Below are 144,179 nucleotides of genomic sequence, written 5' to 3' on the forward strand. Positions count from 1 at the left end.
CCTTTAATCACATTCTTAGTTCAAAAACAATATTGAAAGTGATGATGAAGAAAGAAATGATGATAAAATGAATAAAACACCCTTTTTAAATTGAGAAAATGCAAGAAATCTTTCACAGTAGATTATTTTTATGGTTATTTTCAGTGTACAGCTATGTAGGTTTTTCCTTTCAAAGATATCATATGATGGGGTGTGGTCTGTGTTCCAGGATGACTTGAATTCAGATCATTTTTCCCCTTCAATATTTCTTTAGGCTACTGACAAATAACTTTGGGGGTGGCCAGTGATAGAGGAAAGGTAAATAAGAGGAAAATAAATGAGGACTTCATTATGGAGCAGAAATGAATCTTGGGAGATGGTAACAGAAGAGGCCAGACATAAAAGGGGTTTGGGTTCTTTTTTTATTGTACCTCAGATAACTTTGCTACATGCTTTTCTCTCTATTAGTGTCTACTTTGAAAGAACAGCCAGTCCATGCTGTGATTTATTTCAAGGAATGGAGGTTAGGAAGTGAGGTAGGTCAGTAGCCTTTTCAGTCTTTTCCAACCAAGCCAAATTTTAAAATTTTCATAAAACAGAAAAGCATGATGAGGGTAGAAGTTTAACTGGGAAATAGAAGTTTCCTCACCTATATTTCATTCAGTTCCATTTCTCTTCAAGGAAGTTGATCCATGGGAATATTTGCTCTAGCCAGAGGACTTATGATAAGGACCAAAAATAGTGTTTCTGGCCATAAATCAGAAGTTAAGCTAAGGAATTCAGAAGAGATAGCTAAAGAGTGAATAGCTCAAGAAGTAGGCATGATCTTAGCTGAAGTATATACATTTATTACTTTCTGTGAGAAGACTGGCTAACAGGAAGAGCTTCACAACTATTAACTAAAAGTGGACAAGACAGATAACCAAAGAGAGCTAAAACCCTTCTCTTTTGGGAAGGGATTTGCCAACTGAAGCACTCCCCAGTGGATGGCAGATAGAGTAGCAGGTGGGCTTGAAGAGATAATCTCTGTTAAAAATTATAGATGAGAAAGTGGGAAGCTAAAAGGGATAACTAAAATAATGTCAGCCTTCATCTGCAGGAGAGAGGCTTATTAACCACAACACCACTAATGGATGGCAGGAAAAGTATTAGATGAAGATACCTGGATAACTAAAGATTAGCTACAACAGAGGTATAGGGAGTAAGCCCAGTAGAAAGCAGACCAATGATATCATCCTAAGACATTGGCATCTTTACATTGTTAATGGATCCCCCTCCACTTGTGTGCTCTGGCCACACACATTTTCTGTATAGGAAATCTTCTCTGTGGATGCATGAATGGATGCCTTTCCACTCAAGTGTTACATCAGTAGTTACCCCCCCCCCCCCTTCCAGGTCCATTTCTAGTCCTGCCTCCTTTTTCTGGCTGTTTTAGCTCAATTGGCTTTATCCTTCTCTAGCTTTTTTGGTGCCCAGAGCCCAATTTCTTCCTATTAAGATTACCTTCCATCTACATCATACACATATATAGTAATCTACATGTTGAATTTTTCATTAGACTATTACTGTTTAAAAACCTCTTTCATTTTTTCCAATTATGTGTAAGAATTTTTAACATTTGTTTTCTTAAAAAAATTTAGTTCCAAATGTTCTACTTCATTCCTTCTTCTCCCCCTCCCTGAGAAGGTAACCAATTTGATATAGACTGCACATGTACAGTCATGTAAAACATATTTCCAGATTAGGTTGAAAAAGAAAACACAGACCTTCAAGAAAAATAAAGTAAAAAATGTATACTTCAATATGCATTCAGATTCTGTTGGTTCTTTCTCTGGAGACGGATAGTGTTTTTCATAAGTCCTTCAGAATTGTCTTGGATCTAGAATGTGATTTTCTTGAATTCAAGGCAAGTGTCATTGCCTTCATATCCCCAACATTTAGCACAGTGCCTGTCACACAGCAAATCAATCATCAAGTCAAGGTCAGCTCTTATTTTTCTGTATCTCATGCCAGTCTTAAATTAATAGCCTCAGTTCTAGAGGCCAGTTCTAGAGCCAGTCCTGGCTCTCTATCCACTAAGCCACCCAACTTCCCCAATTATTTTTATTAATTTTGATTCATTCAAACAGAGACGGGACCTTCATTTGTTAGAGATATTGTAGAATGTTAAGCTGGAAAGAAGCAAGTATTTATTGAGCACCTAATATGGGTCAGGCAGTATGCTAAGCACTTTACAAATATCTCATTTGATCCTCACAACAACCCTAGGAGGTAGGTGCTATTTATCTCTATTTTACAGACGAGGCAGATGGAGGTTAAGTGACTTGCCCAAGGTTACATATAACACTAAGTTTCTGAGGTCAGATCGAATAATGATTTTGACTCCATTGCTCTATCTCCTGCCTCTAAATAGTGACTGCTACTGCTGCTGATCTCCCAGATGGAATCTGAGGATTCTTTTGGGGCTGCCAAAAAAAAAAAAAGCTGCACGTGAGAGAATGGTAGAGCCTGGCTTTTTACGGTGTCAGGCCTCCCCCTCACCATCGCCCCCAGCATCACCACATTCTTGTTAAACTGGTTGCCATGACCACGCCAGTCTTCTATAAGTAGCACCGAGTTCCAGAGTGGATGGGAATAGCCCTGGAGCTGAAGGTGGTGGGGGCTCTTGGGTTCTCCCAGGAGATGGGTTGGATCATGCCTCCCTTGGGCTAACCTCTCAGGCCAGCCCAAGGTAGCACTTTTCCTCCAAGATCCCCAGGGAAGCAAAAAGCTGGCCCATCTGTTCCTTTCAGGCCCGCTTTCCTGCTTTTGGGGACATGACTATTCAGTGGTAAGGGAAAATGATTAGGTTTCCTAGGGCTGGTTTCCAGGAATCTTCTGTGCTGAGAAGCAGTAAGCCCCTGTCACTGAGGTACCTGATCTGGGAATGGGTCAAGCAGTCCCCAAGCACTTATTAAGCTCCTGCTAGATTCTAGGTGTTGTGCTAGGCAATGAAGATGCAAATAAAAAAAAAGGAAACTTCTTCCCCATTCAAAAGGGGGAGGCAACAAGTCTATATACATATATGGTAGACATGGCAGATCCAAGGTTGCCTTCAACCTTGGTGGGGGAGACTAGTTGTTTTGAAGCCAGTTGGTCTAATCTTGCATTTTGCAGATGAGGAAACTGAGAAACCAGAAAACCCCTGCAGAAGATGGCACTTCAGGGGTCTTGAAGGAAACCAGGAATACCAAGAAGGGTAAATAAAGAGAAAATTCATTCCAGACATGGAGTGCCAGGAAAAGATACAGAAAGGAACCACTCCATAATGGGAATTTGGGGACTTCAGATGACCTTGTTTAGATGAAAATTCACTCTTCTTCCTCCTCATAGAGTCATCCCTGATCCCTCCTCGAACCCTGTTCCTGGGCTGGGCAGTGTTTCTGCTTTCAGACAGACTAGTATCTGCCCTAGCAGGAAACTCTCTCAGTCTCAGCTCTGAGATGCCATTCAGAAGGAGGAGGGAGGGAGGGAGGGAGGGAGGGGAGAGGGTACAGAATCCACCATCAGTGCCAGCATCAAATTTCCTGTGTCTGCCAGGATAATAAAGGTTCATCTGGGTTGTTGCATTCAGGAAGAATAAAAAGATTTTGTATAAATCATCCTGTTCCAATGCTGAGCAGAATGTAAACTGCTGGGGGCATTTAGGAAGCAAGGGAGGAAGGTAGAGGCAGGAACAGCTGGTGCTATGTCTTTAGCCCATCAGCCAGAGGTCAAAGGTTATAGATTTTAGAGCTGGAAGGGACCTCAACAGATCAGCTAGCTCGGACCCTCTCCATTTAGTGATAAAGAAACTGAGGTCCAGAGCATGGAAATGATTTACTCAGAGTCATACAATCCTGTTGTCACAGCGAGGGCCATGGACCTCTCCCAAGAGATGGGAGCCCTTTCAAGGGCAGCTTCGCAGAGCCCTGAACTGGATTCTGCCTGCCTGCTGGTCCATATGTAGCTTTTTGTAGCTCCTGGAATCCAATGCACCTCTCCCCACCCCCCAGGAACTTTTCCTCACTCCTCTTAGAACACATGCCAGATATGTTCACACTCACTGCACTCTTCCCATATTGTGGAGGTGATAGACAGTCTCCCTGAAACTCCGGTGTCTGCTCAGAACAGTTATTGCCTATGGGCTAGTTTTCGTCAGAGGTACAGATGGGCCAGGGTTGCAAATGGCCACCATGAGACAGATGAGAGCCAGGGAGGTGTGTGAATACACACATGGAAGTATACTAGGTCCAGGAAAGGAATTTCTGGTGCAGATGAGTAGAGAGGCCGGTGCAGACATGGAATATATAAGGAAGAGTTATAGTAGCTGCCCAGAGCAGAGAACTGGTTAAGGGGGCTTAGTTGGGGGTGGTGGAGGCAGGGAGCAGCTAGGCAGCTCAGTGGATTGAAAGCCAGGGCTGGAGATGGTAGGTCCTGGGTTCAAATTCAGCTTCAGACACTTACTAGTTCTGTGACCCCCATTGCATAGCCCTTACTACTCTTCTGCCTTGGAACCAATGCACAGTATTGATTCTAAGACAGAAGGTAAGGATTTTTTTTAAAGGAGGAAGGACCAGGACTGGGCTTAAGGAAGGAACATAATTATTTGAACACACGTAGAAATGTCTAGTGCAATTAGTCAAAGAGCATTTATTAAGCACCTACTATGCACATGGAAAGGAGGGAATTTTTTTTTAAATTTTTTAGTTTCTTCTTGAATAGAAGGGTTAATGAAAATCATATCAAGAAAGAAAGACAAAAAACATTGATGAACCATTTAAAAATACAAACAAGAGGGTCTCAACTCTTCTCCCAAGCTCGATGCCAGAATCCTCTGCTGCAGTCGCATCCCTTAGACAAGATGATGAAGGCCAGAGTCAACGGATTTGGCCATATTGGATGCCTAGAGACCAGGGTATCATTCAACTGCAATGGAATAGAAGTTGTGGCCATCAATGACCCCTTCATTGACCTCAACTATATGGTTTACATGTTCCAATATGATTCCACCCATGGCAAGTTCAAGGGCACTATAAAGGCAGAGAATGGAAAGCTGGTGATCAGTGGAAAAGCCATTACCATCTTCCAGGAGCAGGATCCTGCCAACATTAAATGGGGAGATGCTGGAGCCCAGTATGTTGTGGAGTCCATTGGCATCTTCACCACCATGGGAAAGGCTGGGGCTCACTTGAAGGGTGAAACCAAGTGGGGCATTATCTCTGTCCCTTCTTCTAATGCCCCAATGTTCGTAATAGGGGTGAACCATGAGAAATAAGATAATTCCCTCAAGATTGTCAGTAATGCCTCCTGCACTACCAACTGTGTGGCCCCCTTGGCCAAAGTCATTCACAACAACTTCAGTATTGTGGAAGGATTCATGACCATAGTCCATGCCATTACTGCTACCCAGAAGACAGTAGATGGCCCCTCTGGCAAGCTGTAGAGTGATGGGCATGGTGTTTCCCAGAATATCATCCCTGCTTCCACTGGTGCTGCCCAGGCTGTGGGCAAGGTCATACCTGAGCTGAATGGGAAGCTCACAAATATGGCCTTCCATATTCCTACTCTCAATGTAACTGTGGAAGATCTGACTTGCCACCTGGAGAAAGCTGACAAATATGATGATATTAAGAAGTGGTGAAGCAAGCTGCAGAGGGATCCTTCAAGGGCATCTTGGGCTACATAGAGGACCAGGTTGTATCCTGTGACTTTAACAGTGACATCCACTCTTCTACCTTCAATGCTGGTGCTGGCATTGCCCTCAACGACCATTTTGTCAAGCTCATTTCTTGATATGAAAACATGGTCTCTAAGGAGTAAAGTGGGAAGTCATGGATCTTCATCCCCAGCCAAAAAAAGAGTAGTTCCACCCCTGGGGAGCCTGTAGCTATAATAACCTATGTCCCTATGCTAGGGATCCCATGCCTGGTTCACATCCTTGCCCCAAAGCACCCCTGCAGTGGCGGGGAGCATAGAGTCCTATTTCGTGTACCATCAATAAAGTCATAACATTCAGTACCAAAAAAAAATACAAACAAGAGGGCAAAAGAAAATGCAGAATGAAATACAGGCAAGCAAAGCAGTATTGGAACTACCAGGTTAGATTTTAAATATATAAATTTTTAAAAGCTGTATGTAATGGAGATTTGCAATTTCCTACTTGGTCTTCTTTTTTTCTGATCTTTGAAAATGGAAATGTCCATGTTTGTTCACACTTATCAATTTCATAGAAATAAAAGATTAAAAATGTTTTTTAAATGCTAAGACCTGAGGATTCAAAGAAAGGCTTTCAAGGAGCTCACATTCTGGTGGAGGGAACACCATGCAAATAACTATACATCCAAGATATAGTCTGTATAAATGGAAAGTATCTCATAGGGAAGGTGCTGAGGGCTGTGGGTGACTGGATAGATGGGTGGGAGGGAAAGATCAGTACTTTAGGTCAGAGCACAATATGGCTAGTTTGTGCCTTAGTGGACAACTCACTGTGATTCAACAGTTTGCATGGCAACTCAAGATGTTAGTGCAATCATCAGCCGGAGTAAGAAAGCCAGAATATTCAACATGAGGGTGTGATGGTCCCATGAACTCTGCTCTGATCACTCCACATCTGCAACATGGTATTCAGTTCTGGGAACCACATTTTATTTTTAAATTTTTTTGTTGTTGTTGATAATCTTTATTTTCCCCTCCTCTTACACTTAACTTCCCAACATACCTGCCCCATTGCCCCACCTTGCCCAGAGTCTTATAAAAAAAAGAATTTTTGAAGGGGAGAAAACTCAGCAAAACTAGCTAGCTCTGAAAAAAATCTGATATTTTATGAGTTTTCCACACCCATAGTTTCCCATATTTCTTAAAACATGGAAAGACCTACAGGAGATTGCAGAATGAAATGAGCAGAACCAAGAGCACCTTATATACAGTAGCAGAAATATTGTTTGAAGAATGACTGGTTTATGTCCACCCCCAGAGAAAGAACTGATAAATAGAAATAAGATAGAGGTTTACATATATCTTTTTGTCAAATGATGCCTTATCTAGTGGGGGGAGGGAGGGAGTAAGGAAGGTAACTGAGTATTTTGATGTAACAAACAAATTTAAATTTTAAAAAAGGAAAGGGCAGAGAGAGGAATGGTTATCACATTTTATTTTATTTTTTATTTTTTTATTTTTCTTTTTTCTTTTTTTTGGTTATCACATTTTAGAAGAAACATTGGAACATCTAGGATCTTAGTGGGCAGAGTACCAGATCTGGAGTTGTGAGGACCTGGATTCAAATGTGGCCTGAGACACTTTCTATCTGTGTCACTGTGAGTAAGTCACTTAACCCCAATGGTCTAACCCTTACCACTCTTCTGCCTTAGAATCATTATAGATTTTAGAACAAAAGGTAAAAGGTTTTCTTTTTCTTTTTTTAAAAGAGAGGTGTTGATGAATCAGAATGAGTCTAGAAGGCAGAATGATAAAGGGACTCAAAATCATGTGACAGGAGGTTGAAAAAATTGGATAGAACTGGTAGCTTCATAGAGGCAATGTGGAACAGGATTTAGAATGCAAGACCTAGCATCAGGAAAAAATCAGAGTTTGAATCTCTTCTGTGATGCTTAGTAGTTGTATAACCTTGGATAAGTCACTTGGCCATTTAAAATCTCATGATATAATGTACATAAAATGTTTTGCAAACTTTAAAGTGTAATATAGATGCCAGCTCCTATCATTATTAAAAATATTTATCAGGAATGAGTAATTTATCTCTATAAATTTGAAAACTATTATGTAGGAGATTGGACTTGTTCTGCTTAGCCCCAAAGACAAGAAAAAGAGGCGACAGGTGAAAATTGGGGAAAGAGGGCAGAGAATAGGAAAATTTTCCCATCACTCTGAGCAAAATGGAATGTGCTACCTCAGGTGTCAATGATGTTCCCCCACTTGTTAGAGATGTTGTAGAGGAGATTCCTGTTTAGGTACGAGATGACACCTCAATTCCTCTCCAACCTTCAGCTTTTATGATCCCCAATAGAATAGAAGCTTCTTGAGGACAGGAACTTCTTATTGTTGTTGAGTATATCCCCAACACCTAGCATGGTGTCTTTGATATAGCGGGCATTTAATAAATCATTGTTGCATTGAATTTTACATTGGTTGGAATAAGGAAATAAAGAAGAGAGAGTTTGGGGAAAAGCAAGCTGGAATCAGGGGTAGCTGGGAAAATGGTTGGAGAGTAAATCAAGGTTAACATAATAGCAATAACAATAGCTAATGTTTGTGTAGCATTGGCAAACAGGTTTGTCATATAGTGATGGAACAAAAGTCTCTCGATAATTACAAATGAGTATTATACAGAGGGCTTGGAGAGGTTCATGGGTGATGTGAGCAGTTTGCAACACAAAATGAATGAGGAATTCTGAAGATGACCATGAGTTGAACATGAGTTCATCTGAAGATGAACATCAGGACATTATATCAGGAAGAGATGGGCTGGTTGTGTGGACAACAACACTGTACAACAGATGCTCTGGTAGCTATAATTTATATTCTATTTTACAGATAGAGAAACTGAGGCCCAGAGAAACTAAGTGACTTGCCTATACTTACACAGCTAATACATATTTATGTCTGGTCTTGAACTCAGGACTTCTAACTCCAAAACCAATGCAATAATTATAGTATAGACTTATTGGGGGTTATCCTAGGGAGAGGTTGTACACTTGGCAGAATTCTGTGCTGTCATTTAAGCAACTTGAACAACCCTGCAAGAATCCAGTGTCAAATGGGTAATTCCTTGTGTTTGGCTAATGATACCCCCAAAGGAGTTCCCAACAGCAAACATATGGGGGTTTTTTGGTGTGTTTTTAGAATTCTCTCATTCTCACCAAGTGGAGTGTTCCTGGGTTTCAGTAGGGTAAATCAAGTCTAAGAGGTTGAGTGATCTGATTCCTATCATACAATGAGAGAAGGGAAGTGCAAAGGATTGGCTCTTTTTGGCATCTTTTCCATATTCTTGCATTGACCTCCTTCTTCCCCAACACTTCCTTCTTTACTGGGGTAGCCAGGTAGTGCAGTGAATAGAGTACTGAGCCTAGAGTCAAGAAGACCTGAGTTCAAATTCAGCCTTAGACATTTACTAGTCACTTAACCCTTTTTGTCTCAGTTTTCTGATATGGAGAACAAATTGTCAAAACATTCCAATGTCTTTGCCAGGAAAACTCTAAAAGGCCTCATGAGGAGTCAGGCATGACTGAAATAACTGAACCACAATGAAGCCTTCTTTATTGAGGATCTGACTCCCCATGGATGCTTTAACTGGGAGGCATGTTTCTAAAGCTTATAGTTGCCCATGTTGTTTCTCTCTGTCTTTCCATTTCCCTCTGTAATACTCAAAACAATGTGATATAGGGGAAAGAACCCTGGACTTGGAGGGGGGGTGTCAAAGGGCTTGGGTTCTTAAACCATCTCTGCAACTTGCTTCCTGCATGATATAGAACAAGTCACTAATCTTTGTGGCCCTTGGTCTGCTCCTCTGTAAAATAAAGGAATTCGATTAGACCTCTGAGATACCTTTGATTTCTAAGTCTAGGATCCAACTTTAGGATAGGAGGTTAGAGCCCAGGTTGGGGGAAGTAAGATGTTGTTGGCAGGATGAAGCTGGGTGGATCAGTGGATTGAGAGCCAGGCCTAGAGATGGGAGGTCCTAGGTTCAAATCTGGCCTCAGACACTTCCCAGCTGTGTGACCCTGGACAAGTCACTTGACCCCCATTGCCTAGCCCTTACCACTCTTCTGTCTTGGAGCCAATACACAGTATTGATTCTAAGACTGAAGGTAAGGGTTTAAAAAAATAGAAAAAAAGGAGTTGTTAGCAATAGAAGGGAGATCTCAGCTTCAAGAAAGATGATAGCAAGGCACTATTTTTTCCAGCTTCTTTAAAATAAAATAATAACAACATCTAGCTGGTTAGTATTTCTATAGCACTTTAAGGCTTGCAAAGTGCTTTATGTGTGTTATCTCATTTGGCTTTCACAGCAAACCTATATGGTCAGTTTGATTATTATCCCACCTTGGCAGGGAGGAAACTGGCAGGTGAAGGTTAAGTGATTCACTCAGGGTCTCACAGCTGTTTGGCAAAAGTGTCTGAGGCAGGATTTGAACTCTGCTTTTCCTGAATACAGGTTCAATGCTCTATCCCTTATGCTACCATGTTGATCTAGGCAGGTAGACTGCCAACAAAGAGACTATGTTGGGGGCTGGCAGTCCCTCCTCCCAGGTTCCACCATGCTGCTCTTAAATGCCCATAGACAGGATTAAGAATCCTGTTGGAATGGTGGGAGCTGGTCATAAACAGCAGGGCTCCTAACTGCGGCTGATTCTGTGCTGGAGGCTGACAGCTGCCAGGACCAGGGTACCAGCCAGAACCCCCTTTAACGCATCAAATGGGCTGAGCCTTGTGCCACCTAGTGGTTAGCTTGGGCTTCCAGACTGCAGCACCTCTCTGGCTGGAGTATGGGTGTTTCAGACCCCCGAATCCCTTCTATTTTGACTTGGACCTATGGTTTCATCAGTGTGAACAATTCCCTGCGAGAAAGCTCTCTCCATGGACACAGATAAGTAATACATCTGCAATTAAAAACAAAACCAAAACAACGTTCCCTTCTGTCTTAAAAATAACACTAAGTATCATTCCAAGGCAGAAGAGCAGTAAGGGCAAGGCAGCTGGCAGCTGGGGCTAAATGACTTCCTGGGGGGGGGGGGGGTCACATAGATAGGAAGTGTCTGAGCCTAGATTTGAACCCTATTGCTCCTTACTCCAGGTCTGGCTCATTATCCACTGAGCCACCTAACTGCCCCTTAACTGTAACTTATAGCCTAAATTTCTTTCATAACATTAGAGCAGAACTGGGATTTCATATTGCCTACTCCAACCTTTCAGTTTTACAGATGGGAGAGACTGAGATCCACAAAGATGGAATGACTTGCCGAGGGTCAGAAAGGTAATAAGCAAAAAGCTGGGATATGAATTCAGGTCACAGGAGATGCTTCAGATATCATCAAATCTAACCCCTTTTTACAAATAAGGACCTTGAGGGCCAGAGAAATTAAGTGATTTGTCCAAAGTTATACAAGTAGAAATAATTAAAAGTGAAATTTGAACTCACATCTTCTATCTCCAGAGCTACAAATCTTTCCACCAAATTATAGCCACTTGCTCTTTTGGTTACTAGTATGCATCAAAAGCAAGACTTGAACTCAAGTCTAATTCCAAGGCTATACTTCTATATACTAATCTATGTTGCTTCTAAGTCCTTTTTGTAAAATCAGAAAATTTCTCTGAGCTACCCTCCCACCCCCAAATTATCATAATTGTGTTATTAGTATTCCTTCTTTGGGAAAATACATGATGACTGTTGTGTTGGAACTTAGAAATGGAAGTAGGAGGGAAGGAGAGACCTGGCAGCATTGACTGCCTTGGCTGTTCGTTCCCATACCTCCTTTGCCAGCAAGGCCAGTGGTAAGCTCCAAGACTGCAGTGCTTGGCTGGTGTAGGAAAGAAAGGCTGAGGCCACTGAGATAAGAACTCAGATGTGCAAGCTTTTCATAGAATTTTTGAGTTGGAATGGAATAGGCATAACATCTGCTTCAGCTCCACATTAGTGCCTTTCATGGTGGCAATAGCCTCCTACCCACCAGAGCAAGAACAATCAATGGTTATTAAGTACCTACTATGTGCCAGGCATTGTGATAAGTGCTAGAGATACAAAAAGGAGCAAAAGACAGTCTCTGCCCTCAGGGAGCTTACAATCGGAAACTACTGACTTTTTGGATTTCTATGGAAGCACCTAATGAAAGGAAAGGATTCTAGTCTAACCAACATCTGAAAGGAATACCCTTTATAATTTAGTCAACAAATGGTCCATCCAGTCTCTTCTTGAAGATTTGCAGTGAGGGGATAACACCACCTCAAAGAGGCAATCCATTCCTCTTTTGGACAGTTCTAAATGTTAGGAAGAAACTAGATGGCACAGTAGATAGAGTGTAAGGCCAGGAGTCATGAAAACACATCTTCCTGAAGTCAAATTTGGCCTGAGACACTAGCTGTGTGTCCCTGGGCAAGTCATTTTTACCTTATTTGCCTCAGTTTCTTCATGTATAAAATGAGCTAGAAAAGGAAATGATAAATCACTCTTGCATCTCTACCAAGAGAGCCCAATTGGGGTCAGAAAGGGTCAGACATGACTGAAAATGACTGAACGACCACAAATTGTTAGGAAGTCTTACCTGACACAATCCTAAATGTGTCTTCCACCCATTGCTTGTACTTCTGCTCTCTGGAGTCAAACAGAACAAATAAAATCCTTTTTTCCAAATAGCAATTCTTCAAAAACTTGAACATAACCACCATGTGACCCATAGGTCTTCTTTTCTGCTTGCTAAACAGCCCCAGTTCTTTCAGTTTATTCTTATATGACATGAGCTCAAGACTCTACATTATCCTGGGTCTCCTTTTGTGCTCTTCAGTTTAATATAATCCCCCTTAAACTGTAGTTCCTATACCTGAACACAGTTCTCTAAATGTAGTCTGACCAGTGCAGAGCACAAAAAGAGTATCACCTTCTTATTTCTAGAAACTAATGCAAGTGAAGTTCTCATTCACTCTCTGGGCAGCCATGTCACACTACAAATTCAGATTACGTTTGTTCACTGGATGCCTGAATGGAAACCCATGGAGGAAACTATTTTAGCTCTCTGACCTCTTCCAGTATATGGAGACTGATATCACCATGAAAGGCACTACCATGGAGCTGAAAGCAGGTGATATCCCAGAAAGACCCAGCCAGCTTAGAACTCATGACAAAGTGGAAAAAAAGTTTTCAGTAGAGAAGAAAAGGGACCTAGGGGAGTCCCCACTCCTAGTAGTTTGGGCTGTAGAGAAGGCTGAGATATTTAATTATAAATCTTGGAGTAAGAATCCTATTCTTGGTTTCATCTACTTGCAGAGCTCCTTTTGGCCTACTAGAGAAAGAATGTTTATTTCATTATCTGCTCAATAGCCTGGTTATTACTATGATTCAGTTTAGTTTCCTTTTCATGATATCTTCATCCATTATGAATAATTCATTCAATCACCGTGTCTATTATTCTCTTAACTCTGCTTACTTCACTGCATCAGTACATACAAATCTTCCCAAGTTTCTCTGAATTACTTATAACCAACATTTCTTGCAATAGAAGAATATTCCATTATTTATTTATACTACAATTTCTGGTTACCACAGGGAGTTATTTGTGAAGTTAATTAACATATAATTCTTCAAAGTGTGATACCCCTCCCAACTATCTCCCCTGTGCCTATTTGAGGAGACATCTGGCAGTAAGTTGACAAATGTATATATGTAAATATATATGTTTATATTCTTAGAATCAATACTAAATATTAGTTCCAAGGCAGCAGAGCAGTGAGGGCTAGGCAATAGGGGTTAAGTCTGCCCAGGGTTACACAGTCAGGAAGTGTCTGAGGCCAGGTTTGAACCCAGGACCTCTTTGCTCCAGGCCTGGCTCTCAAACCATTGAGCAACTTAGCTACCCCCTCAAGAAATATCTTTAAGTGTTTATTATATGCCAGATCCTGTACAAAAGCACTATCAGCTTCTCTTGGGTGGAAGGCAGTGGGAGGGGGTTTTCTGACACTTTCTATCTTCTTCTCTAATTCAAATGAAATTGGATCTCATTATAGACTTTTGGGTAAAAGACACTGGTGAACTCATTTTTATTATGTGGACCTTTGTCATGTTTAATCTATCAAAAAACCTTGCTTTGATTATGTTGGATGTTTGTGGGAGAGGAGGGTATCTTTCTGATTCTGTAGCAAAATCTGGGAAGGATTTGGGCTGGGGAGCTTACTTGATTATGAAAGCTTGATGTCTGGCTAGAGAATTTTTCTTTCTTTTCTTTTGGCAAATGGTATAAGTGACTTATCCAGGGTCACACAGTTAGGAAGTGTATAAGACCAGATTTGAAACCAGTGCCTTCCATCTCCAGACCTGGTGCTATATCCAATGTACCACCTAGCAGCCCTTTTAGCATTTCTTAGACTGAAATATGTAAGCAGATTTTTTAAAATCTACTTACATTTTATTTTTAAAAATCATTGTGTTTGCAAAAAAGAAAACACACAATGAAAAAATATGCCTAAGACTTCAGTAACACTTTTAAGCACATTTGTATTTTATTACAAATCACAACAGCATTTATATGTTTGAAAATAGAAATATATAGAATATGTGTGAGACATTGTTTATTGTTTACAAAAGGTATGTTTGATTGTTTATTATAATGAATCACACAACATATTTTATCGGAGTTAAATAAAGACCATTTGTGTTTGGTAGGGGATAAAAGAAAGGCATTAAAAGACACAAGACCTGAGTTCAAATCCTATCTATGATACCTACATATTTAATGATGAAATCACAAGTGTCCCACCCCCTCCCTGGAAAAGAAAAAGACACCTTCCAAGGAGCATTGCAGATAGAAGACAATGCCCAAATGAGTGCTTCTCTAATGGTAGGAATTTCAAGCATGCCTGAGGGAAAATATTTGGGGCCATAAGGACCTTTCCAGTATCCCACAAATCACAACTTACAGTCATTCGCCTATTCAAGCTTTTGCTTCTGGTGGTTCTACCCTCCAGTAGTGTAAAGAATGAGTACATATACTGTACTAGTCTGTACTTGTCAAGGCTAAAGACAGAAGGAACCGAAATCCATCAAACAAGGAAGATCAATTAGGAAATTAATGATTTCGAGTCCCACTGGCAACTCTAATCATTTGCCTGAACTAAAGTGTCTGGTCTGTATTAGAATTGTTAGTGAATGCTTGCCAGTGAGTGATAATAATTTCCACAAGAGAATGGCAATTTCACTTTGTAGACTTAGGCTCAAGTAATAGTTTCACATGAAGAGCTGTGACCCTATGCCTTACTTAAGCTAACAAATACTTATCCTTCACAACGGGACTCTAATTTCCTAATGGTTCTTCCTGGCTGTCACTCCTGTTTAGGCTGTAAAATGTAACAAGTACAGGAGGGGAAATGTGGCTAAAGGACAGCTGATTTATCCTTTTGGAAGGACATTGATGAGTGGGAGAGCATCCAAAGGAGAACAATCAGAATGGGGAAGGGCCTTGAGACCATGCCATATAAGCGTTGGTTGAAGGAAATGAGAATGCTTAACCTAGACAAGAGAAAGAGGAGGGGTATAACAGATGACTTCAAATTTTTGAAGAGCTGTCAGTTGAAGAAGGGATTAAACTTCTTTTGTTTGGTCCCCAAGGACAGAACCAGAAACAATGACTAGAAGGATCAAATAAGATAACAATACATAAAATGCTTTGAGAAGCATAGAGCATTATACAAATAGCAGTAGTAGCATGTTGTAAAGAGACAAATTTTGACCCAAAGCCAAGAAATACTTCTTAACAATTTGAGCTGTCCAAAGTAGCCCGGCTACTTTGAAAGGTGGTGGGTTCTCTTCTCATTGAAATCTTAGATTTGCCTACTAAGTAATCTTTTCATCAATAAGGTGCAATTCAGTCCTATACAAACACTCCAAGTCAGATAATAGTGGGCACAGATTAGACTAGATGGCCCCCAAGGTCTCTTTCAAAGCCTTAAATTCTATGACTCTGAAAAGCAATTATGATCCAACAGTGGGATTCCACAGTCAACAAAACTAATAATAATTCAAAGGCTATGCCAATAGACTGGAATATCAAAAGGAGCTGCCAAGCTGAAAATACTAGATGGATGGAATATCTGCCTCTTGAATATGAGACTGGCTAAGTTCAGAGTACATCAGAAGTCAACCACAGGGTGATGAATTTTTTTTTACTATCACAATTCTTAAAGATTATTTACTAAGAGGTTGCTAGATAGCTCAGTGGATTGTGATCCAGGCCTAAAGACCCAGGAAGTCCTGGGTTCAAGTATGACCTCAGACACCTTCCTGGCTATGTGACCCTGAGCAAGTGACTTAACCCACCATTGCCTAGCCTTTAGCTCTCTTCTGCCTTGGAACCAATACATGGTATTGATTCTAGGACAGAAGGTAAGGGTTTTTGAACAAAAAGAACATTTACTAAATTATGATCTGTATCTGTAAAGTACAGAAAACTTTATATATCCCTCAGCTCACAAATTTGAGATCATGTTGAGGCTTGTCAATTAAATATGAGGCTTCATTAACAAAACTGTAGTGTCTAGGATGAAGGAGACACTGATTTCATTGTAGTTTGTCTTTATTGGAGCAGATCTAAAGTATTGAGTCTATCTTCACGTGGGACATTGACATGTAAGGTTAAATTAAATCAACAAGTATGTATTAAATGTTTACTATGTGCCAGACACTCTGCTAAGCACTGGGAATACATATATAAACAAAAAGAAAGTGAATTCCTGACCTCAAAAAACTTATATTCTAATGAAGGAAGGCAATGCATAAAAATGAAACTGAAAAGTTTGAGTAGGAGAAGGTACCATACAAAAGTGACATGGAGAAAACCTGGAGAGGCAGAATTGGATCCCATAAAGGAATGAACTAGAAAAAATAACAAAATTCCTTTGGAAAAACAAAAGGTCAAGGATATCAAAGGAAATAATGGAGAAAATGTTAAGGAAGGAGGTCCAGCAGTACCAGGTTTTGAACTATATTATAAAGCATAAATAATCTAAATTATCTGGTCCTGGCTAAGAAGCAGAAAAGTAGATCAGTGGAACAGAATAGACATACAACTAACATTGGTAAAATAGTTTAGTAACCTTGTTTGACAATGGTAAAATACAAGTTTTTGGAATAATAATTCATTATTTGGTAAAACATTAATAGGAAAACTGGAAAGTAGTTTGGCAGAAAATAGATACAGACCAATATTTCACATGATTTACCAAGATAAAATCAAAATGGATACATGACCTAACTATAAAGGGAGATATTATAAGCAAATCAGAGCAACAAGGAACATATCATCTATCAGATTTATGGATAGGAGAAGAATTTGTGAATAAACAAGACATAAAAAGCATTGTGATATATAAAATGGACAAATTTGAATGTAACTATATTGAAATGTTTTTGTATAAATAAAAATAATGTAGCCAACATTTGAAGGAAAGCAATGTTGGGGGAAAGTTTTTAAAAGCAGTCTCTCAGAGGTCTCTTCTCTCAAATATGTAGAAAACTTTGTGAAATGTATATTGAAATTAAGGGAGAAATTGATAAAATGAAAAGTGAAAGAACTATTGAATTAATAAATAAGACTAGAAGCTGGTATTTTGAAAAACAAACAAAATAGACAAAGCAGTGGTCAATCTAATAAAAAACGGAAAGAAGAAAACCAAATTCACAGTATCATAAATGAAAAGGGAGACCTCACCTTCTAATGAAGATGAAATTAAGGCAATCATTAAAAACTATTTTGCCCAATTATATATGGCAACAAATATGTCAATCTAGGTGATATGGATGAATATTTACAAAAATAAAAATTGCCTAGATTAACAGAAGAAGAAATAGGATTCTTAAATAATCCCGTATCAGAAAAAGAAATTGAACAAGTAATCAAAGAACTCCCTAAGAAAAAAATCCCCAGAGCCTGATGGATTCACAAGTGAATTCTATCAAACATTCAAAGAACAACTAATCCCAATACTATACAAACTATTTGACATCATAAGCAAAGAAGGAGTTCTACTAAATTCCTTTCATGACACAAATATGGTACTGACTCCAAAGCCAGGCAGGTCAAAAACAGAAAAATAAAACTATAGACAAATCTCCTTAATGAACATAGATGCAAAAATCTTAAATAGAATACTAGAAAAAGACTCCAGCAAGTGGTCATTAGGATTATTCATTATGTTTAGGTGAGATTTATACCAGGAATGCAAGGACGGTTCAATATTTGGAAAATCATCCACATAATTGACCATATCAACAAGCAAACCAACAAAAATCACATGATTATCTCAATAGATGCAGAAAAAGCATTTGACAAAATACCACATTTATTCCTACTGAAAACACTAGAAAGTATAGGAATAGAAGGGTCTTTCCTAAAAATAATAAACAGTATTTATCTAAAACCATCAGCCAACATCATCTGCAAATAAACTAGATGCATTCCCAATAAAATCAGGAGTGAAACAAGGATGCCCATTATCACCTCTATTATTTAACACTAGCAACAGCAATTAGAGAAGAAAAAGAAATTGAAGGTTTTAAAATGGGCAATGAGGAGACCAAGCTGTCATTCTTTGCAGATGATGTGATGATCTACTTAAAGAATCCTAGAGAATCAACTAAAAAGCTAGTGGAAATAATCAACAACTTTAGCAAAGTTGCAGGATACAAAATAAATCCACATAAGTCACCAGCATTTCTATATATCTCCAACACATCTCAGCAGCAAGAATTAGAAAGAGAAATTCCATTTAAAATCATCCTAGACAATATAAAATACTTAGGAATCTACCTGCCAAGACAAACACAGGAACTATATGAATACAACTACAGAACACTTTCCACACAATTAAAACTAGATCTAAACAATTGGAAAAACAACAACTGTTCATGGGTAGGATGAGCTAACATAATAAAAATGACCATCCAACCTAAACTTATTTACTTATTTAGTGCCATACCCATTGAACTACAAAAAAACCTTTTTTACCGAATTAGAAAAAACCATAACAAAGTTCATTTGGAAGAACAAAAGATCAAGGATATCCAGGGAAATAATGAAAAAAAAAATGTGAAGGAAGGTGGCCTTGCAGTACCAGATCTCAAACTATAATCTCAAACTATACTATAAAGCAGCAGTCACCAAAACAATATGGTACTGGCTAAGAGACAGAAAGGAGGATCAGTGGAATAGACTTGGGGTAAGTGACCTCAGGAAGACAGTCTATGATAAACCCAAAGATCCCAGCTTTTGGGACCAAAACCCACTATTTGATCAAAACTGCTGGGAAAATTGGAAGGCAGTATGGGAGAGATTGGGGTTGGATCAACATCTCACACCCTACACCAAGATAAATTCAGAATGGGTGAATGACCTGAATATAAAGAAGGAAACTGTAAGTAAATTAGGTGAACACAGAATAGTATACATGTCAGATCTTTGGGAAAGGAAAGATTTTAAGACTAAGCAAGAGTTAGACAAAATCACAAAATGTATAATAAATAATTTTGATTACATTAAATTAAAAAGGTTTTGTACAGACAAAACCAATGCAACCAAAATTAGAAGGGAAGCAACAAATTGGGAAATAATTTTCATAACAAAAACCTCCAACAAAGGTCTAATTACTCAAATTTATAGAGCTAAATCAATTGTACAAAAAATCAAGCCATTCTCCAGTTGATAAATGGGCAAGGGACATGAATAGGCAATTTTTCAGATAACGAAATCAAAACTATTAATAAGCACATGAAAAAGTGTTCTAAATCTCTTATAACCAGAGAGATGCAAATCAAAACAACTCTGAGGTATCACCTCACACATAGCAGATTGACTAACATGATAACAAAGGAAAGTAATGAATGCTGGAGGGGATGTGACAAAGTTGGGACATTAATGCATTGCTGGTGGAATTTTGAATTGATCCAACCATTTTGGATGGCAATTTGGAACTATACCCAAAGGGTGCTAAAAGACTGTCTGCCCTTTGATCCAGCAATAGCACTGCTGGATTTATACCCAAAGAGATAATAAGGGAAAAGACATGTACAAGAATATTCATAGCTGCACTCTTTGTGGTGGCAAAAAATTGGAAAATGAGGGGATGGCCTCCAATTGGGGAATGGCTGAACAAATTGCGTAATATGTTGGTGATGGAATACTATTGTGCTCAAAGGAATAATAAGCTGGAGGAATTCCATGTGAACTGGAATGACCTCCAGGAATTGATACAAAGGGAAAGGAGCAGAACCAGGAGAACGTTGTACCACAGAGACTGACACACTGTGGTACAATCAAATGTGATGGACTTCTCTACTAGCAGCAATGCAGTGATCCAGGACAATTCTGAAGGACTTGTGAGAAAGAATGCTATCCACATTCAGAGGAAGATCTGTGGGAGCAGAAACAGAAGAAAAAGAACTGCTTGATTATATGGGTCGAGGGAGATATGATTGGGAATGTAGACTCTAAACGATCATCCTAGTGAAAACATCAAGAACATGGAAATAGATCTTGATCAAGGACACATGTAAAATTCAGTGGAATTGCATGTCAGCTATGGGAAGGGGTAGGGGAGGTGAGGGAAAGAATATGGTTCTTATAACCAAGGAATAATTTTCTAAATTAACTAAATAAAAATTTTCCAAAAAAATAAATAACATTTAAAAAAATAAAAAAACATAGCACATCGACAAAAAAGAAATATATATTGACCCATTCCCCAATTAATGAATCACTAAAAGATATGAATAGACAATTTTGGATGAGGAAATCAAAACTATAACTATATGAAAAATGCTCTATACCAGTACTGATTAGAAAAATGAAAATCAAAACCACTCTGAGATATCTCATTTTTATCAAATTGGCTAAAATGATACAAGGCAAAATGGCAAATGTTGGAAGGGATATGGAAAAATAGGGACACATTAGTTGATGAAACAGTGAATGAATTCAACCATTTTGGAGAGGAATCTGGAATTATACTCAAAGTGCTTTAAAACTGGGTATATCTTTTGACCCAGAAGTATCACTATTAGATTTATTTCCTAAGGTGATCAAAGGAAAAGGAAAAGAAACTATATGTTTTAAGAATATTTATACCAGCTTTTTTGTGGTAGCAAAGAGCTGGAAACTGAAGGGTGTTCATCAATTGGGGGATGGCTGAATAAGTTGTGGTGCCATAAGAAATGGCAAGCAAAATGATTCCAGAAAAACTGGAAATATTTATATGAAGTGATGCAAAGTGAAGTGAGCAGAATCAGGGGAATGTTTTACCCAGTTTTATATAATATTTATATAATATATGATGATCAACAGTGAATGACTTAACTATTATCCCCAAGAATAGAACCAGTACAACTACAAGCTACTCATGACAAAAAAAAGATATGCACTGCCACAGAAGGAGCAGATGGAGTCTGAATGCAGATTGAAACATATCATTCTTCATTTGATTTCCTCCATGTTTTTTTCTCTAGTGTGAGCAATATATTTCTCATTTCACAACATGATGAACAGGGAGCTATATATTATGTAATAATATATGTACAACATATATCATATTACCTGCCTTCTTGGAGAGAGATAGGGACAGAAAGAACATGGTTTGCAAAATGTCAGAAAATAAATATTAAAAACTGTAATATAATTGATGTATAATCTGGAAAAAATAAATGGAGATATTAATATGAACCAACTAATCAGAGTAAGGGATTGCAAAGTAGAGTAAACTTTCAGGGGAACAAGGCTGATGTGACACAGTGGATGAGAAAATCCAGCGTGTATCCCAGAAAGAATTACAAGCTGGGGCAATCCCAGGAGAGGGCAGTCAGGAGGATGAGGGGTACTGAAAATCATCAACTCATATAAGTCTTAAAGTTTCTGGAATTGTCCAAAAATGAAATGGTGAATTATGAGTTTTTCATCATTAGGGGTTCAAGTAGAGGCTAGATGACCCCTTGTTGGAAATACAGTGAAGGGAATTTATGCTTCCGATAAAGGTTAGAATAAATGACTGCTTAGATTTCTTCAAACACTGAGTAGAATGTTCCTAATTGGTGTTTACTTGTTTTCTTAGTTGATAAGTAACTGGTGAGGAAGGAAAAGAAACAATTTTCATTTTTTGTAATATGACATAGCAGAGTAAGGCACCCACAACTTTCTTAAAAAACACACATACCCACTCTAGCAAAACTTTTAAAATGGATTTATCCAAAGCCATTAATATGAAAAAAATGTTCTAAATCACTCTTGATTAGAGAAATGCAAATTAAAACAATGTTGAGGTACCACCTCGTATCTATCAGTTTGGCCAATATGGCAGTAAAGGAAACTGGTAAATGTTGATGGGGATGTGGCAAAATTGGGACACTAATGCATTGTAGGTGGATTTGTGAACTGATCCAACCATTCTGGAGGGCAATTTGGAACTATACCAAAAGGACTATAAAATTGTATATGTCCTTTGACCTGTTAATTCCATTACTGGGTCTGCATCTCAAAGAGATCATAAAAAAGGAGAAGGGACCTACTTGTACAAAAATATTTATAGCTCCTCTTTTTGTGGTGGCAAAGAATTGGAAACTGAGGGGATGTTCATAAATTGGGGAATGGCTGAACAAATTGTGGTACATGTTGGTAATGGAATACTATTGTGCTATTAGAAATGATAAGTAGTATGATTTCAGAAAAAGCTGGAAGGGTCTGCAAGAACTGATGTAGAGCAAAATAAGCAAAACCAGGTGAACATTATACACAATAACAGCGATATTAGAAAATTATTATCTATGAAAACTAGGCTACTATCAGCAATGCAATGATCTGGGACAATCCTGAAAGACTTCTGATGGGGAATGCTATCTACTTCCAGAGAAAGAACTGAAGAGTCGTGTTTCACATCAGTGTATCTTTGGTTTTACTTGGGGATTTTGGTTACTTATGAGAGTGCTCTTACAACAATGGCCAATATGGAAGTGAGTTTTGTAGGACAATAAAAAATGAGGGGGAAATGGATTTATCATTTGCCTATGCCAGAGTGTAGAGGTCTTGACCTAAATTCCTGTTACAAATATCTTTGTCCTGATCAGATATTGTTGAAGTTCTTTCAATAGCCTCTTGGACTTCTTTTTCTCCTTTTTAAGATTTTTGTAAATTATTAATTAATTAATTTAGAATATTTTCCCATGGTTACATGATTCATGTTCTTTCCCTCCCTCCTCCCACCCTAGCTGACACACAATTTCACTGGGTTTTACATATGTCCTTGATTAAGACCTATTTCCATATTATTGATATTTGCACCAGGGTGATCGTTTAGAGTCTATATCCCCAATCATGTCCCCTGGACCCATGTGATCAAGCAGTTGTTTTTCTTCTGTTTTTCTACTCTAACAGCTCTTCCTATGAATATGGATAGTGTTCTTTCTCCTAAGTCCCCTCAGAATTGTCCTGGGTCATTGCACTGCCACTAATGGAGAAGTCCATTTCATTCGATTGTACCACAGTTTATCTGTCTCTGTGTACAACATTCTCCTGGTTCAGCTCCTCTCACTCTGCATCACTTCCTGGAGGTCCTTCCAGTTCACATGGAATTCCTCCAGTTCATTGTTCCTTTGAGCACAATAGTATTCCATCACCAACAAATACCACAATTTGTTCAGCCATTTACCCAATTAAAGGGCATCCCCTCATTTTCCAATTTTTTGCCACCACAAAGAGCACAGCTATGAATATTCTTTAGAACTTCTGCTTTTAAGCCCTTACCTTCAGTCTTAAAATTGATACTAAGTTTGGTTCCAAGGCAGAAAAGTGGGAAGAGCTGGGCAACTGGGATTAAGTGACTTGCCCAGGGTCACATAACAAGGAAGTGTCTGAGGTCAGATTTGACCCATGGACCCCCTCTCTCCAGGCCTGGCACTCTATCCACTGAGTCTCCTAGGTGCCTTGCCTCTTGTACTTCTTAAACTGGATGTTCATCCAGTCTTACTCTTTAGGCATTTCAAACTCAACATGTCCAAATACAAACCAATATCTTCCCACACTCCTCCTTCACTTTAAATATCAAGGGCACCACTACTGTCCCAGTCACCTAGGCTTTACCACACCAATTCCTTATTCTCTTATCCCAAATAGCCAAATCCTTCGCCAAATCTTGTCATTATCTGTGTTCACAGTATCTCTCATGCATGCCCCCTAGTATTTATTCATTTACACAGACATCACCCTAGTGCAGGTCCTCATTATCCCTTGCCTGTTGAAGAGGTCTCCTAACTGGTTTTCCTGTCTCAAGTCTCTCCACATCTTAAAGCATTCTCTAATCAGCTGCCAAATTGATCTTCCTAAAGTATCAGTTTGCTTGTATGACCCTATCCTTGTACTCAATAAATTCCCATGACTTCCTATTACCTCAAGAATAAAATATTAAATCCTCAATTTAGTATTTAAAGTTCTTCGTAACCTGACCCCTCTTTATCTTTCCAGTCTCCTTACCTGTTATACATGTTCTCATGCTCTATGATCAGCTACATGGGTCTATTTTCTGTTCCTCACCCTCTATTTATTCCTCACACCCCAACACTCTATTTCCCATTGCTTGACTTGCACTGGCTGTCTCTCATGACTAACTTCCTTTTCTTCCTCACCTCTGCTCCTAGTTCCCCTGGATTGCTTCACAACTCAGTTTAAATCTCACCTTCTGCAGGTGACCCTTCTTGATGCTTCCTGTCCTCTGGCTAGTGCATGCCTCTCAGATTGCTTTCCATCTACTCTGTATATACTTTATATTATATGGCGTCTCCTCCATTAGGGCATAAGTTCCATGAGAGCAGGAACCACGTTTTTGCCTTTCTATATTTCCTCAGTGCTTAGGATAGCGTATGGCACATAGTGAGTATTTAGGAAATGCTTATTGGCTGATTTACAGACTTATTCCTTATGGCCTGATTCACAGCTGCATAGTCACAGTTGAGCGAGAAAGGGGCATAACCACATGCCACATCCATGAAAAGAAATTATTATCCAGCTCCTTGCGTGAGACAAACTCTCAGTCACCCATACTTCCTGTCCCACCCTGACTCTCTACTCCCTCGTGCTTTTTTGGTCTTACTTTGTACCTCCCTCTGGCTTTCTTATTCTCAATTGATCATTTTCCTGCAGTATGGTCTAAGGGTAAAGCAGATGGGAGGCAACAGAACCCTGGGTTAGAATATCAGCTTTGACATTTAACTCAGTTGTGTGACCCTGGATAAATCATTTCATCTCTCCTGGCCTTTTAAAATGGGGATGATAACCCAGGAACTAGCTACATCACAGAGTATAAGTGTTATATATTTTGTGTTCTATTATTAGCCCTCTAGACTAATAAGGCTTTGGGATCTCCTGGATTTGACCTTATCATGTTTTTTCGATTCAAAATTTATTAAGTACCTACTATGCATGTTTGAGGGGCAAGAAGTGGAAAGAATACTGGATTTGATATAGGAGAATCTATGTTTGAATTTGTTATTTACTGCCTTTCTGAATTTGGGAAGATGCTCAGGCTCAATTTCCACACCTGTAAAATGAGGAAGTTGGTCTAGACGACTGCTAAGGTCTCTTCCAGCTTTAAATCAGAGACAGCGAGGTGACCTTGAGGGTCACTTCAACGTTTAAATTAGAGATAGTCAGACAGGTCAGTGGAGAAAGTGTTGGGCTTGAAGTTATGAAAACCTGAATTTAAATTCTGCTTCATATATCTGCTTAGCTATGTGACCCTGAGGAAAAAAAAATCACTCTATAATCTCCCAGCCTCAGTTTTCTTATCTGTAAGAGGGTATAATAATAGCAAGAAATTGGGAGGTTAAAGGAGATTACATCTGTAAAATACTTTGCAAACCTTTAAGCCCTTTAGTAAATTCTAGCTATTATCAACATCATCACCATTACTATTATTGTCTTTGCTCTAGCTCTATGTCTTTGATCCTATGAAGCAGCTACTGCTTTCAAGGATCAATGTTCTACTATGCGGTTTCCTCCCTACCAGGAGAAAACGAAGGATTGTGAGCCAGCAATTCTAAATGTAGCTTTCTGTTCTTGTACTTGGCATGGACCACATCTTTTCCTCTTTCTTCCATCTCTTGTCCCCCCTCCCCCACCATCATTCCGGTGTATTGTAGCTCCTTTGGGATGGCCTGGACATTTCCACAATAGACACAGACCAACCAGAAAATGCTGAAAGCAACAGACTTTTCTTCCGACTGTTATAACTCACAAGTGGGAAGGCTTATGGCTTCACAGGAACGAGGAAGCAAGGGATACTTCCATGTCACCATCTTTAAAGCAACAAGGATATAACCGGGTTTTTGGAGGGGGAAAGACAAAGGGTGTCCAAGGCCTTAGATGAGATGATGTTCAGGAAGAAGAGGATTTATGATCCAACAAGAGGCACCCAGTTAAGCCAACCTTATCATTCTCCCACCTGGGGTCCCAACAGGGCAGTTTTCTGATACAGATCAAGGCCAGGTTTTTCAGTGGGAGGGATGAAATCTTGTTTATGGGTATCTAATTGGTTTTCCACCTCCATCATCATAAGCAGAGAGGTGCACATTAGTGAGATATTAAAAGGGAATGGAATCTTATAGCATGAAAGTCTCTGAGAGATAGCACAGGGTAGTGGACAAAGCACTAGATTTAAGAGTCTGGCAACTGGGTTCAAATCCTGACACATCTACTGAGCAATCTATGAGACTGAGCAATCTGTTTCATGACTTTGAGTCTTATTTCTCCCTCTCTAAAATGAAGGACTTGGATCCAATATATCCAAGGCCTCTAAATCCTTTGTATGGGGCTAAGGCAGATTCTCCACAAAGTGCAATAGTGAGGCGACCAGGCAGGAAGAAAGGGATTGTATTCAGCAGAGACAGTCTGCTGTAAGAAAAGCTGTGCCTACATAACTAGGTTTTGGGGACCAACCTGACCATGCTGCCTGAGATGATGCAAATACTGCCTCATCCACTGATTATATGGGGAAAGGTTCTGATTCAGGCATCTGGGTAATAGTTATGTAATGCTGGACTGGGAGTGAGGATTTTAGAATCGTCCAAATCTGAGTTCAAATCCTGACTTAGACACTGACTGTGTAACCCTGGACAAAAAGAAAATCTTTCTCAACCTCAGTTTCCTCATGTATAAAATGGGAATAATAATAGAACCTATCTCTCAAAGGGTTATTGTGAGGAACAAATGGGATAACATGTGTAAAGTATTACATAAATGCTATAATTTTTGTTTTTGTTAAGCTCTCAAGACCCTCAGACCAGACTGAAATAGATTGGCCTTAGTTCAGGAGGCAAGACACTTCCTCACTGTGTGGCCCTGGGCAAGTCACTTAACCCCCTCCGTTTAGCCTTTACCATTCTTTTGCCTTGGAACTAATACACAGTATTGATTCTAAGTCAGAAGGTAAGGATTTTTTAGAAAATGGAAAGACTAGATATTTGTCCCATCATCAAATAGTGCTGTCTCAGCAGCAGATTAAGGGCATGGCCAATGCCTCCCCCTCCCAAAAAAAAAGCAGTAACAAGAAAGACAAAAGCAGCAATTCCCAGAACTACCTTTCCTAGAAGTGAAAGCTAGTGCTTGTTCCCTCCCTGACTATAGCATTCACCTGCCCTTGTCTCTTGAGTCTGCCTGTATAAAACTCTAAGATATTCAGAATGGAAGTGAGGTTAGAATTCATTTGCCTCAACTGTCTCATCTCCCCAAGGATTGAGTTAGTTGTAGAACAGACACTAGAATTCAGTTTTCCTTCTCTTCCTCTCTCACTCATGTCTGTCTCTGTCTCTATCCCTGTCTGTCTGTCTCTTCCCTCCCCTCCCTCCCTCCCTCTCTCTCTCTCTCTCTCTCTCTCTCTCTCTCTCTCTCTCTCTCTCTCTCTCTCTCTCTCTCTCTCTCTCTCTCTCTCTCCTCCCTCCCTCCCTCCCTCCCTCTCTCTCTCTCTCCCTCTCCCTCCCTCCCTCCCTTCCTCCCTCCCTCTCTCTCTCTCTCTCTCTCTCTCTCTCTCTCTCTCTCTCTCTCTCTCTCACACACACACACACACACACACACACACACCTACTTCACATAGGAGTGCCATGGAAGAATGAGACAATGACAAATGCTGATCATTTGGGGGTTGACTAAGGCAGGAGGAAGCTTCTCTGGTGCCTCCAGTTCATAATAATGAGCCTCTCTCTGGATACCACAGTATGAAGAGAAAAACTGAGAGAAGCATAAAGGGAATCTGTGTCCTCCAGTGTTCCTTCCATGCTCTTAGCACTTGGATTAAATAATTTCTATAATTTTCTAAAGGTTTTCAAAACACTTTGCTCAAAATACTGGGAAGACAGTGAAATAGAGTGAATCGGTTAATCAACATTTATGAAATGTCTTCTCTGTGCCAGGCACTTTGCTAAGAATTGGTGATACAAATACAAGAAGGAAAAGACAGTCTTTGTCCTCAAGGACTTACAATCGAGTGAGGGGAAGCAACACACTTTTAAAAGCTGAAGGGGAGAGTGGGAAGCACGGGAAAAAAAGAAAGTATGGTGGAGTCCAATCCAAGCAGTACAACTGGTGAGAACTGAAGAGATAACTGCTTTGCGAGTCTTCTCTACATGGAGCTTTAGGGAGGAGACCTTAGCTCCATCTTCCATCCTCTTTAGCTTCAGTCAGGGAGGCAGAGGGTACTGCAGGTACCAATGAGTCTTGAGAACCAAGGCTAATGAATCTTGCAGGATAATGTTTCCTTATGATGAGCTTTCCTGGGGGATAGAATGAAGTCCAGTCCAAAGGAGTGCAGATGGTAAGGAAGGGATGAGTAGGATCATGTAATCACAGATTTGTTTATTTTTGCTTGCCAATATCATTAATCTTATTTATTCATTTTATATTTAATTTATTCTAATAACAAATTTTCACATAAGTTTTCCAAAGTTACATGATTCATGTTGTCTCCCTCCCTCCTCCCAGAATCACATATTTAGACAGAAATGGGGACTTGGGGATCAAAGCTCCTCATTTTATAGAGAAGAAAACTAAAACTCACGGGGGTTAATTAACTTGCCCAAGGCAGCCCAAGTAGAAAAATGTCAGAATTGGGTATTGAGGGGGCAGCTGTGTAGCTCAGTGGATTGAGAGCCAGGCCTAGAGATGGGAGGTCCTAGGTTCAAATCTGGCCTCAGACACTTCCCAGCTGTGTGACCCTGGGCAAGTCACTTGACCCCCATTGTCTAGCCCTTAACATTCTTCTGCCTTGGAGCCAATACACAGTATTGACTCCAAGACGGAAGGCAAGGGTTTAAAAAAGAATTGGGTATTGAGGTGTTGAACTCAGGTCTCCTACTTCTAGAACTAGGATCCTTTCCACGGTACCTGGTGACTACCCTTATTGTACAGAAAAGAGGACCAAGCCTTGGAAATGTGAAATTACTTTTCCAGTGTCACAAAATTAGTAGGTGGCAGAGTCTAGACTCAAACCTGGATCATATACCTCCAAGCCCAATGCGCTTTTCCATTAAATGACACACGTCCTCTATGCTTGTTGAGGTTTTTTTTTTCTTCACTCTGTTCTGGTGGGATGTTCATTATTAAGAACCAGAGGCACCAGAAAAGTCTCCTCCTGCCTTAGCCAACTTGCAAATGACCAACATCTGTCATTGTCTAATTGTTCCATGGTGGCTTTGCTGTGTGTGTGTGGACAGAAAGAGGCAGAGAGGCAATGAGAGACAGAGATAGAAAACCAGAGAGAGAAATATAAATAGTGACAAAGAAATAGTGACTAAGTCAGAATAGGAGAAAGAGAAGCACAGACAGAAATAAAGATAGAGAGAAATGCAGAAAGAAACAGACAAAGGATATGGAGACAGAGAGAAACAGAGGGAGATAGGCAGAGACAGAGAGAGGGAGAGAGAGAGAGAGAGGTACAGAGGGGAGGGGGAGAACTTCAGATTTAGAAGGAACTATGTAAGGTCCCAGTTCTAGGAAAGTTCAGCTGTCCTTATTGTCCAGATTTCAAAATCTTTGCCTCCTTTCCTTTTTGTCTAAAATTGCCCCAGATGAGCTCAGCTATCTTGGTTATATGTTGTCTTTCCCTGTGCTTCTTCCTCTCCCCTCACCCCTGCTCCTGAGATATTTGCATCTCTAGCATTTATTTCTCTCCCATAATCAGACTGCTTGTGCTTCAGTGATTGAGGCCATAGAAAGTGGGTAAGAATAGAAATAACAATTGTTAGGCACTTGGAGCCTTCTCTCACTGATCAATTTACCAGCCTGGGGAGTCATGTTGTTTTCAAATCTGAAGTCTCCCTGGTACCGGAAGGAGGAGCCCTTTGCCCTTTTCTAGACATCTAGAAAGCTCTTTCCTTTGTCCTAGCTCAGCTTATGTAGGACCCTACCAGCACTAGCCTTTCTTCTAAAAAATGCCTCCCAGTCTTAGATCTCCACTCTACCTGCTCCAAATAATATTTTCATCAATAAATAAAACCTAAAAAACTAAGTTCAAGATCCTTAATTGAGAAAACTAACAGCTCTTCTAGAGTCAGAAATCCTTTGCAGGATCACAAGATTAAAGATTTAAAGTTTGAAGGGATCTTAGAAGCCCTCAAGTTTGAGCCTTTCACTTTATAGATGAAGCAATTGAGGCACAGAGATGTTAAGGAACTTACCCAGGGTCACCTACATGCCCCAAAACAATAATAGCAACCATTTATGTGTGCCTACTATATTCTAGGCACTGTGCTAATCACTTTACAATTATTATTTCATTTGATCCTCACAACGATTCTGGACAATGGGGGCTATGATTACCCCCATTTTATAGATGAGGAAACTGAAGTTGAGAGAAATTAATTTTTTCCAAAGAAAATGTCTGAGGCAGGATTTGATCCCATGTCTTCCTGAATCATTCCTACTGCCTTGAGAGTATAATGAAGTCCATTTCTATTTCTCTAAGTCTTGATGCCAGCATGTAAGCACAGTAATTACCACCAGGAGTGCCCAACCAGGGCAGAAGTCCAGAATTTTGGAGCTAGAAGGGACTTTAGAGTTCCTAGTTCAACTATATGATTTTCCAGGTTTAGAAAGAAATGACCAATAATGATTATACTGATCCCTAGGAATCTGATTCCAATACAATCTTCCTAATTCCCTGCCCCATCAAGAAGGGATCTTTTCCCTCCTGTCTTGTCCCAAGGCTCTTTGTAATGAGTTCTCTTATGGCATTAACCTTGGTTGTTGCTATTAGTGGACCCAAGGCTACATGGCAGAGTGGATAGAGAGCTGCAGTCAGGACAAACTGGGTTTAAGTCCTTCCAAACATACTGGTTGTGTAATCCTCAGTCCCTCTTCTATCCTTTCAACGCCCCCAGGAAGCTTACATTAAAAAAATTTTCTTCTGTTCTTCTCTGACCTATATTTCCAAATGTATCCCTCCCTTTCCTGTTCTCAGATAATCATTTATTATAACAAAGAATTAAAAAGCCAGGGTAGTGGGGGAGGAAGATTAAAGAAATCCAACTAAGCAACATATTGGAAAAAAAGTATGACATGATATGCATGATTTCACACCCAAATTCCTCCACCTCTGCAAAGGAGAAGAGGGAATTTTCATATTTTGGGGGAGTCACTCTTGATCATTATGGTTTGATGACATTCAAACTCAAGTGTTTTGATCTTGTCCTTTCCATTTATTTATTTATTTTTATAACTCTTACCTTCTGTCTTAGAATCAATACTGTGTATTAGTTATAAGGCAGGAGAGTGGTAAGGGCTAGGCAATGGGGGTTAAGTGACTTGCCCAGGGTCACAGAGCTAGGAAATGTCTGATGACACATTTGAACCCAGGACCTCCTCTCTATGGGCCTGGTTCTCAATCCACAGAGCCACCCAGCTGCCCCCTATTTCCATTTATATTATTGTAGTCATTGTGAATATTGCTTGCCTGGTTCTCCTTCATTTCCTCAGCTAACTTCAAATACCATAAATTTCTGGATAATTCCTGATTTATGTTGGGAAGCTCCCTTTACCAATGAAATTATGGGTGCATAGCACTCCCACCCCCCATTTATTTCTCCTACCAGAATAAAGGGCCATTGTGGAGGCACATATAAAAAAAAGATTGTAAAATCCCTTTTTGAATGTCAAGCACCATAGGGTGAACTAACAAAATGAAACTGGATAGAAATAAACACAAAACCTTGCCCTTCAATACAAAAAATCAACTTCCCAAAAATAAGATAGGGGACTCATGGAGAGAGAAGTTGTTCTGAAAAAGGATATGGGATACTTGGGAACTCTAATCAACATAAAGTCCAGTCAACTGAAGAAGACTCCTGATAAAATATGAAATGGACCTCCAGTTAGAGAGGCAATTGAAGGGTGTGTGTGTGTGCACATATTATATGCATGTGTACACATTTATATATGTGTATATATGTATAGATGCATATTTATACAGGTATATGTAAACGTAATATATTATATATACACAGAGATGTAAATATACATGGGCATATGTGTGGAGACAGAAAGAGAGAAAGAGCAAGAGACAGAGACAGGTAGACAAGACAGACAACCAGAGACAGACAGACAGACAGACAGACAGACAGACAGAGAGGAATCAAGAGGAACAATGCAGACATTTGTTTTGCTTGACTTTACAAGTCAAGGTTTTGTTTTTCTTGCTTTCTGAATAGAGACAAAGGGAAGGTGGGAGTGAGAGAATTTAAGTGGAAAATAAAGTAATTTTTTTAAATGTAAAAAAAAAGAAAAAGAAATCTCAGGTTTTTAGTGGATTCCAAGCTTAATATGAGTCAGTAGTGTGTGACATAGCAGTCAAAAACAAAAACAAAATTAACCAAAAAACCTAATGTGATTTGGGGCTGCATTAAGAGAGAGCTAGCATCCAGGCAATAGGGAGGTGATAATCCCACCATATTTTGCTCTCATTAGACCACATTAAGAGTATTACGTTCAATTCTAGGCACCACTGCTTAAGAAAGGCATTGATAAACTAAAAAGTGTCTAAGGGAGAGCAACCAGGATGGTGAAGGGCATTGAGACCATACCATATAAGGACAAGAGAGAAACTAGGGATGTTTACCCTGGAGGAGAGAAGACTCAGAGGAGTTGTATTCAAGTATTTGAAAGGTAATCATTTGAGAGAAGGATTTTGCTTGTTCCAATTTGTCCTTAGAAGAACAGAAGCAGGAGCAATGGGTGGAAGTTGTAAAGAAGCTAATTGAAGATTGATCTTAGAAAAAAAAATTCTTAACAATGAGAACTATCCAAGAGTGGAATGGGCTGCATGAGATAGTGATGAACTTCCCCTCCATGGAGATCTTCAATCAGTGGCTGGATGCTTATTTGTTGGGTATGTAATAATGAGTTGGTCTAGATCCACTGAAGTCCTTTCCAAGCTCAGTCTCTGATTTTATGAATGTAAGGTCTCATCATGATTACCATCCACATTATCAATACCATTTGTGCCATATTCTTGAGGCAATATGGTATAATTGACAGAGTGCTAGATTCAGAATCAGAAAGACTGCAGTTCATAATCCTATCTCTAACATTGAGTATCCATGGGCAAGTCTCTTAACCCTTAAGAAAATCGAGCAACTCTTAAATACTATAAGTTATAGACAGGTCACAATCTGTATCTGTAGAGGGTTTCCCATACTAACTGTGTTAATGAATGGATGCCCTCAATTGTTGTTGCTCAGTTGCCTCTGATTTTTTTGTGACCCCATTTAGGGTTTTCTTGACAATGATACTGGAATAGTTTCCTCCATCATCTCATTTTACAGATGAGGAAGCAGTGTTAAATGACTTTTCCAGGGTCATACAGCTAATAAGTATCTGTGGCCAGATTTGAGTTCATAAAGATGAACCTTCCTGACTCCATACCCAGAACTCTATACAATGTGCCACTTAGTTGCCCATCCTAATATTATATCTAAAAATTCCAATCTACTACATGTTGAGTTCTATGTTTTAAAAGCCTAAATTCATTTAATCTTTGTACGTCTAATCTTTCAGTTTTATTATATGTAAAATGATGGGATTAGATTGTTTGACCTCCAAGATTCCTTCTGGTGCTTGCTAATTATTTTTCTATGAGGAATGACCACCTCTGTATGAGAATTTTTAGTCTTCTAAGATAAAGAATCCTAGAGTTGATTCCTTATCCCTTCCTCCTTGTTTCTATGATTTACTGGAATTGTGCTGAAATTCACACACACACACACACACACACACACACACACACACACAAACAGAGTTTTCTTATTTCTAAATCAAAACTTCTGCAAAGTTCTGACCTCCTGGTGGCTTTATAGTGGCCAGCTGGGTAACAGGACCAACTGAAGACTCAAGGCTTTCTTTTCTGCCTTTGGCCTCAGGTACACTGCTCTCCTCTGATTGCCCATCTTCCTCATCATAGTAAGTCATCCTGAAAGCACATAGCCTCAGGTCAGTTTTCTTAATTGCAACAAAATCAACATTAATTCAGTGTCTCAGGCTATTGCAGCTTTTGGGGACTTAGAGATTTCCACAGAAGAGGCAGAACACTCAGTAGACGCTAAAAGCAATAGGTTTTTATTTGGCACATTTTAACTCACACAAGAGGAGGCTTAAGATTTCACTTCAGACACCCAAAGGCACAAGGATGAGGGCAAAGGAAGAAAGTGAGAGGATGCATCTGGACCACATCATTTGAAAGACAAGTTTTAGCCAGATTTCTGAAAGAGACCAGCCACTTAGCTGGTGGCAGAGTCTGTGCCTGCAGTGAGTTGATCAGGTCACAGCAAAAGGAGGAAGGAGGTAGCTACATGACCAAGAAAGAGATAACCCTTCCAAACCAGCTCATTCCAGGCTCTCAAGAGCTCTCTAAGTTTGTTATGGGAAACACTTGAGTTTCTACACAACAGGTTTTTCTCTACCATGCAAAAGACTGGCAGGGGGGAGGGGCAGGGTCTCTAGAAAGCTCATCTGAACAATTGTTCATTTCTTTTATTTTTAACCCTTACCTTCCATCTTAGAAGGGATACTGTGTATTGGTTCCAAGGCAGAAGAGCAATTAGGGCTAGGCAATGGGGGTTAAGTAATTTGCCCAGATTATGCAGCTAGGAAGTGTCCGAGATCAAATTTGAACCCAAAACTCCCCCATCTCTAGTTTTGGCTCTTAATCCACTGAGCCCCCAGCTGCTCCAGTTGCCCCTTCTGATGGATGGAATAATAACTAATAATAATAGCTAACATTTATGTGTTGATTTAATGGTTCAAAGTGCTTTACAAATATTTTCTTATTTTATCCTCACAAAATACTGAGAAGTCGGTGCTGTTATTATTATTTCCACTTTCAGAGGAAGAAACTGAGGCACAGAGAAGTTAAGGGACTTACTTGCCCAAGGACACACAGAAAATATTTTAGGACTGATTTTCACTCAGAACTTCTTTTTTATTTGAATTTATTTATTTAATTTAGAATATTTTTCCATGGTTATGATTCATATTCTTTCTCTCCCTTCTTCCCTCCCCCTTCCCATAGCCAACAAGTAATTCACCTGGGTTTTACTTGCATCATTGATCAAGATCTATTTCCATATTATTAATATTTGCAATAGTCACTCAGAACTTCTTGACTCCGAGACCATTGCTCTACCTACTACACCACTTTGCTGCTTGTAACTGAGTAGGGACCAATGAGTGAGACTGGATTGCATGGTTGAAGTACTGACTTCAACTATTCAATAAAATAAAATCATATGACATGCCAACAGCAGAGAATCATGGGATGCCAGACCTGAAAAGAACCTCACAAGCCATATTACCCAACCTTTACCCAAAGAATCAATCGCATGTATAACATTACAGGCTACCAGATAGACCCAGTACCCAGGTCTTATCTTTTCTCCCTTCCCTACTACATCTCTTTGTATTTTAAAAATGTATTTGTACATTGCTTCCCTAATGAGAAACATCTTTTTAATTCCCCAGAAAGGCAGCCCCTTTTAGAAAATAAACAGTTGTAGAAGAGTCAGAAGGTAAAATAAAACCTTTTTGAAGTTGTAATTCCCTTCCCAAACCAGAGACATCTACTGAGTTGAATAGAATGGTATCAGAGAGCCAGCAGTTGTGGGGAAGAAAAGCCCAGAGGACAGGAGTATAGTCTCCAGCTCCTCTCAGCTCCAGAGCCTAGGCTCCCTCTTCCATTTTCAACTTTGTTCTCCTGCCAATGATCCAGGCACATCAGGGACTGTCAGTGTAATTATAGAAAATTGTTATAGTGTTCAGGGAATGATAATTGTGCCCAGGGCCCTGGGCTGTACAGCAGGTACTTGCCAATTTTAGCTCCTCTTCTCTTCATAGGTTCAGGCATGCTGAGGGAACTCCTTTGCCTATCTCTTCTCCTTTCTCTGACCACATCTCAACTTATTTTCTGACTCCCTTATTTTGGTAGATAGATTCTTTCTATTATTCTTATTGTCTATGAAAAGCTGTTGTCCTTGTTTCCCCTTCTGGGCCTTTGCAGAGCTCCTAAAAATGTTCAGAAGGCCTAGCTCATGGAATAGGGGGTTCTGGATTCTATTTAAGTGCCTAGAATATTCTCAGTGCCTAGAAAAGCACTAAGGTCATATAAATATTAATCCACAGTTTGTGGATGTTGTAATGATAAATGTAGGATTATCTTTGCTCCAGGGAAGATTATGGGAGATAAAGTAACTTTTACTTCCTCTCTAGACCAGACTAACTAGACCATCTTCACAAAAGACTCCAATCTCTTTCTCCCCTTCTTCCCCTATATTCTGCTGTGTAGGAACGAGATCTGCTTCATCCGCAACCAAGACAGGAAAAAAATAAGTGAGGCATTGAAGGAGGAGGAGATGTGCATGGAGGGATTTCTTCTCTAGGAAATGGTTGGGGAGATAAACACCAAAGTCAACATACATACATACCCACACCCACAGAGGTATATTTAGTAGTTTTTTTCTCACAGCTTGAAAGATCAAAATTGTTTTAAAAAAAAAGGAAACAGTCATTGTGCTTTCTTTTGACACTAGCCCAATTTCCTAGCTGTCACAATACTTTAAAATAAAATATATGAAGTCTTTCCACTGTGCTTTATCCTTCACCCTAAAACTGTTGGGAAATAAGCTGGCCCAACCAGCAGGTGAGTCACCAAGCTGACTGCTGGCCATGGTGCTGACACACCAGACCTCAGATTCTAAGAAACCTCTCCAGAGAAAAACGATCCCCTTCTCTAAGGCACACCCACACACACCCTGTGGTCAATCTATTATTACTGAGGTTTGCTACGGAGGCTTGCTGAGGTAAAGCCAGTAAGGAAAGAGATTGTGAAGTTAAGGGTAGGCTGTGTACTTGGTTGAATTACCCCAACTTGTGGCAATGGGAACACTTAATTATTTTTTGTATTTTCTTACCATCCTCTTCTCATTTGGATGAAAGAAGAAATTAGATAACTAGGGATAAGGTAAGAATGTGGGTGGGAAACTAAAAGATATCAAATGTGGCTGAGAATGAAACTGGGATTACACATTGAGGAAATAATATTGGGTCAGAATATCCAGATGGGCAATTTCAAATCTATAGGGGTGTAAGGGAGGTGGGACAAAACAGAAGGAAGAACAAAGGACTTCATTCTCCAGGAAAGGAATTAGCATTCTCAAGCATAAACCCCAAACTCTGGGTCTCAGTTTCCTCATCTGTAAAGAGATTTGACTAGATTATTTCTTAGGCTTCTTCCTATTCTGTGGTAGCTAAGCTATGTTCAGAAAACTTTAATAAAATATTAGATTAAAAATCTTAGGTGCTACTAAATCTGGGATTAGGTATTTTTCTTTCCATCAGTTAATCAATCAATTACTATTTGTTAAGAAATTTCTATGTACTAGGCATTGTGCTAGGTGTTGAGGATACAAAAACAAAAGTGAAATAGTTTCTGCCATTGTGGAGTTTATATCCTACTGGGGAGGAAACAACATGTATTATTTGTGAATTTTTTTGTATCCTCTTTTCCTTAGGAAATGAACCCTGGAATCATTGTGGGCTTGTGTCGATGGAAGTTAAGAATAAAAAGGAGAAAGGAAACAGCTGCTAGGTTAAGCATCTAGTTACATAAAGAAAAGGAAGAGATATATAGGATCTCCAAACCAGAGAATCAAAGAAGAACTTAGAAGTTAGGAGGCATTGGTCTCTCAGTTGGGGGTTAGTGATCAATGAAGCTAAGAATATAGTAAAGGAGAAACCCTTGAAAGTAAAGGAAAAGTCCCTTGGATTGGTTCAAAGAAGGGATTAGAGTTTCCAAGAAGGGGAGACTCATAGTCTCAGACCTGATCCTCTATATGGTCCCAGCCTAGTCTGTCCCAGCCAATGGATAGGCAGAGCTGGCTGAAAGAACTAACAAGGGACCTCTACTCAATGTTACTTTTATACACCATTACTTTTTATGGCATACAGCTCACATTCTATAGAACTTTAAATGTGCAAAGTACTTTTCTCAATCCTTTGAGATAGGTAGTGCAAGTATCATTGTCTCCATTAATTCACTTTGAAACAAAGTGGTTCTCAGAGAGAATCATGATCTCATCAATGTGGGCATGCCTTGCACTGGTGCAGATCTCAGTCTAAACATGATTTCCTATATTTCTTCTACATTTCTTTTTGTAAAACTTCGCTAGAGGTTTTCAATGCATTGGAGGCCTTCCTCTATATTTTCCCCCCTTCATTTTTCACAGATATCAGAGTCACTCAGATCATCCAGGTGGTATACCTTATTCCTTTAAAATTTTCTTTCATTTTTGTATTGTTATGCAAAACACTTCCATATTGGTCATTGTTATTCGAGCAAACTCATACATAATCAAATGTGAAAGATGACTCCAACAGTTCTTTCTCTGGATGTGGATAGAATTCCCCATCATAAATCTTTCAGGATTATCCCAGATCCTTGCATTTCTGAGAGTAGCCAGGTTACACCTTACTTTGATTCTGACAATCTGCTCTGTCACCTCTCTCAGGTCACTCCTATAACCTGTTTCACTTTCTTTGGTAACCCTAATTAAATCTAATGCTGCCATTACAACTAGAAAATGCCAGTCATTAATGCACTGTTGATGGAGTTGTGAAATGATCCAACCATTCTGGAAAGCAATTTGGAACTATTTCCAAAGGGCTATAAAACTATGCATACCATTTAATACAGCAATACTACCACTAGATCCCAAAAAGATTCAAAAAAGGGAAAAGAACCTATATGTACCAAAATATTTATAGCAGCTCTTTTTGTGGCAGCAAAGAATTGGAAAATGAGGGAATATCCATTGAGTGGGGAATGGCTAAACAAACTGTGGCATATGATTATATTGGAATACCATGTTGCTGTAAGAAATGAACAAAATGCTTTCAGAAAAACCTGGAAAGGCTTACCTTAACTGATGCAAAGTGAAGAGAACAAAACAAGGAGAACACTGTACATAGTAAAAATAATATTGTTATGATCAACAACTGTGAATGACTTAGCTATCCTCAGCAGTACAGTGAACTGAGACAATTCTGAAGGACTCATGATAGAAAATGCTCTCCACCTCCAGAGAAAGAACTGATAGAGTCTGAATGCAGATTGAAACATACTTTTTAACTTTAGTTTTCTTTGGTTTTTGGTCAATGTTTTCTTTCACAACATGACTAATACAGAAATGTGTTTTGCATGACTGCACGTAGATAATCAAAATTGCTTTCCTTCTTGATTTGGTGTGAGGAAGGAGGGAATTTGAAACACAAAAATTTCTTTAAATGAATGTTAATGATTGTTTCTACATGTAATTGGAAAAAATAAAATATTTTTAAAGGAAAGTACATGTCAGTAAGTTCCTCCATGGCTCCATGAACCATGTTCTGTGACTTCTCAGACTAAAAAAAACCTCTCCCTACACACCACTGCCATATGTAATATGACTGGCTCCACTTATTAAAATGTAAACTCCTTGAGATCAGGGGTTATCTTGCTTTGGTATTTATATTCCCATCACTTAGCTAATAGTAAGCTTTTCCATTCATTTATAACTCCATCAACTCCTTTTAGAGGGTATGTACATGGGTGGTTTTTTTAAAATCTTACAGGGTTTTTTACATTTTTTAACAAAAATTTTACATTTTTACAGGAATGGTTAAGTAACTTGAACAGGGTCACACAGTTAGGAAGTATCAGATCCAGGATTTGAACCCAGGACCTTGGACTCCAAGCCCAGTTTTATTTCTATCAGTTATCCTGCCTATATCTTGTTTATACATATTTGTTGGCATGTTGCCTAGCCCATAGACTGTGAGCTCCTTGAAAAGAGAAATTGTCTTTTTGCTTTTCTTTGAACCCCCAGTGCCTGGCACAGTTGATAAAATGCTTGTTGCCTCATTATTTATTTATAATAATAAATACTCATTGACTGACTGACTGACCACTGAACCATAATGCCTCCCCACCTCCTCCCTCAGCATACTGAGGCTTATTATTTCAGAGCTTAAAACTGTGAGTGCATTGATTGAGAACAGGTCATTGTACAATTTATCCCTCTTGAGGGATGGCTCCCTGGAAGTGCCTGGTGATTGACTCCATCATATTTGGTGTTATAAGTTTTATGTTTATTACCCTAGGACTGAGGCAGCTGCTCCTGGCCCAGAGTAGGCATGTCATAACTTCATGCATTCCAGAAACCATACTGAGTGTGCGGTTGAAAGACGGAAAAATCCCCCCTTGTAAGGAGAAGAAAACTGAGCATAGTAATTCAAATCCCCAGGGTTTTGGAAGAGTTTATTTCAAAGATTGTTGGAGTGGAGATAGGATCCCATGGCTTAATATTCTATAATCTATCCCTCCTTCCTGGAATGCTCTCCTGTCTTCCATTTGTTGAAAATCCTATTCTAGTCAAGATTCAGCTCACATCTCCTTCTGTAAAAGGATATTCCTGATCTCCTCAGTTTTTAGTGCTTGCCCCCATCCCAGGATTACTTCATGTCAACTTTGCATACATTTGGCATGTACTTCTATGTGTACTTCTTTTACTCCAGGAGAATGTAAGCTCCTTGAGAGCAGGGATGTTTTTATGCTTGTCTTAATTTCTAGCACCTAGGACAATGCCTGGTACACAGTAGATCCTTAACTAACTGCTTGTTGATTTGAAAGATGAATTATATATAGAAGTTATTCTAGTAGAGATGGGATGGATGCTCTTAAAAATAAAATTCTGGCAAATCCAATGAGAGAGGAAAAAACTTTAAAGAAAATGATGCGGATGCATAGGAAACTCATTGGTCCACTTGGATTTTAAAAAGACATTATGAAGATGGAAACAAGGGAAGCAGCATAAAATACCAACAAGTGGTCTTTTCATGTAAGAATAGTGCTGGGGGGGGGGGTAGGAGCTCAAATTGAGCTTGGATTGGTGAATAATTCTAATAAAAGGGCATCTAGGTGGCACTGGCCCTGAAATAAGGAGTTCCAAATCCCACTTCAGATATATACTAGTGGTGTGACCTTGGACAAGTCATTTAACCCTTTCCTCATTTTTTCAATTGTGAAATGGTGGCAATAATAGCAACTATCTCCCAAGGTCAGGACTAAATGAGATAATATATGTAAAAAGTGCTTAGTCCAAAGTCAAGCACTATATAAATTTTTATTGTTGTTATTCAATCCTTTTAGTCATGTCTGACTCTTCCCAACCCAATTTGGGGTTTTGTTGGCAAAGATACTGGAGTGGCTTGTCATTTCCTTTTCTAGGTCATTTTACAGATGAGGAAACTGAGGCAACTAGGGTTAAGTGACTTACCCAGCATCACAGAGTTAGTAAGTGTCTGAGGTCTGATTTGAAGTCAGAGAAGAGGAGTCTTCCTGACTCCAGGCCCAACACTATCCATTGCTCCATTTAGCTGCTCCTCCTACTTAAATACTGACAATTTAATTATTTATCTAAAAAACTATATTATTTACAAGAGGAAGATCAAAGAAGGGTTAAAATTACTGCTAGAAGTGGTTGGGGATGATAATAACAGTGGAAAGAAGGCAGAACTACTCAAATATTTTATTTTTGAGAACAATTTTTGGACTAGAATTGATAGAAAAAAATAGTTAACAGGAAGCTAAAATCCAAGATAATTAAAGAAATGGTAAATGAACTCCTAAATGTCCCAAGTTCAAGTCTCTAGACCTGAAATAACTATGTCTCAGAGTATGGGAAGAACTGGTGAATGCCATTGCTGAGTCATTGACAATGATCTTTTAAAAATTGCAGATAATGGGAGAAGTAAATGCTGCAGGACTAGAAAAGGGCAATTATTGTCCCAGAGATTTAAAAAAAGGGGAAGAGGGTGTATTATTCAAGCACTAGGCTTTTGCACTTGTCTTTGATTCTTGGCAAAATTCTAGAACATATTATTAAAAGGATGGTTTGTGAGCACTTAGAAAGGGAAGTGGCGATGACTAAGAGCCAGCATGGGCTCATCAAGAATAGGTCATGCAAGAATAACTTCATTTCCTTTTTCTAACAAGGTTTACTAATCAGAGTAATGCTGGTATTCAGCAAGGCATTGAGCAAAGTCTCTGGTAGTGCTAATAGCTGTATTTTATGTGGAGCTTAAAGGTTTGCAAAGCCCTTAACTTGTTTCATTTCATTTGAGTCTCACAACAGCCCTGTGAGACTAGTACTACAGATATTACAGTACCCCCATTTTATAGGGAAGAAAACCAAGCTCAGTGAAGTTATGTGACTTGCCCATGGCTGCAGTTAGGATCAGAAGTAAGATTCGAACCCTATTTTCCCATTGCCAATTCCATTATTCTACACTGCCTTTCATGATACACTATTGAACAGATGCTTCTCCCTCCACAGAATTGCCAAATTCATATTCCTCAAACACATCTGACCATATTGCTCCTCTATTTAAGAACCTTCATTGAGTTTCTTTTGCTTCAAGGATGAATAGAGATTTTCTAATTTGATGTTTAAAACTTTTCAGGTGGGTTCCAACTAAATGGAAAATTTCTGTTAAGGTGAAGGCTACAGTGGATTGAGAGCCAGACTTAGAGACAGGAGGTCCGAGGTTCAAATTTGGCCTCAGACACTTCCCAGCTGTGTGACCCTGGGCAAGTCACTTGACCCCCATTGCCTAGCCCTTTCTACTCTTCTGCCTTGGAACCAATACACAGTATTGATTCTAAGATGGAAGATAAAGGTTTATTATTTTTTTTAAAGGAAAATGGTGAAGGCTAGAGTTGATGACTTCTGAATTTTATTTCTCTGAAATTCTGGGTTCCTGGAGAATTAGGGCCAGTTTCTGGACTACTTGAAATGTGGTTCACAAGTTATTGTCTAAGCTCTAGCCAAGGCACGAGGTTTTTAGACAAACCATCAGGATCTAAGATAGCTGTTGTCCAAATACAAATGCGTGGCCACTTGTGCAGCTATCCAAAAAAGAATGCAACTATCAGAAACAACCAGACCCTCTGGGGATAAGTGTGTTTATTTATATTTGTGGGTAAATGCATGTCCACATATGTATGTGTGTGTATATATAGTGTATGTGTGTATACATATACCTACATACAATTTTATATTTATATCTACATACACACATACGTACATACATATGAATATCATGGGTGAAGGGACTGGGGGCTAATAAACTGGACTTGACTCCTACCAGCATCTAACTCTGTCCCATCATATTGTTTTCCTTTTGCACAAACTTCCACACCTTTCAAGGTCTCCATTATCTTAACCATAAGAAGAGGCTGATGTCTTGACTCGTTGGGGATGAGTTGAAATCTTGGCTGTAGCTCCTTCTGCTGACTATCACATGAGCATAGCTGAACACCAGCTTTAGTATCACTTATAAGCCCATTTGTCCTACTTATTGAGCACTATGGACTTTCTCTGGTTTATTGGTCTGACTCAACCATTTCATTTTCCCCCCTGGAAGCCCAGGCTCCCTGATAGAACTTACTTAAGAGACAGAGAGTAGGCTAGGGAGAGGAAAAAGAAAAAAGAGGCAAGGAAAAGTGGCAACACAGAACCAGGAGCTGGGAAAAGAAGAGAGAGATAGACAGAGATGGCAGAGACACAAAGGGAGACAGAGATCCACAAAAGAATTTGTAAAATGTTAGAATTAGAAGGGATGTTAAAAATTATCTAGTTCAATTCCCTTATTTTACAAATGGGAAAACTGAATCCAGAAAGGGGAAAGTAGCCTGCCCAAGATCATAGAACTAGTAAGTAACAGAACAGGATTAGAATCCGGGTCTCCTGATTACTATTTTAGTGCTTTTCCCCACTAAATCATGGGGTGGAAGATAGGAAGAAGGAAAGGAGGATGTTAAAAGATAGTGTTTATGAGGAAGAAAAGGAGGAGGAATAGAAATTATAGGGTAAGAGAGAATAGAAAACTAAGAAAGGTTTTAACAGAGAAGAAAAAGAGGAAGAAAAGATAGTGAAATTAGTATCCTAAGAGAAGGGAGGTAGAAAAGGAAGAAAAACAAAGAGAAGTAGAGAGAGGGGGGCAGAGGAAGTCAAAGGGACCTCCCAGAATCCCAAGTCCCTGTGCCAAGGAGTCAGCTTGGCCCTGCTGTGGTTGGGGCAGTTGAAATGGCTCATTAGTGCCACTTTCCATGAGAGCTCATTGCCCTTCCACCCCAGGTTTTGGGGGAGTTGCCAGTCCCTCTGAGATGCTACTTACTGTACCTCCTTCACCCAGCCAGGGCCACTGGGGAAACACTGATGCCAATTCATTTGATGGATTCTGCTACTTGTTATTTGAGGGATCGGACAGGCATTGAGCTTTCTGGAGATTAATTTTTGATTTATTGGCGGTAACAATGATTTATTCTGATACTCCCCTAGGGCAAAGAAAGGGTTGTAAATATTTTAAATATTGTTAGCTGGTGACAAGAAACATCGCTGGATGGGGAGCAGGGCAGATGGGAATTTGAAATGCCTTTCCCTAAATTACTTAAAGGAAAACTGTGCACATTCACTCGTCTGCTTAAGATGGAATTGGTAGGGGGAGAAAGAAACATATTAAATTGTTGTCTTATTAACTCAGACAACATCTTATGGTTTCTCTATAGAGTATATTTGCTTTCTCTAAAGATGTTGATTGGATTGGATTGGATTTTGCAGCCTGCTGAGGTAACAGAGGTAACATTATGATTTCCAGAGAGAGGAATCCCTGGCAGGAGGTAGAGAAGGTAACTGGGATTCAGGGTATGAGAATGAAAGAACCTATGTCTTCATATAGAAATGAGCTCCATCATCCACTAGCACCATTATTTCTCATCTATAATCTCCTTTTTCCTCATGAGCCCTGAAGGAGAAGAGTGAAAGATTATTGTTCCCATTGTAGGGATGGGAAAACTGATACTCCATATTTCAGTGACGTGCTCAATTTAATTTGGTGCATGGGAGAAAGGATTAAAATTCAGTTTTCTAACAACAGTTAATGATCATCTTCAGTCATTCCTCTGGTTGCCACACCTCACAGAGACAACATCTGGTCTGTTCCTTTATCCTTTAATAAAATTAGTTAAGGGAAGTCTCTGAGAGACCTTATTTTTCTGCAAGACTCAATTTATTGTACCATTTTACCCATGATGGCTTTCTTCATCCCTCCCTCCCAGCTGTCAGTGACTCCCACCATTACCTTGCATATATTTGTATTTATTGTGTGTAATAAGGAGAGCTAGGTGACACAGGGATAGAGTATTGGGCCTGTGGTCAGGAAGACTCATCTTCCCAAGTTCAAATCCTAGCATCAAACACTTATTAGTTGTGTGACCTGTCTTCCTCAGTTTCCTCATATGTAAAATGAGCTGGAGAAAGAAATGATGAAGTACTCCAGTATCGCTGCCAAGAAAATCCCATATGGGGTCACAAAGAGTCAGAAAGAAATGAACAACAACAAAAAGCTTGTAAATATCTATATGTAGGTTCTTTTGTCTCCTCTCTGCCAAAATGCAAGCTCCTAGATGGGAAAGATTGTTCCAGTTTTGTCTCTGTATCCCCATTGCCTAGCATGGTGCCCGGCACATAGCAGATGTTTAATAAATACTTGTTGCTTGCTTGACTTAGAGAGTCTTTTGTTCTAGAAATCCATCCTAATCGGAAAAGGATACAGGAAACAAAGTGCTCTCCTTTTTGTCCACCATTGACCTCCCACTGCCACTACCAAACAGACCTTTGTAATAAAAGCTCCCTGTGTGTAATAGAAGCACTACTGTTACTACTACAGCTAGTCTCATTGGGACCATGGCAGTAACACTGGAATATCCCTACTATATACATTGGGGATTCCCTAAACTAGCAAAGAAAATACTCTCAAGAGTTAAAATTGTTGCAGAAACCAAGGCTCATACCATTGCAGTAGCTTCCCATTCACCTATCACATAAAAGCCCAGAATGTTATACACACACATTGTAACCCATCTCCATAAACTACTCTGGGGAGGCTCTGTAACTGACTCTTGTTGAGTATGCTAGTTAATTGCCAGAATCCTCTTACATATGCATTGACTTGTTCCTATCTCTTTCTGAGTAGAAGAATTTCCCTTCACGACTCCTTACCTCTGGTCCAAATAATTTCCTCTCTCCCCTTAACAACCTTTGTACTTTCCCACCTCTGTGCATTTGCTCACCCTTTTTCCTAAACCTGAAATGTACTTGTTCCCTCCTCTTCCCTTGGCAAATTCCTACTAATCCTTTAAATCCCAGGCTTACCTGGAAAGACTTACATGAACTGATGCAAAGTGAAATGAGCAGAACCAGGAGAACAGTGTACACAATAATAGGAAAAGTGTACAGTGATCAACTGTGAATGACTTAGTTATTCTTAGCAATACAAAGATCCAAGACAGTTGTGAAGGAGTTGTGATAAAAGAATGCCACTGATCTCCAAAGAAAGAACTGATGGGAGTCTGAATGCAGATTGAAGTACACTTTTCTTACTTTATTTTTTCATGGGGGTTTTTTGGTCTGCATTTTCTTTTGCACCATGGCTAACATGGAAATATGTTTTGCATAACTGCACATGTAAACCTATATAAAATTGCTTGTCTTCTCAAGGAGAAAATTTGGAACTCAAAAAATTTTTAAATGAATGTTAAAAATTGTTTTTATATGTAATTAGAAAAAAATATTTAAGATAGAAAATTTTAAATTCCTGGCTTAAATGCCATTTCTTCTGTGAAGCTTTACCTGACTTTAATTATCAGTAAACATAGAGACAAACAAAAATCACACAAAAAACTTTCTTTTTGGACTTTACATAGCATTTTGTTTTGCATCTATATCATATCTCTCTATGGGGTCGTCAGGGTATGCCTGAAACAATGGCTTTGGAGTCATCAGGCTTATGTTTAAATCCAGAGTTTGCCATTTACTATTATTTGGTAGACCTTGAGCAAGTCATTTAACCCCTAAGTCTCATCTGTCTCATGTATAAAATGAGGGGGTTGGACTAGATAATCTTTAAGGTCTCTTCCATTTCTAACTATTATCCTCAACTGTTCTACTTATCATGTAATGCTAGTTAAAGTTACCTTTATGTATTTTGTGCCCCTCCCAGGATACAAACTGAATGAGGACCTTCTCTAAATCTCCACCAACTAGTATGATGTATTTATTTAACTGATTCAAATTTGTAATATTGGATTAAGGAGCTCCTGGATATACAGGAAGAAGCTAGTATTCTAAGGGCTCCATTACCCAGACAAAGGAAGAATAAAAGGTAAGATGAGAGATCAACATTCAGATGTTAGAATGGGAGGGTGGAAGGTCACAGGATTATTAAATCATATTTCTAGATATGGAGGAAACATTAGAAACCATCTAGTCTATTCCTCTCGTTTTGCAGTTGAATAAACTGAGGTCCAAGAAAAAGTAAAATAACTTGCCTGAGTTCACACAGGTAAAGATAATCAAACATGAGGTTTGATCCAAGGTCTTCTGATTCCAAAACCCTCTTTCCACCAAACCATCTTACTTTCAAGGAAGTGAGAAAGGTTGAGTGAGATATTAGTTTGAGGATGGCTTAGGTTAGTAAGAGAGTTAAGAAATATAAGACAAATATTGAGGACCAGGTGAAACCTAAAAACACAGCTAATATCAGAGGGTCCCTGCTTGAACTAGGAGAGGAATCCTAGGAGATAAAGGAAAAGTATTCTGTTTACTCACTGAGCATGAGAGCTTAGCAAAACTACTAGCTTGGGTGGAAAGGGAAATAGGAGGATCCAGAGGGGAAACAATTCCTCGGACAGATAAAAGGAGCCAGACCCACGCCAGGTTAGACACAAGAGATTCTATTCAGAACTTAGCTACCTCAGCACTTTAATAATTTTTAAATAAATAGGTTGGACCAGATTACCTTTAAATGTCCTTCCAACTCAAAGATTCTATGAAGCTATCAGGTGCCTAAACCTTCTCTACCTCAGAGATGTCTAAAGCTGAAGAATTCCTAAATAAAACATTCCTTAATCTAGACAGAACAGGGCTTGATAAAATCACCTTCTCCCTGCAATTCTCCATCTAGAGGTAATCTATACTCTAAAGAGTCTTTACACCTGGGGTAAAGTAGCCACATTATATTTAAAATGGTCAACCTGAGAGGATGTTGCTCTTAGTGACTTACTTCTGAGGAGGAGGGAAGGTAGGAAAAGTAGGGGGGGATGGGGCACCACTCCTAAAGCCTTAGCCTAATGATGAGGTGTTTGTAACAGTAGAAGCAAGAAGCCTGAGAAGCAAGCCTCAGTCCCTGAGAGGGGAATCTTGAAGAGAGACAAAACTGGGGGTAGATAACAAACTTGCTACTTGAAATCCTCCAGATCATCAATCCTTATTGGACAATAATATTCCATCACCACCATATACCACAATTTGTTCAGCCATTCACCAATCCATAGACACCCTTCATTTTCCATTTTTTTTTTTTGCTACCACAAAGAGTGCAGCTGTGAATATTTTTATACAAATAGTTTTCATTACTGTCTGGCATACAAACCCAGCAGTGGTGTGGTTGGATCAAAGCCAGATCGTCTTTTAAAGCCCTTTGCACATAATTCCAAATTGCCTTCCAGAACAGTTGGATCAATTCACAACTCCACCAGCAATGCATTAGTGTCTGGATTTTGCCACATCCCTTCCAATATTTATTATTTTCCTTTACTGTCATATTGGCCAATCTACTGGGTGTGATGTGGTACCTAAAAATTCACATGCTACTTGAAATGACTATATTGCTTCCTACGGTGAGGAGCCCTGGATTCCCCATCAGAAACCAACTTAGAAGTTGCCCTGTTTATCTCACACAAACTCCCAGTGGCCACTGCAGGCTTTTCACTTTGGAGTTCCAATGGATTCTAGATTCAGAACTAAAAGGGATCATAGAGGTCATCTAGCTCAACCTCCTCTATTGACAGATGAGAAAACTGAGAGCTAAGAAGTCACTATCTTAAGTTCACGTAGATATTATATGACAGACCCGAGATTTGAACCAAAGCCAGAGCTCTTAACCACTATGACATGACTTCACCTATTTGTCTCAGTTTCCACATCTGTAAAATGGGAATAATAATAGCTCCTACTTCCCAGGGTTGTTGTGAAGATCAAATAAGACAATAATTGCAAAGCATTTAGTCTAGCACATAGTAGATATGATTTAGCTAAGATGATGATGTGTTAAGGCTAATGTAAGAATGGTGCAAACTTCTTGAATTCTTCTATATATATCATCTTCAGACCTTAACTGGAAAAAAAAGAAGTATCATTGCTCTGATAGGGTACTTCCCTTATCTTCCATCAGCCTCTACTCTTTTCAATAAATAAATCTCTATTAAGTACCTACTGTATAATAGATATGAAAGGCAATATGGCATAGTGGTTAAAAAATTGGCCTTAAAATCAGGAGCATCATCATCAAGTATTTATTAAGTGCCTACTATGTGCCAGGCACTGTGCTAAGCTAAGCAAGCGATAAAAGAAAGGTAAATATAGTCCTTGCTTCAAGGAGCTTATAGTCTAATGGGGAAGACTACAAGCAAAGATATATAGAGATACATAGATATAGATATAGATATATGGTATAACTAGGAGATGATTTTGCAGGGAAAGCAGTTAGAGGAAACCCACCTGTGATATGTATTGATTATTTCACTCCTATTACTCCAGGTTCTTACCCAGTACTACCTCCCTTTGCTATATACATAAGTTTATATTAATCTACTATTGACTTACTTAATGGTTTTTTTATTTAGTTGTTTTTAGTCATGGCTGACTCTTGGCAAAGATACTGAAATGGTTTGCCATTTCCCCCTTCCTCTAACTCATGTTACAGATGATGACCCTGAAACAGACAAGGTTAAGTTACTTGCCCAGGGTCATACAGCTAGTAAGTATCTGAGGTCAGCTTTGAATTCAGGAAGATAAGTCATTTTAACTCTCGGTCTGGCATTCTATCCACTGTGCCACCTAGTTGCTCCATAATTCTTTGTTATTAGGGATGGCTTTTTAAGAAGAGGAGAAGGGAATGATTTGTTGTTTCTATTCAGTTGTTTTAGACTCTTTGTGACCCAATTTGAGGTATTCTTGGCAAAGATACTAGAGTGGTTTGCCATTTTCTTCTCCAGCTCATTTTACAGATGAGGAAATGAGGTAAATAGGGTTAAGTGACTTGCTCAGGGTCACACAACTAGTAAGATTTTGAGGCTCAATTTTAACTCCTGACTCCAAACCTGGGTATTTTATGCACCAAAATACCTTTCATTTCTGAAAAGAATTCCATCATGTGATAGTATAAAGCTTCCTGGACCTCTCTGAACACCTGGGTTTGGCTCCAGTTAGGTACCTAGCTGCATTGCCACAGGTAAGTCCATTGAACCTCTGTCCGGAACAGGTATGAGAAAACTACCATTCAATCAACAAACATTTATTAATCACCTACTTCGTTCTAGGATTTGGGGATTCAAAGACAAAAATAAAATAATACCTATCTTGAAGAACTATACATCCAATTGGGGGAAATAACATGTACATTTATAAGTGCATATGAGAAATGTACATAAAAGTAATATGAGATAATTTGGGAGGAAGGGTAGTAGTAGCTGTAGGTCTCAGGATTAGGAGCTGGTGAAGCTCAAAGAATGATGGAAGATGGAATCAGGTACTGACATCATGAAGCTCATACTTGTATTTTCTGAAAAGAGTTCAGAAAGTTTTTTTAAGCCCTTACCTTCTTGTTAGAATAAATATTGTATTGGTTCCAAGTCAGAAGAGATGTAAGGATTAGGCAATGAAGGTTAGGTGACTTGTTCAGGGTCACACAGCTAGGAAATGACTGAGGTCAGATTTGAACTCAGGAAGATGCATCTTCTTGAATCCAGTGTTCTAACCACTTCACCACTTAGATGCCCCTCAGCACTTGTCATGTGCCAGCCATTGCTCTAGGTGCTCAAAGATACAAAGACACGCATAAAACAGTTCCTGCCATCAATGAGTTTACATTTTTAACTTATTCATTCCTTTTACTTTTTTCTTTTATCATTGCCTAATTCTTCCCTTTTTTTCCTCAGTTAAATAGTCAAGTAAAATTCCCCTTTTCCTCTCTCTCAATTTTTGTTGGCCAGTGTAAAATGTTTATTTTCTGTAACTTTTTCTAAAAAGGGATTTCTTTCTGTCATTGTCTTCATTATTTCTCTTCCTTGCCTAATTCTAGACTTTGGATTCTTTGTCCCTTCTACTTATTTATTCTTTCTTTAGTCTCTTGTGTTCCTCATGGAATTCAAGTTTATAAAGTGCTTATTCTGGGTTTCCTTTTAAAAGTTTCTTTCTTACTGCCTTTTAGATCTTGTCCTTTGGTCCCCTTTGGTTCTTCTGTTGTGCCTCATTCTGAGAAATATTAACTCCTGCAAGTGATAGAGAGAATAGAAGTATTATTCCATGGAAGGAATTTCCTCTGTCCTCAATTGTGTAGTTCATCACTGTCCTTTGCCTCCCCATCACCATCTTTTTTGCATTTGTCATAACATTTCCACTGTGAGTGTCTCTCATCCAGTCTTCTGGGTGTCAGTTTCCACAGGGTTTATCCTCTCCTCCTAAGCTGGGATGAGCAGTTTCTATAAGCTCCGAATCTCATCAAATTATACCGATTGTAATGTCATTTGGATGTTCCAGGGCAAGAAGGTCCCAGGAATTGAGGGACATTTCAGGATAAGATAGTGGCAGAAGCCCATTTCTCTTCTGCTAGGAGAGACTGCTTCAGAGTGGGACCTCCTCCCACCCCTGAAATGAGAAGGAGCTTACATCCTAACTAGATGTCCTACTGCTCTATTTTGTATGCTGAGCTTTAGATGGAATCCTGGGAATCTGTTCCTCTGCCCTTTCTTGAAAGTGATGGAGACTTCGCTTCTGAACCTGGGGTGATGGTTGTAGCAGAAGGGGGGAAACCAAGCGAAAGGTAGGAGCTGCTACTTGTCAGCTGCTTCTCTGTGAAGGGCTCTTTAGTCTAAGGGCCATCGAGCTATTTCCTTAGTGAGGGTGTGGAATCACTCAAGCATCAGGTGGGTGTAGACAAGACACCAGGAAGAGACACTTACATCATTCCCTTTGGGGAGTCTATGAGGGTCTTGGTGGTGTAGGAACACTTGAGTGCCCCTTTCTCTATGGGTGAAAGAATGTGAAGAGGACTGTGGGCTTTGCCAAATGGCATGGGGATTTGCCTCAGGAACATTATTCCTGGTTGTAAGCAGACAGTGGGGTCAGCGAACAAATGTTACAAACTCTAACATTCATTATCTAACAGCCAGCTAATTTTTCTTTAAGCCTCTGAGAAGGCAAAGGAGCAAAATTAATTAATGTCTTGGTTGGAGAGGGGAATGGTTTTATTTAACAAGCATCTATTGAGTACCTTCTGTGTTCTTAAAACTATTATTGGGGTGATACAGTAGAATTAGAAACCCTAGTGCCTTTCCTCAGGGGACTTTAATTCCACTTGGAGAGAAAACAATGCAAGAAGATACTCCACTGGGATATTGTGTAATTCACTCCATAACTGTTTTAGAAGTGCAGAGAAGAGTAACAAATGGATCAAAAGGTTTGGTCAAGGAAGGTTCCATGAAGGAAGTGGAGCTTGAAGAATTGATAGAAGATGCAGATAGGTGGCACAATGGATAGAGTGCTGGATATGGAGTCAGGAAAATCTGAGTTCAAATTTGACCTCAGACATTTACTAACTGAGTGACCCTGGACAAGCCCCTTAACCCCTTTTGTCTGTTTCCTCATCTATAAAATGAGCTGGAGAAGGAAAGGATAAACCACTCCAGTATCTTTGCCAAGAAAACCGTAGATGAGGTTGTGAAGAATCAGTCACAAGTGAATAATGATCATTTAATACATGCTTGTTATTTTAAAAAAAAGAATTGATAGGAGTTAGATAAATGAAGATGATGAGGAGGGATAATAAATGCAGGGGCAGCAAGGCTTGCTTGTATAAAGAAGTTAGTGTTGGGCTACAAAGAAAGATAATATTGAATAATAATTTTAATGACTACTATTCATGGGCATACACATCTCCAAAGTTTACAGAGTGTTTTCCTCACAACAACCCCATAATTTAGGCAGCAGTATCATTAAAATATCATTTCCTTCATTTACAAATGAGGAAACTCAGGGTCAGATTTGTCCTATAATATTGTTGTTCATTCTTAATTTTCAAAGGCAACCAATAACATCAGGATGAGTGATGTCTTGACTTGTAAGTGGATTGTATTGTATTTTTTTAAAACCCTTACCTTCTGCCTTAGAATCAATACTGTATATTGGTTCTAAGGCAGAAGAGTGGCAAGGGGTAGGCAATGGGGGTCAAGTGACTTGTCCAGGGTCACACAGCTAGGAAGTGTCTGAGGCCAAATTTGAACCCAGGACCTCCCATCTCTGAGCCTGGCTCTCAATCCACTGAGCTACCCAGCTGCCCCCTGGATTGAATTTTAGTGAGGCAGAATTGCACGTAATTGTCAGCCTCTGACTGCCTGCCCTTTGATCCAGCCATACCACTGCTGGGTTTATACCCAAAGAGATAATAGGGAAAAATGTGTGTACAAAAATATTTATAGCTGTGCAGTTTATGGTGGCAAACAATTAGAAAATGAGGGGATGCCCTTTGATTGGGTAATGGCTGAACAAATTGTGGTATCTGATGGTGATGGAACACTATTGTGCTCAAAGGAATAATGAACTGGAGGAATTCCATGTGAACTGGAACAACCTCCAGGAAGTGATGCAGAGTGAAAGGAGCAGAACTAGGAGAACATTGTACACAGAGACGGATACATTGTGGCACAATCGAATGTAATCGACTTCTCTACTAGCAGCAATGCAAGCATCCAGGACAATTCGGAGGGACTTATGAAAAAGAACACTATCCACATCCAGAGGAAGATCTGTAGAAAACAGAGAAGAAACATAGAAGAAAAAAATTTACTTGGTCACATGGTTCATTGAGGATATGGTTGGGGATGTAGATGCTAAACAATTACCCTATCACAAACATTAATAATATGGAAATAGGGTCTTGATCAATGACACATGTAAAATCCAGTGGAATTGCTCATAGGTTATGGGAGGGGGAAGGGAGAAGGGGAGGGAAAGAACATGAATATGTAACTATGGAAAACTATTCCAAATTAATTAATTAAAGTTAAAAAACAAACAAAAAAATTGTCAGTCTCATTCTCTCTTCCAGAGTTATCCAAGACCAGTGACAAAAGTCAGGAAGACTGCTGATGGCCCAGGATGCAGAGAGTGATCTTGACAATTTCCATATCTAACTAAGCTCTGGGTGCTCTACAGTGCTTGTTTCAGCCTCCTTTATGGCTGTTGGAACAAATTGCCCTTGTCTGCCCATTATGCTTGGGTTAGATATTTTTTACATGCTTGGAGTAGACATTCCCCTGGATAACCAACAGGTTTAAAACCTGCTGGCCACCATCAATATGAGTCAGCCTGTTTGCCAAGACAACAAGACTTGGCTATCATCTCTGGGCATGCTACAACTTCTTGAAGCCACAGGCAAGAGTTCAAGAGTTAGGTGACAAATGGACACCAAAGGTGGGTAAGCAATTTTGAAAAGGTGTGGGCAAGCCCTCGCCAGAACACTCCATTCACCTCAGCCCTATAATAACATAGTTAGGAATACGTAAAGGAAAACCAATTATTGGAAGTAGTGATAGCATGATCCAATTAGTGTTAGTAGTTGGAACAAGAACTTAAGAACCTTTGTCCCTCTGTAGATCCTTGATCTGTCCCATATCTCTTCTACTATGACCATGAACTCTTTGGATGCTTCACATGGGAATCTGTGCTCTTGTCCCACTCTAGAAGACTATCTAGAAGGTGTCTATAATGCTAAAACTCTAGGAGATAGTATCCTTTCTACTGGACAAGGCTGTCATAGGTCCCTACCTTGCTTGTCCCTTGGGCAGGGGCCCTGACTGAGATACTATATAGATATGGTACCATTCTCTTAGGAACTTAACATCCCCAATAAATGGATGGCACTGGGGCTGATAGACAAATCATCTTGGGTGATATCCCACCAGGATATGACGACCATGCACTAGGAAGAAGCCAATTACAAAGATCACACATGAAATCCAAATATAATTGAAGCCATCAAAGCAGAGATTGGGGGCAGAGGAGAGGGAGGAGCCAATCCCAGAATCTCAGACTTGCAGCTCTGTGGCAGACATGCAGATACTTTTAATTGGTTTTAGACCTGGATCTGAGCAATCATTAACTTGTATATTACAGAATCTTAGAATCTTTGGGCTAGAAGGGAGTTTGGTGGCTGTCAAGTCTGGTGGTATCAAACTCAAATAATAAACAGACCCCTGCAAGCTGCAAATTGACTTATAAAACTATAAATCAATATTATCTGTTAAATTGCACTTTTATTTTGTTAGATATTTCCCCAATATATTTTAATCTGGTTCTAGAGGAATGGGGGAATTTTGCAGATGTTTGGATCTTCAGGGACATGAGTTTGACATCTCTGATTCTAGTGATTCCCCTGCCTGAGGGACAATAATTCCCTGCTAAGTGGTCCTCTAAACTCTACTTTAACACCTCTGGTGACACAGAGATCTCTGCCTCCCTGGGTTGAAGAGATTCAGGCTGTTTAAGTATTTCCTTAACAGAAGCACAAATCTTCCTCTGTGTCCATTTGCAGGCCCTCCACACTGGATCCCACCTCCCTCACCCCCTATACCCCCACCAAACACGTCAGTGGAGGCATAAATATTGATGACATGTAGCTAATGCAGTCAGCTTAGGGGCTGTCTGGAGCTTCAGCTGGGAGCTCTTTGTATAAGAAACTCTCCATCTGGAGAAGGATGCATGGCAGGGTGGTGTGTGTGTGTGTGTGTGTGTGTGTGTGTGTGTGTGTGTGTGTGTGTGTGTGAGCAGAACCAAGTCTTTTCACTTCACTAAGGGCTCCAGACTGCCCACTCCTTGAAGCATCAGCCTTAGTGCCTCAGAAGGAATAAACAGCAGAAAGGAAGGGTTGCCTGTGGGAAGTAAATCTCTGCTGCTTGATTTGGTGTCTGAGATTATTAGCCTTAAGCCTTCCTTTCTGGACTTCTTCTGATCTAGGAATTAATCATCAGGTGACACTAAGACCTCTAGACTGGGAGCCAGAAGACCTAGGTTAAAATCTTGCTTGAGCTATTCAGTAACCAGTACCTACTATATGTCTCGCACTGCTTTGGTGAATCAAAGACACAAAATGGAACAATCTCTGCTCTCAAGAAGCTTACATCCTGGGGACAATTAACCTTTTTGGGATTCAGTTTCTTCATCTGTAAAAGGGAAATTGTAGTACCTACCTCCCAGAGTTGTGAGAATTAATTCGGATACTATAGGCATGGTTCTATGCAAATTTTGAAGTAATATTTGCATATCAGTTATTATAATTCCTCATTAGATTATAAACTCCATGAGGGCAAGGTCTTCCTTTCCTTGCTTCTTTCTTTTGTTCCTCCTTTCCTCCTTTCCCTTTTTCTCCCTCCCTCCCTCCCTCTCTCTGTCACTGTCTTTCCCCCCTCCCTTCCTTCTATCTCAGTGTCAGTTCTAAGACAGAAGAGTAGTAAGGGGTAGGCAATGGGAGTTAAATGGCTTGTCCAGGGTCACACCACTAGGAAGTATCAGAGGTCAGATTTGAACTCAGGTCCTCCTGATTCCAGCCGGGTGCTCTATACACAGTGCTGCTGAGCTGTCCCCGTCTTTCTTTTTCTTATTTGCATTTTCAACACATCACAGTGCCTCTCAAATAGTAGGCACTTAATAAATGTTCAATGTTTCTGTGACCTTGGGTAATCTACATAATGGACAGATCCCTTCTACAATATCCCTGCCAAATGATCCTCCAGCTTCTGCTTTTCCTCGCTGAGGCTTCCCTCAACCCTAAAACAGGAAGATTGAATTAGATGATCTTTAAGGTCCTTTCCCGTTTTAATATCTTGTGATTCCAAGATGAGTGAGCCACAACAATGAACCCAGGAAAATCACAAGACATTCATACTTCCTGCCATTGGGCTCTTCTTGAGAAGAGCGAAGATTCATTCCTCCTGTTTAGGACCCTTCTAGATTCATTTTCAGATTTGTATCTATGAGCTGTCCCGATGAGGGCAGTCCTGATCCCAAGGCAGGACAACTTCTTCTAGATCCTTTGCAACTTAGCCATAATTGATATATTTAGACCCATTGCATACCCAGAATTCACCCTAGTCTCAGGGACATTTAAACATACTGATCAGCTAAAGCCCCTTTGGACATGCTTTAAATGGCATAGGTATCCAGGGGAACTTATAAATATTGATATTTAGCAACTGACATTTAGATAGTGCTTTTTAAAGAGGCACTAAGTGCTTTTTTTAACCATAAACATTAATCCAGTTAACCTACTCAGTTGAGCTCTCTTGATTGGTGAATGACTGAGAGGGGGGGGGGGGGGAGAGCCTACTTTTCTAGATCATTAGATTCAACTGGCTCCAGACCAGATCATGCTTCACAAAGTCCCATCTAGCTGTCCATCTCTGCCATGTGTAGGCTTTTTGTTCCCAGAATACAAATCAAATCAATATTATCATGGTTTTTAGAAAAGAGATAAAAATAATTAAAATACTAAAATTAAAAGGGGGGGGCAGCTAGGTAGCATAATGGATAGAGTGCCAGGCTTGGAATTGGGAGGACCTGTGTTCAAATCTGGTCTCAGAAGCTTCCTAGTTGTGTATCTCTAGGTCACTTAATCCCAATTATCTACAACTCTTCCTGCTCTTCTGTCTTAGAATGATAAGATAGAAGGTACGGATTAGAAAATAAAAGGGAAAAAAAGAGAAGGGGAAAGGAAGGAAAGGCAAGGGAAGGAAAGGGAAGGAAAAGAAAGGGAAGGGAAGAGAAGGAAAAGGAAGGGAAGGGAATGAAAAGGAAGTGAAGGGAATGAAAGAAGAAAAAAGAAGAGGCAATAAATGTGACTGTTTTATGGCTTCACTCATCATACTCGTGACTTTCCAAACCAATATTTGTTTCCTTAGCCACCATTCCTCTATATGTAGTCTCTCCCTATTAGAATATAAGTTTCTTGAGGGCTAAAACTATATTGCTTTTGCACCTGCCTCACCATTGCTTAGCCCTAGTATCAGAGCCAAACTCTAAACCCAAGTTTTCTGCCACCAAATCTAGCACCATTTTCACTGTTCATCACAGACCTGAAATAATCCTTTCCTTACTAATACCATATATTCAGGACTGTCAGAGGTGCTGTGAGAGATTCAGAAGAAATTGAAGACAAGATAGAACTAGATTCAAGCAGGAAGAAAAAGTTGACATATAGGAAGAGAAATATATTTGCTTTATTGGTTGGAGATCATCATCATTCCATTCAATTCAACCTCATTTATTAAGGATCTAATATGTACAAAGAATAGAAGCAGCATGGCTTATTGAACAGGGTGCAGAGCTTAGAATGAGGAAGATCTAAATTCAAATCATACTGCTCATCTTGTCTTTGACACTTGGGACTTGTATGATTTAATCTCTGTGTGATTCCACAGGGTTTATATGCCAAGTCATAGATGAGTTGCAATCTGTGTTGGTAGAGAAAATATCCATACTAGGAATGTACCATGCTAAAATAAATCATACATTCTTCATATATTCAGATGTGTACAGGACACTGGGTACAAAGATGATGAAATCCTTGTCTTCAAGATGCTCAATTTATAACTCTAAAGATAGAATATGATGAGGGAAAGGAGACCTCTAGACAAAGTGCTCTAAGAACTTTTAGGAGAGATTAGAGAGGGAAGTTTTTCTAGTCAATTGTCATCATCAGCCAAGAAGCTAGGAAATTCCTGTTCTGAAGAGTTCTTACTCATTACACTATTTCTTACTCCTTCCACAAGAAAGGGATTATTTCATTCTTTATACTTGTGTCCTCAGTGCTTGGAATATAGTAGGTGACCAATAAATATTTGTTGATTGATTGATTAATTTCCAAAAATACAATATATGGAGTCACCCATTAGGATGGCCTACCTTAGCTCCACTATGCAATGGAGTAAACTGACTATAGTTTGCAACCAGATGGTTTCCATATGGGAAACACTGCCTAAGGTCTGGAGTAAGAATTCAAGAGAATTGTTCACAGCTCAGGCTCATATAGGAGATCAAGGCAAGAACAAGGTTTTCCCCTAAATGCTAGAACTCAAAAGAAGGTAGGATTATATAATAAGTGAGTTAAACTGGAGAGCTAGGAGTTCAAATTGATTGGAGATTCAGTTCCTTGGACTTTTGCTTGCTTTTCAGTAAGGGATTTGATAAAGCCTCTCATGATATATGTACATATCATCTCTTCCTGTATAACATAAGTGCCTTTTAGGCAGAGACTGTTTAATTTTCATTTTTCCTAGCCCTTAGAAGGTACTTAAATTCCTGATGACTAGTTAGTTATAGTCTTTTGGACAAGATGGAAATATATGTGGACTGTGCAATAGTAACACTCAGGTGGGCTGAACAAACCAATCTAAAAAGTGATGACTAATGGATTGACTTGATCATGGAGACAGTAACTAGTGGAATGCTGTAAAATTCTACTCTTAGTTTCTTTCCATTTAACATTTTTCATCAGTGCTTATTGTTGAAGAATCCATGACCATAAGATGCTTTCAAAATTTGAAGACGACATGAAGCTAGAAAGAACTGACTTAGATTATTTGTTTCTGGAGGGCAAGGACTATCTTTTGCCTCTTTTTTATCTCTAGTGTTTATCAGAGAGATATGCATGTATTAGGTGTTTAATAAATGTTTATTAATTTGCTGACTAGCTAATAAGTGTTATGAGAGAAAATATTTATAATTGGGACATGAATGTAAAGGCATGAGTGTGCCATTTATCTTATTTGATCCTTACAACAGAACTATGAGTTATGTTACCGACATTACTCTCCTCATCTCACAAATTAGGAAACTGAGGCTAAAGTTCATTAAGTGACTTGTCCAGGATCATATGATGATTAAATGTCTATGGCAGAATTTTAAGTCAAATTTTCTTAACTCAAAATGCAGCACTCTGTTACCTACCACAAATGTGTGACTTTGGAGACAACAAAAATTAATCTTAGAACACATTAGTTCTTCCTAGAAGCATAATAACCCAAATGAGAGGAGAAAAATCCTGCCATACTTTGCTGTGTTCAGATCATCAGTGGAATACTCTGTTCAGCATTGGACACCACATTATAGTTAGCACATTGATGAGTCAGAGCAGATGGTAAAGGGACTTTTAAAATGTTAAATAAGAATCAGTTGAAAGGACTGTGAGTGTTTAGCCTGAAGAAGAGAAGACTTATGGGAAACATGATTACCTGTTTTTAATTATTTGAAGGGCTATCATATGGAAGCAGGAATAAATGTTTTATTTGAACCCAGAATGGAGAACTGGAAGCAATTGGCAAAAGTTACAGGGAGGCACATTTTATTATGATAGGAGAAAAAAAGCTACCTAATTATCAGAGATGTCAAAAAGTAGAATAAGCAGTCTTGGGAAGAAGAGAGTTCTCCATCACCAAAGGTCTTTAAGTAGATGATGAATAATCCCCATTCATGGATGCTGTGAATAGAATTGCTGCTTCAGATAGGAGTTGGGCTAAATTGAGTTCTTTTCTAATTCTGAGATTCCATGACTCTTAAGATTCCCAAACTGATCAGTGGAATAGACTTGGAATAAATGACCTCAGCAAGACAGTCTATGATAAGCCCAAAGATCCCAGCTTTTGGGATCAAAATCCACTATTTGATAAAAATTGCTGGGAAAACTGGAAGACAGTATGGGAGAGATTAGGTTTGAATCAACATCTCACACCCTACACCAAGATAAACTCAAAATGGGTGAATGACTTTAATATAAAGAAGGAAACTATAAGTAAATTAGGTGAACACAGAATAGTATACATGTCAGATCTTTGGGGAAGGAAAGACTTTAAAACCAAGCAAGAGCTAGAAAAAAATCACAAAATGTAAAATCAATAATTTTGATTATATCAAATTAAAAAGTTTTTGTACAAACAAAACCAATGCAACCAAAATTAGAAGGGAAGCAACAAATTAGGAAACAATCTTCATAACAAAAACCTCTGACAAAGGTCTAATTACTCAAATTTATAAAGAGCTAAACCAATTGTACAAAAAATCAAGCCATTCTTCAATTGATAAATGGGCAAGGGACATGAATAGTCAGTTTTCAGTTAAAGAAATCAAAACTATTAATAAGCATGTGAAAAAGTGTTCTAAATCTCTTATAATCAGAGAGATGCAAATCAAAATAACTCTGAGGTATCATCTCACACCTAGCAGATTGGCTAACATGACAGCAACAGAAAGTAATGAATGCTGGAGGGGATGTGGCAAAGTCAGGACATTAATGCAATCTTGATGGAGTTGTGAAATACTCCAACCATTCTGGATGGCAATTTGGAACTATACCCAAAGGGCACTAAAAGACTGCCTGCCATTTGATCCAGCCATACCACAGCTGGGTTTGTATGCCAAAGAGATAATAATAAGGAAAAAGACTTGTACAAGAATATTCATAGCTGCATTCTTTGTGGTGGCCAAAAATTGGAAAACGAGGGGATGCCCTCCAATTGGGCAATGGCTGAACAAATTGTGGTATATGTTGGTGATGGAATACTATTGTGCTAAAAGGAATAATAAAGTGGAGGAATTCCATGGGAACTGGAATGACCTCCAGGAAGTGATGCAGAGCAAAAGGAGCAGAACCAGAAGAACATTGTGCACAGAGACGGATACACTGTGGTACAATCGAATGTGATGAACTTCTCCATTAGAGGCAATGCAGTGATCCTGAACAACTTGAAGGGATCTATGAGAAAAAACATTATCCACATTCAGAGGAAAAACTGTGGGAGTAGAAATACAGAAGAAAAACAACTGCTTGACTACAGGGGTGGAGGGAACATGTCTGAGGAGAGACTCTAAATGAACACTCTAGAGCAAATACCAACAACACAGAAATGGGTTCTGAATAAGGACACAAGTAATACCCAATGAAATTTTGTGTCAGCTGCGGGAAGGGGGAGGGGAGGGGAGGGAGGGAAATAATGTGATTCTTGTAACCAAGGAATAATGTTCTAAATTGACTAAATAAATAACTCTAAAAAAAGATTCTCAAACTGACTATGCTTTTTTCCCCCACTCACAAATCTTTGTTGACTCCTCATTACTCAGAAAATAAAATACACATGCCTTAACCTAGTATTGAAGGCACAACATTTGGATCTAACTTCACTGTCTGGCTTTATTTCCTACTCCATCCTGTTATGTACTCTACATTATAGCCAAAGTGAACTACTAGCCTGTTCCCCATGTGTGTGTGTGTGTGTGTGTGTGTGTGTGTGTGTGTGTGTGTGTGTCTGTGTGTGTGTGTGTATTTTGTTTAATAACCCTTACCTTCTATCTTGGAATCAACACTGTGTTTTGGTTCCAAGGCAGAAGAGTGGTAAGGGCTAGGCAATAGAGGTTAAGTGACTTGCCCAGGGTCACACAGGTAGGAAAATCCAGATTTGAACCTAGGATCTCTAGACCTGCCTCTATATCCACTGAGCTACCCAGCTGCCTCTCTTCATATATTTTCACAGGTCATTCCCATGAATGAAAAAGATTTTGTCGCCATCTCTGACTATTGAAATACAGTAGGACCTCATTTCATGTGAATTCAGGTATATACAATGGGCAATTGAAAAAACAAAAGCAGAAAAATATATAAAATAAAAAATTTAATTATGAACTAAATTCACACTATTTCCCCAAGCACTATAAAGTCCAGCAGTTCACCCAATCATGTTCATCCTCACTCTAAGAAGCATCAGTATGAGACGTTACATTGCTTTGTGCGAAATATTAGCTCCAGCACCAGTCATTGTCTCATTTGTAATGAGGTGTGTCTGTGTCAAAGCAGTGCTTCTATTTGTTTCATTAATGCTATTCAATTATTAACAATGACTCCAAAGTACAAGAGTAGTGATGCTAGTAGCTGTGATAAGCCTAAGAAAAGTTGTAAAGTACCTAGGTATGTTTGTATAAAAAATACTTATTAAATAATGGAGTTTGCTATTATATGTGGTTTTCAACTTACACAAAGGATATTGTAATGCATTTGGTGGTATAAAACAAGGTTCTACTTTTATGGATCAGCTTAGGATCGCCTTCTTTAGAAAGTCCAGCCATAGATTCCTATTCAGTAGTGAAGGCCAACTTTTAAAATTATTTTATAGAACTAGAAAAATAACATAAAAATTTATCCAGAAGAAAAAAGATCAAGAGCTTAAAGGGAATTAATAAAGAAAAGTGGGAAGGAAAGGGCCCTCAAAATACCAGGTCTCAAACTATATTGCAAAGCAATAATCATCAAAATTATTAGGTACTGACTAAAAAAATAGAAACATCAATCAGTGGAACAGATTAGGTATATAAGAAATGAATAAAAAGTGGCATAATATTTAATGAATTCTAAGGGTATAAGGGCTCACTATTCAATTTTTTAAAATCCTGGGGGAGAAACGGAATTTGGTCTGGGAGAAATTAGGTCCAGATTAATATTTCACACCACATACTAAGATAAGATTGAGAGTAAGCACTTATTTCATGTACTTGTTATGAACTAGATCTAGCCATCTCTATTGAATCAATAAGTCAAGGGCAATAGAATAAGTGAAAAAAATCCTTGGAAGTCATTGGATAAAATGAGTGATGCTCCATAGGAAGTATTTTTTTTTTTGGCTAAAAAACAAACAGTTTTGCCATGTGGATTTTGTGTAAAATCAGCAAGCTTTTTTGGAATTAGAGATTCTACTGCCTGATTGGCAAGTAGAAGCCCTTGGTCCCAGAAGAACTCTTGAAAGGGAATTACTTTGAGGATAGAAGGGAGGAGATCTCTATCTCCCTATTCTCATGACCAGATGAGGACCTTTTAAATTGCAAAGGTTGGAGGATTTGGACTTACCATCAGTGATCTAATAGCATCCCAGGAAGTTGATGGTAGTATCTGCATTGGTAGCCAAAGATAAGCTAACCAAAAAGGCAGCTTAAGGACACTACAGAGAGCCTAGCAGAGAGCTAAACCATATTTCAGAGGAACATCTTGATCTCTCTACAAAAAGGTTTCCAGAAATTGTGTATGAGTTACTCCACTTCATTATATGGTTTTTTTTTCAGCATGGATTCTGTATATATTTATGAGTCATAGACTTTTGGGGCTAATGTTTTACACTAGCTTTTTTTTTAATAATACCATCTTTAGCAAATACCATAATAGCTAAAAAGATTAATTGAAGTCAATGGATAATTTTGGGAGGAAGCATATTAGTGGGGGCTGATGAGTTATAGTACAAGAAAAATTACATCCCAATCCTTCAAGGTTATCCCTACAAACCTGAGGGAAGAGAGTAGAGTTGACGAAGCTCTGGGGACCCAACTTACCAGGCCAAGTTGGGATTGGTAAAGTAGTTCTGGAAACATTGTGCACTGCATAAATTCCAAATGAATTACAAGAATTAGATCAAAGGTTCTTAATCTGCATTGAGTCTGTGGATTTTTAAAAACTATATTTCAATAATTCCATGCAAACTGGAACGACCTCCAGGAATTGACGCAGAGTGAAAGGAGCAAAATCAGGAGAACATTATACGCAGATATGGATACACTTTGGCACAATTGGACTTCCCTACTAGAAGCAATGCAATGATCTAGGACAATTCTGAGGGATTTATGAGAAAGAACATTATCCACATTCAGAGTAAGAACTGTGGGAGTAGAAACACAGAAGAAAAACAACTGCTTGATCACATGGATCAATGGGGATATGATTGGGGATATAGACTCTAAGTGATCACTCTAGAGCAAATATCATTAATATGGAAATAGGTCTTGATCAATGACACATGTAAAATTCAGTGGAGTTGCTTGTTGGTTATGGGAGGGAGGTGAAGGTAAGGGAGGAAAAGAAAAAGAATCTTGTAACTATGGAAAAATTATTATTTTTATTATTTATTATTTATTATTAAAATTACTTAATTAATAAAATTAATTTAACTAAATTAATTAATTAAATAAAAATTTCCAAAACTTAAATATATATATTTCAATAAATGTATTTCAACATAAATTGGTTTCCTTTATGATACAATTTATTTAAAACATTATTCTGAGAAGGGGTTCATAGATTTCACCAGATTGCCAAAGAAGTACATAACTGGTTAAGAACCTCTGACTTAGATATAAAATATCACTTCATTAACAAATTAGAGGAACAAGGAAGGAAATACTATGGGTTACAAGAATTAATGACTAAATAAGGGAGCCAGAGAACCCTAGAAGATAAAATATAAAATTCTGATTATATGAGATAGAAAAGTTTTTGTACAAACAAAATTAAAGCAGTTAAATTTTTAAAAGAAATAGATAACTGAGGGAGAAATTTTTGCAACTAGTTTCTCTGATAAAGATCACATAGCCAAAGACATATAAGAAACTGATTCAAATAGAACAAGAGCCATTCTATAGATGTTGTTCATCCTTCATTTTGAAGAGGACCAATAATATCACAGGGAATGACTTGACTTTCATGTGAATAGGATATAAGTGAGGCAGAATTACACAAAGTCATCAGTTTCATTTACTCTTCCAAAGTCATTTAAGTCCAGTGGCAAGACGAAAGGTATGACTATGGCGCCTACTTCAGCCATCTTCATGGCTATTGGGAGAATTTGTTCTCATCTACCCATTCCCTGGAGAGAAGTCTTCACCTGTTTGAGGTAGACACCTCTCTAACTCACTGATGGGTCTGCAGCCTGTTGGTTACCCTCAACTTGGTTTTGCTTGTCTTCTTGAGATGATTTTAACAGTGTGATAGCTGATATGTATTCTTGGAGCTACAGGCAAGAGTTGAATGAAAGTTGGAGACCAAAGGTGGATGAGAAGCCTTGGAAAGAGGTGCTTGTCTTCCCTGATCACCCCCCAAAAAACTCATTTCAGTAGATGAAGGATCAAAGAACAGAAATAAGAAATTCTCAAAGGAAGAAATAGCCATTTGGAAAAATGCTACAGATCACTGATGATAAGAGAAATGTTCATTAAAACAATTATGTTAATTAAAACAAACCTCATATCCATCACATTGGCAAAATGGACCAAAAAAAATTAGATGTTGGAAGGACTACAGGAAAACAGGCACATTAATGCACTGTGAGTATGGTTGTGAATTGGTAAGTCATTCTGGACAGAAATTTGGAATTATGTACAAAATGTTGCTAACTATTCATACCCTTTGATGCAATGATAATATTTTCAGTTCTATGCTCCAAAGATATTATGGATAAAGGAAAAGGACCCATATGTATAAAAATTTTTATAATAATTCTTTATAGTGGCAAAGAAATGGAAACTAAGGGAATTCCCATCAATTAGAGAGTGGTTGAACAAATTATGATATATGAATGGAATGGAATTCTATTTTGCTGTGAGGAACAATAAAGGGGATTGTTTCAGAGAAATTTGGGGCTTCTTATATAAACTAGTGTGGAGAGAAGTGAGTGAACAATTTATATTATTGCAACAACATTGTAAAAGTGAATAATTCTGAAAGACTTAAAACTCTGATGTTTAATTATGACTCCAAAGGACAAATAATGAGAAATCCATCTATCTCCCTACAGAGGGGCAATAGACTGAGTATACAGAATGAAATACATATTTTTGTACATAGTCAATATGGGGATTTATTTTGCATGACTATACATATTTGTTATAAAGGTTTTATTTTTCTTTTTCCCCTTAAATAGGAGATGAGAGGTTGGAAGGAGAAAAATAATAAATATTTATTTTTAAAAAGAACTATTTAACAAAAAAAGAACTAAAAAGGAAAACATCCATAACTATAAACATTTTTATATCAGTTCTATGTGTTGTATTAAAGGTGGTGTCCATGCATTAGGAAATGACTGAACAAATTATAGTATGAGATTGTAGGGATAAGGAAAAGGTGGTTTCACTGATATAAGAAATGTTAAAACTATTGGTTGTACTGAATAGATTTAATTGGTGGTCACCAGGGATTTAATTTCGAAATCCCAAAATGAATAACTCAAGTAAATGGAATTTATGGTAGTTTATTTTTACAATAGAAAGAAGCTTTAAGGAAGAGAGAAAAGGGAGAGAGAGAGAGAGAGAGAGAGAGAGAGAGAGAGAGAGAGAGAGAGAGAGAGAGAGAGAGAGAGAGAGAGAGAGAGAGAGAGAGAGAGAGAGAGAACCTTCGGCTTCCTTTGACCCAGGTAGCAATTCTAAGGCCCTAGCCAGGGGAAAGGAGTTTCAAGATGATGGACCTTTCTCAGAGGTTCACACCTCCAGAAAGGGCAAGGAAACTAAGTCAGCTTTTACACTAACCACAGTGACTGTCTAAGAGGAAAGTAGTCTGAGGTCTCCTGCATGAGCTCCTCCAGGGGTCCAGTTCCACAACCAAGTGTCTTCACTCCAAATCTGAGTGACTGTCTTACTGTCCAACTCCAAGTGACTGATTGATTCCAGTCTAAGCCCAAGTGACTGATGATCTGTGTCTCTGTTTCCACTATTTAAAGACCTTTTTCTCTTGTGTCACCTCCCCTAAATTTTATGTCTACCAATCACAGCAGACACTCCTCTCCAGGACTTTCCACTCTTTTACAAGTGGGTCACAGACCTTCCACTCAACGTATGAAATGGATGTTCATACCTTTTGTGGTTAGTTCACACCTTTTGTGGTTAAAATGGGTAGATCTACTTTAAGTACTGGGTTTAGACCTTATGGGGATTAAAATCTAAAAATAGACAGGGGATTACAATTTAATCTTCACAATAAAGGAAGAGCTAAATACATTCATTGTTCAGGGGAGAGCCAAATCCAATCTTCACAGAAAGTATCCTGTGAGAAAATTTCTTATAGGCAGGCCATTCTGTTTTGGCTCCCTCTTTGCAAAGGGACATAGAATTGCATGTTGACCTACATATACACCTCCCTCCCCTGGGCTCGAAGCCAACTTAAATCTGGACTCCCACAAAGATTCTGTTTCTCATAGAATCCTCTGGTCTAGAACCACTACATTTGTCCTAGAGTTGTTGGAGATCCCTTCCTAAAGCCCTGCTAAACTGGGAAAGCAAGCACATTGGATGAGGATCCAGGAAATGAACGCCTCCACGGTCAACAAATATTTATTAGTCAATGAGCGTTTATTAAGCACCTATCCTGTGCCAGGTACTATGCTAAGTGCCAGGGATATGACAAAAAGCAAACAAACAAAGCAAAAATATCAGTTTCTGCTGCCAAGGAGCTCATAGTCTAATGGTAGAGACAACATGCAAACAATTACATACAAAACAAGATATAAGCAGGATGAATCGGAGTTTATTTCAGAGGGGAGGCATTAGCATTAAGAGGGATTGGGAAAGGCTTCTGGTATAAATTGGGACTATAATTCTCCTATTCTGAAGGTTGAGAAAGCATCCTCCTGCAACCACCAGGGCCAGTGATCCAGTGATTCCTAGGCCTGAGAGGAGGCAAAAAGTGCCCTTTTCTAGGGTAGGAGGTATGTGTCTCTCATCTCTTATAATGGGAATGGGATCTAGGCTCCCTCTACTCAGAGCATCACTGGGAGGCAGAGCTGGGTACCACAGACAATGATGCTTGGCTGCTCTCTAGTGGCTGCTTCTCTCAACTATTCCCACATCCTAGACATGCCTTTTATCTTCAGCAAATAACCACAACTGGGGTGTATGTTCTGTGTTACAGCCTATCTTATTTCATCTGCACAGCAGCCCTATGGGAGGAGGAGGAAAAGGAAGAAGAGGAGGAGGAAGAAGAGGAGGAGGAGGACCAATATTATTACTATTACTTTGTAGATGAGGAAACCAGCTTAGCAAGATCAAGTGACTTGGTTCCACAAGAAAGAATGAGCCCTGATATCTGCGTTCAAATCTTGATTGTGCTATTCATTAAGTGTGTGGCCTTGAGCATGTCATTTCTCTGGGTCTCAGTTTCCTCATCTTTAAAATGAGGGGATTTGGGGCAGCTAGGTGGCTCAATGGACAGAGCTCCAGACCTAGAGTCAGGGATGACCTGTGTTCAAATTTAGCCTCAGACACTTTCTAGCTGTGTGATCCTGGGCAACCTTGTTTGCATAGCCCTTGCCTTTCTGCCTTAGAATTGTTTCTAGGACAGAAAATAACAGTCTTATTATTTTTTAAATCCTTATCCTTCTGTCTCAGTCCCAATTCTAAGATAAGGCTAGGCAATTGGGGTGAAGGGACTTGACCAGGATCATATATCCAAATTTGAACCCAAGCCTCCCCACTTGAGACTTGACACTATCGACTGTAATACCTAAATACCCCAGAATTTATGGGTTCAAAAAGTAAGAATAAAATAAAATGAGGGGATTAGATTCTCCAACCTATCATTCTTTCTAACTCAAGGACATAAGACTAGTCAATGGCAGATCAATGGAAGAAATTTACCTCTAGATCCCATGACACAGTTCTGAATTCTGTGGCAAAACCAAAGGAAACTGAAGCAGATGGATCAGTGGGCTTTGGATGGATCATTGACTCTAACTCTGTTTTACAATGGAGGAAACAATCACAGACAGGCTAGGTGATTTTTTTCCCCATGGGCACACAGTTGATGGCAGCTGGGAATAGAACTCAGACTTCTGGCTCTCAATCCAATGTTCTTTCAACAACATGAAGCCACAAAAATGTTTTCCTTTGACCTTGAAAAATCTAGAATCCCTGGATCCCCATATCCTCAATCAACCCTTAGGACCAGAGTCACAGGGGATGGGGGCTCACAGGCCTCCCATTGGACCTTCAGCTTTTATTTAATTTGTGCCATTCTCTTCCATCCATCTTTCACCCCTTGGGAACTTTGGGGTTGTGGTTGACATTCCTTCGCCTCCTGTCATGATGGATGTTTTTGGCTCTCGGCACAGGGTGGCAGCAAAGGAGAACAGGCTGCCTGTGAAGAATGAAGCCAGAGGAAAGGATTGGACTCTGGGGAGCTCCCTTTCAAATACAGTAACTAGTGCAGACTTGCCCACATTAAAGCCAATAGCATGAAGACAAGGAGATACCTCCAAATGCCCTTTGGCACTCACCTGCAAAGGTAGAAGGGTATCATGGCTTCTCTCGGATTCTACATTTGCCTCAGCATGGAATTATCCCTGTGTTTTGTGATCAGTGAAGAAACGTGAACTATAAAGCCTGATTCCTGAGTCTCCAGGTACCCTCAGATGGGTCTCTTCACTCCTAAGACTCAGAGTTTCTTGGGGGTAGAGTCGTCCTTGTCCCTTCTTCAGGGAGGGAGGGAGAGAGAGAAAGTGTATCTGCTAACATGCCACCAAACTCTCTGAGATGCTTCAAGACTTCATTCTTTAAGAATCCACTCATTTGGAATGTGTCAGAAGTCAAGGCAAACTGGACTGGCCTAACTTCATATTGTCTCTATTTGAAAAAGGTTTGTGAAACAAAAGAATTGAGATGGCCAAGAATGGAAGAGGGAGAGAGGAGACAGGGGGAAGGATCTTCCTTTTCTACACTCAGAATCACCTCCTAACCCTGGCACAGTGTTCCTTGTACATCCTGGCTGTTAGAAAAATCTTTAGTAAATTGGAAATTTAACCTCCTTAAGAGAAGAAGCAGTTTGAAAAGGCTTCAGCCCATTATGCAAATGATGATGTTTGCTAGAAATGAATCTTTTCTGTTCACTCAAGCAGTCCCAGCAGGATCACTACCTAGAAATGCTTTTTTAAAAAATTATCGGAGAATTCAATTCGTCAAGTTCCTACTGTGCACCTGAGAAGAGCAAGGCTGTAAGGTAAATAGAAGCAGTAAATGGTAGTGCCACTGGTCTTTAGGAGCTCATAGTGTACAGATGGAAATAAGTAGCTGAGTGTCCCAATGGGTAGAGCACTGGACTTAGCGTCAGGAAATCCTCAACCCAAATCAAACCTCAGATGCTCTCTCTGTGATCCCAGGCAAATGACTTAACTTCTCTCAGCCTCAGTGGTCTCTTCTGTAAAATGAGGAGGTTAGATTCTTAAAATTCTTTCTTGAATCTAGAATTTTATCTATATACTTGAAATATACATACATGTATATATATATATTTATAGAGTATGTATATATGTGAATATAAAAACTTTCTGTAATATATTTTAATATACAATACATGTATTTTTCAAAAAGTATATGTATATACATATACACATACTTTCTGTAAAAAATAAAATACATATATAGGGAGCAGCTGGGTGGCTCAGTGGATTGAGAGCCAGGCCCAGAGACCAGAGGTCCTGGGTTCAAATCTGACCTTAGACACTTCCCAGCTGTGTGACCCTGGGCAAGTCAACTAACCCCCATTGCTTAGCCCTTACCACTCTTCTACCTTGGAACTAGTACTTAGTATTGATTCTAAGATAAGGTAAGAGTTTAAATATATATATATTATATATAATCTTTTTATAGAAAGTATATGTATATATATCATATTATACATATCATATATATAGAAAGCATACATACAAAAATATATACATATAGTAAATATATATTTTTATGAAAAGCATATATATAATATACTTTCTATAAATATATATTATATATTATGTATGTAATATGTATACAGAAAGTATATATACATAAAATATATACATATATTATATATTAAATGTATGATATATTTTTACAGAAAGCATATATCTATGCATAGACATATACTTTCTATGAATATATATGATATATATACATAAAGCATACACACATAAAATACATACACATATTCTATATTAAATATATGTATTGTTATTATTTCTGTTTAATGGAAAGAGACAAGAGGGAAACATCTAAATATTTTAAGTTTATTGATGGGAAATGGGAAAGGAAGGAAGGTAATAAAGGAGAAGGAAAAGTTCTTAATCTTATCCCCAAACTTAAATTCCCTAATTAAAATCCTAATGGCTAACTTATCTAGGCTACATAAATTGTTTTCCCCAAACAGAACCTCACAACTGAGTCCAGTAAATGAGCCAGGATCCCAGAGGTAAAGTCCAAAGTAGGTCCAGAAGAGAAATTCTTCTTTGGTCTTCCTTCTAGCTACCTGCAGCCAGTTCAAGCAGGTTTTCTCCTCTCAAGCTGGTATCTCCATAAAGGGCCAGAAAACTCATAGAATGATGGAAATCACAGCTACCCCCAAAGCTTCTCCCAGAAGTCTGTTTTTTTCCAGTTGGGCCCTTAGAATCTTGACCCAAGCTCTCACGTGATTCTATATCACATGTCCCTGTCAATCAAATGCAGTTCATTTTGCAGAATCATTTTGTAATCTTTCTTTGCTTACTACAGTATATACATATATACATTCTTTCTATAAATATATTACACATATAATATATTTATAGAAATATGTCAACATATATACATACTTTTAATAAAAAATACACATATATAACATGTAAATACACATACTTTATATAAATATAATATAGATAAATGTGTGTATTATGAAGTTACCTTGACATAGCTTAGTGGCATGGTGCATAGAGCACTAGGCTTGGAATTAGGAAGAACTGAGTTCAAATCCAGTCTCAGAAACATCTTAGCTGTCTGACCTTGGGCAAGTCACTTAATCTTTGTTTTCCATTGGAAAAGAAAATGGAAAACCACTGCAGTATCCCTGTCAATAAAACCCAAAATAGGTTCACAAAGATTTAGGATTGAAAAACAACAGAACAACATATATGTCAGGTACACACATAGACATACACATGATTAGATATGAAAATAGACCCTGGAAAAGTTCAGAGTAGGAACTAGGGTGATGTAATCAAGAAAGATTCCACAGAATGAGTGAGATAAGTTGAGGAAGAAGAAAATATTCTTATTAGTTCAAGTTATTCTTCACCAGATCCTGTTTCATAGTGTAGCCAGTCAGAAGATAACCAGGAGCTTGTCAGCCTCTTTCCATCTCTCCTGACCTTTTCCCTCCTTTCCTCACCAGGAACATCAACCCTCCATACATGACCTACAGAAACCATATCACCATAAGTCCATGGAGTTGATATTTTCAGTGTTTGACACATAATGAGCACTTAATAAATGATATTTATGCTTGACATTGGGACCAACGGGATTCAAATGGAGCACACTAACTATCCCTATTATTCCCAACTCTTGATGGAAGATCAGACCATTGTTTTGTTCATACATTTCTTTGATGACATGCTTTGCATTGTTTCTTCTGTAAAAGTTCTTTGTATAATGAGTGTAGGTGCTGTCAATGCTACCATAGCACATATATGGGGCCATGATCACCTACTCACACTCTGAGCTGAATCATTCACTCCATTCTGTCCTCACATTGGCAAATCCCAGAGAAGAACCACAAATTGGTTATACCCTAATTCTCTCAGGATCCTGAAGATATTCCTGTTATGGGGGAATACACTATCCCACCCTCACTCATCACAGATTGGTCCTCAGGAAAAAGAGTGGTAAGGCTAGACAATGGGGTTAAGTGAATTGCTTGGGGTCACTCAGCTAGGAAGTGTCTGAGGTCATATATGAACTCAGGACCTCTTGTCTCTGGACCTGGTTTTCCATCCACTGAGACATCTAGGTGCTCTACCTCATGTCCTTTCTTGTCAGATTTCTATAAGTGTGTGCTCTCTCTCCTCAACATATACTGAATCCATTAGTAAGAGGTGACCTGGTAAATGTGTGGAATATAATGTGTTTATTATTCTTGTATTTGCTCTAATATATATATATATATAGGCATTATTTCTTTTGACTTATTTCTAAGTAAAGAATTACTTTTAAGATCTTAAAGAGTCATCATTGTTAATAGCTGGTTGTTTTAATGGAAGTATATTATTGGAAATTCAGGAGCTAAAGTGATGAGTGAGGGTGGGATCAATGATTCTAAGGCAGAAGGTAAGGAGAAAGAAGAAAGGAAGAAAGAAAGAAAAAGAAAGAAAGAAAGAAAGAAAGAAAGAAAGAAAGAAAGAAAGAAAGAAAGAAAGAAAGAAAGAAAGAAAGAAAGAAAGAAAGAAAGAAAGAAAGAAAGAAAGAAAGAAAGAAAGAAAGAAAGAAAGAAAGAAAGAAAGAAAGAAAGAAAGAAAGAAAGAAAGAAAGAAAGAAAGAAAGAAAGAAAGAAAGAAAGAAAGAAAGAAAGAAAGAAAGAAAGAAAGAAAGAAAGAAAGAAAGAAAGAAAGAAAGAAAGAAAGAAAGAAAAAAGAAAAAACAGAGAAAGAGAGAGACAGAAAGAGATAGAGAGAGGCGAAGGGAGGAAGGAAAGAAAGGAGGGAGGGAGGAAGGGAGCAAAGGAGGAAGGAAGGGAGGGAGGAAGGAAAATAATGGACACTGTGTGTGAGGGGGGGATCAGATTAATTCACAACTTTGTACCACAAGGCTAGATGTCACTGGTCAGCTCAGCAATAGTTGAACTATTATACTTCTTTCCTAACTGCTTATCTTCTGATCTTCAACACTCTTGCTAGGTAAATCCTCTTCTAGTCTATTCTCAAATGGACGTAACATTTACAAACTCTCAAATTTTAACCACTCTTAAAAGAGTATTGGACAAGTGTTACATTATTGTAACAGTTTGCAGTTTGCTTTAATCCAGGAAAATACAAAACTAATCAGGCCGGCTATCTTTAAGGCCTTAGGGACCTACCTGCCTTGTTCATTCTTCACTCTCTAGGATTCTTCATCATCCAATTATATCTGAGTATATTGACATTAAAAAGATGAACCTTTGTTTTAGGAATACTATTGGCAAAATTAAGAGAACTCTGCAACTTCCCAAAGATGACCTAGCCCATTTTTCTCCTTTTGTTGGAATATAGTCCTACTTTATTATCTATGTGTAGTGTCTTTCCAAGATACTTCCAGTGATACTTCCAGCTCTTTAGGTTTTCATCTATGCACCTCCTATGACAGTGTCCTGTTTTGCAGAGAGATTCATATTCCCCCTTCAATGTCCATATTTCAAAGGCAAAGAATGGAGTCTTGAGCCATTTGATAAATTTTATAAATTTATTTGATAAATAAATCCAAATAGTTCAGATTATTCTCTTAAAACAGCTCAATGGCATACCAAAGCAGTTTCCAAGTCCCCTCTGCCCTTTTCTTTTCAAGCCAGAGGTGGCAGCAGAGAGAAATAATTCCTTATTCAGAGTTTCATCTTTTTCCACCTCTAGATGGTGCAAAAGAGTAATAGCTGTCAATGGAATTTGGCTAGGGAAGTCCACGATGGCAAACCTATGATACGTGTGTCAGCACTGACACACATAGCCATTTTCAATGACATACAGCCAAATGCAGGATCAGCATGTCTCGGGGCCAGGGATCCACAAAGGGATGGGCTACTCCACGTGTTGGCCCCAGGGGCAGAGAGCAGGGGTGAGTAGTGGGTGACTGGGTCCCATGGGGTAGGGGAGGCAGGGAAGAGGATCAGGTGCAGAAGGCATGCAGGTAGGCGGCAGCCACTACTCTCAAGGCACCCCCAGGCCAGCCAGCTGGGGAGGGGAGGGTCAGGGCCAGGTCAGGCCAGTAGAGGACAGGTCGGGGATCCAGCCCATGTGCGATGGAGGAGTGCCTGGAACCAATTACCAGACACTTTTAGCACCCTGAAAAATATAGCAATGGCTTTACTCACAATTTTTCCCTCTATGAACTTTTGTGAGACCTTATTCTCAGTGTTAAATAATATCAAAACCAACAAAAGCAACAAATTGCCAGATGAAGTTAGTAGTGCTTGCTTGGGCTTGAAGCATACAAAATACCAAGCTTCAGTTGAAGATTTAGCCAATGAAATTTAGCAACAAAAAACTCACTAATAGGAAGTTTAGTTAAAGAATTCCCCCTCCCCCTCACTTATATTAGTTCACAGCACTCCACACAAGTTAAATAACATCAAGACCAACAAAAGAAAATGACTGACAGATGAATAAAGAAGTCTCTAAGCATGTAAGTTAAATAATTAGTATTTGGTTCATTAAATATAGTTCTATATTACAATTATACATTTTTGTTATTTAAACTATAACTATCATGAAACTGTTTTTTTTCTCTAAGTGAGAAACCCAAGTTATGCTTGGTTTTGGGCAAATTTTGACACACCAAACTCAAAAGGTTGCCCATCACAATCCTAATAGTCTCCAGCTAAAGCCTCAATGCATTTAATGAGTCTCCTTACTATCTGTCACTTTAACTGAAAAAGTCATGATTCCACAATTTTCCCTATTCAATCAATAGTCCTTTAAAAATCATACCCCAATCTCCAAATGTTTATGTGATTTATCATTTTCTTAGTTTTACCCTCTTTGGTCATAAAATATATTAATGCAAATTAGTCAAAATACCAATCACTCATAACTCTGAGGTTCTTAACAAATTCTTTCATCTCTAGTGCCTTTCAAATTGTTTTTCCTTAGACTCACATTATCTAGGTTTTTTTTGTTGTTGTTGTTGTTTGTTTGTTTTTTAAACCCTTACCTTCTGTCTTAGAATTGATACTGTGTATGGATTCCAAGGCAGAAGAGTGGTAAGGGATAGGCAATGGGGGTTAAGTGACTTGCCCAGGGTCACACAGCTGGGAAGTGTCTGAGGCCAGATTTGAACCGAGGATCTCCTGTCTCTAGGCCTGGCTTTCAATCCACTGAGCCACTCAGCTGCCCCCTATATAGTTTTTAGTAAATTAAATCTTTGCCTCTTTGTAACATTAAAATAAATTAAACAACATAAGTGAGCTATCCCTCTAATCTTGTGAAAGAGATCCAAGTCTTAAAATCCATACCATAGATTAGTTTATCTGCAAAATTGTCCAGATCCCATCTCAAAGTTGTTTCTTCATACACATATATTATCAGAAAAGTTCTTTTTCTAACCATTACCAGGTAGCAAAATGTTTATTTATAACAAGAGCAATATCCCATATCATTTGGCAATCAGTATAAATTTTTTTACTTTATACAACACATTTTTCTTGATTTTTTATCATTGATTGCTTCTTATAAAAAAAGGTCTTAAAGAGACAATGTACTAATTTATTATTATCAACAGTATTCCTATCCTTTGATTAGAGAGAACTCTGGAAAAGTAGGAAAAATTAAAAAAAAATAAATAAATAAAAATCCAGCTAAAAATTAGGTAGATAAAAGAATGAAATGGACCTTGTCCACATATGTAGTTGGTTAGTTGGCTGTTGGCTGGAATGGAAGAGAATAAAAATAACATCACCATGTCAGGATCTGTGTGTGATCAGACTAATGCAAGCTCAAAAGGCTCTACCCCAGGTTGGGACAAAGAACCATGGGAACATTTGGGATGGAATGAAGTGACTACAGCAGGAAACTGACGTCTTAGATTGCCATCTGGTGGCTAGTCTAGAGAAAGCCACAGTATTCTGTCCTGTTGGCATAAACCCAGCCAATGTGGACTACTCTGTGGCAGTCCATCCAGCCCTGAGTTTTCCTGTCTCGTTGACATTGGACATATGCAGGCCCAGAATCTCAGAGTTGAACAGCCTCTTAGAGACCTTGTAGTTCAATCTTCTAACATATCTGACAAGATCCTGCGGATTCTGCTTGGAGACTTTTGTTGAGGGGCATCTACTGCCTTCAGAGGCTGTCCAAACCCTTTGGGATGCCTCTAAATAGGAAGTTTGTCCTTTCATCCAGCAGATGCCTCCCTTTCTCTTCCGCCCATTGCTCTAATTTTCCCTTTGTAGCCAAGTAGAATAAAGGTAATCTAGTTTCCATGAGCCAGTCCTTCAAATACAGAAAAACAGCTATCAAAATCTTTTCTTGCAAAAATCTTAAATAGGATACTACCAAAAAGACTCCAGCAAGTGATTAGAAGGGTCATCCACCATGATCAAGTAGGATTTATACCAGGGATGCAGGGCTGGTTCAACATTAGGAAAACTATCCACATAATTGACCACATCAACAAGCAAACCAACAAGAACCACATGATTATCTCAACAGATGCAGAAAAAGCCTTTGATAAAATACAACACCCATTCCTACTAAAAACACTAGAAAGCATAGGAATAGAAGGGTCGTTCCTAAAAATAATAAACAGTATATATCTAAAACCATCAAATAATATCATCTGCAATGGGGATAAACTAGATGCATTCCCAATAATGTGAGTGAAACAAGGATGCCCATTATCACATCTATTATTTGACATTGTACTAGAAACACTAGCAGTAGCAATTAGAGAAGAAAAAGAAATTGAAGGCATTAAAATTGGCAATGAGGAGACCAAGTTATCGCTCTTTGCGGATGACATGATGGTCTACTTAAAGAATCCTAGAGATTCAACCAAAAAGCTAATCGAAATAATCAACAACTTTAGCAAAGTTGCAGGATACAAAATAAACCCACATAAGTCATCAGCATTTCTATATATTTCCAACACAGCTCAGCAGCAAGAACTAGAAAGCGAAATCCCATTCAAAATCACCTTAGACAAAATAAAATACTTAGGAATCTATCTCCTGAAACAAACACAGGAACTATATGAACACAACTACAAAACACACTCCACACAACTAAAACTAGACTTGAACAATTGGAAGAACATTAACTGCTCATGGGTAGGATGAGCCAATATAATAAAAATGACTATCCTACCCAAACTCATTTATCTATTTAGTGCCATACCCATTGAACTTCCAAAAATTTTTTTTATTGATTTAGAAAAAACCATAACAAAGTTCATTTGGAAGAAGAAAGGATCAAGGATATCCAGGGAAACAATGAAAAAAAAATACAAAGGAAGGGGGCCTTGCAATCCCAGATCTCAGACTATATTATAAAGCAGCGGTCATCAAAACAATTTGGTACTGGCTAAGAGACAGAAAGAGGATCAGTGGAATAGACTCGGGGTAAGTGACCTCAGCAGGACAGTATACGACAAACCCAAAAAACCCAACTTTTGGGATAAAAATACACTATTTCATAAAAACTGCTGGGAAAATTGGACAGTGTGGGAAAGATTGGGTTTAGATCAACACCTCACACCCTACACCAAGACAAATTCAAAATGGGTGAATGACTTGAACATAAAGAAGGAAACTATAAGAAAATTAGGCAAACACAGAATAGTATACCTGTCAGACCTTTGGGAAGGGAAAGATTTTAAAACCAAGCAAGACTTAGAGTCACAGAATGCAAAATAAATAATTTGGAATACATCAAATTAAAAAGTTTTTGTACAAACAAAACCAATGTAACTAAAATCAGAAGGGTAGCAACAAATTGGGAAGCAATCTTCATAAAAACCTCTGACAAAGGTTTAATTACTCAAATTTACAAAGAGATAAATCAATTGTACAAAAAATCAAGCCATTCTCCAATTGATAAATGGGCAAGGGACATGAACAGGCAGTTCTCAGCCAAAGAAATCAAAACTATTAATAAGCACATGAAAAAGTGCTCTACATCTCTTATAATCAGAGATGCAAATCAAAACAACTCTGAGGTATCACCTCACACCTAGCAGATTGGCTAACATGACAGCTATGGAAAGTAATGAATGCTGGAGGGGATGTGGCAAAGTAGGGACACTAATTCATTGCTGGTGGAGTTGTGAATTAATCCAACCATTCTGGAGGGCAATTTGGAACTATGCCCAAAGGGCGATAAAAGACTGTCTGCCCTTTGATCCAGCCATAGCACTGCTGGGCTTGTACCCCAAAGAGATAATAAGGAAAAAGACTTGTACAAGAATATTCATAGCTGCACTCTTTGTGGTGGCCAAAAATTGGAAAATGAGGGGATGCCCTCCAATTGGGCAATGGCTGAACAAATTGTGGTATATGTTGGTGATGGAATACTATTGTGCTAAAAGGAATAATAAAGTGGAGGAATTCCACGGAGTCTGGAACAACCTCCAGGATGTGATGCAGAGCGAAAGGAGCAGAACCGGGAAATCATTATACACAGAGACTGATACATTGTGGTACAATCGAAGGTAATGGACTTCTCCATTAGTGTCAATGCAATGTCCCTGAACAATCTGCAGGGATCTAAAAAACACTATCCACAAGCAGAGGATAAACTGTGAGAGTAAAAACACCGAAGAAAAGCAATTCCTTGACTACAGGGGTGGAGGGGACATGTCTGAGGAGAGACTCTAAATGAACACTCTAATGCAAATACCAACAACATGGAAATGGGTTCGAATCAAGAACACATGTGATACCCAGTGGAATCACGGGTCAGCTATGGGAGAGGTGTTGGGGGCGGGGGGAATGATTTTTGTTTCCAATGAATAATGTTTGGAAATGACCAAATAAAATAATGTCTAAAAGAAATCTTTTCTTTTCCATGCTAAATAAATACCCCAATTCCTTCAGTGGGTCTGCAGATGGTATGATCTCTAAACCTTTCACCCTCTTGGTTGCCTTCCCTCTGGCAATGATAAGTTTGTCCACCTCCAAACTCAAATGTGGTCCTCAAGAATCAAATGCAGGATTCCATGTCAGAAGCACCTAACATCTATTATTCTTTAATATAAAAATATAATATAATAATTTTTAAATTATTTTAAAATTTATTATTTTAAAAATATTTTGATAGCTAAATTCCAAAGTAATTGGTTTCCTTTACAATCTTCTGAATTATATACTCTTATACAACTAGGTGGCATAGTGGATAGAGTGCTGGATCTAGAACTAGAAAGATCTAAATTCAAATCTAGCCTCTGATACTTTCTAGCTGGACAAGTCACTTAACCTCTTTTTGTCTCAGTTTCTACAACTATAAAGTGGAAATCATAATGGCACTTACCTTACAGAGTTGCTAAATGAGATAATATTTGTAAAATACTTAACATGGTGACTGGTACAAAGCAGAAGTTTAATAAAGGCATATTCTTCTCCTGCCCTCTTTTTTTTCAAACCCTTACCTTCTGTCTTAGAATCAATATTGTGTATTGGTTTTAAGGCAGAAGAGCAATCAGGGATAGGCAATGGGGGTTAAATTACTTTCCCAAAATCCCACAGCTAGGAAATATCAGAGGCCAGATTTGAACTTAGGACCTCCTGTCTCTAGGCCTGTGTCCTCTTTATTTTATGCATTTAATTTTTTTAATTTAAAATTTTTTTTAAAAAGTCCATAGCTTTCACGAAAAAGGTCCATGGCATGCAAAAAAAAATTAAGAATGTTGCTCTTAGTGAAAGGCATGAATAGAGTATTTACTGGCACACCCATGAATACTCAGCCCATATTCTAAGTTTACCTTTACTCTAGATGTCATAAGATGGGGAAAAGGACATTATAACTATTCCTTCCTTGCATCTTAGACACCAGGCTTCTCTCTGAATACAGCCTAAGACTGATTTCATTTCTTTAATTACCTTTAAAGCAGTTATGATTTTGCCTTTTTAAATTTATTACTTTCATTTTTTTGTATTAAAATGAGCATGCACTTCACTACAAACCAAAACCAAACCCAAATATTTAAAGATGGACTGATCTCTAGCCATGATAATTCCATCTTATGCTTGAGGGGCTGATTTTAAAAATTCAGTTATAAAATTTTATATTTATCCCTGTTATATTTCATCTCATTAGATTTAGAGGAACATTCTCACCTTAGACCTTTCTGGATTCTGTCTCCGTCCACCAGTCTGTTAGCTATCCCTTCCAGCTTCCAAATCATCTGCAGACCTGATAGTCATGACTGCAAGTTGCCCCTTCTCTAAGTTATTAATAAAAATGTGAACTAGCACAGGGCCAAGCACAGATCTTTGGGGTACTCAGTTCCATATACCTAAGACATAACCCCTACCTCCTTCACCTGCTAGATTCCTACCCATCTTTTAAAGCCTAACAGAAATGCTAGCCTCTTCATGAAGCCTTCCTAGATGCTCCACACTTAGAGCCCTAATAAATTTATCATGTAACAATGAAAAATTCTTTTTGTTTGTGTCTTGCTTTAGGTTTTAAGCTAAAGCTAAGGACACTTACTAGCTGTGTGATCCTGAACAAATCACTTACTCCTGTTGGTCTCAGTTTCCTTATATGTCAAATGAGCTGGAAAAGGATCTCTGCCAAGAAAACTCCAAATGGAGTCATAAAGATTCAGACACAACTAAAATGATTGAACAACAAAAAACAAAATAATATATGCAAAAATGCTTTACAAAACTCACAGTGTTTGTAGCAGTCCAGCCCATATGTATAATTAAGATGCAAGGATCGTGTGGGCACATGGCCATTCTGCGCATGGCAATGAACTCTGTTCCCAGCATCCCAGCATGGCTAAGGTTAGGGCGCAAAATCTTACTTCCCTTTGTCTTACCCACCTGGGATAAAAACCCACCTTCATCTTGTCGTAATTTGTATTATCCAATGACAATACATTATGTAATTCATCAATATGTATTGGGTACATTTGCATGTCAAAGAGATTAAAAGGAGAGCTCGCAGCCATCTCCATCTCTCGGAGACCTCACAGGATTGCTTAACACTATCTCTTTTCTTTCTCTCTCCTCTCTATCTCTCACCTGAAAACTGGCCTTCGGCCAGGCCTCTCTCTTTTCCAATGCTAATACCTAGCACTCTCTAATTCATCCTATTATACTCTGTTTATTCTCCCAGCTAAGCTATATCATCCTCTGACCGGTGAAGTGTTAAATTGGGATCATTGGATGGAATTAGCCTTTTTGAGAGATCCACTGATCAGAGTGTGGCTGCGGCTCCATTGTAATCAATACGGCCTGGTTTCTGACTCATTTCTGACATATCGAGCTCGGCTCCATCACGCCCTTCACGGAATCCTAAACTTCTATCCTTTCTCTATCTTTCTTTCGTTTTTTAAATTTAATTTAATTTTTTAAAAATTTTCATTTGGTTATTTCCAAATATTATTCATTGGAACCAAAGATCATTTTCTTTTCTTCCCTCCTCCCCTCCCACCACCTCTCCCATAGCCCATGCGCAATTCCACTGGGTATCACATGTGTTCTTGATTCAAACCCATTTCCATGTTGTTGGTTTTTGCATTAGAGTGTTCATTTAGAGTCTCTCCTCAGTCATATCCCCTCCTCTCCTGTAGGCAAGCAGTTGCTTTTCATCGGTGTTTTTACTCCCACAGTTTATCTTCTGCTTGTGGATAGTGTTTTTTAGATCCCTGCAGATTGTTCAGGGACACTGCATTGCCACTAATAGAGAAGTCCATTACCTTCGATTGTACCACAATGTATCAGTCTCTATGTACAATGTTTTCCTGGTTCTGCTCCTTTCGCTCTGCATCACTTCCTGGAGGTTGTTCCAGACTCCATGGAATTCCTCCACTTTATTATTCCTTTTAGCACAATAGTATTCCATCACCAACATATACCACAATTTGTTCAGCCATTGCCCAATTGGAGGGCATCCCCTCATTTTCCAATTTTTGGCCACCACAAAGAGTGCAGCTATGAATATTCTTGTACAAGTCTTTTTCCTTATTATCTCTTTGGGGTACAAGCCCAGCAGTGCTATGGCTGGATCAAAGGGCAGACAGTCTTTTATCGCCCTTTGGGCATAGTTCCAAATTGCCCTCCAGAATGGTTGGATTAATTCACAACTCCACCAGCAATGAATTAGTGTCCCTACTTTGCCACATCCCCTCCAGCATTCATTACTTTCCATAGCTGTCATGTTAGCCAATCTGCTAGGTGTGAGGTGATACCTCAGAGTTGTTTTGATTTGCATCTCTGATTATAAGAGATGTAGAGCACTTTTTCATGTGCTTATTAATAGTTTTGATTTCTTTGGCTGAGAACTGCCTGTTCATGTCCCTTGCCCATTTATCAATTGGAGAATGGCTTGATTTTTTGTACAATTGATTTATCTCTTTGTAAATTTGAGTAATTAAACCTTTGTCAGAGGTTTTTATGAAGATTGCTTCCCAATTTGTTGCTACCCTTCTGATTTTAGTTACATTGGTTTTGTTTGTACAAAAACTTTTTAATTTGATGTATTCCAAATTATTTATTTTGCATTCTGTGACTCTAAGTCTTGCTTGGTTTTAAAATCTTTCCCTTCCCAAAGGTCTGACAGGTATACTATTCTGTGTTTGCCTAATTTTCTTATAGTTTCCTTCTTTATGTTCAAGTCATTTACCCATTCTGAATTTATCTTGGTGTAGGGTGTGAGGTGTTGATCCAAACCTAATCTCTCGCACACTGTCTTCCAATTTTCCCAGCAGTTTTTATCAAATAATGGATTTTTGTCCCAAAAGCTGGGGTCTTTGGGTTTGTCATAAACTGTCTTGCTGAGATCATTTACGCCAAGTCTATTCCACTGATCCTCTTTCTGTCTCTTAGCCAGTACCAAATTGTTTTGATAACCACTGCTTTGTAGTATAGTTTGAGATCTAGGACTGCAAGTCCTACTTCCTTTGCATTTTTTTTCATGATTTCCCTGGATATCCTTGATCTTTTGTTCTTCCAAATGAACTTAGTTATGGTTTTTTCTAATTCGGTAAAGAAGATTTTTGGTAGTTCAATGGGTAAGGCACTAAATAAGTAAATTAATTTGGGTAGGATTGCCATTTTTATTATGTTAGCTCATCCCACCCATGAGCAATCAAAGTTTTTCCAATTGTTTAGATCTAGTTTTAGCTGTGTAAAAAGTTGTAGTTCTGTTCATATAGTTCCTGTGTTGTCTCAGCAGATAGATTCCTAAGTATTTTATATTGTCTAGGGTGATTTTGAATGGTATTTCGCTTTCTAATTCTTGCTGCTGAAATGGGTTATAGATATATAGAAATGCTGATGACTTATGCGGGTTTATTTTGTATCCTGCAACTTTGCTAAAGTTGTTGATTATTTCGAGTAACTTTTTGGTTGATTCTCTAGGATTCCTTAAGTAAACCATCATATCATCTGCAAAGAGTGATAGCTTGGTCTCCTCATTGCCAATTTTAATACCTTCAATTTCTTTTTCTTCTCTAATTGCTACTGCTAGTGTTTCTAGTACAATGTTAAATAATAGAGGTGATAATGGGCATCCTTGTTTTACTCCTGATCTTATTGGAAAGGCTTCTAGTTTATCCCCATTGCAGATGATGTTTGCTGATGGTTTTAGATATATACTGTTTATTATTTTTAGGAAAGGCCCTTCTATTCCTATACTTTCTAGTGTTTTCAATAGGAATGGGTGTTATATTTTATCAAAGGCTTTTTCTGCGTCTATTGAGATAATCATGTGATTTTTGTCAGTTTGCTTGTTAATATGGTCAATTAGGTGGATGGTTTTCCTAATATTGAACCATCCTTGCATTCCTGGTATGAATCCTGCCTGGTCATAGTGGATGACCCTTGTGATGACTTGCTGGAATCTTTTTGCTAGTATCCTATTTAAGATTTTTGCATCTATGTTCATTAGGGAGATTGATCTATAGTTTTCTTTCTCTGTTTTTGACCTGCCTGGCTTTGGGATCAGTACCATGTTTGTGTTGTAGAATTAATTTGGTAGAACTCCTTCTTGGCCTATTCTGTCAAATAGTTTGTTTAATATTGGGATTAGTTGGGACTTCCGGTTAAGATGGCGGCTTAGAGAAAGCTGAAGTTCAGATCTCCGGAAAACCCTTCCCGACCGATCTCAAACTAGAAGCTCCTAAGGCGCCGAAATTCAAAACGATCAACAGAACAGACCCTGGGAACCCTCCTCCTGGACCTGGACCCGGTTCAAAAGGTACGGCTCCCCTTAAAAGCCAGAACCCGAGATCCCTCGGACCTCAGGGGTAGGAGCGCAGAGTCCAAGGCTCCCGGAAGCGGCAGCCGCGCCGGGCTCAGAGAGCAGGGTCTGAGGAACAACAACCCTCAGGGTCTTCTACCCAAGTCCCAGTCCGGGTGAAAGTTACTGCCTGGGGCTTCCGCTGCAAAGAGCCGGTCGGTCAAAGAGCCGGTCGATCCGGGTGAAAGTTACTGCCTGGGGCCTCCGCTGCAAAGAGCCGGTCGGTCCGGGTGAAAGTTACTGCCTGGGGCCTCCGCTGCAGAGAGCTGGTCAAAACAACAGCAACCCTCAGGGCGGGCAAGACAGCCTCACGGGCTGGATCCTGCTATCCAAGTCTCAGTGAAAGTCTGTGCTCTCGGAGCTTGGGGAAGCGGCAGCCCATCCCCCCGCAGGCCGACGAAACAGCCTCACGGCCAGGGATTCTGAAGGCAACTTCCGGAAATCGAGCCAGGAGGAGAGTGTGGCCTCGTGGTCCAACCCTTCCATTCCAGTTCCAGTGAGGCATATTCAGTTTAACCCAGGGAACGCTCATAGAACCAACATCTGCCCAGGACTAAAGCCTCTGATCACCAGACAAAGACAAGAAAAGCCAATCCTCCACGTTCAGAGATGACAAATTCCACAGAAGCACAGAAGCCCCAAAATACCAAGAAAAATAAGAAGAAAGGGGCGACTCTGGACACATTCTATGGAGCCAAAATACAAAATACAGAGCAGATAGAAGAAGATATACAAGAAAATTCTCCAAAATCTTCCAAAGGAAATAGAAACTCTCCACAAACCCATGAAGAATTTGAATCAGAAAGGACAAAAAAGATGGAAGCCCTCTGGGAGGAAAAGTGGGAAATGATGCAAAAGAAATTCACGCATCTACAAAACCAGTTTGACCAAACTGTAAAAGAAAACCAGGCTTTAAAGCAAGAACTAATAAAGCAAAGCCAAAACACCAAGAAATTAGAAGAGAACATAAAATATCTCACCGACAAGGTGATAGATCTGGAAAACAGGGGGAGAAGAGAAAATTTAAGAATAATTGGACTCCCAGAAAAGCCAGAAATAAACACCAAACTGGACATGGTGATACAAGATATAATCAAAGAAAATTGCCCAGAGATTCTAGAACAAGGGGGCAATACAGCCACTGACAGAGCTCACAGAACACCTTCTACACTAAACCCCCAAAAGACAACTCCCAGGAGTGTAATTGCCAAATTCCAAAGCTATCAAACAAAAGAAAAAATCCTACAGGAAGCCAGAAAAAGACAATTTAGATATAAAGGAATGCCAATCAGGGTCACACAAGACCTTGCAAGTTCTACGCTGAATGATCGTAAGGCATGGAACATGATCTTCAGAAAGGCAAGAGAGCTGGGTCTCCAACCAAGAATCAGCTACCCAGCAAAACTGACTATATACTTCCAAGGGAAAGTATGGGCATTCAACAAAATAGAAGACTTCCAACTTTTTGCAAAGAAAAGACCAGAGCTCTGTGGAAAGTTTGATACCGAAAATCAAAGAGCAAGGAATACCTGAAAAGGTAAATATTAAGGAAAGGGGAAAAATGTTATCTTCTTTTACTCAAACTCTCTTCTATAAGGACTACATTTATATCAACCTATGTATACTAATATGTGGGGAAAATGTAATGTATAAATAGGGGGTAAAGAAAGACCAAATAGAATAATGGTTCTCACACAAAGATTCACAGGGGAAGGGGAGGGGAAGAAAACTCCTATAAGAAGGAGAGGAAGAGAGGGGGGGGGTTTACTTAAACCTCAATCTCAGGGAAATCAACTCTGAGAGGGAAAAACATCCAGATCCATTGGGATCTTGAATTCTATCTTACCCAACAAGGGTAAGGAGAAGGGAAAACCAAGGGGGGGAGGGGGAGAGGGAGAACAAAAAGGGAGGGAAAGAGAGGGGGGAGGGGGAGGGAACAAAAAGGGAGGGACTAAAAAGGGAAACATCAAGGGAGGGGACAAGGGGGACTGATTCAAAGTAAATCACTGGACTAAAAGGTAGAGCCGAAGAAGAAAAGGTTAGAATTAGGGAAGGCAATCAAAATGCCAGGGAGTCCACAAATGACAATCATAACTTTGAACGTGAATGGGATGAACTCACCCATAAAACGTAGACGAATAGCTGAATGGATTAGAATCCAAAACCCTACCATATGTTGTCTTCAAGAAACACACATGAGGCGGGTTGACACCCACAAGGTCAGAATTAAAGGATGGAGTAAGACCTTCTGGGCCTCAACTGATAGAAAGAAGGCAGGAGTGGTAATCATGATATCTGATAAAGTCAATGCAAAAATAGACCTGATCAAAAGGGATAGGGAAGGTAATTATATTTTGTTAAAAGGGACTCTAGACAATGAGGAAATATCATTAATCAACATGTATGCACCAAATAATATAGCACCCAAATTTCTAATGGAGAAACTAGGAGAATTGAAGGAAGAAATAGACAATCAAACCATACTAGTGGGAGACTTAAACCAACCATTATCAAATTTAGATAAATCAAATCAAAAAATAAATAAGAAAGAGGTAAAAGAAGTGAATGAAATCTTAGAAAAATTAGAATTAATAGACATATGGAGAAAAATAAATAGGGATAAAAAGGAATACACCTTCTTCTCAGCACCACATGGCACATTCACAAAAATTGACCATACATTAGGTCACAGAAACATAGCACACAAATGCAAAAAAGCAGAAATAATGAATGCAGCCTTCTCAGATCACAAGGCAATAAAAATAATGATTAGTAATGGTACATGGAAAACCAAATCTAAAACCAATTGGAAATTAAACAATATGATACTCCAAAACCGTTTAGCTAAAGAAGAAATCATAGAAACAATTAATAATTTCATCAAGGAAAATGACAATGGCAAAACATCCTTTCAAACCTTTTGGGATGCAGCCAAAGCGGTAATCAGAGGCAAATTCATATCCCTGAAAGCTCATATTAACAAACAAGGGAGAGCAGAGATCAATCAATTGGAAATGCAATTGAAAAAACTCGAAAGCGATCAAATTAAAAACCCCCAGCAGAAAACCAAATTAGAAATCCTAAAAATTAAGGGAGAAATTAATAAAATCGAAAGTGATAGAACTATTGATTTAATAAATAAGACAAAAAGCTGGTACTTTGAAAAAACAAACAAAATAGACAAAGTACTGGTCAATCTAATTAAAAAAAGGAAGGAAGAAAAGCAAATTCACAGCATTAAAGATGAAAAGGGGGACAGCACCTCCAATGAGGAGGAAATTAAGGCAATCATTAGAAATTACTTTGCCCAATTATATGGCAATAAATACACCAATTTAGGAGAAATGGATGAATATATACAAAAATACAAACTGCCTAGACTAACAGAAGAGGAAATAGAATTCTTAAATAATCCCATATCAGAAATTGAAATCCATCAAGCCATCAAAGAACTTCCTAAGAAAAAATCCCCAGGGCCTGATGGATTCACCTGTGAATTCTATCAAACATTCAGAGAACAATTAACCCCAATACTATACAAACTATTTGACATAATAAGCAAAGAGGGAGTTCTACCAAACTCCTTTTACGACACAAACATGGTACTGATTCCAAAACCAGGCAGGTCAAAAACAGAGAAAGAAAACTATAGACCAATCTCCCTAATGAATATAGATGCAAAAATTTTAAATAGGATACTAGCAAAAAGACTCCAGCAAGTGATCAGAAGGATCATTCACCATGATCAAGTAGGATTCATACCAGGGATGCAGGGCTGGTTCAACATTAGGAAAACCATCCACATAATTGACCACATCAACAAGCAAACTAGCAAGAACCACATGATTATCTCAATAGATGCAGAAAAAGCCTTTGATAAAATACAACACCCATTCCTATTAAAAACACTAGAAAGCATAGGAATAGAAGGGTCATTCCTAAAAATAATAAACAGTATATATCTAAAACCAACAGCTAATATCATCTGCAATGGGGATAAACTAGATGCATTCCCAATAAGATCAGGAGTGAAACAAGGATGCCCATTATCACCTCTACTATTTGACATTGTACTAGAAACACTAGCAGTAGCAATTAGAGAAGATAAAGAAATTGAAGGCATCAGAATAGGCAAGGAGGAGACCAAGTTATCACTCTTTGCGGATGACATGATGGTCTACTTAAAGAATCCTAGAGATTCAACCAAAAAGCTAATTGAAATAATCAACAACTTTAGCAAAGTTGCAGGATACAAAATAAACCCACATAAATCATCAGCTTTTCTATATATCTCCAACACAGCTCAGCAGCAAGAACTAGAAAGAGAAATCCCATTCAAAATCACCTTAGACAAAATAAAATACCTAGGAATCTATCTCCCAAGACAAACACAGGAACTATATGAACACAACTACAAAACACTCGCCACACAACTAAAACTAGACTTGAACAATTGGAAAAACATTAACTGCTCATGGATAGGACGAGCCAATATAATAAAAATGACCATCCTACCCAAACTTATTTATCTATTTAGTGCCATACCCATTGAACTACCAAAATACTTCTTCACTGATTTAGAAAAAACCATAACAAAGTTCATTTGGAAGAACAAAAGATCAAGGATATCCAGGGAAATAATGAAAAAAAAACACATATGATGGGGGCCTTGCAGTCCCAGACCTCAAACTATATTACAAAGCAGCAGTCATCAAAACAATTTGGTACTGGCTAAGAAACAGAAAGGAAGATCAGTGGAATAGACTGGGGGAAAACGACCTCAGCAAGACAGTATACGATAAACCCAAAGATCCCAGCTTTTGGGACAAAAATCCACTATTCGATAAAAACTGCTGGGAAAATTGGAAGACAGTGTGGGAGAGACTAGGAATAGATCAACACCTCACACCCTACACCAAGATAAATTCAAAATGGGTGAGTGACTTAAACATAAAGACGGAAACCATAAGTAAATTGGGTAAACACAGAATAGTATACATGTCAGACCTTTGGGAGGGGAAAGGCTTTAAAACCAAGCAAGATATAGAAAGAATCACAAAATGTAAAATAAATAATTTTGACTACATCAAACTAAAAAGCTTTTGTACAAACAAAACCAATATAACTAAAATCAGAAGGGAAACAACAAATTGGGAAAAAATCTTCATAGAAACCTCTGACAAAGGTTTAATTACTCATATTTATAATGAGCTAAATCAATTGTACAAAAAATCAAGCCATTCTCCAATTGATAAATGGGCAAGGGAAATGGATAGGCAGTTCTCAGATAAAGAAATCAAAACTATTAACAAGCACATGAAGAAGTGTTCTACATCTCTTATAATCAGAGAGATGCAAATCAAAACAACTCTGAGGTATCACCTCACACCTAGCAGATTGGCTAACATAACAGCAAAGGAAAGTAATGAATGCTGGAGGGGATGTGGCAAAGTAGGGACATTAATTCATTGCTGGTGGAGTTGTGAACTGATCCAACCATTCTGGAGGGCAATTTGGAACTATGCCCAAAGGGCGACAAAAGAATATCTACCCTTTGACCCAGCCATAGCACTGCTGGGTCTGTATCCCAAAGAGATAATGGACACAAAGACTTGTACAAAAATATTCATAGCTGCGCTCTTTGTGGTGGCCCAAAACTGGAAAACGAGGGGATGCCCATCAATTGGGGAATGGCTGAACAAACTGTGGTATATGTTGGTGATGGAATACTATTGTGCTCAAAGGAATAATAAAGTGGAGAAGTTCCATGGAGACTGGAACAACCTCCAGGAAGTGATGCAGAGCGAGAGGAGCAGAACCAGGAGAACATTGTACACAGAGACTAATACACTGTGGTATAATCGAACGTAATGGACTTCTCCATTAGGGGCGGTGTAATGTCCCTGAACAACTTTCAGGGATCCAGGAGAAAAAAAAACACCATTCATAAGCAAAGGATAAACTATGGGAGTGGAAACACCGAGAAAAAGCAACTGCCTGAATACAGAGGTTGAGGGGACATGACAGAGGATAGACTTTAAATGAACACTCTAATGCAAATACTATCAACAAAGCAACGGGTTCAAATCAAGAAAACATCTAATGCCCAGTGGACTTACGCGTCGGCTATGGGGGGTGGGGGGGAGGAAAAGAAAATGATCTATGTCTTTAACGAATAATGCTTGGAAATGATCAAATAAAATATATTTAAAAAAAATAAATAAATAAATAAATATATGAAAAAAAAATATTGGGATTAGTTGTTCTTTGAATGTTTGATAGAATTCATTTGTGAATCCATCTGGACCTGGGGATTTTTTCTTAGGGAGTTCTTTGATGGCTTGTTCAATTTCTTTTTCTGATATGGGGTTGTTTAGGCAATTTATTTCTTCCTCTTTAAGTCTAGGCAATTTATATTTTTGTAAGTATTCATCCATATCACCTAGATTGCCATATTTGTTGCCATATAATTGGGCATAGTAGTTTTTAATGATTGCCTTAATTTCCTCTTCATTAGAGGTGAGGTCTCCTTTTTCATCTTGGATACTATCAATTTGGTTTATTTCTTTCCTTTTTTTTAATTAGCCTGACTAGTACTTTGTCTATTTTATTTGTTTTTTCAAAGTACCAGCTTCTAGTCTTATTTATTAAATCAATAGTTCTTTGACTTTCAATTTTATTAATTTCTCCTTTGAGTTTTAGGATCTCTAATTTAGTCTTCATCTGAGGATTTTTAATTTGTTCACTTTCTAATTTTTTAATTTGCATGCCCAATTCATTGAACTCTGCCCTTCTTAATTTGTTTATATATGAACTCAAGGATATAAATTTCCCCCTGAGTACTGCTTTGGCTGCATCCCATAGGTTTTGAAAGGATGTCTCATCATTGTCATTTTCTTCAATGAAGTTATTAATTGTTTCTATGATTTGTTCTTTAACTAACTGGTTTTGGAGAATCATATTGTTTAATTTCCAATTAATTTTTGATTTACCTCTCCATGTTCCCTTACTAATTATTATTTTCATTGCATTGTGATCTGAGAAAGTTGCATTTATTATTTCTGCTCTTTTGCACTTGTTTGCAATGTTTTTATGCCCTAATACATGGTCAATTTTTGTGAATGTACCATGTGCTGCAGAAAAGAAGGTATATTCCTTTTTGTCCCTATTTATTTTTCTCCACATATCTACTAACTCTAATTTTTCTAAGATTTCATTTACTTCTCTTACCTCTTTCTTATTTACTTTTTGGTTTGATTTATCTAGTTCAGATAGAGGAAGGTTCAGATCTCCCACTAGTATAGTTTTTCTATCTATTTCATCCTTGAGTTCCTCTAGTTTCTCCTTTAGAAATTTGGATGCTATGCCATTTGTTGCATACATGTTGAGTACTGATATTTCCTCACTGTCTATACTGCCTTTTATCAGGATGTAATTACCTTCCCTATCTCTTTTAACTAGATTTATTTTTGCTTTGGCTTTGTCAGATATCATGATTGCGATCCCTGCCTTCTTTTTGTCAGTTGATGCCCAATAGATTTGGCTCCACCCTCTTACTTTCACCCTATGTGTATCTACCTTTCTCATATGTGTTTCTTGTAGACAGCATATCGTAGGGTTTTGGACTCTAATCCACTCTGCTATTCGCTTGCGTTTTATGGGTGAGTTCATTCCATTCACATTCAGAGTTATGATTACTAGCTGTGTATTTCCCAGCATTTTGATTTCTGCTCCTTTACCTGCCTTTTCTTCTTTCACTTTTTCTTTCTACACCAATGTTTGCTTTTGAACAGTCCCCCTTTTTCCCACCCTTATTTTACTTCCCTTTCTACCCCCTCCCTATTTATCCCCCCTTATTTTCCCTGTAGTCTTTCTAAAATTAACCCCCCCTCTTCCTCCCTCTCTTGTACTTCTTCCCTCCCCAGATCATTTGTTGCCCTTCTACTCCCCTATAGGGTGCAAATATATTCTCTGCCCCCAATGGATTGGATTGTTTTTCCCTCTTTGAGTCACTTTCAAAGCACATAAAAGTTGAGTATTTCCTGTCTCTGACCTCTTTACCCTTCCAGTGTATTGATGTTCTCCCCCCTCCCACCATGAGCTTCTTTATGACATATAAATTTACCCCCATTTGTTTCTTTTCTCATTTCTTTTAATATTAACCTATTTTAAGCTCTAGTTATATATATATATATATACATATATATATATGCATACTCATGCGTATGTATTTTTGCATGCATATATCTATATACCTATTTATGTCTTGTCCTTTCATCCTATACAGTTTGTTGAAGTTCCCTCTAAGTATACTTCTTTTTGCTGCCCAGGTAATAACAACAGTTTTTTTGTTTTTTTTTAAACCCTTACCTTCCATCTTGGAGTCAATACTGTGTATTGGCTCCAAGGCAGAAGAGTGGTAAGGGTACGCAATGGGGGTCAAGTGACTTGCCCAGGGTCACACAGCTAGGAAGTGGCTGAGGCCAGATTTGAACCTAGGACCTCCCGTCTCTAGGCCTGGCTCTCAATCCACTGAGTTACCCAGCTGCCCCCTAACAACAGTTTTTAAGAGTTACCAATGACCTCTTTTCTTATAGGGATACATATCATTTTGACTTATTGAGTCTCTTAAATTTTTTTCTTGTTTTTCTTTTTCCCCCTCTTTTTTAATTACCTTTTGATGATTCTCTTGAGTTCTGTGTTTGGACATCAAGTTTTCTGTTCAGGTCTGGTCTTTTCTTTATGAATTCTTGAAATTCTTCTATTCTGTTGAATGACCATACTTTCCCCTGTAAGAATATTGTCAGTTTTGCTGGGTAGTTGATTCTTGGTTGTAGACCTAGTTCCCTTGCTTTCCAGAATATCATATTCCATGCCTTTCTTTTTTTCAGTGTGGATGCAGCCAGATCCTGAGTTATCCTCACTGTGGTTCCTTGGTATCTGAATGACTTCTTCTTGGCAGCTTGTAATATCTTTTCTTTGGTCTGATAGTTTTTGAATTTGGCTATAACATTCCTGGGTGTTGTCAGTTGGGGATTAAGTACAGGAGGTGATCTGTGGATTCTTTCAATCTCCACTTTTCCCTCTTGTTCAAGGATTTCGGGGCAGTTTTCTTTGATAATTTCCTGTAATATAATGTCCAGGCTTTTTCTTTTGTCATGGTCTTCTGGTAGGCCAATAATTCTTAAATCGTCTCTCCTTGAACGATTTTCTAAATCCTCTGTTTTGTGAATGAGATGCTTCATATTTTCCTCAATTTTTTCATTCTTTTGGTTTTGTTTTATAGTGTCTTGCTGCCTTTTGAGGTCACTCGATTCTAATTGTTGTATTCTGGTTCTTAAAGACTGGATTTCATCCTTAGTTTTTTGGTCATCCTTTTCCTTTTGGTCAGATTTTCTTTGGAGGTCATCTTTCATCTTCTTCACCTCATCTTTCACCTGCTTTGCCTCATCTTTCATCTCCTTTGCCTCATTTTCCAGCTGGTTGATTTTGGCTTTCAAGACACTATTTTCTGTTTCCAGATGATTTATCTTAGTTTTTAAGTTCTTTTCCCAATTGTCTTCAGTCTCTCTTAATTGTGTTTTGAATTGCATTTTGAGTTCTTCCAAAGCCTGTATCCAATTTGCTGGGATTTCTGATTTTTCCTTTGCTGGGTCCTCCCCCTCTGTTTCATTTGCTCTTTGCTCATTACCTGTGCAGAAGCTGTCTATTATAATTTCTTTCTTCTTTTTCTGTTGTTTGCTCGAGTTTACCCCTTCTTTGCTCCCCGTATTTGGCTGTGCTCTTGCTCCTCTCATTTTGTTTTGGTTTTGGGGCTGTCAGTCTCCCCTCTTGGAGCTTTGTCAGATTTCTTGGTACAGTCTCTAGGGGAGGAATGTTAGCTTCCCTGTCCTCTGGAGGCTTTTGATTGGGTTGAGTTCAATTGGGTTGGGCTGTATGTGGTATGAAGCTCTGAGGCTCTGAAGACTCCTGGAAGGCTGGGCCGCCCAGGCTCTCTCCAGTTCTCTCCAGCTGCTTCTCTGCTGTCCTGTCCGCAAGTGCCTTTGCCCGCCTCCCTAAACTCTGAGGATTTCTGATGAGATTATGTTTAACTGGATTGGTCTGGATTGCCCCAAGGCAACGGTGAGACTGGAGCCCAATGGAGGGACCCAGCCACTGCCTGTTTCTCCCTGGCTTCCTCCCTGCTGTCCAAGCTGGATGCTCCAAGCCCGGCGCCCTGCTGCTCACAAGGTAGACCCTCCAAACCAGCACCTTGCCTGCTCCAAGGTTCCCGCTGCTGCTGGGGGCTTAGTCCTCTGGGTTGTGGGGGAGGGGTCCTGGTGCCTTCCCCTTAGCCCTGAGTATTCTCGGATTCCGGCTTTTGGGGGGCATACCTTTTGATTTGTTGTTCAGCTTGAATTTCGGTGCCCTAGGAGCATTCAGTCTGTATTAGTAAGGAAGGATCTTCCACAAGGTCTGAAGTTTTGCTGCTTGCTAAGGTGCCGTCTTGACTCCGCCCACACTTTCTCTATATTTCTTATCTTGTGGCTTCTCGCTGGTGAGAGGCTACAGTGTTATACAAATGTCAATTACTAATCAACCAATTTTTAAAAAAAAATTATTTTCTTTTTGGTTTTGATTTAGATTGGATCTCCTTACCTCATTTAGGCTGCAAAGTCCATTCCTGGACTTTCCTCCACAGCTGATCTCCAGATCTGCTTTGTTTCAAAACTAGGTTGGTTTTTCCCTCCTTAAATAATGTGGGATAGCCTCCTTATTTCTGGAGAGTCACCATATTAATACCAGACTTAGTGTGAGCATCTAATTAGCTTTAATCCTATTGCCACTAACTGGAACCCTAGAGACTATCTAGTCTAATCTCATTTTACAGATGAGGCAACTGAGGCCAGGGAACTTAATTGATCTCTCCATTCCATTGGATCTTCTTCATCTCCTTCAGTCAAACTCGAATAAAACTTTGCTTATCAATAAAGAAATACCTGATCAATCTTGCAAAGATCCTCCCTGGAAATAACCACATCCAGAACAAAAATGAGGCAGCAGATCTTTTCCTCCTGTCCAAACATGTAACATGTAAAGAGAGAATCATTGTTCTACTTGATCTAGAGGGAAAACATAGACTGGGGTTCTGGTGGAACTAATGAAATAGGAGAGGGAGGAACATGATCTTTGTAAATAGGCATATGGGGGTTTCTTCAGGGTAACTGACTTTCTGCCCTTCTCTCCTACCCAATAGGAGTGAGAAAATAAGAAACATAGAAAGATTGATTTGATATAGAACAGTCAGGAATGAGACTTGGTCCCATTGATTCCCTTGAAAATATCTTGCTTATGCTAACTGGTACCCCTTTTCCTTCTGCTTTTTCTAAAGCTCCCTGCCAAATATTCAAGATCTTCCAAGCTAACACTTAATTTTGGAGGCCTCAAATACACATGGGAAGGCATCAATTATTTACCACCATCAGCTCCATCTTAGTTTTAACTTTTTGAGGCTCTGGATATATGATTTCATCCATGTAAGTATGAAGACAGGATTAACTCTCCCCTTGTCTATTGTGAAGATTGGATTTGGCTTTCTCCTGATTATAACAATGAAGTACTTAGCTCTTCCTTGACAGTGAAGATAAAATTGTAATTCTTGGTCTATTTTTAGATTTTAATCCCCAAAGTGTTAACTCAGTATTTAAAGTAGATCTACCCATTTTAACTACAAAAGGTGTTAAGTAACTATAAAAGGTAACTAACCAAAAAAGGTGTTAACTAACTACAAAAGATGTTAACTAACCAAAAAAGGTGTTAACCAACCACAAAAGATATGACTAACTACAAAAGGTGAATACCCATTTCATACACTGAGTGGGCAGTCCTGCAGAGGAACATCTGCTGTGATCGGCAGACATAAAAATTTAGGGGAGGTGACATAAGAAAAAAAGTCTTTAAATAGAGGAAACAGAGACACACAGAATCAATCAATGAATCAAGGATTCAGTCACTCAGAGGAAAGACTGGAAGATCAGTTACTCGGAATTGGACTGGAAGACAGACACTTGAGGAGAGACTGGAAGACAGACACTCAGACTTAGAGTGAAGATACTTGGCTATGGAACTGGACCCCTGGAGGAACTCATGCAGGAGACCTCAGACTGCTTTCCTTTTTGATGGTCATTGTGGTGAGTGAAAGGCTGACTTAGTTTCCTTGCCTTTATGGAAGTATGAACTTCTAAGAAAGGAGTCTTAAGACTCCTTTACCCTGACTGAGGCCTGAGAATTCTACCTGGCTCAGAGGAAGCTAGAGCTCTCTTTCTCTCTCCCCTTTTCTCTCTTCCTTAATATCTTCCCTCCATTGTAAAAATAAACTACCATAAATTCTATTTACTTGAGTAATTAATTTTGGGATTTAGAAATTAAATCCCTGGCAACCACCAATATTCAAGTCCAACCACAATAAATTTACCAATTTAATATTCAAGTCCAAACCATAAAAAATTAACACTATTTTTACCTAATAAAATCAAGAACTTAAAGTACCCCTATGTACCATTCATAAGTTCATGAGTCACTTACTAGAGTAAGCTCACACCTCCAAAGGTCAGTGCCCCCTGCCCCCTTGAGCAGTGCTAGGCAAATTTAAAAACTGCCATTGGTTTTTGTGAAGAAGGGAGATTGACAGGAAGTGACAGGAAGTGACATGGAAAAAGAAGCATAAAAGAAGAGATCAATATGATCTAGCATTCATTCCTTTCCTGGCGTTTGGAGAGATTGGTTCCAGAGATTCCTTTCCTGGCTTGAAGGAGACTTTTTCCCTGAATCCTGTGTTGACTTGCTGGGTGAGGGGCTAAGATTCCTACCTTGGCCTTGGAGGAGGCTGCATTGGTGGAATCCTGGTTGAAGACACTACCAAGACTTCTGGTTGAGGATTATCAGGAAATCCACATAGAGACAGAGTCTTGGGGAAGCCTGGGGCTGAGCTGGACTTCACTGGAGAAAGACTGGTAGACTTGTTAGGAATCTGTCTCTTTATCTACATTTAGACTTTCACTTTTTCTACTTCTTTATAAATAAAAGCTGCTAAAAGTCATTTTGACTTAAGCGATAATATTTTAAAGCCGGAGACCACACAATATTACTTTATAACTCTCATATTAGCATAAAAACCTAAATTTAAACCTTACATAGGAAACTCCTTCACAGATGAAGATCAGGGATAACTCATCTGTAATTTATAGCCTTTGGCACATATGAACTGATGCATTTTAGCTTCCATCACGTCTGTGACCTTCTTTACTACGGAAATAGAAAGGATAGTGTTAAAATTAAAAAATAATAATATTTACTTCTACCCATATATATATATATATATATATGTGTGTGTGTATATATATATATTTTTTATAAAGTTTATTGGAAGGGTAGATAATGTTCCTATAAGTAATCTGACTGCATGATACCTAGCCTGCCAGTCTCTTTCTCATTCCCCCTCAGCTGCCTGCACTGTCTCTTCTCCTCGTGGTTCTCCCCATACCTCTCATTGGTCTCTCAGTGGTTCTCCCTGATTCTGCCCCAAACCTTAACTTTTATTGACGTACAGAACATACACAGAGGCAACCCTGGCACAACTGTGGTATGTCAGGAATGTTTGATAGACAGGTAAAGTTACTCAGGAAGGGGAGGGGATGAGCTTCCTTGACACAATAGTCTAGTCTGTTAGAGCAGGGTAACAAGATATAGCTAATATGAAGAAGAGTCTTTCCTGTTACTAGCCCCAAAACTACAACCAAGTTAATTTAAATTAAGTTAAAGGTACCAAATCCTCTGTTTCCACACTACAAAGCTCCCAGCAACAGTCCTGTCCATTCCTGAGGTTCCTCATACCCAATTTACCTCCTGCCTAAATTGAAACCTATATAAGCTTTGTCCTTTTGTTTCTTCATAGAGTCTCTACCCCATTGCTGGCAAACTTAATAAACTTCCTTGCTTCTTGAATTTATGGTATTGTGTGTAGGGTATGGTTTTAATTTGGGGGTTCGGGTTCTCATTTGTCACAGCACTGACAATTTTACCCCCACTATCTCCTGACAGAGAGATGATGGACTCGGGGTACAAAATAAGACATAAATATGTATGTGTATAATAAAATAAATATATAAACATATATACTGACAACTTTGTTTTCTGAAACCCTCAGGTACCTTTGAATCACTCTAGATAGGAGATTAGTAGGTTTGTCCTAGACGGAATAATAAATCTCAAGTATCCTTATGTCTTAGATGTTTCTCCCATTTATCTAGACCTCTCCCAGTCCCCTTCCCTTGTCTCCATGTAAACCAATCAGTTGTTCTTTCTTTCCTTTATTCCCCCAAATATATATGAGACCCCAAGTTCTTCAGTTCAAAGGAAATGGTAGAGATTCCCACTCTTGGTGCATTTTCCCAGTCTTAGAGCTTAGCTCAGTGTGGTGTTGGTATGTTGTGTGTGCATGACTGTGTGGTGGCCATAAGAGCTCTGTCTCTTTTGTCCTAATTAAAGACATTCTTTTTAACTACTTTAGTGGTTCTATGTTTTTCAAGGTTGACAATACACATGTATATATATTTTTAAACCCTCATCTTCTGTCTTAGAATCGATACTAAGCATTGGTTCCAAGGCAGAAGAATGATAAGGGCTAGGCAATGGGGGTTAAGTGACTTGCTCAGGGTCACATAGTTTGGAAGTATCTGAAGCCAAATTCAAACCCAGGACCTCCCAAATCCAGGCCTATCTACTGAGTCACCTAGCAACCCCAAGACATCTATTTTTGACCATAGCCCATGTAAGAATTTTTTTTCAAAGGGGGGAAAGTTATGTATATTTGTTATAAAGATTTTATTTTTCTTCTTTCCTGTTTTATTTTTTATTTAGAGGAAATGGGAATGAAAGAAAAGGACAACAAAAACCTTATGGTCTTAGAGCATTATTTGTGGCCCTGAGAGGTTCAATAATGTGCATGGGCACACAACCAGTGTCAGAAGCCAAACTTGAACTGGGTTTTCCTAATTTCAAAGCCAAGCACAGCTCCCCTCCCCCCCCACACTCCAGCCTTCTATTACATTCTGAATCTTTGTTTTCCTTTTCCAATGTCATTGTAAATGTAAAATGGCCTCTTTTCTCTCCCTACCTAGACCTCCTCCATTCTTTAAGGCCCACCTCCTTCATGAAGCCTTCCCAAATGGTTTCATGTGCTACATTTCTACCCTCTAATTTAGCAGTTTATTACAGAGAAGTTCCTTTCCTTCTCTGGTTATTTCACATTAATCTTATCTCCTTTCCAGAATATGGACCTCTGTATTATTGGTGTCCTTCACAGTAACTAATTGGGTCCAGGATCAGAAGTAAATAATAATTCTAAGAGGAAATGAAGGCATGAAAAAAAACAAAAGTTCATTTGGTTGCCATTTCCCCCCCTCTTAGTTGTCCTTGAGAAAAATCCTTTAAAATCAGTAATTGTGTTTTCTAAAGCATTAATTATCATCTGTAGGCAGTTCTTAACTTAAAAATGAATCGTGCACCCAAAATTTCTTTATAAGTCACTAATATGGAATTGAAAATGCATTGTCTGTAGAAATGATGCCATAGGGGGCAGCTGGATAGCTCAGTGGATTGAGAGCCAGGCCTAGAGATGGGAGGTCCTGGGTTCAAATCTGGCCTCAAACACTTCCCAGCTGTGTGACCCTGGGCAAGTCACTTGACCCCCATTGTAGCCCTTACCACTCTTCTGCCTTGGAGCCAATACACAGTATTGACTCCAAGATGGAAGGTAAGGGTTTAAAAAAAAAGAAATGATGCCATAAATGGTGGCTAGGTTTTGGGGCCACAATTCCTCCCTTTATTTTCCAGGGATCTTCATTTGGGGTGTACTAAAGTAGTGAGTTCTGAAGTCAAATCTCAGGCTGGCAGCTGCCTTGGATAAAGACTCAGGCATTTTCCCTGTTGCTAGAAATTAGCAGGGCTGGCTAAAATGGAGATCTGTTGTAATTGGAGACCTGAGAGAGGGCAGGCACAATTGCTGAAGGCAGTTGGCTTAGAAGGCCATCATTGCTTAATCCATACATTCTTCTTGTTTTTAATTACCCATAAATTTAGTCGAGACCAGGAGATTCTGGAAGGAGACTGGGCCTGGTTTATGTCTTATAAAATTTGACAATTGTCCCTTAATCTCCTTAGCAGAAGCTTCCAAACTTATAAAAGAGGATTTTATTCTTGAAAATCCCATCAGGATATTTTGCTTTCAAGGCACCCTGCAGGTGGGGCAGCCATTATTCTAATTAGCTACAAGAGGAGGAATGATCTGAAAAGAGAGATCAAGTAACTTGGCCAAGATCATATGACAATTCAATTACAAACATTGATTAAGTATTTAAGAATTTACAACACAGTATTAGAGCTAGAGAGATCCAAAGTTTAGATAAGATACAATTCTGTGTTCATGAAGTTTATGCTATAGTAAAGAGATAGTGACTTGATTTGGGATTTTATGAAATTCAATATTATTTTACTTTCAGTTCTGAATTCTATACCTCTGACCTTTTCCTTTCCCTCCCCATTGAGGAAATAAGAGAAATAAAACTGTTATATATATATATATATATATATATATATATATATATATATATATATTACATACACATATAATATATATAATTATATATATAGTCAAAATTCATTCCCACATTAGTCATTATATACATATATGTATATAGACATACACACATATATTGTTGTTCAGTCCTTCATTTGTGTCCAACTCTTCATGACTCCATGAATCACTTAGTGCACAAACCCTTCTGTTTTCCACTATCTCTTCAAGTCTGCCCAAGCTCATATTCATTGTTTCCATGACACTGCTCATCCGCCTCATCCTCCGCCATCCTCTTCTCCTTACAACTTCAGGGTCTTTTTCAGTGAATCCTGTCTTCTTGTCATGTGGCCAAAGTATTTAAGCTTCAGATATTTATCCTTCCAATAAATAAGAATTAATTTCTAAAATATTGATTGATTTAATCTAATTACTATCCAAGGAATTCTCAAAAGTCTTCTCCAGCACCACAATTTGATTTGAAAGTGTCAATTCTATGCCACTCAGCTTTCCTCGTAGTATAACTCTCACAGTCATATATTACTGTTGCTGTTCAGTCATATCTGACTCTGTGACCTGAATGGACATAGCATGACTAGGTCCTTCTATCCTCCACTGCCTCCCAAAGTCTGTCCAAGTTCATGTTTATTGTTTTCTTGACATTATCTATCCATCTCAACCTCTGCCGTCCCCTTCTCCTTTTTACTTTCAATATTTCAGAACATCAGAGCCTTTTCCAGTGAGTTCTGTCTTCTCATGTGGCCAAAACATTTCAGCTTCAACTTCAGTATTTGAACTTCTAGTAAATAGTCTGAATTAATTTTTTTAAGTATTGACTGATTTGATCTCCTTGTTCTCCAAGGAACACTCTCAAAAGTTTCCTCCAGCACCACAATTTGAAAGCATTGATTCTGTGACACTCAGCTTTCCCTATAATCCAATTCTTGCATCCCTACATTGCTACTGGAAAAGCCATAGCTTTGACGATACAAATCTTTGTGGTCAAAGTGCTATCTCTGCTTTTTAGTTTGCTGTCCAGGTTTGCCATAGCTTTTCTTCTAAGTGTTTGTTTGTTTTTTAATTTCATGACTGCAGTCACCCTCTGCAGTGATCTTTGAGCTCAAGAATATAAAATCTGACACTGCTTTCATTTCTTCTCCCTCTGTTTGCCAAGATCTAGAATATATAATGCATATATGTATCATATACAATATGTATGTTTTTGTACATATATATATACATTGTGTATATAATATATATACATAAAATACAGTGTCACAGTAGCTTTTTCAAAAAATAAATTGACTTCAAAAGATAAAAAATATCAAATTTAATCTCCCCCTGCACATGGGAAGCAAAATCCCCTTCCTCCCTTATGCCTCAATCCCTTGCTGAGGGGAAGGGGATTTTATTCATAGTTTAGTTCATCTCCTTTAGAGCTTTGCCTTAGTTTCAAGTCCAAAATCCCCTGTCGACTTCAAATGGACTTGAGTCCCAGGAACTCAGGCTTCTCAGGGATTCTCTGCCTAGCTGCCTAGCTGCATCAATAGCCTCCTGAATTCTTGGCTTCAAGGTGACCATAGCTCAAACTCTTGGGTCTGAAGACATGAAACTGAGGAGGACAAACAATAACACAAAATAGAGACAAATACTCCCAATGCCCATGTCTTAGAGAGGGTGGTGGGAGAGAACAAGACATTCCTTCACCTCTCACTGGTTCAGTTTATAGTGTCTTTGTTGAGAGTGAACTGGGATCTTCACCCTGGGGACATACTGAAAAGAACACAACAGAAAAAGAGGGAACAGCTCAGTTTCATCAGATAAAGAATCAATAGCCAATCAAAGGATGCTATCTCTATTCAAGGGGTATATGATATAGTGGGTCCCATATTAGATATAAGGGGTATGTTCAAAAGGTCCCTCAAGAGCATCTCCATTTTAGAACTGGGAAGACCCAAAGAAGCTCATACACACACATTTCAATTTCCACATTGAGTCCATCAACTCTGTATTTAGAGGTAGGTATCATGTGTCATTATGGGTCCCTTGGAATTATGGTTGGTCATTATGTTGATAAGATTTTATAAGACTTTCGAAATTGTTTGTCTTTATAGAATTGTTGTTATTGTACAAATTACTCTCGGGCTCTGCACATTTTTATTTTGCTTATTTCACTTTGTATCAGCTCATACAAGTCTTCCCAGTTTTCCTAAAGCCATCCCCTTCATTTTTTCTTACAGCAAAATAGTATTCTTTTCCAATATTCATATACCATAATTTCGTGAGCCATTCCCCAACTGACAGACACTCCTTCAGTTTCCAATTCTTTATCATCATGAAATGAATGGCTATAAATATTTTTGTACATATTGGATCCTTTCCTCTTTCTTTTATCTTGTTGGTATATATACCTGGTAATGGTATCTTTGTCAAAGTCTATATGCACAGTTTAGTAGTTTATGGGTATAGTTCTAAATTGCTTTCCAGAATGGTTAGACCATTTCACAGCTCCACCAACAGTACATTAATTAATCTATTTTCCCATAGCCCCTCCAGTAGATGTCTTTTTCCTCTTGTGTCAACTTGGCCAATCTTATGTGTATGAGGTGATACCTCAGAGTTTCTCTAATTATTAGTAATTTAGAGTATTTTTATATGGCTTCTGATAGCTTGGGTTTTTTTTTCCTCTGAAAACCATGTATTCAGATTCTTTGACTATCAACTAGAGAATGGCTTTTATCAATTTGATTCCATTTTTTATGTCTTAGAAATGAGACCTTTATCAGAGAAACTTGCTGCAAAGTGGACCTGTGATTTCAATGATATGGGAAATTTCCTGATGAGGAAACTCCATCTATCAATGAAGGTAAACAACTTCTCTATATTAGGGGGAGCAAGACAAGAGTACAAATAACTACAATCTACTATGAATATAATAGAGAAGCAAGTTCAGCTGTTTAGTAGCAGAATAGAAAAAATATAATCTCCCTTTGTGCAAGAATGTTTTCTTTTTTTAATCTTTATGACACTACTGTCCTGTTTATTTTAAATATTATTTGTATTATTAATATATTATTATTTATACATCTTTACAAAATCTAAACCTGTGACAGAGAACTCTCACCAGGGAATTCAATAATTTATAGTCTCAATAAGAGAGACAGTATATTGTCAGGGAAAATCACTAGACAGAGTATGCATTCCTATGATCTCTCATGTGTTCCTTTCATTACCAAAAAAGCTTTTATTGTCATTTAGACTTTCCAGTTATGTTAGTTATCATAATCATTAGCAGAAAGAACAGCAAATATTTATTGAAAGGCTGAAATATTGGTTGGTGAATTGAGCACCCTTAAAACAATGAAATAAGCAGTCTTTGGAAGTCTTAAAATATATAATATGCTATACTCAATACTCAGCTAGGAGGCAATAATAATACAAGTCTGCCACTGTCCCTATCATCCAGGAGCTTACAGTCTATTTGTAATGTTGAGGCAGCTGTGATGTATACTGGCAAAAACTTTGGCACTCTAGTCTAGAAGACCTAGATTTGAATTCTAGCTTCCACTAGCTCTGTGACCTTGGACAAGTCATGCCTCCTCTCCGAACCTCAGTTTGCATATCCATAAAATGACTATAATTATACTTGAATTTCTTACTTCCCCACTGAAGTTATGAAGATTAAGTGAGGATAAAATGATATAATCTTTGTTAAGTGCTTTGCAAATTTTAAAACACTAAATAAATGATAATAATAATAATTATTATTATTATGAGATAATCTATGTAAAGTGCTCTTAAAGTTACAAATCCCTACATTAATATTGGATATTATTTAATTAAAATTCATTTATTATTAAGAACCCACTGAGCTCAATAAAGAGAGCATTGTGCTGGACATAAGAAAAGGTACATTGGGCATAGACAAAGATTAAATCTCTTTTCTAATGGATTTAACAGTTTAATAAGAGAAGTTACAAACACAGATAATTATAGCAAACAACGTAACAGGCTAAATGCATTAGAAAGATGCTAACTAAAGGTATTATTATTGAGCAATAATAGTGTAGTATGTAGAGTGTCCCCATAATGAGAAGGCAAGATTCATTGGGAAAGCCCCTGATGCTGGGAAAGATTGAAGGAAAAAGGAGGAGATGATGGAGGATGAGATGGATAAATAATGTCATGAAAGCAATGAACATGAACTTGGACAGGCTTTAGGAGATGGTGAAGAATAGAAGGGTCAGATGTGCTTTGGTCTTTGGGGTCACAAAGAATCAGACATGACAGAGTGACTGAACAACAACATAGTTCAGTGGATTTAGAGTTGGATTTGGATTTAAAAGAGTTGGTTTCAAAAATTAGAAGGGAAGCAACAAATTGAAAAAAATCTTCATAACAAAAACTTCTGACAAAGGTCTAATTACTCAAATTTACAAAGAGCTAAATCAATTGTACAAAAAAATCAAGCCATTCTCCAATTGATTAATGGGCAAGGGACATGAATAGGCAATTTTCAGTCAAAGAAATCAAAACCATTAATAAGCACATGAAAAAGTGTTCTAAATCTCTTATAATCAGAGAGATGCAAATCAAAACAGCTCTGAGGTATCACCTCACATCCAGCAGATTGGCCAATATGACAGTAAAGGAAAGTAATGAATGCGGAGAGGATGTGGCAAAATTGGGACATTAATGGACTGCTGGTGGAGTTGTGAATTGATCCAACCATTCTGGAGGGCAATTTGGAACTATGCCCAAAGGGTGCTAAAAGACTGTCTGTCCTTTGATCCAGCCATAGTACTGCTGGGTTTGTACCCCAAAGAGATAATAAGGAAAAAGACATGTACAAAAATATTCATAGCCACGCTCTTTGTGGTGGCCAAAAATTGGAAAATGAGGGGATGCCCTTCAATTGGGGAATGGCTGAACAAATTGTGGTACTTGTTGGTGATGGAATACTATTGTGCTCAAAGGAATGATAAACTGGAGGAATTCCATGGGAACTGGAACCACCTCCAGGAACTGATGCAGAGTGAGAGGAGCAGAACCAGGAGAACATTGTACACAGAGAAGGATACACTGTGGCACAATCTAATGTAATGGACTTCTCTAGTAGTAGCAATACAATGATCTAGAACAATTCAGAGGAATTTATGAGAAAAGAACACTATCCACATTCAGAGGAAAAACTGTGGGAACAGAAACACAGAAGAAAAATAACTGCTTGATCATATGGGTCGATGGGGATATGATTGGGAATGTAGACTCTAAATGATCACCCTAGTGTAAATATCAACAATATGGAAATAGGTCTTAATCAATGACACATGTAAAACCCAGTGGAATTACACATCAGCTATAGGAGGGGTTAGGGGAGGGGAGGGAAAGAACATGACTCTTGTAATCAAAGAAAAATATTCTAAATTGACTAAATAATTTTTTAAAAAATTAAATTAAATAAAAGATCTTGTTTGAGGGGTCAGCTGGGTGGCTCAGTGGATGGAGAGTCAGGTCTAGAGACGGGAGGTCTTGGGTTGAAATGTGGTCTCCATCACTTCCTGGCTGTGTAAGCCTTGGCAAATCACTCAATCCCCATTGCCTAGCCCTTCCTGCTCTTCTGCCTTGGAACCAATACATGGAATTGATTCTAAAATGGAAGGTAAGGGGGGAATGAGGTGAAGATCTGTTTTCAAATCCCAGCTCTGCCACTTACTTACCAGTAGGACCTTGGGGGAAAGTTACTCAAACTCACTGGACCTCTGTTTTCTCATATGTAATATAAGGGATTTAGACTCAGTGGCCCTCAAAGTCCCTTCCTGTTCTAAATCTATGGTATTATGTTCCTACAATAGCTAGAATTCGTATAAAAATTTGGAAAAAGCTTTGTAGACATGGCCTCATTTGATCCTCACAATAACCCTGTGAGCTGTCATAGTGCTAAAAATATTACTATTCCCTTTTATATATGAAAAATCCGAGGATCATAGAGGTAAAGGCAGGCATGGGTTGAACAATTAGGCTATTGTAATAGCTCAAGCTTTACCTCTCTTGGGTGGATAGAGAGAAATAGCCCTGGAAAGGAAAGAATTCCATCTCAAGAGCAATCACAGCTAAAGTTTTAACTGATTGCAGTTGGAAGTGGGACCCCTTCCCACAGAGTATGAAAATAAGGCACTAACAGATGATTGAAAAGTCATTTCAAGATCTAAAGCAATTTAGCTCTAAGGGCAGAATTTCAGGTACTGTTTCTGCTGAATGGTGCATTGGTAAAGAACATTCCTTACTGGGAGCTTGTAAAAACACAGCACAAAACAACGATTTCCCCAATACGTGAGCTCCTTGAGGGCAAACAGGATTGATTTTGTACTTACAGCACCTGGTACAGTGCCTTGCACCAGTTAGGGATTTAATACATACCTACTGGATTGGATTGGATTGGATTGGATTGGATTGGATTGGATTGGATTGGGGCTATGCCTCCCAGTTCCTTGCTCACTCCTGTACCCTTACCTTCCTTCTTAGAATCAATACTGTGTATTGGTTCCAAGGCAGAAGAGTGGTAAGGGCTAGGCAATGGGGGTCAAGTGACTTGCCCAGGGTCACACAGTTGGAAGTATCTGAGGCCACATTTGAAACCAGAACCTCTGTTCTTCAAACCTGGCTCTCTATCCACTGAGGTTTCTCAATCACTGGCTTCATTCCCCTGGGCACTCTCTCACTCTAATGCTCTCCTTGGGTTGACTTTCCTTCTCTGGCTCCCTGCAGGGGAAGCTTCTTTCATCTGCAGGGGAGTGCAACAGTCTTTCAGAATGAAAAATGGTCGACCCTATTTATTATCTGAAATGCAGTAAGAAAAGAGAAAGTAAAGGTTTAAGTATTGGCAAAAGGAAGATAACATTTTTACTATTTGGAGATGAAATGATGGTTTCCTTAGAAAGTACAAGTGAATTTTTTTTGGTAAAAACTGGGGTTATAGAGCAGCTTGGTGTGCAGAGCACCAAGTCCCAAGTCAGGAAGGCTCATCTTTCTGAGTTCAAATCTGGACTTAGACACTTCTTAGCTATGTGACCCTGGGCAAGTCACTTACCCTGTTTGTCAACAATGAAATAAAACAAAAATTGAAATTGTTAATAGTTTAAATAAAGTTGAATAGACACAGAACTGGAAGGGACTTGAGATGTTGTTTAGCCTGCACCCTCAAAATTTAAAGACAGGCTAAAAAGGTAAAGTGAGTTACCCAAAGTCACTCAAGTAGGAGACAGAGGATTCAAAAACAAGTTCTCTGATTCTAGATCCAATGGAGGAATACAAAAGAAATTCTATAAAAATCATTAGCATTTCCCTATAGTGCCATCCAGAAACAAAAGGAAATAATAATAATAAAAACTTCATTCAAAATACGTAAAATATCTGAGAGTTAAACTACTGGGACATGCATGGTACACACATAAATAAGACTGTAAAACACTGTACGGAAATTAAGAAAGGCAAATAAACTAGAAAGCTACTCTTTGGTATGGATTTGTCACACCAATGGATACAAAATGACAATGCTAGCTAGATTAATACAGAGATTTAGTGCAGTACCAATCAAACTACCAAGGGGATATTTTATAGGCAAAAGTGGAAATCAGAAAATTTGTTTTGTATACTAAACCTATCACCCTCCTCATTCCCTCTTTTTTATTGTTCAGTAATTTCAGTCATGTCTGACTCTTTGTGACCCCATTTGGGGTTTTCTTGGCAAAGATTCTTCTCCAGCTCATTTTTATAGGTGAGAAAACTGAGGCAAACAGGGTTAAATGACTTGCCCAGAGTTACATAAAAAGTTTTTGAGGCTAGATTTAAATTCAAGTCTTCCTGACTCTATGCCTAGCACTTCATCCACTGTACCACCTTGATGCCCAATTCCCTCTTTAGTCTAGATATAATAATATTAGGATGGTATTTCTGTCTCAAGTCTTTGATTTAACCCGAATGAGAAACTTTTACCCATTTTCTTTAATAATTAACCTCTTAACAATGTCACTCACTGAAATCTTTTTCCTTCTTATTACAAGTCTTACTAGTTTCCAAGGAGAGTAACCTGTGTAGCCCAAGGACTCCTCCCTGAAATGATAGAGTAATGATCACACTAAAAGAAAGAAGAATTTCTTATTATTCCAGTTAAAGAAAGTATCTCTTGAGCTGACATTTGACCATGTGGAAACAAGGATCCTTACAGGAAGTGGTTAAAGAGATATTGAATGTTTTTAGGAAAATGATTCTTCAAAGACCCAAAAGTTAAATAAATATTGTTATGTCTGGTACACAAAAACATCAGCTGAACTTTCACTTGAATTCTGTTACATCTTATTATGGAATGTCTTCTGTTTATCAATACTATACATTTTGAGTGGAAATGGCCTTGCCAAAGAGATTTTTAAAACCATGTGGAAACCTTGGTCTTTTTGGATTTCTCTTTCTCTAAGCAGAGATGCTGAGAATAAGGATAATTTCTTTAGTAAAATTGTTCCTGTCAGGTTAAAACAAAAATATATGGAAGCTCTCTTCCCTACTTAGGAGAAAATGGAAGGAAGGAAGGAAGGAAGGAAGGAAGGAAGGAAGGAAGGAAGGGAGGGAGGGAGGAAGGGAGGGAGGGAGGGAGGGAGGGAGGGAGGAAAGAAGGAAGGAAGGAAGGAAGGAAGGAAGGAAGGAAGGAAGGAAGGAAGGAAGGAAGGAAGGAAGGAAGGAAGGAAGGAAGGAAGGGAGGGAGGGAGGGAGGGAGGGAGGGAGGGAGGGAGGGAGGGAGGGAGGGAGGGAAGGAGGATGTTCAAAAGATATCCCACAAAGGATACATTTTACTGCATCCTCCATGAATGATTGTACAACTTCTTAGAATTTCTCAGTGAATGGGAACCTACTTACAGCCCTTGAGCACCTCCTCTCATGGATAAAACCTACAGAATGGCTAATCAAAGTGCAAGATACTTTGTGAGTTTATAGCCAGTCAAAATAATAGCTCACTAGCCTCCATCAAGCCTATTTTTGTTCTAGTCAGCCAGAGGGGAAAAAAAAAGATTTTAATTAAAGGCAAAGGCATTTGATGAAATTGCATAATAAGATTTCTTTTTAAACACTTAGAGTCAATATTGTGTATTGGTTCTAAGGCAGAAGAGTGGTAAGGACTAGGCAAGGGGGTTAAGTGGCTTGCCCAGAGTCACACAGCTAGGAAATTACATGAGATAAGATTTGAACCCAGGACTTTCCATCTTTAGGCCTGGTTCTTCTAAGATTTTTAACAGAACATCCATTTCCCCACCTACTGCATAAACCTAGGGTATTCTCTCCCACAGACATGCACACCACTAGTTGTGGGAGTGAACATATATAGACATTGTGCAAGAGGTGGTCACATATGGAGAATACAGCCTATTAAAGTCCCAAGATTTTGGGGGCATCCCCATATATATGAAGGAACAACTCGCCTATTAAAGTCCCAAGATTTTTGGGGCATCCCCATATATGTGAAGGAACAACTCACCGTCTCCAAAGCTAAAGGACTAAAATGTCATTGGGCTGTGTTCTTACTGAGCATTGAGAAAATTTCATGTGAGTGTGTGTGTGTGTGTGTGTGTGTGTGTGTGTATCTTCTATCATGCTCAACTCCATTCTCCCAGATCACCTCAGGGTTGTCCAGATGTCCCTTTAAGGGTGGGTTCTGTTCTTTGGAGTACCGATCAGTAATTTAGGGCTCTGACTTTTCCCCTCTTGTTTTGAGAGGTATAGAATAAGTAATGCAGTCTGAGAAGGCAAGGGTAGATTGTGACTATAAACCTTAAAATTTCTTAGACTTGTGAATGTTGGAAATTTCACCATTGGAATGTGAACCCCATTGGCAAGGGAGGTTCCTCCTCCTCCCTTCTTAAGATTACTTTAGGACAGAAACCTTTTGCTGAACAATGGAAAGGGCTGCAGCATAGATCAAAATTTAATTATTCCAATCTCCACCCTACTCAGGGTAACAGGATTTAGGAAGGGCTGTAGCAAAGGATCAAGATTTAATTATTTGAGAATATGACCTTCAACAGACATGTGCAAAGCCACAGACCTCTGGGCAGTCCTGGGTTAAGGTAGAGCCACCATTGGCACAGGGAAGACATGTACAGTGATTGGTAGATATGAGAACTGAGGGGAGGGAAGTTGGATGGTTTCCTTAAAGATAGCGGGGTCTGAGGACTAGAGGGGGGTTGGTTGGAGAGGTTTTGCTCTGAGAGGTGGTGCTCTGAGAAGGCTGGCTCTGAAGGAAGCTGGAGGTGGAGGCCCCTGAGACTGTTTCTCCATTTTGGTCACGTGAGTAATAGGGACTGATCTCTTTGCCTCAGCTATCTAAGGGCTTGGGCCTTTTGGCCCAGCCTAAACAGAAGGGGTATTTAAGTCCTATTCCCTTCTCTCCCCTTTCTCTCTCCCTCTCTCTCTATCTCTAATACCTTTCTTCCTCCTGTTTGTAATTAAACTCCATAAAAGGTTGACTGCTGACTTGAGTTTTCATTTAGGAATTACATAGCTGAATTCCTTGGTGACCTTAAATTAATATATATCAGTCTTTTAAAGTGATTTCCTTGTCACATTGTGGCTGACCACACAGGAGTCTAAAGAATTCTCTCAATAAACTTCTGAAATTCCTTGCCTTTTTACTCTACCGTCTCACCACTTAGTCCCTTTTAACAACAAACTTAGCTTAAAGATACAGCTGCTAGAACACGTGAGTATAAAAAACTTTTTCTCTCTTCTCTTTTCTCCTTAAGTTAAATTGGAATCAGCAGTTTTTCTTTTTCTTCCCTTTAATCTTAAGGGCCAGCCAAGTAGCATAGTGGATAAAGAGCCAGGCCTAGAGACAGAAGGTCCTGGGTTCAAATTGGACCTCGGATACTTCCCAGCTGTGTGACTCTGATAGTTAGATAGAAAACAGCTGTTTTAAATCTCAGCAACAGGACCCTAAAGTCCTGGCTGGAAGAGCTGTTTCTAAATATCCTTTCCCTTAAGGAACAACTTCCTGGATTAGAAAAAAAAAACAACCTGTGGAAAGTTTGTTGCTTTGCCCTGCTCCCCACGTGTTTTGTGAAATCACAAAATTTATATATAAAAATGAGTACTACATTCTTTGACAATTATATGGCAGCTGAAGAATTAGGGGCATTGAGGAATGCAGGATACCTCCAAATTTTTATATTAATAGGTACTGTCATTTTTGTACTCCTCAATACTATATTTAGAGATGCTAAAATAAAAAAAATTGAGGATAAAATAGAAAAAAATGAGGATAAAATAGAAAATATTGAGGATAAAATAGAAAATATTGAGGATAAAATAGAAAAAATTGAGGATAAAATAGAAAATATTGAGGATAAAATAGGAAAAGTTGAGGATAAAATGCAAGCCCAATTAGAAGATCTAAAAAATTTCTTACAGGATCAATTGGCAACCACCCACTCAACCAGAAACAGACCTGTTTCTGAACCTTTGAATGAGGAAATTTCCTTCCCTGAAATAGAGATGGAAAACACCTTCCCTATAGCCCAGTTAACAGACTGCTTCTCTCGTGCAGTGCAAATCTTGACTGAATTTAATACCCAAAACCCTTCCCCTGCAATCCCAGTTTCTCATGTTCCCTCTCCTACAGAAAACCAAATTCCAACGCAAAGGAGATCTTGTCCTCCTAGAGAAACCTGTCCTTGTCAAACTGACCCACAGGTACAAAATTCAACTAGAGGCCTGTTTCCTCTAAGAGAAGTACCTGAAATAGGACGGAATGGGGATGTGGTGACTTTAAGACATAGGATACCGTTTACTCCCCAAGAAATAAATGAATTTACACGAAATATCCCCACATATGAACAAGATCCTTTTCTAGTAACAAAAAAGATGGGAGACATATTTTTTCAGTATAATCCATCTTACAAGGATGTTGAGAACTTACTACAGGCTTTTTTAAGTGAACGTGAAAAAAATAAAATAATTGCTCATGTCAACAAAACCCGGGGGCGTAATGCAGCACATTGGCCATCTCAGGAGCCCGAATGGGACTATAACAATCCTGAGGATTATCTACAACTATACCGTTGTAGAGAGGCCATCCTCACGGCAATGAAGGAATGTGCAGACAGTACAGATAAGTGGATGGAACTGGAAAAAATTAAGGAAAAGGAAGAAGAATCACCTTCCAGATTTATGGATAGAATAATCGAGTTTGGGGACAGATACTTAGATAGGGACCTAACTAAAGAGAGTAGTTTAAGACAAGTTAGAAGGATCTTTGTAAATAACTCTTGCAAAGCAATTAAGAATTATTTTAGAATGCAATGCCCAAGATGGTCAGATATGGACCTTGAAGAATTGCGAAAAACAGCTCTATATATTTTAAAGGGAAACAAAGAAAAGGAGGAAGAAAATAATGATGACATGGAGGAAATGAAGAAAAAAAATAAGATATTTAATAGATAGGATGACTAAATTAGAAAGTGGGCATGATAATGAACCAATGACAATTGCCCCTCTCCAGAAATCCAATTATCAATCCATTACTTGCCACTTCTGTGAGAAGAAGGGCCACAAAATGATGGAATGTAGAACCTTTCTTAAGATGTTTGGAAGGAATACACAGTTTAATAATAGCTTTAGAAATAATAACTATAGAAATGATGATAATGGTTATAGAAACCAGAATTCTAGAAATTATAATAATGACTATGGAAATAACTATAATGAATATAGAAATAAGAATTTTAGAAACCAGAATTATAGAAATAGGAATTGGGAAAATAATGACAATTCTCCAAATGAAGAAAATGATAATACTCAACAACAATATATGAGAAATGGCGCTTGTCCAAAACATGCTCGAGGTGCTAATGAACCTCAGAGAGGTGCCCTTCAGGAGGGTGCCCAAGGAACTTCCCAATATAATGAAAATGATTCTTCTTAGATTGTATTGATTTTGTTGATATTAATTAACCTTTTGCAGTTTTTTTTCTCCTCTCCAAATAGTAGGAAAGGATGAATAAAGAACTTAAGACTATGATTGGCAAATTATGCACTGAGACCCATTTAAAATGGCCTGAAATTCTCCCTCTGGCCCTATTTTATCTAAGAAGCAGGCCTAGAGGAGACTTACATATTTCACCATTTGAGATGCTTTTTGGACATCCACCTATACAGGCTAAGCCTTTCTCCCCGGCTTATACATCACTATTAGGGGGAGATATTACTATTGCTTCCTATATACAGGAGTTACAGCACAAATTACGTGAACTTCATGAATCCGGAGCTGCAGTACAAGCCGGACCATTAGACTTTTCTCTGCATGACCTGAACCCAAGAGATAAGGTTTATATCAAGAATTTCAAGCGAACTGGAGCAACTCAACCTTCATGGGAAGGACCATTCCAAATATTATTAACTACTCCAACATCTATAAAGATTGGAGAAAGAGACTCTTGGATTCACTGCTCACATGTGAAGAAAGCATTTTCTGCTGAGACTGATTGACTCTATCCTATCCTATGAATTGTGACTCTATCTTATCATATGAATTGGAGATAATAATCCATAGACAAATGGATGCTGTTTTTTCAAGAACACATTGAATTACTGATTTTTTTCTTATTTTTCTTATTTCTTTTCTTTTATTTTTTGATCAGAATATTTGAATTTTTTCTCATTTTTTGCACTGAAGGTACACATAATTAATATTAATATTATTTTTTTCCTGCAATAATACAAGTTAATATATATACTCTTGCTATAATATCAATATATGCCTAAAAGCTTTAAACTATGGGAACCTGCCATTTATTGATAAAATATTATAGGACTGTGATTAATGTTTGTGTCTGATTCCAGGAAAAGGGATAAAAACAAGGAGCACAGACTAAACCTGAATAGTGCCAATAGAGCACACAAGAAATATTAAAGTGAGACTCGAGGTTGCGATGCTTAACTTATGTTTAAGTCGTAGGACTTCCTTGTATCTACACTCTTTGTGAAGTACTTAAACAAGTACAAAGCTTGACTATCATGCTGGCTCCCTATATCCCTGAAGAAAAAAAAATCAGACGAGGGAATGACATTTCCCCATCAAAATAGAATTCTAATTCTTTTCTTATATTATGGCAACTTCCTGTAGTCTTGGCTACAAATGGCTAAGTGAAATATTACTGCATCCTGTCCTACATACTTGTGGGATAGAAATTACTTTAAAATGGACCTATACAAGGCCTATTTTGAATTTTTCTTATGTTTTTGATTATTTTTCTATTCTTTTGATAATTGATACATACACCCCCATAACTGAACATTGCATTCTGAGCTAAACTTGATATATTTTTTAATACTTACTTCAGGGAGTTTTAATTTAAATTCTAAGAATTTTTGAATTTTTTGTTTGAGATTGTATTTTTATAAAAATCCAAGAATTTTGAATTTTGTTTAAGATTTTACTGTTATAAAAAAATTCAAAGATTTTGATTCTGTTTGAGAAATGATCTTCAAGAAAGAAGCTTGAAATTTTTATATCTAGAGAATGAACTGTTGCAGAAAGATGCTGAAAACCTACACTTCATCAAGAAGATCAAGAATGAACTTTGGATATGATTTGATTGGACTGAACTTTTGATTGAACATTTATTGTAATTGTACACATTTATGCCAAAAGGGACTGCCCCTAATTTGGCTTTCTGTCAATGCACCTAGCAAAACATTGGTTTTGCTCTCTTTTCTTTTCTATTTCCTCTCTCACTATTCTAATTTCTCTTAGAAAATTGAATATTGTGTATATCTATAGTTAGAAGTGCATTTAGAACTACAAAATGATTATGTTAAATGATCAATGGGGAGACTAATCTCCCAATGATCATCAGGGGGGATTGTAAACCTTAAAATTTCTTAGACTTGTGAATGTTGGAAATTTCACCATTGGAATGTGAACCCCATTGGCAAGGGAGGTTCCTCCTCCTCCCTTCTTAAGATTACTTTAGGACAGAAACCTTTTGCTGAACAATGGAAAGGGCTGCAGCATAGATCAAAATTTAATTATTCCAATCTCCACCCTACTCAGGGTAACAGGATTTAGGAAGGGCTGCAGCATAGATCAAAATTTAATTATTCCAATCTCCACCCTACTCAGGGTAACAGGATTTAGGAAGGGCTGTAGCAAAGGATCAAGATTTAATTATTTGAGAATATGACTTTCAACAGACATGTGCAAAGCCACAGACCTCTGGGCAGTCCTGGGTTAAGGTAGAGCCACCATTGGCACAGGGAAGACATGTACAGTGATTGGTAGATATGAGAACTGAGGGGAGGGAAGTTGGATGGTTTCCTTAAAGATAGCGGGGTCTGAGGACTAGAGGGGGGTTGGTTGGAGAGGTTTTGCTCTGAGAGGTGGTGCTCTGAGAAGGCTGGCTCTGAAGGAAGCTGGAGGTGGAGGCCCCTGAGACTGTTTCTCCATTTTGGTCACGTGAGTAATAGGGACTGATCTCTTTGCCTCAGCTATCTAAGGGCTTGGGCCTTTTGGCCCAGCCTAAACAGAAGGGGTATTTAAGCCCTATTCCCTTCTCTCCCCTTTCTCTCTCCCTCTCTCTCTCTATCTCTAATACCTTTCTTCCTCCTGTTTGTAATTAAACTCCATAAAAGGTTGACTGCTGACTTGAGTTTTCATTTAGGAATTACATAGCTGAATTCCTTGGCGACCTTAAATTAATATATATCAGTCTTTTAAAGTGATTTCCTTGTCACATGACAGAGTGGAGATTTTTAGATTATCTGTCTCCATACCTCCCCCAATCCTCCCCTCTTCCAAACTTTCCATTTAATGTCAAGAGATAGGCTATCCTCATCTAGGCTCAGAGAGCCTAGAGTGTCATCTTCAATCCTTCACTCTCCTTTACCCAACGTACCAATAAATTGCCCAATCTTGTTAATACACCCTCCATTTCTCTCTTGTATATGTCCATTTCTCCCTTCTACCATTATAGCCACCATTATAGTTTGTGTCCTTGTTTACTTCTGACATAAATTGTTATAGAAGCTTCCTAATTGTTTTCTCTGCCTCAAATCTATTCCCTCTCCACTCTATCTTCCACAGAGCTATCACATAACCCCAATAAACTCCAATCATTCTCTATCAACTCTAGGAAATAATATTATTTCATCTTTATCCCATTTTTATGCCTTTTAAAAAAGATTTATAATGCATATATCTATTTGTACAGAAATATGAATGACTGAATGAAAAGACATCTATTAAGTCAGTCAGTCAATGAACATTTATTAAATACCTACTATGTTCCAGCACATGGTATACAAAATAGGTTGGGAATACACCTATGAAAGCAAAGGCAATTATTCCCCTTAAGGAGTTTACATTCTGATGGTAGAAACCACACATAAAGAGCAGTTTTGTCCAGGTTGGGGCACAGAAATTTATCAGGATGATGAGTAGAACCATTTGTGTAATTAGGATTTTGTACCCGAGGACTCCATTTCCCAGAATCCCACTTTCATCCTCATGTTATGTCCTTCATTTTGGAGATAAAGTTTCTGTAACCCAGCCCTCGCTCTCCCTTCTCCTGCTAACGTGGTTGGGAAAACTTCTCTTTACTCAGGCTTTTAATTTTGTTCTTTCTATTTCCTCTACTTCAAGTGATTATTAATAAATAAAAAATATAATACTTGGAGTTGCTGGATATTAATTTTAATCTTACACATTGGAAGTTAGAAAAACAGCTCCCCTTCAGAACAGTGACAAAATTGATTTGATCATGATTCATAGTTCCAGAAATGGATGTAGGGAGAGGAAAGGATATATACTCTTTAAGCTTTGAATTAATTGGTAAGAAGATTGTGGAGGAGATGGTTAGGGAAGAGAGGGTGAGTACATAAATAATAACTTATAAATAACTAAATATCACACAAACATATTAGGGATGTCTTTAGCATTTTTTTTAACTGATAGGGCCCTGATCAAAAAAGTTTAGAAACTACTTTTCTAGTAGATAATGGCTAGAATTTCTTCCTTGTAAGGGTTGGCTGACAGTACTTTACTTGTAGCAATAATACACAGCTAACAAAACACAGATAGAGTGCTTCCAAGACTAACTTTAGACTTTTTCCTTTCAATCTTTAGATCTTAATAGAAGCCAAAACTTTTTGTTATAGACTGTTATCCCTTTCAGGGTTCTATGCTCTTAGATATTCTGCAGATCTCCTCTGGCTTAGCTGCAGATGAATTTGAACCAGAAAAAATTATTTTTATATATATATATATACATATATATATATATATATATAATATAATATAATCTAAAGAGTCAAGGTGAATGTTCCCTATATGCTGAATTCTTGTCTTTATTATACATAGTTTTCAACCCCAAAGACTCCTTTGCTTGGTGTTTTATTTTGTCTAGCAAGAACCTCAATCTCGATGCTATCTATGGAAGGAGTCTACTCCACTATGGGAATTTGACAAATGTGTCATTTGTCATACTCTAAGTCATTATTTTTAAAAATGTTAAATAACACAGGACCAAGGACAAATGCCTGGGAACATTCTACTACATACTTCCCTCTAAATTGATATCAGTTCATAATATCCCAATTTTATCCCTCCTCCAATGCCTGAGCAGTACACCTTCCACTTAGCCCTTCTTGCTGAGACTTCTTAGGATTCAAAATAGCAATTATATTTCTTTCCTGTTGCCTTTCCAGTTACTCTTTTCATCTGAAGTCTGTAGACTACGCTACCCAAATCACTCTAGGCTTCTCTGCACCTCTCTGGACATCTCGAAAGGGAGGGAAGAGAAAACAACCTTCTCCTCCTCTCTATTCGATTTCTTCTTGCACTACCAGTCCTTACCCTTCCAGTCTTCTAGCCTTGGTGTGGATATCTTTTCTCTTCCACTTAGTCCAAACAATTCAAAAGACTTTTTGATCACAATACCACTACTAGGTCTGTATTCCAAAGAGATCAAAGATCTCAAAGGACCTACTTGTACCAAAATATTTATCACATCTCTTTTTGTGATGGCAAAGAACCAGAAGCTGAAAGAATGTCCATCAATTGAGGAAAGTCTTTCAATCATGGTATATGATTGTAATGGAATACTATTGTGCCATAAGAAATGACAAGTGTGAAGATTGGATTTGGCTCTCCCCTGATTGTAACAATGAAGGTACTTAGCTCTTCCTTGACAGTGAAGATAAAATTGTAATCCTTGGTCTATTTTTAGATTTTAATCCCCAAAGTGTTAACTCAGTATTTTAAGTAGATCTACCTATTTTAACTACAAAAGGTGTTAAGTAACTACAAAAGGAAACTAACCAAAAAAAGGTGTTAACTAACTACAAAAGGTGTTAACTAACCAAAAAAGGTGTTAACCAACCACAAAAGATATAACTAACTACAAAAAGTGAATACCCATTTCATACATTGAGTGGGCAGTCCTAGAGAGGAGCATCTGCTGTGATTGGTAAAATTTAGGGGAGGTAACAAAAGAGAAAAAGATCTTTAAGTAGAGGAAACAGGCACACAAGCAATCAATCAAGGATTCAATCACTCAGAGGAGAGACTGGAAGAATCATCAGTCACTTGGAGTTGGTCTGGAAGACAGACACTTGAGGAGAGACTGAAAGACAGACACTCAGTCTGTGAAGTGAAGAGACTTGGAGTGAAGAGACTTGGCTGTGGAACTGGACCAATAGGGGAGCTCATACAGGAGACCTCAGACTGCTTTCCTTTTAGACAGTCACTGTGGTTAGTGTAAAAGCTGACTTAGTTTCCTTGCCCTTTCTGGAGGTGTGAACCTCCAAGGAAGGCTCATTGTCTTGAGACTCCTTACCCCTGACTGGGGATTATAATTTCTACCTGGCTCTGAGGAAGCCAAGATTTCTCTCCCTCTCTCTCTCCCCTTTTATCGCTCATCCTTGATATCTTCCCTCTATTGTAAAATAAACTACCATAATTCTATTTACTTGAGTAATTCATTTTGGAATTTAGAAATTAAATCCCTGCTGACCACCAATTAATCTATTCAGGTCCAAACCATAAATAAATTGAACATAAGAGAATTAAAAAAGCTTTGAAAGACTTATATGAAGTGATGTAAAGTGAAGTTAACAGAATCAGAAAAACATTATATATAGTAACAGAAAAAAAAACCATGATCATCAACTGTGAAAGACAGCAATTCAAATATCCAGGATAACTCTAAGGGACTCATGATGAAAAAGACTGTCCACTACCACAAAAGATACTTATGGAGTCTCAATGTAGATTGAAGCATACCATTCTTCACTTGACTTCCTCCATAATTTTTTCTCTAGTTTAAGCAATATATGTCTTCTTTCACAACATGATAAACTTGGAAATATGTATTTTATCATAACACATGTACAACATATGCCTTATTATCTGCCATCTTGGGGTGGGAGGGAGGGCAGGAATGTGGATCACAAAATATCAGAAAACAACTATTAAAAATTGTATCAGGGAACTTCCGGTTAAGATGGCGGCTTAGAGAAAGCTAAAGCTCAGATCTCCTGAAAACCCTTCCCGACCGATCTCAAACGATAAGCTCCTAAGGCGCCGAAATTCAAAACGATCAACAGCACAGACCCTGGGAACCCTCCTCCTGGACCTGGACCCGGATCAAAAGGTACGGCTCCCCTCAAAAGCCAGAACCCGAGATCACTCGGACCTCAGGGGTAGGAGCGCAGAGTCCAAGGCTCCCGGAAGCCGCAGCCCGGCAGGGCTCAGAGAGCAGAACCCTCAGGGCCTTCTACAGTCCCGGTGAAAGTTACTGCCTGGGGCTTCTGCTGCAGAGAGCTGGTCGAAACAACAGCAACCCTCAGGGCGGGTAAGACAGCCTCACGGGCTGGATCCTGCTATCCAAGTCTCAGTGAAAGTCCTTGCCCTCGGAGCTTGGGTTAGCTGCAGCCCATCCCCCCGCAGGCTGACGAAACAGCCTCACGGCCAGCGATTCTGAAGGCAACTTCCGGAAAGCGAGCCGGGGGGAGAGTGTGGCCTCGTGGTCCGACCCTTCCATTCCAGTTCCAGTGAGGCATATTCAGTTTAACCCAGGGAAAGCTCATAGAACCATCTGCCCAGGACTAAAGCCTCTGAACACCAGACAGAGACAAGAAAAACTAATCCTCCACATTCAGAAATGGCAAACTCCACAGAACCACAGAAGCCCCAAAATACCAAGAAAAATAAGAAGAAAGGGGCGACTTTGGACACATTCTATGGAGCCAAAATACAAAATACAGAGCAGACAGAAGATAATATAAAAGAAAATGCTCCAAAACCTTCCAAAGGAAATGGAAACTCTCCACAAACCTATGAAGAATTTGAATCAGAAATGACCAAAAAGATGGAAGCCTTCTGGGAGGAAAAGTTGGAAATAATGCAAAAGAAATTCACGCATCTACAAAACCAGTTTGACCAAACTGTAAAAGAAAACCAGGCTTTAAAGGCCAGAATCAGGCAGCTGGAAGACAACGATCGTGTAAAAGAGCAAGAATCAATAAAGCAAAGCCAAAATACCAAGAAATTAGAAGAGAACATAAAATATCTCACCTACAAGGTGATAGATCTGGAAAATAGGGGGAGAAGGGATAATTTAAGAATAATTGGACTCCCAGAAAAGCCAGAAATAAACACCAAACTGGACATGGTGATACAAGATATAATCAAAGAAAATTGCCCAGAGATTCTAGAACAAGGGGGCAATACAGCCACTGACAGAGCTCACAGAACACCTTCTACACTAAACCCCCAAAAGACAACTCCCAGGAATGTAATTGCCAAATTCCAAAGCTATCAAACAAAAGAAAAAATCCTACAGGAAGCCAGAAAAAGACAATTTAGATATAAAGGAATGCCAATCAGGGTCACCCAAGACCTTGCAAGTTCTACTCTGAATGATCGTAAGGCATGGAACATGATCTTCAGAAAGGCAAGAGAGCTGGGTCTCCAACCAAGAATCAGCTACCCAGCAAAACTGACTATATACTTCCAAGGGAAAGTATGGGCATTCAACAAAATAGAAGACTTCCAACTTTTTGCAAAGAAAAGACCAGAGCTCTGTGGAAAGTTTGATACCGAAAATCAAAGAGCAAGGAATACCTGAAAAGGTAAATATTAAGGAAAGGGGAAAATGTTATCTTCTTCTTTTACTCAAACTCTCTTCTATAAGGACTACATTTATATCAACCTATGTATACTAACATGTGGGGAAAATGTAATGTATAAATAGGGGGTAAAGAAAGACCAAATAGAATAATCATTCTCACACAAAGATTCACAGGGGAAGGGGAGGGGAAGAAAACTCCTATAAGAAGGAGAGGAAGAGAGGGGGGGGGGTTTACTTAAACCTCAATCTCAGGGAAATCAACTCTGAGAGGGAAAAACATCCAGATCCATTGGGATCTTGAATTCTATCTTACCCAACAAGGGTAAGGAGAAGGGAAAACCAAGGGGGGGAGGGGGAGAGGGAGAACAAAAAGGGAGGGAAAGAGAGGGGGGAGGGGGAGGGAACAAAAAGGGAGGGACTAAAAAGGGAAACATCAAGGGAGGGGACAAGGGGGACTGTTTCAAAGTAAATCACTGGACTAAAAGGTAGAGCCGAAGAAGAAAAGGTTAGAATTAGGGAAGGCAATCAAAATGCCAGGGAGTCCACAAATGACAATCATAACTTTGAACGTGAATGGGATGAACTCACCCATAAAACGTAGACGAATAGCTGAATGGATTAGAATCCAAAACCCTACCATATGTTGTCTTCAAGAAACACACATGAGGCGGGTTGACACCCACAAGGTCAGAATTAAAGGATGGAGTAAGACCTTCTGGGCTTCAACTGATAGAAAGAAGGCAGGAGTGGTAATCATGATATCTGATAAAGCCAATGCAAAAATAGACCTGATCAAAAGGGATAGGGAAGGTAATTATATTTTGTTAAAAGGGACTATAGACAATGAGGAAATATCATTAATCAATATGTATGCACCAAATAATATAGCACCCAAATTTCTAATGGAGAAACTAGGAGAATTGAAGGAAGAAATAGACAATAAAACCATACTAGTGGGAGACTTAAACCAACCATTATCAAATTTAGATAAATCAAATCAAAAAATAAATAAGAAAGAGGTAAAAGAAGTGAATGAAATCTTAGAAAAATTAGAATTAATAGACATATGGAGAAAAATAAATAGGGATAAAAAGGAATACACCTTCTTCTCAGCACCACATGGCACATTCACAAAAATTGACCATACATTAGGTCACAGAAACATAGCACACAAATGCAGAAAAGCAGAAATAATGAATGCAGCCTTCTCAGATCACAAGGCAATAAAAATAATGATTAGTAATGGTACATGGAAAACCAAATCTAAAACCAATTGGAAATTAAACAATATGATACTCCAAAACCGTTTAGTTAAAGAAGAAATCATAGAAACAATTAATAATTTCATCGAGGAAAATGACAATGGCGAAACATCCTTTCAAACCTTTTGGGATGCAGCCAAAGCGGTAATCAGAGGTAAATTCATATCCCTGAATGCTTATATTAACAAACAAGGGAGAGCAGAGATCAATCAATTGGAAATGCAAATGAAAAAACTGGAAAGCGATCAAATTAAAAACCCCCAGCAGAAAACCAAATTAGAAATCCTAAAAATTAAGGGAGAAATTAATAAAATCGAAAGTGGTAGAACTATTGATTTAATAAATGAGACAAGAAGCTGGTACTTTGAAAAAACAAACAAAATAGACAAGGTACTGGTCAATCTAGTTAAAAAAAGGAAGGAAGAAAAGCAAATTCACAGCATTAAAGATGAAAAGGGGGACAGCACCTCCAATGAGGAGGAAATTAAGGCAATCATTAGAAATTACTTTGCCCAATTATATGGCAATAAATACACCAATTTAGGAGAAATGGATGAATATATACAAAAATACAAACTGCCTAAACTAACAGAAGAGGAAATAGAATTCCTAAATAATCCCATATCAGAAATTGAAATCCAACAAGCCATCAAAGAACTTCCTAAGAAAAAGTCCCCAGGGCCTGATGGATTCACCTGTGAATTCTATCAAACATTCAGAGAACAGTTAATCCCAATACTATACAAACTATTTGACATAATAAGCAAAGAGGGAGTTCTACCAAACTCCTTTTACGACACAAACATGGTACTGATTCCAAAACCAGGCAGGTCAAAAACAGAGAAAGAAAACTATAGGCCAATCTCCCTAATGAATATAGATGCAAAAATCTTAAATAAGATACTAGCAAAAAGACTCCAGCAAGTGATCAGAAGGATCATTCACCATGATCAAGTAGGATTCATACCAGGGATGCAGGGCTGGTTCAACATTAGGAAAACCATCCACATAATTGACCACATCAACAAGCAAACTAGCAAGAATCACATGATTATTTCAATAGATGCAGAAAAAGCCTTTGATAAAATACAACACCCATTCCTATTAAAAACACTAGAAAGCATAGGAATAGAAGGGTCATTCCTAAAAATAATAAACAGTATATATCTAAAACCAACAGCTAATATCATCTGCAATGGGGATAAACTAGATGCATTCCCAATAAGATCAGGAGTGAAACAAGGATGCCCATTATCACCTCTACTATTTGACATTGTACTAGAAACACTAGCAGTAGCAATTAGAGAAGATAAAGAAATTGAAGGCATCAGAATAGGCAAGGAGGAGACCAAGTTATCACTCTTTGCGGATGACATGATGGTCTACTTAAAGAATCCTAGAGATTCAACCAAAAAGCTAATTGAAATAATCAACAACTTTAGCAAAGTTGCAGGATACAAAATAAACCCACATAAATCATCAGCTTTTCTATATATCTCCAACACAGCTCAGCAGCAAGAACTAGAAAGAGAAATCCCATTCAAAATCACCTTAGACAAAATAAAATACCTAGGAATCTTCCTCCCAAGACAAACACAGGAACTATATGAACACAACTACAAAACACTCGCCACACAACTAAAACTAGACTTGAACAAATGGAAAAACATTAACTGCTCATGGATAGGACGAGCCAATATAATAAAAATGACCATCCTACCCAAATTTATTTATCTATTTAGTGCCATACCCATTGAACTACCAAAATACTTCTTCACTGATTTAGAAAAAAACATAACAAAGTTCATTTGGAAGAACAAAAGATCAAGGATATCCAGGGAAATAATGAAAAAAAACACATATGATGGGGGCCTTGCAGTCCCTGACCTAAAACTATATTACAAAGCAGCAGTCATCAAAACAATTTGGTACTGGCTAAGAAACAGAAAGGAAGATCAGTGGAATAGACTGGGGGAAAGCGACCTCAGCAAGACAGTATACGATAAATCCAAAGATCCCAGCTTTTGGGACAAAAATCCACTATTCGATAAAAACTGCTGGGAAAATTGGAAGACAGTGTGGGAGAGACTAGGAATAGATCAACACCTCACACCCTACACCAAGATAAATTCAAAATGGGTGAGTGACTTAAACATAAAGAAGGAAACCATAAGTAAATTGGGTAAACACAGAATAGTATATATGTCAGACCTTTGGGAGGGGAAAGGCTTTAAAACCAAGCAAGATATAGAAAGAATCACAAAATGTAAAATAAATAATTTTGACTACATCAAACTAAAAAGCTTTTGTACAAACAAAACCAATATAACTAAAATCAGAAGGGAAACAACAAATTGGGAAAAAATCTTCATAGAAACCTCTGACAAAGGTTTAATTACTCATATTTATAAAGAGCTAAATCAATTGTACACAAAATCAAGCCATTCTCCAATTGATAAATGGGCAAGGGAAATGGATAGGCAGTTCTCAGATAAAGAAATCAAAACTATTAACAAGCACATGAAGAAGTGTTCTACATCTCTTATAATCAGAGAGATGCAAATCAAAACAACTCTGAGGTATCACCTCACACCTAGCAGATTGGCTAACATAACAGCAAAGGAAAGTAATGAATGCTGGAGGGGATGTGGCAAAATAGGGACATTAATTCATTGCTGGTGGAGTTGTGAACTGATCCAACCATTCTGGAGGGCAATTTGGAGCTATGCCCAAAGGGCGACAAAAGAATATCTACCCTTTGACCCAGCCATAGCACTGCTGGGTCTGTACCCCAAAGAGATAATGGACACAAAGACTTGTACAAAAATATTCATAGCTGCGCTCTTTGTGGTGGCCCAAAACTGGAAAATGAGGGGATGCCCATCAATTGGGGAATGGCTGAACAAACTGTGGTATATGTTGGTGATGGAATACTATTGTGCCAAAAGGAATAATAAAGTGGAGAAGTTCAATGGAGACTGGAACAACCTCCAGGAAGTGATGCAGAGCGAGAGGAGCAGAACCAGGAGAACATTGTACACAGAGACAAACACACTGTGGTATCATCGAACGTAATGGACTTCTCCATTAGTGGTGGTGTAATGTCCCTGAACAACTTGCAGGGACCCAGGAGAAAAAAACACCATTCATAAGCAAAGGATAAACTATGGGAGTGGAAACACCGAGAAAAAGCAACTGCCTGAATACAGAGGTTGAGGGGACATGACAGAGGATAGACTCTAAATGAACACTCTAATGCAAATACTATCAACAAAGCAATGGGTTCAAATCAAGAAAACATCTAATGCCCAGTGGACTTACGCATCGGCTATGGGGGGTGGGGGGGGGGAGGAAAAGAAAATGATCTATGTCTTTAACGAATAATGCTTGGAAATGATCAAATAAAATATATTTAAAAAAAAAATTGTATCAGGGGCAGCTGGGTAGCTCAGTGGATTGAGAACTAGGCCCAGAGACAGGAGGTCCCAGGTTCAAATCTGGCATCAGATACTTCCTATCTGTGTGACCCTGGGCAAGTCACTTGACCCCCATTGCCTAGCCCTTACAACTCTTCTGCCGTGGAACCAATGCACAGTAGTGATTCTAAGATAGAAAGTATGAGGTTTTTTAAAATTATATCAACATATGATCTGGGGGGGAGAAACTTTATGACCACAAAAAAAAAAGTAAAGGAAGATAAACTTACTGAGTACAGAATCGAATAATAAAATGCAAGAATTGAAACCTAAAATAGACATAATCTAGTCATAAGCTGTCACCAGTTTCATATGGATTATAGTTTTGAACTGAAGAGGACTTCACAGATTATTATGGCATATACTTCCTTTTGTCTCCATTTTGTAGATGTAGGAAATGAAGCCTAAAGAAGTTAAATGAGACTTCTGGGTAAATATGGCTGCAATCTATCTTCATTATTAATGAAGATAATACGATTTGCTTTATCTACTTCACAGGGTTGTTGGGAGAAAAGTACTTTTGTAAACCTCTAAAAAATATTGTATAAAGGTAAGCCCAGGTTATTATTCCTTTTGAGTCCAGTCCAGTCACTCAATCAATTCCAAATCCACTATTACCTAGTTCACAGCTTTCTATCTTGTCCGTAAAGATAACAGGAAAGATTTGACAAAATGCAGGTATACTAAGTCAATGACCTTCCTCCTCATCCACCAGTGGAGTATCTCTGCCAAAAAAAAATGTCACCACACACCTACTTGGTGGCCAGCTTTATGAAGTAATTCTATGTCTAGTGAGAATGCCGAGATATGATTCTTTGACTTTGAAATAAGAACTACTGTTAGAGCACTTTGAATTCTCCTATTTATATAGGGAATATTATGCCAGTTACATCAACCTCAGAAACATTGCAAAACCATCTAATGGCATTTAGAGCAATCTAGTTTATAGCTAACCAGGTAGGAAAAATAAATGCCATTTTTATTCCATTCAGCACACATTTAACAAACACTTTTCACTGACCCAGTGTCAGTTTCCCAGGGCATCAGCAATACTTCTCAGATCTGGTCCAGGGAATCAGATCTTGGATTTGAGCTAGCAAAAACTTCTCTGATCCCTTATTCCTATTATTATTCCTAAACTTTCTGGACTTGTTTGGCTTCAGTGATTCTTTGAGTTTAGAGATGTCTTCCTCTGATCTGAACTTACCTGTCCGCCTCCCCTCTAACAATATTGCTATTTCTATGTAACCTTTCCTAGCTCCCACTAACATTCTCCTATCTACCTATTATCTCTTTCAGAATATGTGTGTGTGTGTGTGTGCATGTGTTTCTGGTGTTTACATGGTAAAATAATTTTTTCTTTTTTAGTTTATAATACTTCAACATTGTTCAGTGTTTATTTTTTCCTGCCCCAAATATATGAGCACAACAGTTCTTACATTCAGAATAAAATAGCATAATTTGATATTTAAAAATCCACCTCCATTCCTAGGCTAGATGGCTCCTTTGCTTCCTGAACTTTTCCTTTCCTTTTTTTTTTCTTCTTTAAAGCCTTTATATTTTGTCTTAGAATTAGAACTGTGTACTGGTTCCAAGGCAGAGGAGTAGTCAGGACTAGGCAATGGGGGTTAAGTGACTTGCCCAGGGTCACACAATTAGGATGTGTCTGAGTCCAAATTTGAACCCAGGACCTCCTGTCTCTAGGTCTGGTTCTCAATTTCCTGAGCCACCTAACTGCTCCTCTGAACTTTTCCAGAGCTTCCCCAGACTAAACTAGCCTGTCAATCCTTGTATGTTTGGGGTCAAGGGTGGCAACTCTGCCTCTCCTTGGGACTCCAGACAAGATTATTTTGCTTAACCATGCTGATTTCCAGCATGGAATTTCCTGTGTGGAAATTAGTGGTTTGGAAATAATAAAAGGAAACTAAAAAGAAAAAAAAAACTGTGACACTGGGCTTTGTGCTCTAAAGCTCATTTAGCTTTTCTTCTCGTTTTATTTATTTATTTAATTTATTTATTTTTTAAAACCCTTATCTTCCATCTTGGAATCAATACTATGTATTGGTTCCAAGGCATTTTTCTTCTCATTTTAAAATCACTCTCAACTAATGAGAAAGTTCCCTGATGGCTAGGGATCTGCAATTTTATTGATACTGTTGGTATCAAGGACACCGCTGATCCCTCCCCAGTAGGGCAATCTCGATCTGTTCACACTTTATTGTTGCTGTGTGTCTTATAGAAATTCTCTACTGGTAGTCTACCCAATATGCCAGAGCCTTTCCCTAAATCTTTTGACATTACATAGATAATGATAGGAAACACTTTACTAGAACAGCTAGGTAGCACTGTGGATAGAGCATCAGCCCTAAAGTCAGTACCAGCTGCATGACACTGGGAAAGCCACTTAAACTGCTTTCTGTCTCAATTTCCTCATCTGTCAAATTAGCTGGAAAAGGAAATGGCGAACCATTCTAGAATCTTTGCCAAGAAAACCCCAAATGGGATCACAGAGAGTCAACAAGACTGAAAACCACGGAAGAACAACAAATTACTATTTATAGAGCACTTTACATATGTGCAATAGATAAAGAGCTAGAATCAGGGTTGAGATCTGAATTCAAATATGGCCTCAGATATTTACTAGCTGTGTGACACTGGGCAAGTCACTTAACTACTTTCTGCATCAATTTTCTTATCTGTTAAATGGAGATATTCATAGCCCTTCCCTACCTCCCAGGATTTTTTTTTTTTGAGGATCAAATGAGATAATATCCATAAAGCTCATTGTAATTTTAAAGTGCAATGTTAAATGTTAATATTGTTGTTATAATATCATTTGAGTCCCTATTAACATCCTATTAAAGAAATGATTTTTTTAACCCTTACCTTCCATCTTAAAAGCAATACCAAGTGTAGGTTCCAAGGCAGAGGAGTGGTTAGGGCTAGGCAATTAGCTTTAAATGACTTGCTCAGAGTCACACAGCTAAGAAGTGTCAAATCAGAGTTGAGCAGGATCTCCCATATTTAGATCTGGGTCTTTATCTGCTGAGTCACCTACCTGTCCTGAGATGCTATTATTATAAATAATTATGTAAACAAGTCCAGTGAATCTGAAAGCAGTATCTGAATCTGGAAACAGTAGGTTTTGAGTTCTAATCCTATCTCAAATACTTGCTATATGACACTGGGAAAATCACTTTTTTAAAAAAAAGTCTTAAATTTTTCATTAAAATTTTTTAAATGAGATTTTTTATCTATAAGAGGAAATAATAGAGCCGCTTTCATTTTGTGTTGTTGTGAAATCACTTTTTAAGCCTTGAAGTGCTACATAAATGCTAGGTATTATTTTCCTCAGCTTACAAATGAGGAAACTGAGAGTAAAAGAGGCTAAGTGATTTGCCTAGACTTGGCTAATGTCTTGTATGAAAAAGGATTAGAAATCAGGTTGACCAGACTGTAAGTCCTGTCCTCTATCTGCTTCTCCATTCACTCCTTCTTCATGCAAATGGAACACTCAGTGGATCTTGGGCATCCCTTACCGTAGCTGAGTGATCAGCCCACCCTATGTTCTGTTCATATATGTTCCAGGTCATATTCTTTGCCCAGATCACCATTTGAGTATTGTAGCCATCTCATGCTTACCATGTGTATTTCTAGAAAAATGCTGATGTCAAAAAGATTCCATGTGGGGAAACTCAGAGACAGAGTACCCATCAAAGCTGGGAGAGGAACAGTAATAGCAATAATGTATGATGATCAGCTGTGAATGACTTCACTGTTATCAGCAATGCAAGGATCCAAGACAACGCCAAGGGACTCAATGATGGAAAAAAGGAAATGATGGAGTCTGGATGCATTTTGAAGCATAACATTTTTCATTGTATTTCCTTTATGAGATTTTTTTCCTAGTATGAGCAATGTGTGTCTTCTTTCACAACACGATGAATGTGGAAGTACACATTGCATGATAGAACATGTATTACCTAAATCATTTTACCTGCCATCTCAGCAAGGAGCGGGGAGGGAGGGAGAGAATGGAGACTGCAAAATGTCAGAAAATAATTACAAAAAAGTGGATGTGGCTTAGTGGATTGAGAGTCAGGCCTAGCAATGAGAGGTCCTGGGTTCAAATATGGCCTTAGTCACTTCCCAGTTGTGTGAACCTGGGCAAGTCACTTAATCTCATTTGGCTATTTTACCACTCTTCTGCTTTGGAGCCAATACACAGAAGATGAGGGTTTTTTTTTTGAAGTTGTATCTACATATGGAAGACCAGTTGTATAGAAACACTGAGGTGGGAGATCATACAAACAGAACAGCTAGCTGCCGGTTGACTAGAATTAAGATGTTCATGGTAGATGCTCTCCTTACACAATTGGGGCAGAAAAAAATGAAGACTGAACACTGCCGGAGTATACTTATCTATATTTACTCTTCTTTTATTGAATGAAGGGAACACAGACTCATGTTCTTGAAAATGCATAATACAGAGGAATACATAAGCCAACACTATGAATTTTCTGAAAGGCAAAGAATGAATGTATTCAAAAAGGAGAGGGTTCTGCTCTCTCTCCTCTACCTAAGGCTTTGCTTTCATTCCTGGTTTAATTTGTAAGATGCATAGATCTGAACAGTGGCCTCTCCTATCTCAAGGTGACACTGCTATCTCAGAAAGTGGTTGACTCAGATTTCTGGGAGAATAGCAAGTCTGATAATTGGTTCCCTTTTTAGCCTTTTTTTCCTAAGTTTTTCCAGTTTTTTTTTCCAGAAGGCCATTACATAGAAATCTAGCTGCCAACAAATTGGAAAATAAAGGGATATCCCTTCATTGGGGAATGAACAAATTGTGGTATATGATGATGATGGAATACTATTGCACTATAAGGAATGATGAATAGATGGATTTCTATAAGAACTGGAAAGACCTGCATGAACTGATGCAGAGTGAAATAAGAAGAACCAGTAGAACTTTATACACATAAACTTAAATATTGTTGGATGCTCAAATGTAATTAACTTTGCTACTAAAAGCAATGATCCAAGACAATCCTGAGGGACTTATGAAAAAGGATACTATCCACATCTAGAAAAAGGAAATGTGGGAGTAGAAATCCAGAAGAAAGACATATGATTTATCACTTGTTTATATGGGTATGTGATTGGGGTTTGGGTTTTAAAATTATTACAAAAATGAATAATATGGAAATAGGGTTTGAGTGCTAATATATGTATAACCCAGTGGAATTGTTTGTCGGCTCCATCCGGGAGGAAAGAGAAGAGAGGGACAACAGGAATCATATCACTATGGAAAATTTTTTAAAAAATAAAACCTAAAAAATTTTTAAAAACTTTTGAATACACACAAAGAAATCCAGATGTCTATACTCTCTCCCAGGATCATAGATTAAGAAGTTAAAGAGACCTTCTGGGTTGTCTAGTCTACCCCCCTTCATTTTACCAATGAGAAGACTGATGTCAAGAGGGGGGAAGTCACTTGGTCAGGATCACACCCAAATGTTCATGGCTCCAAGCTCTATCCACTGTACCACTTACCTTGTCTGGATCTCCTTATAAAAGACACAAATCTGGGATGACAAGATGAATGAAGAAAGCCAGTAATTCATATGAGTATATGCAGTTGTAAGGGCAATTGATGGGGTTGGTCCATCAATACATACATTTTAGATAGAAATTGCAAATGGACAATGCACTTAGTCCAGAACTGAACAGGAGGTCAAGAATAGGCTAGATTGTCTTTGGGACATTGTCTAGTTCTTTTAATGACCCAAAGCTCTGCCCATACTATTACCAAAATACATAACAGACTATGGTGGAAAGAGCAATGGATTTGAAGTCAGAAGGTCTGAGTTCAAATCCCAAATGTCTCCTATGTGATCTGAGGTAAGTCACCTTGTCTCTGAAACTCTAGATCTCAGTTTTCCTATCTATAAAATGTGTAGAATGGAATAGATGCAGTTGGATGGTGCAGTGGATAGAGTTCTGGGTTTGGAGTCAGGAATACCTGAATTCAAATTCACCCTCAAACACTTACAAGGTGTGTGACCTTGGACAAATCACTTAATCTCCATTTGTCTCAGTTTCTTCAGCTGCAAAATGAGGTTTTGAAGGGTTGTTGTGAGGATCTAATGAGAGAATAATTGTAAAGAGCTCCACACACTGCCCAACACATAGTAAGCACTATAGAAATGTTAACTATTGTTATTATTATTATTATCATTAGATAGCCTCTAGGGTTCCTTCCAGCTCTGAGTCCATCATCCTATGATTTTCCAACTACCACACCTCTACCACCAAGGGACAAAAAAGAAAAATATATACTAGGAATTACTGATACCATCTCCCAATCTGAATCATTTGACATCCCAGCATTACAGCTCACTATAAGCAGTTAATTACATGGTTGAGCTCATTGTTTTATTCAATCAACAGGCACTTCTTAAGTACCTTTTGCACACCTGGTATTGGAGATATAAAGACAAGAATGAAAAAGTTTCTGCCCTTAAAGAGTTAACATTCTATTGGAGAGATATCAAATTGATGAATTGACTGATAGCTGGAACAACTTTCACAATTTGGTCATCTGAAGAACAAAATGAACTGGTAGAACCAAGCCTGGGATAGGGGAGATCCTGGTTCAAATCTGGCCTCAGACACTTCCTAGCTGTGTGACTTTGGACAAATCCCTTAATCCTTTTTGCTAGCCTTTGCCTTTCTGTCTTAGAGTTGTCCCTAAGACAGAAAGTAAGGGTTAAGTGAAAGAAAGAAGGAAGGAAGGAAGGAAGGAAGGAAGGAAGGAAGGAAGGAAGGAAGGAAGGAAGGAAGGAAGGAAGGAAGAAAGGAAGGAAAGAAGGAAAGAAGGAAAGAAGGAAAGAAAGAAAGAAGGAAAGAAGGAAAGAAAGAGGAGGAGAGAGAAAGAAAAGATTTTAAAGAGCAGTTCCTTAAATTTTCTTTCTTTTCTTAAAACTATTATAGTTAAAGGTGATTAAGGGTAGCTAAGAATATTTTATGGAACTATTTTTTTTTTTTTTGCAAATAATGCAGCATGGTACAATGGAAAGAGAAGAAACATTCAGAATCCCAAAACTTGGATTCAAATCCTGACTGTTACTTGCTACTTGTATGTCCTGGGACAAGTTACTTCATTTTTATGTCTCCATTTCCTTACCTGTAAAATGAAAAAATGCTTTGTAAATCTTAAATTGATATATAAATGTTAGTTGTTAAATTTTTAATTGCCTTAGTTTCTTCATTTGTCAAATGAGGATTAGATCATTTAAAGTCTCTTTTAGATTTAAATATCTTTTTCCATGAATATGAAATCCACCCCTCAGGGCAGCTAGGAAGCACAGTAGATAGAGCACTAGATCTGGAGTCAGGAAGACAGTGGGTTCAAATTTGACCTCAGATACTTCCTGGCTGTATGACCCTTGGCAAGTCACTTAACCCCAATTACTTAGCCTTTGCTGGTTTTCTGTCTCAGAATTGATACTGACCGTGAGTACGTTTTTTTTTTTTAAGTTACCCCTAAAATTTTTTAAAAATAAGGTTACTCCTAAAGTTCACAAGCATCTTATGACTCCAAAGCAGTGTAAAACTGAATGAGACATAGCCATTGTCGTCAAGGAATGTATAATCTGGTAAATGGGGAACATGAAAAAGACACAAGTAATTTCTTCATTCAGTCTCTGTCAATGAAACCCATAGCTTCTAGCTTTCTTTGGATGGCCTTGGTTGAAATTTCTGTCTCTCTAGAAGCTTCTTCCTCTTGGATTCCTGGAGCTTTCTCAGGAGTCAAATTGCCCTGAAGAGAATTTGGAAGAACAGACTGTTTTGGCATACTGCCTTATGAACTTTTCCTTTTCTCAGAATTAGTCCTGGGAACTTCCAAAAGGACACTGGGAAATTTTCTACATCTTAGGAGGTCATACTGGCCTGAACCAGAACCACACATCCTTTTGTCATCATTGTTCCCACTTTTCTTTCTCTCTGTTTCTATTTCTGTTTCTGTCTGTCTGTCTCTCTTTTGCTCTTTGTCACTCTCCTCTCTCTCTGCTCTTCCTTATTTTACCAGAGGGGGACATTTCTGTCCTTCAGTTTCTGATATCTGGGTACAATTCCTCAGAATTTATAGATTTTGATCTGGAAGGGACCTGAAAGGTCATCTAGTCTAACCCTTTATTTTATAAATGAAGAGGCTGAGACCTACAGAGATTAAATAACTTGCTCAGGGTCACACAAGGTAAGCATCAGAGCTTCACTTTGTGTTTTGTTTTTGTTTTGTTTTTGTTTTTTATTAATAAACCTTCACCTTCTATCTTGGAGTCAACACTAAGTATTGTTTCCAAGGCAGAAGAGTGGCAAGGACTAGGCAATGGGTGTTAAGTGACATGCCCAGGGTCACACAGCTGGGAAGTGTGAGGTCATATTTGAACCCAGGACTTCCCATCTGCAGGCCTGAATCTCAATCCACTGAGCTACCAAGCTGCCCCCTACAGCTTCACTTTGAACCCATGTACTCTGTCCCCAGAGCTAATGTTCATCTAGAGAAACAGCAGTTTATCCTTCACTCTTTTGCCAGTTGCCATTCATTCATTCAACATTAGAAAACCATTTGTTAAAGTGGCTACTATGTGTCAAGCACTTGGCTGAGAACTGGGATTAAAAGGACCAAAAATGAAACAGTTCCTGCTTTCATTCCTCTCATCTGCCCTCAACAGAATTTATTGTCGACCAGATTGGAGAAGAATCAATCTACCCCCACCCTGACATTCACCTCCCTTCCCTGTCAGAATTGGAAACAAGTAGAAATAGGAGGACAGGGTACCCAAACATTAATATCATCAATAAATATTTGTTATCTACTCTCCAAAGTGCTATGGCTGTCATTGGCTGTATATACCTAGATACACAAGACAAGTATCCATGCCCAGAAAAGTCTTAAGTCCCTAAAGATAAACAGATGGATTTTGTGGAATAAGGAAAAACTTGAGAGATGCTTCAACTCCACACTCAGAGTAAAGGGACAAAGGTATTGGGGTTTCAGCACAAGCAGAACCAGTGACTGAAGCAAAGGTAGGAAAAATAAAAAGCAGTGGTATATTCCTCCCTGAAGGATTAATCAGATAACTGTTCTGTGGCCCTTTAGGGAACAGATAAGGAAACTGAGGACCACAAAGTGAAATAATTTATTCAAGGTTACAAAGATAGTTCTTGGCAAAGTCAGGATTTGAACCCATCTCCTGATTTCTAGTCCTGTATGCTTACCAATAAGCCACACTTTGACTTTCAGCAAGTCATTTCATCCTGGTCCTCAGCTTCCTCAGCTGTCAAGAGAAAGGATAGGACTAGAGGATGTCTAAGGCCATAAGTTTATATGCGATGTTAGGGTATATCTAGATCAACCTCCTCATTTTACATATGAAGAAACTGAAGCCAAGGGAAGGCAAATGACTTGTCTAAAACTAGGAAGAGAGACAACAGACAGAGAGAGAGATAGAAACAGAGAAAACTAGAAAGACATCAAGATAGAAAACTAGAAGGATAGAAAGAAAACTAGAAAGATATAAAGATAGAAAACTAGGTAGATATGGATAAAGATTGATAGATAGATAGATAGATGATAGATAGATAGATAGATAGATAGATAGATAGATAGATAGATAGATAGATAGATAGATAAAGTATGTAGGTAGGTAGAGATTTTATTTATTAAAGACTTACTATGTGCCAGGCAGTATGTTAAGTGCTGGGGATACAAGTATAAGCACAAACGAACTATTTCCTACCATCAATGGGACCTGGAAAGGTGAAAGGAGCTTAAAGCAGGAGAAGAGGAGGAGGAGAAATCTGTAGAATATAGTCTAGATATAAGTGAGGTGAAGTATAGCTGGGGTCCTTCTTAAAATGGTGAACCTGGGAGGAAATCGCCCATTGGGAGAGTTCCTGACTACCAATCAGGATGTCACCAAACTGCCTTAGGGCAAAGTTATCTCCAGGATGCCCATGCCCTAGATGAGGAAACATCTAGTCTGAGAGTCTAGATATATGTGAGTGTGGTCACATAGGGGGTAAGAATTAGAGGTGGGATCTGAACTCAAAACCTCTGATCCATAGCTATTTCTCCCTCTAGGTCCCTTCTAGCTCTAAAATTAGACTATTTCTGGCCTCTGCTCCTTGATTTCACCCTAATATAAGCATCTTTGATTGGAGTCAGAGAATCTGGATTGATTTCTAAATTTCCCACTTAATAACTGTGACTTTAGAGAACTTGCTTGACTTTCTTGAGCCTCAGTTTCCCACTATATAAAATGAGATTTTGCAGAAGTTGAGGAGGGTAGAGTATGGCTAGAAAAGCATCCCTGTGATAAAGATCTGAGGGCTTAGTGAACTATAAGCTCAGAATGAGTCAGCAATTTTGTGACATCAATGGCATGATTTTAATGCTGTTAGAACTCTCAGACCACCACAACAAAATATAACTAATGGTTAGAGAAAGAGAGAGAAATCAGCTCACTCACCAATGGTCACACAACCAACAAATGTCAAGGCAAGACTTGAACCTAAACCTTTCTGATTCCAAGTCTAACTTGTTAATCACTATGTCCCCTTAATGAGGCAGCTAGGTGGTGCACTTGAAATATCACTAAACCTCTAGTCAGGAAGAACCAAGTTCAAATTTGGCCTCAGATATTAGTGGTGTGGCTGTGGGCAAGTCATTTAACCTTTGTCTTCATGCTTCCTCATCTGTAAAATGGGAATAATAATAGCACCTACTTCCTAGGTTGTTGAAAAGATCAAAGGAGATATTTGTAAAAAAACACTTTTAAAGTTGTAAAGCCAATTATTAATTATTATATCAATGTGACATTGCAGCCAGAGAACAAACCTGATTCTAGGCAGCATTAAGGTAGACAAACTTAGAATGAAGGTTGAAGTACTGTTGCATAGAATTTTATTGATCAGTCCAAATATGGAGTATTGTACTGGGTGTTAATGTTTTAGGAAAGATATTGACCAATCAAGTCAAAACCAGAAGAGGGCAGCCAGGATAGACTCAAGACCATACCATTTAAAGATTAGTTGCCATAAGACATAGTCCATAAGACAAAGTGGAGGGGGGGGTGTAATAGCTGTTTTAAAGTATTGCATTTTCAGAGGCAGCTAGGTGGCTTAGTGGATAGATTGGCAGGCCTGGAGTCAGAAGATCTGAGTTCAAATCTGGATTGAAACACTTCTTAGCTGTGTTATTCTGGGCAATTCACTTAATTCCCCTTTGTCTAGCCCTTAACCCCTGTGAAGAGTGAATCAAACCTTCTTTGTCTATCAATCAATTTTTAAATTAGTCAAAAACTTAAAACACCCCTAGGCAAATTGAAAGACTGCAATTGGTTCCCATAAAGTAGAAGGGACAGGAAGGGATATGGAAAAAGGACTATAAAAAGTCCTGAACTTACTGTTGAGGGGAACTTCAACTTCACCTTTGACCTTTTGACTTTGGACTTTGGCTCTTGGACTGCTTCTTGGAGGACAGCTCTTGGATCTTCTCCTTTGGACTTTGGTGTTGGAGGACTACGCCTTGAGATTTGGCCTTTGGTCTTCTCCTTTGGAGTTCGTCTTGGGTGGGTGAGTAGCTGACCTTCCTTTCCTGCCTTCTGGAGAGATTGGTTCTGGAGATCCCTGCTGTGGCTTTGGAGGTGGAACTCTAGCTGAAAGCACCACTGGATGTGGGGAAGCCCCTGTGGGGCTGAGCCTTACTTCACTGGAGAAGGGCTAGTAAGCTTGTTAAAACCTTTCTCTTTAACTACCTTTTTTTCATTTTCATTCTTTCTACCAGAAGTCATTTTTTAGTTGTTATAATAGCTTTAAATCAGTGACCATAATATTACATTAGAACTTTCATATATAACATAAAATCTAATTTTAATTTCTTATACCCTCTCTGTCTTAGAGTTGTTATTAAGAAAGAAAAATAAAGGTTTTTAAAATAACAATAATAAAGTACTGTATTTTAAAGGCTGTCCTGAGGAAAAAAATATTTTTATCTTTTCTGCTTGGTCCTAGAGGACAGAAATAGGAGCAATGGGTTGCAGGTGCAGGGAAGTAGATTAAGACTTAATGTCAGGAAAAGCTTCTTAATATGTAAAACAATTCAAAAGTTGCATGGCACTATTTGACAAAAACTGCTGGGAAAATTGGAAAAGAGTATGGAAAAAAATTAAGTTTATATCAACCTATACCTTACAGCCTATACCAAGATAAATTCAAAATGGGTAAATGGTAAATGACTTAAATATAAAGAGTGAAATTATAAATAAATTGGGTGAACATAGAATAGTATACCTGTTAGATCTGTGGGAAAGGAAGGAATTTAAGACTAAGCAAGAGATAGAGAACATTACAAAATGTAAAATGAATGACTTTGATAATATCAAATTAAAAAGTTGTACAAACAAAACCAATGCAACCAAAATTAGAAGAAAAACAACAAACTGGGGAAAATTTTTTATAACAAAACTCTCTGACAAAGGTTTAATTTCCCAAATATATAAGGAACTAAATTTAAAAAAGGCTGTCTTGAGACATAGTAAGTAGACTCACTGAAGTCCTTGAAATGGAAAAGGTTTGTCAGTGGAATTTCAGAGAGCATTCTGGCTCAGGTATCCATTGGACTAAGTGACTTCTGAAACCCCTTACAACTTTAGAATGCTCTCCTCCCTCTTTCTTTCCTCATCTGAGAAATCATGGGGTTGGACTAAAGCATTCCTTCTTCTCTGCTTCCAACTCCTTTCTACTTAAGACAATTTTCTCTCCCCTCCCCTACCTTTCCTCTGTCCAGTTCTTCCATTTCCCCCTCTTCAGGACTTGGCTTCACATTTTGACAGGACTCTCAGGTCCAGGAATCTGAGGATCTTGTCCAGCACCTAGTAAGCATTATACTGTATTGATTCCCACTAAAGAGCAAGGCAGATAGTTCTGAACTGAATCATTATCCCTTGCCAGCCAAGTTGGGGGTAGGGTGGGTGGGGGCATCTTTGAGTCAGTATTTTTGGTTCTGTTTTTGGAGGGGAATTACAGGAAAAAGAGGGTGAAGTAGTGGTGTCATTTTATTACATATATAGAGTTATTGTGGCCCTAGTTCCCTATGTGAGTGGAGGAAGAGAAAATGATGAAAGAAAACAATCAGTCAGAATCATTAAACAAATATGAACCATCCTATGGGCTGTCACTGCTGGATAAAAATTCAGTTGTATGTTTTAAAAGTATAAACTTAACTTTATGGGGAATCTTTCCCCTCTTAATAGTAAACTTTAATCTCATCTCTCTAAATTATTTTCTGATTGTTTTCATTGTGCTTATTTATCTTTCAATATTTAAAGAATCTATAAGATGGATCCCAAAGTCTTCTATGCCTTAGCACATAGTCTTGGTTGTGTACTGCAGAAAAAAAAATCTTTATATTGTAACCAACTTTCTGATGATAAGCCTCTGCTTTTTTTTTAATCCTTAACTTCTGTCTTAGATTCTAATTTGTTCCAAAGAAAAAGCCTATGAGGACTAGGCAATTGAGGTTAAGTCATTCGCCCAAGGTCACACAACTAGTAAGTGTCTAAAGCCATATTTGAACCTAGGCTTTTCCATCTCTAGGTCTGGATTTCAACCCACTGAACCAACTAGCTGTCTTCCTATATGACTCTTTAAGATTATACATTGAAGTAACCTTTTCCCAGACCCAGTCAGCTCTGAACACTTTCCTGGAGACCCAAGACAATAGAGCTGTAAGGGCTAAGCAATGGGGGGTTAAGTGACTTGCTCAGGGTCCTACAGCTAGGTTGAGGCCAAATTTAAACCCAGTACCTCCCATCTCTAGACCTGGTTTTCAATCCACTGAACCACCTAGCAGCTTCAAGCCTCTCCATTCTTAGACTGTAAGGGACCTAAAAGGTCATCTTGCCCAATTCTCTCTCCTACAGGTGCCCAGAGTGGATAAATGACAAACCCTAAATCACACAGGTAACAAGTAGCAAAAAGCAGGATTTGAATCCTAGTCAGACAGCCTTCTCTGGGCGTCTATCTGATGTGACAGCTTGCCACAGAGATGTCACAGGCACACTTTTGAAAAGCCCAGGTCACCTCTAGCCCATGGTATTTTTAGGGATTAAAACTCCCTTGGAATTTGTGTGTGAATATTTTTTCCACCTAATCATTGATCAATGTAAAATTCTGGATACAAATTCCACGTACTTCACATAGCCTAATTTTCTTTTGTAGCTGTTTACATTTTTCAAAATTCCCCTTAAAAGAGGATTACAAATTCGTCGTGTCTTATTTATCTTTATATGTTTTCCTCACCCTCAGCATGGTGATCCACAGTAGGTGCTTTATAAATGTTAATGAACGAATAAAAGTATTAGAGGCGATTTCCACCTCTTTGCCACGGGCTGAACGTCCAAAGCCCTTCCATAGGGAAGTTCTTCCTTGGGTCTAATCTGAATAGCTCATCCCAGAGTCTCAATTCGTTTCCTCCCGCTGTCTTGATTGGAGATGCAGACAGCTGGTGACCCCTAGCCTCTATTCATAGTAGCTCTGTGGGGTCAAAAGGAGGAGGAGAGGGATTTTCAGGGGTCTCAGGTCTTCGGGAGCCGCCATTGGGTGGGGGCAGGGCCATAGCCCAGGTGGTAGGGGCGGGGCCAGAGCCAGGCTGGGAGCATCCTCCCCCTCCCCGTGCGCGCTCCCTTCCTCCCTTCAGTCCCGCTTCGGCGCGTGCCCCTGGAGAAGGAAGGAAAGAGGAAAAGAAGGAGCAGGGTGGCGCGCACGCAGGGTATCGGGGGCGCGCCGGTCGGGCCCCGGGGACGCGCACGGGCTGGTCTCTGCCCTAATGCGGCTGGCGGCGAGAGGCGCTGCAGGCGTAGAAGGGGACTAGCGGTGGCCCCGGCAACCGAAGACCCTAACCGCTCCTGAACCTGAACTGGAGTCGGAGTTTCAAGCCCTAAGGGGAGAGAGGTAAGGGAGCTCTGGCCCTCAGGGGCGCGGGGATGGGGAACGGAGGGAGAATGTAGGGCTTCGGAATGCTGGACAGAGACAGCCCATCTCCATCCCACTTTCGTCTACCACTCCATCAGCCTTGCCATTCCTCACTGCCTTCATGACCACTTCCTCACTCCCCTTCCCGTCTCCTGTCCCCTATGAAGTCTGCCTTCTTCACCATCATCTTTACTGTTTCCATTTTGACTCCTCATCCCCCTTCCTATGTATCTCCCCATCCCCCTTCCTATGTATCTCCCCATCCCCCTTCCTATTCGTCTTCCCATCCTCCTTCCTATCCATCTCCCATCCCTCTTTCTATCCTCCCCATCCCCCTTCTTATACTCCTCCCTATCTATTTCCCCATCCCCCTTCCCATCTTTATCTCCACCACCCTTTCTATCCTCCTTCC

General features: G+C 38.6%; 1 protein-coding gene, 2 long non-coding RNA genes and 1 pseudogene across 10 annotated transcripts in view; all 4 read left to right on the forward strand.

The window, feature by feature from the left end:
- Positions 1 to 4,855: 4,855 nt before the first annotated feature.
- Positions 4,856 to 5,820, forward strand: LOC100619258 (glyceraldehyde-3-phosphate dehydrogenase-like; annotated as a pseudogene).
- Positions 5,821 to 15,745: 9,925 nt separating this feature from the next.
- Positions 15,746 to 71,455, forward strand: LOC130457125 (uncharacterized). Of its 2 annotated transcripts, XR_008916175.1 has the most exons (4): positions 15,746 to 15,867; positions 47,379 to 47,540; positions 68,894 to 68,988; positions 69,192 to 71,455. It is a non-coding gene; the product is annotated as an uncharacterized LOC130457125 (long non-coding RNA). The 2 variants fall into 2 exon arrangements; XR_008916174.1 differs by lacking the exons at positions 68,894 to 68,988; positions 69,192 to 71,455 and adding an exon at positions 54,543 to 55,837.
- A 25,371-nt stretch (positions 71,456 to 96,826) lies between these two features.
- On the forward strand, positions 96,827 to 111,153 carry LOC103104130 (uncharacterized). Its single transcript, XR_001627848.2, has 4 exons — positions 96,827 to 96,916; positions 97,574 to 97,718; positions 105,583 to 105,680; positions 110,878 to 111,153. It is a non-coding gene; the product is annotated as an uncharacterized LOC103104130 (long non-coding RNA).
- Positions 111,154 to 143,565: 32,412 nt separating this feature from the next.
- The window catches only part of NFASC (neurofascin), a 258,666-nt gene continuing 258,052 nt past the window's right edge, over positions 143,566 to 144,179 (forward strand). For 5 of the 7 annotated variants that reach the window (XM_007481242.2, XM_056815787.1, XM_056815788.1 and 2 more), the window contains exon 1: positions 143,566 to 143,746. The gene's annotated coding sequence lies outside the window, so the exon portion shown is untranslated. The remainder of the gene's footprint in view (positions 143,747 to 144,179) is intronic. The other 2 variants (XM_056815790.1, XM_056815791.1) reach the window with 2 other exon arrangements.

This window comes from Monodelphis domestica, chromosome 2 (genome assembly GCF_027887165.1).
Source record: "Monodelphis domestica isolate mMonDom1 chromosome 2, mMonDom1.pri, whole genome shotgun sequence".
In the NCBI taxonomy this organism is placed as follows: Eukaryota; Metazoa; Chordata; class Mammalia; order Didelphimorphia; family Didelphidae; genus Monodelphis; species Monodelphis domestica.